The sequence below is a fragment of the Oncorhynchus mykiss genome, chromosome 10, assembly GCF_013265735.2.
Source record: "Oncorhynchus mykiss isolate Arlee chromosome 10, USDA_OmykA_1.1, whole genome shotgun sequence".
NCBI lineage: Eukaryota > Metazoa > Chordata > Actinopteri > Salmoniformes > Salmonidae > Oncorhynchus > Oncorhynchus mykiss.
The window spans coordinates 6,345,176-6,477,675 of NC_048574.1; the positions used below are offsets into that span (position 1 = coordinate 6,345,176).

The 132,500-nt window shown below is 43.2% G+C and overlaps 8 protein-coding genes and 1 long non-coding RNA gene across 13 annotated transcripts; 3 read left to right on the forward strand and 6 right to left on the reverse strand.

Annotated features, from left to right (window-relative positions):
• Window positions 1-2,069: 2,069 nt before the first annotated feature.
• Window positions 2,070-4,281, forward strand: LOC110533287 (heart- and neural crest derivatives-expressed protein 1). Its single transcript, XM_021617378.2, has 2 exons — window positions 2,070-2,931; window positions 3,485-4,281. The coding sequence occupies exons 1-2, from the start codon at window positions 2,458-2,460 to the stop codon at window positions 3,578-3,580; spliced, it is 570 nt and encodes a 189-aa protein (XP_021473053.1). The 5' UTR covers window positions 2,070-2,457; the 3' UTR covers window positions 3,581-4,281.
• A 3,340-nt stretch (window positions 4,282-7,621) lies between these two features.
• Window positions 7,622-15,876, reverse strand: sap30l (sap30-like). The gene is made up of 4 exons (XM_021617381.2): window positions 15,136-15,876; window positions 11,999-12,121; window positions 11,612-11,710; window positions 7,622-9,393 (listed from the first exon to the last, which is right to left on the reverse strand). Exons 1-4 carry the CDS (start codon window positions 15,319-15,321, stop codon window positions 9,265-9,267), a joined length of 537 nt encoding a protein of 178 aa, XP_021473056.1. The 5' UTR covers window positions 15,322-15,876; the 3' UTR covers window positions 7,622-9,264.
• Window positions 15,877-16,716: 840 nt separating this feature from the next.
• LOC110533288 (gametogenetin-binding protein 2) lies at window positions 16,717-31,337 on the reverse strand. Of its 2 annotated transcripts, none has more exons than XM_021617379.2 (14): window positions 31,131-31,337; window positions 30,309-30,433; window positions 29,559-29,639; window positions 29,127-29,380; window positions 28,639-28,737; window positions 27,826-27,939; window positions 27,494-27,703; window positions 23,435-23,609; window positions 23,007-23,189; window positions 22,346-22,571; window positions 18,939-19,064; window positions 18,137-18,288; window positions 17,690-17,902; window positions 16,717-17,512 (listed from the first exon to the last, which is right to left on the reverse strand). In XM_021617379.2, exons 2-14 carry the CDS (start codon window positions 30,399-30,401, stop codon window positions 17,324-17,326), a joined length of 2,115 nt encoding a protein of 704 aa, XP_021473054.2. In that variant the 5' UTR covers window positions 30,402-30,433; window positions 31,131-31,337; the 3' UTR covers window positions 16,717-17,323. The 2 variants fall into 2 exon arrangements, with proteins under 2 accessions (XP_021473054.2, XP_021473055.2); XM_021617380.2 differs by having other exon boundaries at window positions 22,400-22,571; window positions 31,131-31,335.
• A 3,074-nt stretch (window positions 31,338-34,411) lies between these two features.
• On the reverse strand, window positions 34,412-37,210 carry pigw (phosphatidylinositol glycan anchor biosynthesis, class W). 3 transcript variants are annotated; one of them, XM_021617385.2, is made up of 2 exons: window positions 36,973-37,210; window positions 34,412-35,926 (listed from the first exon to the last, which is right to left on the reverse strand). In XM_021617385.2, the coding sequence occupies exon 2, from the start codon at window positions 35,921-35,923 to the stop codon at window positions 34,427-34,429; it is 1,497 nt and encodes a 498-aa protein (XP_021473060.1). In that variant the 5' UTR covers window positions 35,924-35,926; window positions 36,973-37,210; the 3' UTR covers window positions 34,412-34,426. The 3 variants fall into 3 exon arrangements, with proteins under 3 accessions (XP_021473060.1, XP_036845470.1, XP_036845471.1); XM_036989575.1 differs by having other exon boundaries at window positions 37,106-37,186; XM_036989576.1 differs by having other exon boundaries at window positions 37,121-37,179.
• Window positions 37,151-54,778, forward strand: LOC110533290 (unconventional myosin-XIX). Of its 2 annotated transcripts, XM_036989574.1 has the most exons (24): window positions 37,157-37,498; window positions 38,861-39,014; window positions 39,594-39,742; window positions 40,142-40,255; window positions 40,408-40,540; window positions 40,723-40,792; window positions 41,042-41,144; window positions 42,941-43,037; window positions 43,259-43,335; window positions 43,447-43,537; window positions 43,728-43,896; window positions 44,248-44,321; window positions 44,583-44,704; window positions 45,158-45,271; window positions 45,627-45,803; window positions 46,552-46,692; window positions 46,829-46,936; window positions 47,168-47,238; window positions 47,570-47,649; window positions 49,521-49,681; window positions 50,929-51,058; window positions 52,073-52,158; window positions 53,099-53,425; window positions 53,622-54,778. In XM_036989574.1, the coding sequence occupies exons 1-24, from the start codon at window positions 37,451-37,453 to the stop codon at window positions 53,733-53,735; spliced, it is 2,910 nt and encodes a 969-aa protein (XP_036845469.1). In that variant the 5' UTR covers window positions 37,157-37,450; the 3' UTR covers window positions 53,736-54,778. The 2 variants fall into 2 exon arrangements, with proteins under 2 accessions (XP_021473058.2, XP_036845469.1); XM_021617383.2 differs by lacking the exons at window positions 49,521-49,681; window positions 50,929-51,058; window positions 52,073-52,158; window positions 53,099-53,425; window positions 53,622-54,778 and adding an exon at window positions 48,370-49,246 and having other exon boundaries at window positions 37,151-37,498.
• Window positions 54,548-56,244, reverse strand: znhit3 (zinc finger, HIT-type containing 3). Its single transcript, XM_021617387.2, has 5 exons — window positions 56,067-56,244; window positions 55,815-55,852; window positions 55,577-55,645; window positions 55,264-55,350; window positions 54,548-55,075 (listed from the first exon to the last, which is right to left on the reverse strand). The coding sequence occupies exons 1-5, from the start codon at window positions 56,132-56,134 to the stop codon at window positions 54,906-54,908; spliced, it is 432 nt and encodes a 143-aa protein (XP_021473062.2). The 5' UTR covers window positions 56,135-56,244; the 3' UTR covers window positions 54,548-54,905.
• A 1,806-nt stretch (window positions 56,245-58,050) lies between these two features.
• Window positions 58,051-59,161, reverse strand: LOC110533295. The gene is made up of 2 exons (XR_002474940.2): window positions 58,687-59,161; window positions 58,051-58,388 (listed from the first exon to the last, which is right to left on the reverse strand). It is a non-coding gene; the product is annotated as an uncharacterized LOC110533295 (long non-coding RNA).
• Window positions 59,162-61,434: 2,273 nt separating this feature from the next.
• LOC118966696 (vitamin K epoxide reductase complex subunit 1-like protein 1) lies at window positions 61,435-82,963 on the forward strand. The gene is made up of 3 exons (XM_036989577.1): window positions 61,435-62,020; window positions 67,346-67,455; window positions 78,499-82,963. The coding sequence occupies exons 1-3, from the start codon at window positions 61,830-61,832 to the stop codon at window positions 78,723-78,725; spliced, it is 528 nt and encodes a 175-aa protein (XP_036845472.1). The 5' UTR covers window positions 61,435-61,829; the 3' UTR covers window positions 78,726-82,963.
• Window positions 82,964-84,757: 1,794 nt separating this feature from the next.
• On the reverse strand, window positions 84,758-112,493 carry LOC110533291 (beta-glucuronidase). Its single transcript, XM_036989579.1, has 12 exons — window positions 112,197-112,493; window positions 111,596-111,781; window positions 109,832-110,013; window positions 109,111-109,253; window positions 108,671-108,858; window positions 107,285-107,437; window positions 106,836-107,014; window positions 102,379-102,525; window positions 94,592-94,676; window positions 93,757-93,933; window positions 93,339-93,474; window positions 84,758-85,858 (listed from the first exon to the last, which is right to left on the reverse strand). The coding sequence occupies exons 1-12, from the start codon at window positions 112,407-112,409 to the stop codon at window positions 85,695-85,697; spliced, it is 1,953 nt and encodes a 650-aa protein (XP_036845474.1). The 5' UTR covers window positions 112,410-112,493; the 3' UTR covers window positions 84,758-85,694.
• Between the last annotated feature and the right edge of the window lie 20,007 nt (window positions 112,494-132,500).

The following is a 132,500-nucleotide window of genomic DNA, read 5'->3' on the forward strand; positions in this document are numbered from 1 at the left end:
CAGCTAGCCGATCATGACTGCATGGCCATTCATAATGGCCATATTGTTGTGATTGATTATTTCTCGCGACCGTCGGCATTAACATAGGTGACGTTAAAATATGTAACCAACTGCCCTAATATAAACAGTGGCCTTCCAAGGAGTGCTTTTATGGAATATGTGTGATAAACAGGAACGTGACACCTCTGATTTATTACTATATTTAGATAAGACATTGAAGTAAATGGTTTCTAAATAGCGTCAAGGTCATACAGTGTAATGGGATAATGTTTTAGGCCGATAGAGATTAGATGGTATGTTAGTATGGGGCTGCAGGCAGCAATGCGGAATTCTACTTGACTGAGCTATGGAGAATGAATATTCCTGAGCCAGAAGAGAGATAACCAGCGCGCGTTCCTTTCAACCGCCTCCCTCTCGACTGGCTCTCATGTTATAGCATCACTAAAGCACGTGATGTTAAAGATCTGTTATTTAGGCCTGTGTATTTGTCCACACGTGTTACACAAAACATTTTAAAAATAATAATATTCACACACACACAGAACCATCATTCATTTCAACCCCAAGACCATAAACATTAATTCAAATTGTGCGTCCATTGCGTTTGAATTGTAAACATTTAGCCAATGAGAAAACGAATATTTTTATTACATTTTAAAATATATATATTAACATGAATGTTTTTGTAGCCATACCATACTTAGACTATATGACGTTACTGCATATTCTTACTTGATATACATTTAATGACATGAACAGTGAATTAAAAATCTAATATCAGAAGCCTCTACAATTAAGGCTAATAAATACTGCATATTTTCCATGTTGATCACATTAACTGTATAGACATTGTAATAATAGCCTCTAATGAATGTATGCTATTGTGTAAACAAGTAGACTTATTTGACGAAATAGGCAGCTTCGACAAGTTTATATTTTATTCCCATACAGGACACATATTCCAAATGATCCACGCTGTTGAATGTAACTTGCTAGATTTACCAAACGATGTTAACCATTTCATTATTCAGAGGACACACAAATATTAGGCCACACTTTTTGTTCTACCCCCTCTCTATTCGGGTAAGCTCATCAAGTGAGGTCGTGATTTAAATGATCTTTATAAATTCAGTTTATATGGTTTTATTTGATTAGGCATTTATAAAACTATAACAAAGGTTGATTCTACGGTTGTTGGTATGATTATTAAAAGCAACAGTTGTTAAAAGCATGGACGATTTCAATGCAAGGGGGTGAAATCAGAGAAAACAATAATTTAACCGCATTTTAAAGGTTAATTGATAAAACGTTTGTTTCCACATGTTCTTATAGGGTTGCCACTGCTCAGTCACACATCTCACAAATGAGAAAGCACAGTTTGCGCACTAACCGAGTAGACCGTATTATACATTTAGCAAAATAACAATGTTAAAATACACCTTTCAATTGTTTTTCTTCTTCTAGATGTAGGCGTATTACCTACACGTTAATTTTTCATTCCTATCTCTAGCCTACGTTATATTTAATGAACCATTTCCCTTTCTCAAAGTATTTCACATCGAATTGTATTACATGTATAGCCTATATTACATAGCCTATGTGCTCACGAAGAAATAAGCTACAACATGCATACAAGGAATTTATTTTTTTCTTCCACAAATGCATGCAATATAGTACCAATGGAATCTATGCTAAACAAAAACACAATATTTGACTAACTGAAGCAATATAGACAAATGATACATTCTGAGTATGGGGGAAAACCCGTGCGTAAAGGCTGCAGAGAGCTCAATATGGGATCCGCAGGAGCCTTTTCAACTATAACTAATCGAACTAAACATGAAAACTATACTCTTCTTCGGGTTGAAAGGGGAACAGGCCGTGCAAATTATGTATTGGTTTGCATACGTTCTCATACCGGTTTTGGTTGTGGCACCATGGCGCATGTTATTGTTAAACCTCACTGACTGCTCTGCTCTCCAACACTCTCCACCCCAACCTGTGGCCATCTCACCTCATTGGCTGACTGGTCGTTCTGTTGTTTTCGAAACCATATAAACCTGAGGCCCCCGCGCCTTCAGCAGGGTCAAATTTCTTGCGTAAATGAGAGCAATCCCACGAAAAAGGAGTGCTCTACAGATTGTCAAAACCTGCCTGGATTATACTACTTCACTTTACACGTACTTGTTCTAGCCTATCAGAATGACAACGACGGGTTTTCAACAAATTTGACACTTTTTTTTTTTTAGGAGAAACGTTTATAAACGTTTGTTGCTTGTCTTATGTGTTTGTATTTGTTATAGTGAAGGTCTTCCTATGTCGATTTGGAGCATCATTCGCTAATGTCACTTTCCCCTGATCACTAGAGCATTGGTCAGTGACGAGTGTTACCAACCTCAAGACTCCAAAAGACCTGCTGGGACCTGAGGAGATTTTGTTTTTGATCTATTTTACAAAATGAACCTTATTGGGAGCTACCAGCATCATCATCTGATGCACGAGACCTTTCCATTCGTGCAGAGGTGTCATCAAGATAACCCGTACTTCCAAAGCTGGGTGGTGAACCACGGCGAAGTCCCTCCTGATTTCCAGATCCAGTCTCCGTACTCCACGGAGTTTGGGGCTCAGGGTCCGGCTCACGACAGCCAGCTGGACGCTCCCTCAGCGCGCACTGGGAAGAGGAGAGCCTCCGGGCCGAAGAAGGAGCGGAGGAGGACGGAGAGCATCAACACTGCGTTCGCCGAACTGAGAGAATGTATACCAAACGTACCGGCAGACACGAAACTGTCCAAAATTAAAACATTACGACTAGCAACAAGTTATATTGCCTACCTAATGGACGTGCTGGCTAAAGACACTGGAGAGACCGAGGGATTCAATGCCGAAATCAAGAAATATGATAACAGAGATTTGAAACGGAAACGGGAAACGGTAGGCTATGTGTTATAAATGGTATATTATTCTAACTTTGTAGGCCTAAAAAGTATTTGTTGGAATTTACGTTCTACCATCAACCTACATTATTTTCATCGTTATTGAGTGTATTTAATGCGTAAGTAGGGAATATGCACCGTCGTGATAGTGGTTTTAACTGTTGAAACAAAGTTGAGGCCATAATATTGTAATTAATGTATAGGTCTATTCAATTAATGTTAAAATAATTTGCTTAACCACATTTGTTGACAATTTAAAGCGAAAATATTTCACAGTTTAGAACAATGAAACTTATTTTAGAATCGCACATCAGAGTTACATAATTTTTTTTGCTCAATTGAACAAGCCTGAGAAGGCCTTTAAAGATTCACAGTAGAGCATTGTGATCCTGCTAGCCTGGTTGTTACATGGTACCATGTCGGCTAATAGGTGTTTATTTCATTCAGACCATGGCCATCATATACATTTAGTTAAAAGTCAGTCAGCAATACAACTGCCTAATGCTATGCTATATCAATATTCTGATCCCCTTTTGTATTTTCTTTCACAGAACGAGGACCTGCAAGAGTCATTAGGAAACGAGAAAAAGTTCAAAGGGCGGACAGGTTGGCCTCAGCAAGTCTGGGCTTTGGAATTGAACCAGTGACTGTTCTGACGTCACTGAGCAGAGCCTAGCAGCAGAAACCCACGCAGACTCCGTATTCAAGCACTTCGCTGCCAGGAATACAACCACTTATATACACATCTATAGGCCTTCTACGTGCAATGTTCAAATTCAAACACGGTAGACTTGGTGAAATGCAATATTATGCAAATGATTCAAAAAAAAAAACTGCCTGGATACCTTTTCTTTGTCATTTGTATTCTTTGATAGAATATAAATGAAAGTTAGGCTATATAGCTTAGAATAAATATGTATGGTTGTGGATAGGCCACAATAGTGAACGGAGAGACTGACACGGTGGTATATGTGTGTGTGGTGTTTTTTTTATTCTTTAACGCGGCAATCAATGTTCAGCACTGTTTTTTTTTTTGTTATGCTATGCATTGTCTTGTTATAATAGTGTCGACTTTGTCGTGTTGTCTTGTTAATATGTTTTGGGAATCTACCTCAAATTAATGTAACTGTCCCTTTGAAATAGACACAATTACATTTAGAAGTGCAGGACAAATATCTGTTAAAAAATTTAAAAAAAAAAACGGAACGTAATTCCAAAGGACACACAGGTGGTTAATTATTAGACTGTATATTTGAATCTGACGAAATTGTTGTCTTTGTGTGAATTGGATGTAAAATTATATTAAAATAGATGACTTAATAAATGACTTACATAATTAATCACAAAATCGTTGTAAAACGGCAATGAAATCATTCAGTGCTTCAAAATAACGATTAGGTATAGATAGGTCTTGATGTGCATATCCCTAGGTTACTATTTATTACTTTCCTTTATTGGAGGATCCATTTTCTAAAGAGTACATTTTTATTATGTATTGTTACCAATCACGAGACACATCCGGGTAATGGTACAGTTTGGTAAAACATTTTAGGTTACAAATGGAACGATTTAATCATAGCATGTGTGCAAAAAAATAAACAAAATAAAAAGGTTGTGGAAGATCATAAGAAGTTCATTCCCTCTCTCCCACTATCCCAGGTCCCCATACAGCTGGGCCCTCGAGGATACATTTTCTTATTTTGTTTCTTCAATCTTTTGTTTTATGGTAATGTGCTAGATAACATGAGGGTTTGAGGTGCAGTGGTTTAACATGTGAAAACACATGCTTCAGGGTGCTTGGTCCGAAGTACAATAAATAATCAGTGGTATATATCTCTAGTCATAATTGATATAGGCGAGGGAAGTCATATGCCAGTCGTGATGGCAGTTATAAGCAATTTTCTTGGGTATGAGCTAAAACATTTGATTGGCTCTATACGATATTTACCATATTCAGAAATTCATTATAGATCAATATAGGTCTATAGTAATTCAGTTAAAAATGTAGACGAAAAACGAATATTTGGTTACGTTCAATTTACGGTGATTACGTTCCATTTTGTCATGGGACAGACGCACGCTGTTTCGCCCGGAACCAATAAAACCGTCTTTCGATTGACTTATCAGCCCACAAGATAAACTCGTCCCATCAATCAATCAATTTCAAAGCATAGCCTATACCAGGGTTTCCCTAAATTAGATCCCGGGGCCACGTTTTGGTTGTTGCCCTAGCAGCTGATTCGAAGCATGACCGAGTTTGTGAAACCCTGGCCTATTTTAGTATAGAATAATCAAATTAAGAGATAAGATTAGACTATTATTTCAATGATGCAAAAAAACATATATGCTTGAACAAAGATGTGCTTATAGATCCATCAGCAACTAGTGCTTAATATTAGGCCAGCATAATATTGGTTTGGACGTCTATATTTGCCTATGCATATACAGTGTTTTCAGAAAGTATTCATACGCCTCGACTTATTCCACATTTTGTTGTGTTACAGCCTGAATTCTAAATTTAAATAAAACATTCTCATCCATCTACACACAATATCCCATCATGGTAAAGTGAAAGTAGTAGCACCTTGGGCAGCGATTACAGCGGAGTCTTTCTGGGTAAATATCTAAGATCTTTCCACACCTGGATTGTACAACATTTGCCCATTATTCTTTCCTAAATTCTTCAAGCTCTGTCTGTCAAATTGGTTGTTGATCATTGCTAGACAACCATTTTCATGTCTTGTCATAGATTTAACTCGGCCACAATGTCTCCTTGGTAAGCAACGCCAGTGTAGATTTGGCCTTGTGTTTTAGGTTATTGTCCTGCCGAAAGGTGAATTAATCTCCCAGTGTCTGTTAGAAAGCAGACTGAACCAGGTTTCCCTTTAGAATTTTGCCTGTGCTTAGCTCCATTAGGTTAATATTTTGTATCCTGAAAAACTCCCCAGTCATTAACGATTACAAGTATACACATAACATGATGCAGCCACCACTGCTGCAGCCACCAAACTATGCTTGAAAATATGGAGAGTGGTACTCAGTAATGTGTTGTATTGGATTTGCCCCAAACATACCACTTTAACTTCAGGACAAAAACTTAATTGCTTTGCCACATTTTTTGCAGTATTACTTTAGTGCCTTGTTGCAAACAGGATGAATGTTTTGGAATATTTTTCATTCTGTACAGGATTTCTTTTCACTCTATCAATTAGGTTAATATTGTGGAGTAACTACAATGTCGTTGATCCATCCTCAGGGATATTCAGTGTCTGATTTATTTGTATTTTTACCAATCTACCAATAGGTGCCCTTCTTTGCGAGGCATTGGAAATCCATGCTGGTCTATGTGGTTGGAATTCACTGCTCGACTGAGAGGTCTTACAGAAAATGGTATGTGTGGGGTACAGAGATGAGGTAGTCATTGACAAATCATATTGAACACTGCTATTGCGCACAGAGTGAGCGCATGCAACTTATTATGTATTGTTATGCTTAAGCAAATCTTTACTCCTGGGCTTATATAGGCTTGACATAGCAAAGGGGTTGAATACTTATTGACTCAAGACAATTCAGCTTTTTATTTATGGGATATTGTGTAGGCAAGCGACAAAAAAAAACTCAATTTAGGTAGTTCGAATATGGTTCATTGCTCTCAAGTTGAGACTTTCTACATTGTGCCTGTGTTAGTACAGCAACTACGTTTACTTTTGAAATGATATATATATAGTAACAATTATGCATTTTCCACCCTAACAAACACAACTTCAATTAATTGCTTAAAATGAGCCTTAAAAGCTGAAAACATGAAAATGACCAAAAATCTAAACTGTTGAAATACTTAGTTCCCACCAGACACAACTTTACATAAAAATCTTACAATCAAGGATGAATTAAAAGCACTGTTCTTACTTTTTTTTGTGAGAAAAAAAAGACAAAATAGCTATTCGGGATCCTTGGGACGTTCCTACGGTTATAGGTTCTGGCACGTCCCTACCGTAAACCTTAAACCCAAGCCATAACCTTTTTAATGGCTAGGGGTTAAGGTTTACGGTAGGGACGTCCCAGGGAACCCCGGATAGCACTAGCCATAGGTTATACAGGCTATATATGTCCCGTCTAACCTATAGGTCTACAGGCAAGAAACTGATTCCTCCAGCAAATAATTGCATCTGTACACATGGATGGTCTCAACCGGCAAAGTTCATTGCTCATCAACGAATCATGTACAGGACATTTTTATTTGGGAGGGGGGGGGGGGGGGGGGGGGGGCACACGTGTCATTCTCTTATTGCATAGCCTACGAAATGTTGTCACATGTAGGAAACACGTCAGGTTTCAGCCCTGCTACCTTCATGTAGGAGTAGGTCTAGCGTTGTTTCTGCCGTTCAACCACCGGAGCCCAACAGAATGCTACTGACACCTACCGGTAGATCGAGTAACTACAGAGAGAAGGTGGAGGAAAATGCATGCGTTAGAGGCTAATGCATGTGATAGAGGCTAATGCATGCGGTAGAGGTGCACTGTAAATCTGCAACACTAGTGATAGGGCTGCATGACAACTCCGCTGTCTTGTGGTTGAAAAAGCATGGAAGGAGAGCAGTTTGTCCCTTACTAATTCTATCCAGCTACTAAATCACAAAAAATAGTGACTACCCCAGAGCAAAAAAAAAAAAAAAGACAAGCCATTATCTATGTACAATACGTTTATTAAAAGCAATACGCAGCCATATTTAAATACACGTATTATCTATTACAACAGTTAGGTTAGCGCAGCACAGCCATTACAGTATTAACGCAGCACAGCCAATATGTTCAAGAGGGGAAATCTATATGGTGCTAACAAGGCTACAAGCGACAAAAAAATTAAAAATAAAGAAAATAAAAAAGCCATCGATTCTTCAGCAATGACACACCGGACACGGCTAACTGATGGTGTAACATGGAACGCAGCAGACATGACTTATTTCTTGGGACTTATAAATAAGGTCAGGGAAAATTGGAAACAAATCAATACTAAAAAGACATACCATCATCTGTGGGGAGACCACTGACTCAAACAAACCAGTGAACATACAGTGGTGTTGAAGTGAAGAAACTCATTAATTAGCGACACAGAGGAATAAAAACAACTCCCATCTTCCTCTAGTGACTATAGTTGGTACTGTGGTCCACTAGACAACACATTATTTCAACACTGTGCCAGGAAAGGAAATGGACTTGACAAGTCCAGGGTGACATGATTCCTCGGAAATACATTCCAATAGAATAGAACTAAGATATTGTAAACACTAAAGCAAAAGTACAGACAGTGCTCATTGTGCACTGTGAAAGCAATTTAGGCGGTTCAAACACAGTTCACTGCTCTCCAAAGTTGAGACTTTCTATATTGTGCCGGTGTTAGTAGAGCAACAACGTTTGCTTCGGAAATAATATATTGTGGTAATAAGGCGTTTCCCACTCTAATGAACACAGCTTCAATTAATTGCTTAAAATTAGTCTCAAAATGCTGAAAGCATGATAAAATGACAAAAATCTAAAACAACTGTTGAAATAGTTACTCCTACCAGAAACACAACTTCACATAGAAATCTTACAATAAAAGGATGAACTAAAGTACTGTTCTTATATTTATCACAAAAAAAAGGTAGTGGGTAAAGAAAAAACAAACAAAAAATGTAAAAAAAATAAAAAAAATCGACACCAATATTTGAAAATAACTTGTTTTTAACTGAAACACCACTTCAGTCTGTCTGTGTGTGTTTCAGTGTAGAAGATAGACGAGAGGGAAAAGTCTGAGTGAGAGAAACAAACAAAAAAAAATTGAAAAGGGTCTGCCAAAATGCTACATCATTCAACTTCCTCAGTCTTCACATGCATGTCACACTGCCAGATAACATAATGAGTACTAGCTGGGCAACAGGAAAATGTACAATGCTTATTAACACCTTTTTAAATGATCTTTTCATTCACAAAATGCACCCTGTCCAGTTTATAAGATATCTTAAGTTTGCACACTCTGGTTTGGCACAAACCATTTCTCTACTTCAAAAGTTGTTAACAGTCAACGCAAAAACAAAACAAAAAAACCAGCCCCCAAAACAAACATCTTTAAGGCAGTTATCATACATTGCATTCTACCTTTTTGCTGATTTCTTCATAATCTGTGCATTTTGTACATATCAGCATATTCACATTACAGCATTACATTACCCTGCGGAGTCTCAACAACTGTCTTAAGATCAGTTTTGGCTGCCTGTTCGGAAAAACACCTTGTTATCAAACACACGTGTCCATGTCCAAGTCTTGGTATGGGAAGTTAAATCGGTGGCTTTCACTCCAGCTGTTTGCTACCGTCCGACTTCTGGTCCAGTCGGCTTTTGGTGCTCTTCACCATATAAATAAAATAGGTCAGAGTCTCCTTCTCGTTCACCGGGATATTACGGAAGTGACGACTGACAGTCTGAAAACAAACAACATTGGAGGACAAAATCATTTAGTTGTCACAGAGAGGAGAACAACGTTTTAGATTTAAAAATCACTCAAGTTATCATTGAGGAGAACAATGTTCTAGATTTAAAAATCACTAAAGTTATCATTGAGGAGAACAATGTTCTAGATTTAAAAATCACAAAAGTTATCATTGAGGAGAACAACGTTCTAGATTTAAAAATCACAAAGTTATTATAGAGGAGAACAACGTTCTAGATTTAAATGATTAATTTATCACAGAGGAGAAAAAGGTTCTATATTTCAGAGAGTACATCAGAGAGAAAGGTTCTATATTTCAGAGAGTACATCAGAGAGAAAGAGGAGGTCAGTGTAATCCCTCTATTGATTGAGCATCCAGTTTATTTCCGCCCACTTTAATAAAAATAAAGTTTTAAAAATCTGGCAAAGATTAGTGGTATTGAATATAGAATATGATATTTAAAAGCAGGAGGCAAGACCAACGAAGACCAAGTGAGATCACCAGTCTGGTTAACCACCCAGTGACAAAACATTGAATCCTCCCATACTGTCAAGGATTAGATCCCCATGTATAAAGAGATGTGTTTCTAGGAGACATTCAATCCCCCTTCTAAACCCAAAACACACAGAGATCATTTTGAATTTAAAATAACAAGCGCGAGGGGAAATAAACATCCTCTGTGTAGTTTCACCCAGCTCCATTCAGGCTGACAGTTCCACTCAATGTGGGCGGCACATGGAGAGCTGTAATTGGTTGGACCTGTTGGCGTGCACTTTATTAATGACGTGACAGGCTCATTAATGGAGGTCTGGGCCTCTCTACAGCCTGGGGAAACATTCAACTTACAGGGCAGTTTCATTTATTTCAACCAGCTCCCGCAACGACCCCCCCCCTCCCCTCCCCTCTCCCCCCTGCATCACCGGGTCGGGCTGGAAACATCATAGAGGAGTATTTGTAAGGACAGGAGTCGTGCCAGCTGCAAGATTACATGTCGATTTCACAAATTCTCCTAACAATCCGTCTATGTCCAATTAGTTTGTAATTGGTCTCCCACACCACATATATCATGGTAAATAATAATCATATTTATGTTATGGGCCACGGGTTCCATTGGATGGGCTGGGCACACCTACTGAGGGTGAGGGTACCCCTTTACAGGAAAATCACTAAGAATAATTATCCTAGCGAAACCCCAAGACAGAAGTTAGCTCTAACAGAGTTAAGTCCTTCTGAGACAGCTTACCGAGTTCTTTGGATGGGACACTAGCTCATATATATATATGAGGGTAAATGCGAGGGTAAAAAAAAAACACGCCCTGTTAAGAACTCTTTTTATTTTTTAAAATATGTTTTTATATATATAGACTTTCAATGTATATATATATGAGCTAGTGTCCCATCCAAAGATCCAAAGAACTATATATATATATATATATTACAGTGCTACATTGTTGTACGCAAAAAAAATGAACGCAAATGTTGAAATCTGTGACGTAATATTTTTAAAGTCCATCTACTGTCATTGTGGCAATAAACATCGCACTGTAATGTCCTATGGATATATTAACACTAAGCAGTCCAAGCCCAAATTAGGTTGGAATAAGCTTATTTGGACATGGAACGGGTAGTGACACGAGTAGTTTCAACACCCGTGGGTTTAACTGGCACTTATCCAGTTAGGTGTTCCATTCTACCAGCCAGCAACTCTTTGGCCAGCACGGAGCAGCTGTTAAACTGAACTGGTTTGGCAAGTTGCAGTTTGTTTTAGCCTGCTGGGAGACTTGCTAGGTAGTAGTCCAGTATTACAAAGGACATCTAGATTGCAAAATATCAATACACCATATAAGACAATACATGAATACATTCATTAAAGTTAAAACAAACAAAAAAATTAAGAAAAAAAAAAGTGCCTGATGCTTGTCTTTAGCTGGAAAATGTTGTTAGATACCCCACTGGTGGGTACACTGTTACCGGTCTATAACATCTTACATACACAGTACTGCTGTAGGCTTACTAGTTGACCTTGATGTAACACAGGCACTTGTATTTCTTACTAAGCACTAATTTCTCTAACGGTCGTTTATTTTGAGAAAAGTTTTATTTGCCTGCGATACGTGGTTGTCTTTAGCTACCTACCTTACTTGAATGCACTGACTAAGACTTTCTGAATCAGAGAGTGAACTTAACTCCACTTTAAATGTAGGCCTACCTCAGCCAGTTGGGCCTTGTTTAAGCCAGGTCTGGTCTGCAGCTTGTAGTGTCTCTTGTAGCGTCTCAGCGTGTTCACCTGAAGCTGGAACAGGTCCACCTAACATCACAGAAACAGACCGTGAGGAAAGACGGGTGTGTTATCCATAAAGGATTTAATATCTTTAAGCACCTTTTACTGTTCTCTATCAATTACATTTCACGCATAAAATGCTTAAAAGAGAATTCACGCAGTTAGGAATTTTCATCAATAGCCATCTTATGTCGTCTTTCATATCTATTCAACTTGCTGGTATTTTTTTCTTCAACAAGGATGTTTCCTATTGAGGAAGCGATGTTGTGTTTTTAGAGTAAGACGATGAAAGGGAAGACAATGGGGGTCTGTTACCTCTGGTACTTCCACGTCGTGGTCCGGAGACTCCCCTCCGTCGTCGCTCGTCTTCCTCTTCCTCTTGTTACGGACACTCTGGATAAAGTTTTTGTGGAAGTCGCATATGTAGAGATGTCGAACCTAAAATACAAACAGATATACAGTACCAGTCAAAAGTTTGGACACACATTCCAGGGTATTTCTTTTTATATATATATATATATATAGATATAGATATATATATATATATATATATATTTTTTTTTAAACTATTTTCCACATTGTAGAATAATAGTGAAGACATCACAACTATGAAATAACACATATGGAATCATGTAGTAACCCAAAAAATGTATTAAACAAATCAAAATATACTTTATATTTGAGATTCTTCAAAGTAGCCACCCTTTGCCTTGATGACAGCTTTGTACACTCTTGGCATTCTCTCAACCAGCTTCAATTAACAGGTGTGCCTTGTTAAAAGTTAATTTGTGGAATTTCTTTCCTTCTTAATGTGTTTGAGCCAATCAGTTGTGTTGTGACTAGGTAGGGGTGGTATACAGAAGATAGCCCTATTTGGTAAAAGACCAAGTCCATATTATGGCAAGAGCAGCTCAAATAATCAAAGAGAAACGACAGTCCACACTTAACCAGCATGGCTAACACAGCATTATGCAGCGATACGCAATCCCATCTAGTTTGCGCTTAGTGGGACTATCATTTGTTTTTCAACAGGACACTGACTCAAAACACACCTCCAGGCTGTGTAAGGGCTATTTGACCAAGAAGGAGAGAGATGGAGTGCTGCATCGGATGACCTGGCCTCCACAATCACCTGACCTCAACCCAATTGAGATGGTTTGGGATGAGTTGGACAGCAGAGTGAAGAAAAAGCAGCCAACAAGTGCTCAGCATATGTGGGAACTCCTTCAAGACTGTAGGAAAAGCATTCCAAGTGACTACCTCATGAAGCTGGTTGAGAGAATGCAAAGCTGTCATCAAGGCAAAGGGTGGCTACTTTGAAGAATCTCAAATATATATATATATATTTGTTGTTTAACACTTTTTTGGTTACTACATGATTCCATATGTGATATTTCACAGTTTTGATGTAGAAAATAGTAAAAAGAAAGAAAACCCTTTGAATGAGTACATGCATGTGTCCAAACTTTGACTGGTACTGTATAATTATGATGACGCACAAGTGGAAAAACAATCGAAATTTCACCAGATAATTCTCCTTTTGGGTGTGACAGATGTGACACTATTTCCATTTATTTATTTAATCTTTATTTAACTAGGCTGTTGTAGGCAGTTAAGAACACATTCTTATTTACAATGACGGCCTACCGGGGAACAGTGGGTTAACTGCTTTGTTCAGGGGCTGAACGACAGATACAGCTTCAGGGAGCTGTTCTAGCCCAAGGCTCTAACCACTAGGCTACCTGCCATCCCTACACTCTAACCACTAGGCTACCTGCCGCCGCTACACTCTAACCACTAGGCTACCTGCCGCCGCTACACTCTAACCACTAGGCTACCTGCCCCCCCTACACTCTAACCACTAGGCTACCTGCCGCCCCTACACTCTAACCACTAGGCTACCTACCGCCCCTACACTCTAACCACTAGGCTACCTGCCGCCCCTACACTCTAACCACTAGGCTACCTGCCGCCCCTACACTCTAACCACTAGGCTACCTGCCGCCCCTACACTCTAACCACTAGGCTACCTGCCATCCCTACACTCTAACCACTAGGCTACCTGCCATCCCTACACTCTAACCACTAGGCTACCTGCCATCCCTACACTCTAACCACTAGGCTACCTGCCATCCCTACACTCTAACCACTAGGCTACCTGCCATCCCTACACTCTAACCACTAGGCTACCTGCCATCCCTACACTCTAACCACTAGGCTACCTGCCGCCTCAATGCCAAAATTCTGGCCTTATGTAGCCTAGTGGTTAGAGTGTAGGGGCGGTAAGCCTAGTGGTTAGAGTGTAGGGGCGGTAGGTAGCCTAGTGGTTAGAGTGTAGGGGCGGTAGGTAGACTAGTGGTTAGAGTGTAGGGGCGGTAGGTAGCCTAGTGGTTAGAGTGTAGGGGCGGTAGGTAGCCTAGTGGTTAGAGTGTAGGGGCGGTAGGTAGCCTAGTGGTTAGAGTGTAGGGGCGGTAGGTAGCCTAGTGGTTAGAGTGTAGGGGCGGTAGGTAGCCTAGTGGTTAGAGTGTAGGGGCGGTAGGTAGCCTAGTGGTTAGAGTGTTAGGCCAGTAACAGAAAGGTTGCTAGATCAAATCTCCAAGCTGACAAGGTAAAAATATATTGTTCTGCCCCTGAACAAGGCCGTCATTGTAAATAACAAATTGTTCTTAACTGACTTGCCTAGTTAAATAAAAAATAAATTGGCAGGTTTTCCTATACTCAACCATTGTGCATAAAATCATCTAAGAGAAATGGCCATGGATCACCACTTGGGGATCTTTCATCTTATGTTAGTAGTTAGGGAGGGAGCAAGAATCCACACCCTGACCAGAACACAGCAAAGTGTAGTTTTCCAGATAGCAAAGCCGCAATTTTACATTTCAAGTTCAATTGGGGCGGTAGCATTGAGTGCTGAAAGACAAGAGTTCGATCTGCCTGTGGCGGATACATTGTATACATTTCACAGCTGGATTTTACAGACAACTATACACTAGGGAGTTTATTTTCTTCTCCTTCTTCATCACACTTGCTTGTAGCCAAATAGAACTGCCTCGTAACTTTTGTGTCCCCCACAGGACAACCTATAGCTTCCTTAGTAACAGCCATTTTAGGGAGTGGAGGCGTGGAAAAGACTGTCTACGCAGGGTGAAACTGCCAGCCAAGGCTCGGATTGGAGGTGGGGGAGAAACCCTTTCTTGTTTGCTGTCCCACTGGCTGCTACTCCAAATGAAACCATAAGCAGTCAGAGAGAAGTCCACCATTTTCCGTGATACATAATTATGGCGCAGAACAAACCTTAGAATAAAAGAGTGAGGTTGAATTTGACAAGCTTGCTCGATTAGCAAGTGCTTGGTTTGCTTAGCCAGTTGGTAGAAGGGGATGTCTATGGGGACGAACTACATAGTCTCAAATGGTTGAGACAACTAACGTTAGTTAGCAATAATAACACTTACGCTTTTGTCGATGTCCAGTTTCAGTTTTTTCTGCGATATGCTTTTTTGGATCCGTTTGCTGAAGGAGGCGTTTCCAGCTGATCGTCCGCAGCGCTCACCGTCCTCAATCAAACAACAAGTCTGACCGTAAAACGGCGGCGCTGGGGGGCCGTCGTGACTGTCTTCTTCAGTGCTGAACCCGTTCATGATTGTTGGGTTTGGGGATGTTTTTTTGTTGTAAAAAACCCACTGAGAACGTTATTTTCTCCTCCCAAAATCCCACCCCCCCTTTTTTTTTTTATACAGACAAGCGTGAACTAGAAAGCTGTTTTTCTCAAATTAAACAAAATGCGGAAAAACAATTAAAACGAAACTTTAAACGAGATTCCTGATCAAACTATAAACTGTATATAGATTAAAAAAATAAAAATAATCCATACCACAATTCAGGCTAGAATGCCAAGACAGGACCACAAGGTGGCTTGCTATCAAAGCTAGCTGTGCTAGCGAACAAATTCCTGAGCCGACAAAAACGGTGATGTCGATTTTGTACAACGTGCAACCTATACTTTTCGGTCATTCGTACATGCGGCTCCAATCGGTTAACACATATCAAACTAAATCGGAACACAAAAGTCGTTTTTAACTGATTAAACAACTTTGAAGTAATCACATATTTCAGACTTCACCTTAATAATAGTCGCGGTATTCTTTCAGAAGAGCCTTGTACAATGAACATGCCTTGTTCCTGCAGCGGAAGTTCTTCCTGGATCACTATTGGTTATTTTCTAATGGAGGCAGAATTAACATGTTTAGATCGCTCTTCGGTTGGTTAAAAAACAATGTCAATCATTCAGACATGTTACTTCCTGGATCAGGACGCGTATTTGTTTTAGTATGAAAAGACGAGTCTGACACCTCCACTGTGTTCATGAGTAATCTTCATATTGAAAAACAGACATATGGGATTTTAGTGTGCACCCACTGATAAATCATGTACTCTACAAGTCTGATAACATTGTTGACGCAAGCCTCCTTTCGAATATGATTTCATAACGCATTCGTTTGGACATTTCCAACGCAGAAGTAATTTAGTTACATCTGATGACTGGAAAATGTTAAAAAAATAACTTGCTCAGCCAGTCCTGGTCCCGGTTTCCCAAAATAATCTTACGGCATTAGAACCACTGGTTCCTATGATTCTAACGATGCATTTCGCTTTGGGATTCTTTTGGGAAGTGGGCCCTGGATAGTTTCTTATTTATAAATTATACTAGCTTCTAAAGATGTATAAAAATAGATTCATAAGACAAAATGGGTTAAAAATGTAAAAAAAAGTGGCGAATACTCAAATCCAATAGTGCTGAAAATAAAATGGTGGTTTGAGATCACAAATATGGCTGGAACAAGGCGAAAGATGCATTCAATGCTTAAACATTGAATCTTTAAAGGAGACAAACGTCATCCTCACCATTTAATGGTCAGCTCCCAATCTGTGAGGGTAAACTCGTCATATCACGCCATCTCCTGGTGTCTTTATGAACATAGCACAGGCTGGTTGCCATGTCAGAAAAAAAATAAAAAAGTTACCGCACAAACAACTTTCTAATGCATATTAATAAATATTCTTTATTTGTCAATTTTACACATTGCACCCCTTAACATCACATCCAACCCCTGTTATAAATGGATGTTTTACTGTAAAATCTATTCAGATTATATAATTTCTGTACACATTTATTGGTACAACTTTTCCCACTAAAATGAAGCGTCACAGAGGAAGAGACAAGAGAAAAAAAATGGAAAATGCAAAAACAAAAAAACTAAAACAAGACTACTAACATCTAAACCCTAATGTCACAGCTTGCAAGCTTAATTATCAGATCCACTGTGCTCTAAACCAACAGCCCTACAAAATGAGACCAAGAAAATAAACCGGGTTTGGTCAGGGTGGGACGGACGACAACAAGGACGGTGTGACAAGATGAACAGGTAGAGGTGACAGAAGATGAACAAAGGTAGGAAAATAGGAACCACATGTACTTCAACCAAAGAGGGGGTGGGAGCTCATTGAACAAGACACTAAAATGTACTACTGAATTCTTTCTCCTTTAAAAGGTGGTGTGAGCAGAGGGGTGGTAATCACCATGTGTGTTGTCCCAGTAACAAGATATCATGACAGTAGAGTAGTGCAACAGGAGCTAATTCATTAATTGACGCTGGTGGTGGCCGCAGCAAACCAATCTGCACCTCCGTGGCAGTACTTGGTGAATTTATCTTTCAGGCGCTGTCGGTACTGGTCACGGTTGTTGTAGAAGGACTTGTTGTTGTCCACAAACGACTGGATCTCGTCCTGCGTGAGGCAGTTCTCTTCATCGGAAGTCACTTCAGAGTCGTCCTGTTTTTAGTACAAAAAAAAAACAAAGCATTGATCAAATGGACCTTTCAAAAACACACAAACGCATTGAATAAACGCTTCACATCCTACCAACTCACACGGAACTCAAAACTAGTACAAATAATGTCAACACTGAAGTGACCATCCCGACTTCTTGAAAAAAAAAATGTCACTGACCAGCAGTTCCATGAGACTCTTGGCACTGGTATCCTCCAGATAATGGCTGATGTTCTTTCGATGTTCTGCACGTGGTAACTGCGGTGGGATACTAGAAAAGATATCGAGGCACAACTGGGCACACGTCTCTTTGGTTCTGCACACGGGTGACGTTGCAGCTGTGTTTTGCCCTTTCCTGTTCTCTTCCATAACACAAACCTCTGCATTTGGACCCTGGTTGAGAAAGACCAAGGTTTATTTTTTTAATAGTTTTACCTGAGAAGCAATGAATGACATGACCAGATCCACATCTCTGACTGGGCTAACATATCCATCAGGAAAATCTGGCTAGGGGAAAGGTCAATTTCAATTATAAGCTATTCGAATGGGAAAACACTAAAACATATATTTTGTTTTAAAAGCAGGAATTCCTGCTAAATCCCATCCCTAAGGACATTCTCATCTAACCTGATGGTAAGATAACAAGCCATTGTTCTTTCTTCTCTTGTTCTTCTTCTTGCCCTTGGTGTTCTCTTCAGAGCTGGCCCAGCACTCCACACAGCTGTCCATACAGTCCTCCTCCTTGTCTTCAGCACATTGATGACCACACAAGTAGTCTCCTTCAGATGACAAGACAAGGATATGACAAGCATTCTATGCACGTATGCCACATTCTGAGCATTCAACAAAATAAGACAGCAACACTACTAGGGATGGAACAAATAGGGATGGGGGGGGGGGGGGGGGGGGGGGGGTCATAAGGTGTACATCATTTTTTTGGGGGGGGGGGGGACTGTTAAAACCATAAGAAAAAAATCTTAAAATTCCACGTGAATAGCGAAGACAAGCGGTATCTCGCAATTTTTTTGGCATGCAATATCTGATACCTTCAGTAAATCAGAGGCTATCATCAATGAATAGGTTAGGATCATCTACAGGCAACAGACCGAAGACTGAACACACACACACGCATCATTAGCAAAGACAAAGAGCAGGTGGAGCCAGCGCATACGACTTCGTAATCCGTGTCTCGTCTTACAGGCCTCGCAAAGTCACAAAAGTAGCTTGAAGTTCACCTCTTACTCAGGTTCCCCAGGCCTTAACAGCCTATCATCTAGTTAGGCCATAACACGGAACATGTTTTGTAATAACTGCACTGTGATTAAAACTAGATTTAAAAAATATTTTTCTTAATGTTACGAATCCCCATTTTGTTCTAGCTTTGACACAACTAGCCACTATATGGACCATTAACTGAAGATGGACCAACCTGCTTCATGGTGGTTGCAGATACCCTCAGCGCAGGCGACGTCACATCCTTCCTGTGAGCCAGGCTCGCTGCCTTCCATGCTAGACGAGTAACCACAGTCACTCCCATTACTGTGAGGCGAAAGACCTAAAGAAATGACCAAACAATTAAATATATATACATACACTCAATGAGGCTGGTCTAGCAGGTAATGCCCCACTACATATATACAAAAGTATGCAGACACCCCTTCAGTGGATTCAGCCATCTCAGCCACACCCGTTGCCAACAGGTGTATAAAATCAAGCACACAGCCACGCAATCTCCATAGACAAACGTTTGTGAGAATGGCCTGTACTGAAGAGCTCAGTGACGTTCAACGTGGCACCGTCATAGGATGTCACCTTTCCAACACGTCGGTTCGTCAAATTTCTGCCCGGCTAGAGCTGCCTCAACTGTAAGTGCTGTTGTTATGAAGTGGTAACGTCTAGGAGCAACAACGGCTCAGCCGCAAAGTGGTACGCCACACAATCTCACAGAATGGGACCGCCGAGCACTGAAGCGCTTAAAATGGTCTGTCCTTGGTTGCAACACTCACTACCGAGTTCCAAACGGCCTCTGGAAGCAACAGTGATAAATCCTGCTGCACCATCTGGCAGTCCATTGGACGAATCTGGGTTTGGCGGATTCCAGTAGAACATGTCCGAATGCATTAGTGGCAACTGTAAAGTTTGGTGGACAAGGAATAATGTCTTAGGCTGTTTTGCCATGGTTCGGGCTAGGCCCCTTAGTTCCAGTGGAGGGAAATCTTAACGCTACAGCATACAATGACATTCTAGACGATTCTGTGCTTCCGACTTTGTGGCAACAGTTTGTGTTAAGGCCCTGTTTCAGCACGACAATGCACCTGTGCACAATGCGAGGTCCATACAGAAATGGTTTGTTGAGATCAGTGTTGAATAAATTGACTGGCCTTCAGAGCCCTGACCTCAAACCCATCGAACACTTTTTGGGATGAATTGGAACGCCGACTGCGAGTCAAGCCTAACCGCCCAACATCAGAGCCCGACTTCACTAATGCTCATGGCTAAATGAAAGCAGGTCCCTCCAGCAATGTTCCAACATCTAGTGGAAAGCCTTCCCAGAAGAGTGGAGGCTGTTCTAGCAGGAAAGGGGGGGGGACCAACTCCATATTAATGCCAAAGATTTTGGAATGAGATGTTCAACCAGCAGGTGTCCACATACTTTTGTTCATGGTGTGCGCACACACACACACAGGTTAGGCAATGTCTGGTATGACACATCATCCTGCCCAGATATAGTTGCACTCGTAGGTGTCAAATGGCAAGGAAAACACAATATAAAACTACACAATATAAACTACAGAATATAAACTACACAATATAAACTACACATTGGTTATAACAGAAGTGTGATTTGGTGCATAATGTCATTCTAATAAAGATGCAGGAACAGCAGCAAAGACCTGACCGAAATCCCTTGCAGAATAAGCAAAAAGATTCAGGGAAAAGGACGGACAGATTACAAACCTGTCAACATTTACAAGACCATCCATCCTGCTGAATTCACTACTCTGGGGCAGAAAAGGTCAACATTCTGGTGTTCCCTGACAGACATGGTAAATCAACTACCCCTAAAATGGTTCCTCATTGCACTTTTTAAAAATAAAAAAAAAATAAAAAAATTGTGGCCTATATTCAAATCTAGAAGCATCTTATTGGAAGACAGACAGCCCCAAGCATAGGAAAAAAAATATTCTGTCAAACCGTAGGACTTAATAGCATTTTTTGTTGTTGTTAAGGCTACTTATTTTGTTTAGGCTACTTTATTGTGTAACTTACTTGTATTCCTATCTTTATGATGTGTACAGTTCAATATGCAAAATGCACATCATAATATGCTATTTGTTTTTAGCCTAAGCCAATGTTCATACATTGTTTTTATTAAAATAGGGTCATAAAGAATGTTATAATCATTTGTTTTATCTGATTGTATGTTGTGGATTTGCGGTTCGATAGGCAAAAGGCATAGCCTGGAAAATAGACCTATTTGTCTTATGGGTGAGCGGTTCGCCGATGTCAACGTTGTGAACAGAGTGCCCTAAGGTGGTAGTGGGGTTATGGTATGGGGCAGGCATAAGCTACGGACAACGAACACAATTACATTTTATCTGTGGCAATTTGAATGCACAGCGATACCGTGACGAGATCCCCGAGGCCCATTGTCGTGTCATTCATCCGCCGCCATCACCTCAGGTTTCAGCGTGATCTTGGTTGTTTTGTTTAAGGCATCTGTGATGAACAGATGTATATCTGTATTCCCAGTCATGTGACATCCATAAAATAGGGACTGATGAATTTATTTCAATTGACTGATTTCCTTATATGAAACCAACTCAGTAAAACATGTTTTAAAATATATATATATATATATATATATATATATATATATAAATAATTTTTTAATTTTATAATTTTTATAATAATTTTATATATATATATATATCTTTGAAATAGTTTCATTTATATATTTTTGTTCAGTGTAAATGCACAATTTTTAAGCTATTTAAAATAAAGTTAGTAAGATAATTCATTTATTTTTTGTTCCCGCTTATTGAAGTGCAGCTGTAGGAGCTTGTGCCCTACTGTTCATTGTGCAATTCAAGCACATTAATTAACACTTTGTAAATAACATAAATAATTAAATTTATAAGTCGTGTTTAGCCTACTGAAACTTTTATTGACAGTAGCCTACGTGTAGGTCTATAGCCTATTATGGTCTGTTTTGGTTTGCCAGGAGTGATTTTAGTGAAACAAGGCAGTAACGTTCCAGGTTCGTTTCAACTTCCTATTCCATTAGTCGCTTGCAATTGTTTGTTCTCTCTCTCTCATTGTTACTATGTTTTTATTTAATGCTAAAAATCGCAAAACAACTTTCTAAGATTACTCCATTGAGCCTATAGTCATTCAAATGGTTGATCGTGAAAGACTAGGCTATTATTTTGAATAGTTTACAAATTGTGCATTTACACCGAAATAAAATATATAAAAAATGAAAAAAAACTCAACAATTTCAATGATTTTAGATGTTAAAACGATAAGCCAGACAACGGAGTGTTGACAATATACACCATCACAGTCAGTGTAGGTACACATCCCAAGCCCACTGCTACTCTGCCTCCTGTCTGAATAAAGGGAAAATCATGAAATATATACACTGAACTGGAACAAACAGAGTTCAGCCTGTCGATTCATCAACGGGGACTGAAGATGACAATTAGCTGTCTAGCCATGATATAAATACATCACATTTGCTCTTGAGATTCACATTTCAATTGTAAAATGGTCCCTTAACTCAAATAAATACATTTCAGAAAGGATGGCTGTCATTGGTAAGACTGATCTTACCCAGGGTCAGGTGTCTGGTCTTGAGTGATGGTTGGATGGTGGTGACAGCATTACCTTTCTTGACTTTAGGAGAGCCCAGGATGGGCACGGTGCTGTCTGGGCAGCTGCAGGAAGTAGTGCTCTCGTTGCTGGTGACGACCACCTCCACACAGCTGACATGCCCCTCCTCCTCCTCTCGGCTTCCACAGGCCTTGCAGCCACCGTTCTCCACAGACTCTAATGAACCCTGCATGGAGGGGGATAACAGAAAAACAGTACACTATTAGAGTAACATCCCTAAATGGCCAGACCATAGAAAAGGGAGGACAGTGTTATGGGCAGTGAGAGTTAAGGAATTTAAAAACACTAAAAACATTTGATAGCTATATTTGCCATTTAAACCTACTGACGGCATTTAGAAAGTCTGAAATGTGACGAAGCGCAATGTGTGAACAACAACAAGGTCACAAACAGAATGCATTATTAATCCATACAATGAATGACATGGTTAGCCTGGATTAGAGGTCGACCTCTAGCCTGGATGAGGGTAACCAGATAATGTGGAACAAGCATGCTGATGGCATGTGAGGAGAGTTTCCTATAACAGACTCACTGGTATTTCCCCTGTTGTCATGCTGCCTCAGTGCTCGTGTGTGTGTGTGTGTGGAAAACTAAGCGTTACCTCAGCCAGGTTCTTGCCCTCGGCCTCCTGCTCAGACACGTCGAAGCCACACTTGTTTTTGCGTCTGTTCTTCTTCTTCTGTCTCTTCTTCTCCTGCTTCAGCTCCTTGGCCCTCTCCTCCTCCGACAGCTCCTCACACAGCTGCTCCAGACGACTGATGCCCTGCACCTTCTCCACCGCCGTCTAGAGGGGAAAACGGGTGTTACCACGTCGTTATTATAAAGAGAGGAGTCCTGGCTAAATAAACATGATATATAATTTTTTTTTTATGTCAAATGAATCAATACATGCCACAACACTGTAAACATAGACGTGTGTCGGATGGGAAAGCACTCACCATACATCACTTCCATCAACAAAATATGTCTTTGTCACATAAGCTTGTTATTGGTAGCGTAATGCAGGCAGGCATCGTGCAAAACACAAACCTCAAAGCTTTTGCGCAAAGCGTCAATGCCGAGGCAGAAGAGCATCTGCCAGGTCTGCTCCTCTGCCCTCAGTTTCTGCCAGATTCTGTGCAGTCGCTCGTACAGGTGGATGCCCAGGCAGGTGAGCACCTCTTCTTGTGCAATGTCAATGGTCTTGGCGTGTCGTTCTCTGCGTCTATAAAACGAGAGAGAAGGGCAAGGAGTCGTGTTAGAATTTGCATGTTAATTCTAGAATGACATTCTAGAATGTCATATAATTCTAGAACATTTAACTAGCAAACAAAAAAAGGTAGTGAAGAACTACAAGTAAAGTACATCAGAAGGTCACCAGGAGAGTGAATCACACTTCACTACTATAGTGCTGGTCAAATATACTGGCACTTTCCTTATTTTACAAGAAATTGAGAAATTAACATGAAAAAAAAAAGTTTGTGCTCCACACCATGTTATTGGTGTTTCAACATTGCAGAAGCAAATGTATGTGTGTAAACTTTATTTTCTAAATACACAATCGTAAACTTTATTTTCTAAATACACAATTGGCACTCTTGAAATTATTCTAAAATTCACATAAAAACCTTGGTTTCCCACCAGAGACGAGTTTCCATAAAATTCACTTGTTGCAGAGAAAAGGCTGTGCGTCATGACATAGTGCACATAAAATTCCATCTCATCTCATTTTCTACTCTAGTTATGGTTGTCACAAAAACTGTTGAGTTATATAGCGATTGTACCCACTCTGGTCTTGGCACGTACTCTCTAGCCAACAGCTGGCAGATACATTGTGGGTATAGTCTACATGATGAGATTATCATGAACAAAAGAGTATTTGTTAAACAGCAGCCAAGCATCGATCATCATGTCATCAGAATAAGACCCTCGATAGTCCATCACCGTGCACATTCACCACCCCGGTTCATCATAACTTATTTCATCTGTAGCCTAATAAACTGCCCGTTACCATGACAGCTTTTATAATAGAACGCCTGTTACCATGACAGCCTTTACAAACACCTAAATATTGCACTTGGGATTATTATTATATATATATTTTTTTAAAGTAGAACAAGAATGAAACAGACATTCTATTTTTGCTCTATTATAGTTGCCACTATAGTTGACATCGATCAAGTGCACAAGGCTACATGTGTGCAAAAATAACGTTCACTGAGTAAAAATGTCTTAATTTAATTTTTTAAAAGTATAATACTTTCAAGTTCAACACAACAAAACAATATTTTTTGGGCTACACTGCACATTATACACTTTCTGCCTGGGGACATCTGTTCTACAATGTGCCAGCAGAGCATGATACCCTTTCTAGGCAATAATTGATCTCTTTCAGGCAGAGAGTACACCTGGCATACCCCTTTTTATCCACTGTATTGAAGTGAGAAATAGGGAAAGAGTGTTTTGTTCCATTCACCTCTATAGTGGCTTCCAGCTTAAACCAGGCCCAGCTCCAGCTACACCTGATCCCTGAATCCACCTGTTTAACAAGCAACGCCTCATTTTCACCTAATTCGGTCATTGTGAAAATTAACCACATACTGTTGAGGGAAACCACTAGTTAACAGATAGTGGTTAGTTCATTAGCTAGTCAACTAATTTCACACAGATTGCCAGGGTCCAGTAAGCAACTAACGTGTTATAAATTTGAGGAACTGCCAGAATTTTTTCATTTTGTGGCCAAAGTCAAATACTTTCGATATAACAAACTTCACGTCAGGATATGCAACCGAAATGAATCCTTAATGTATGTGTGTTATATTAAACAGAGGGACTAAAATGTTGGCAATAAACATTTCAGAACAACTATGGCTGAATTATTACACTTTCACAAATACTAGTCGCATAAGACATGGACCGTGCCCGGGGCGGGACCGTGCCCGGGGCGGGACCGTGCCCGGGGCGGGACCGTGCCCGGGGCGGGACCGTGCCCGGGGCGGGACCGTGCGCGGCGCTAAAGGGGGAGGGGGGGAAAAAGAAAAAAAAAAATCGGCAGGACGCCATAAAAGCTAGAACCGCCACATACACTTCAAACAAATAGCCAAACCGAAAACTGCAGACAAAAATGCCTTCTGCTACTAAGATCAGTGAAATGTAGACTAAACTAACAACGGAGTGAAGAGCAAAAACCTCAACTAGCGAGCAAGTCGCAGCAAAATTCTGGCAAGGGGTGATTTGGCACAACAGCGGCAAGGAGTCGTATACCAGTTAATACTAAAGCGAATTGGTTAGGTTACTAATGTTAACTCATCTGATGTTGGAACGTTAGCTAGCTAACGGCAAGATGCCTTTCCAGAGCGCTAGCTGATGTTGTAACTAGTAAATTGGTTGTCTCTTCTTTCTTCAGTCGAGGTGCTGCGCTGCATTCTGTTGTTATGTGAACGATTGGCCTTGGATACAGCAGCCAGTAGTCAGTAGTGATCCAAACACGCATCACTCATCCAGCTTACAGCCAGTAGTGATCCAAACGCGCATCACTCATCCGCTTACAACCAGTAGTGATCCAAACATGCACTCCTCATCCGCTTACAGCCAGTAGTGATCCAAACGCGCATCACTCATCCGCTTACAGCCAGTAGTGATCCAAACATGCATCACTCATCCGCTTACAGCCAGTAGTGATCCAAACGCGCATCACTCATCCGCTTACAACCAGTAGTGATCCAAACATGCATCACTCATCCGCTTACAGCCAGTAGTGATCCAAACGCGCATCACTCATCCAGCTTACAGCCAGTAGTGATCCAAACGCGCATCACTCATCCGCTTACAGCCAGTAGTGATCCAAACGCGCATCACTCATCCGCTTACAGCCAGTAGTGATCCAAATGCGCATCACTCATCCAGCTTACAGCCAGTAGTGATCCAAACATGCATCACTCATCCGCTTACAGCCAGTAGTGATCCAAACGCGCATCACTCATCCGCTTACAGCCAGTAGTGATCCAAACATGCATCACTCATCCGCTTACAGCCAGTAGTGATCCAAACATGCATCACTCATCCGCTTACAGCCAGTAGTGATCCAAACGCGCATCACTCATCCGCTTACAACCAGTAGTGATCCAAACATGCATCACTCATCCGCTTACAGCCAGTAGTGATCCAAACGCGCATCACTCATCCGCTTTCAGCCAGTAGTGAATCAAACACGCATCACTCATCCAGCTTACAGCCAGTAGTGATCCAAACGCGCATCACTCATCCAGCTTACAGCCAGTAGTGATCCAAACACGCATCACTCATCCGCTTACAACCAGTAGTGATCCAAACACGCATCACTCATCCGCTTACAGCCAGTAGTGATCCAAACACGCATCACTCATCCGCTTACAGCCAGTAGTGATCCAAACGCGCATCACTCATCCGCTTACAGCCAGTAGTGATCCAAATGCGCATCACTCATCCGCTTACAGCCAGTAGTGATCCAAACGCGCATCACTCATCCAGCTTACAGCCAGTAGTGATCCAAACGCGCATCACTCATCCAGCTTACAGCCAGTAGTGATCCAAACGCGCATCACTCATCCGCTTACAGCCAGTAGTGAATCAAACATGCATCACTCATCCGCTTACAGCCAGTAGTGATCCAAACGCGCGTCACTCATCCGCTTACAGCCAGTAGTGATCCAAACGTTTCTCATTGAATCTACACGAATCGCATAGGTCTCCTATTTTGGTTTCAAAACGGCAAATTTCGCCGAAAGGCGACTAGTTTCTCCATGCCTGTGGAGTGGCTGAATCCCATCCAAACCTACGGCAAGTGCTGACAACAGCAGTTGGTGGAGAGCACCCCTCAAACACTGAAGAAATAGAGCAGTTAAAGGCTGTGCAAATCAAGTACCAGCTGTGGGGCCAATCATTTGGTCCAGGATTTCTATTTCTATATTTTTTTTATATGTGGGAGACCAAAAGTTATTTCTTTCAATATGAACACATTTTTTTAAGAAATAAGGAATTATTTAAGTTTAAAAGATGACAATTTATTTGTCCAGTACTGAAGGTTACGACATGTGAATAGAACAAAGGAAAAAGCAGCAGTCTACATACTCGTAACCTCCGGAGAACTCCGGCTCAGCCCGGCCCAGTAGATGTGCCATGAAGTCAGTCTCACAGCAGACGTGGACGTGGTGCTCTTGGGGACAGCAGCGGAGTCCCTCGTACAAGGCAGCGCAGTAGCCCTTCTCTTTAGCGCAGTCTAGCTCCCCTATAAGGATGTTGTATGCTCTCAGTACCTTGTTCTTGCAGTCAGTACAGAACCTGAAAGGAAGAGAAGATTAAAAAAACACTAGTACAATTTCCTAAACAGTCCAATGCGAAAATAAAGCCTATTGGATGTAAACATGGCCTATATTACTTAAAAACCGATTACCGTGACTTACCGGTGCTTGCGCAAGTATGTTTCCAGGGTCTCCAGGAGGCAGGTGCTGTCGATCAGGACGACTTCGTCCCTGCACTCCTGAGACATGAGCTCCCACACATCCATCCAGCTTCCCCTGTCAGCAGCAAATCCCCCATCGTTAACATCATGCATGGCTCATCAATCAGCGTTTTATTTCAATAAATAAACCTATCAAGTCAGCTTCACAATGGAGGTGACGAAAAGGACAGGCGTGCCAACTTAGCGCCGGCGAGTATTCACTGGATAAATCCGGATTAAAATGCTCTTTAACTCAGAAGTATTTTACTGTCAAAAACATAGAGCTTCACAGATGTACATGCGCACAACATAATGCATGACACGATCCAGAAAAATGAAGTAAACTACTTCAGACTGGCGCTAACTAACTAGGGTCCAGAAATGCTCTGAATGAACGAGCTGTGTTTGCTTTGCTGCCTACCTGCTGGGGGCCTGAAGTGGTTCAGAGTGAAAAACGACGCTACATCGGCTGTCTGTCTTGGCTCCTCCATCTTTGTCTTTCTCTAAACCTAGCCTTTTGTCTACGCTCCCTTCTCCTCTAAAGATTCAGAGATTTTCTCAAAGACACTACAATATTGCACATCACAAATGACGTTTCAAAAGCCTAGTTTGGCCCTGGTATGACAAATGTGGACATTCAGGCTACAGTTAATGTACAAGGTCTGAGAGAACAGGCTTTACAACTTGTTTTTTCAAAAATGGTATCATACATGACATCAAGTTCAATTACAAGCAGTTTAATAGACGATAAAAAGCAGTGGTAAATGTGACTCACCCCAAAGGCTTTGGTTTGTGTGTTTCTAAGGAGTGCAACTGGCAGCGTTTATTCTTTTTGCTTTTTGGAATGGCATTGATCATGTCATTTAACTTTGACCTACAACAACAAAAAAAAAACATTATCCCGTTTAGCACATTACTTACACTAATAGTTGACCATAAAAACATAGTGGTCAGATTGTTTCAGTACTTACATATACTAAACAAAAAAAAACTTCCCCACACACACACACACACAAATACAGCCGATTCTCACAGGGACGCAAGAAATAGTACGTAATATTTCTGCTGTCAAATCGAGGGCACAGTTTAGAAAGATTGTTTCTTAGGTAAATTGGCCAATAAAGTACAGATAAAAGATAGGCCACAACAAGAGTTCGTTCTTGTGGTCAATAAAAAAGGTAGGCTTCAAGTGAAGCAGTCCGACAGGCCAAGTAGGTATGAAGGTTACAGAAGTATTAGTCTTGTGACACGCGTCTCACTCACCCGTGGATGTAAAAGAGGGTGTAGAGCGTCTTTGCGTCGGCCATGCAGGTCTTGGTGACAGACAGCACGCCGGTGGGCTTCACAGTGAGGGGCTCCAGTGCCGGGTTCCCGGACTCCACCAGCTGGGAAAAGAGGCGCTCCACGCTCCGCCTGCAGCCCACACACGGCACCAGCTGGGAGAGGGCGCTGAACACCTCCCTGGAAGTTACCATCATGGCAATGTTCAGGTCCTGCTGCTTCAGCATGCTGTGATGCTGGGGGGGAGAGGCAGGCACACGAGACACCACTTGACTTAGTACCATGTGTAATAGTTAAGTGTTGAAGAAATGAAAAGGCATAATCCTTGAGCAAACTATGACCAACAGTCTTATGGGTAAATATTATCCAGACATGTTTGAAAGGTACACACAAATCTTCTGTCACAGCACTCACCTCGACAAACTGCTTCATCTGAGCGCTGTTGATTTGGTGAGTGGCAAGGTTCATGACACTGTCAGTAAACTCCATCACCATCTGTAATAAAAAAAAGGGGCATATATTGATAGTGAAAGTGTCATTAGCACAAGTATCCCACAACGCGACTGGTACACGGGCTAAGTGGAGGAAGTAAAACTATCCACTAAATGAATGCTATTTCAACATTAACCTGTCCATACAGTTCCTGCATAGCCGACATATATATAATGTCCAGGCTCAGTACCCAATAATGCTCAAAGGATAACCATTTAGGTTAGCCTCCCACCCAGCTAACAAGCTACCTAGCAACCGCATACAATTAACAGTTGTACCGGTTAGCTGGTCAGTTAGGCTGGCCTAACAGCTCAGAAAACATTTTTCTAAAATACATTGCGTAAACGTAACATCAGGGAATCCTTGAAAATTCGTGACAGATCGAGATAGCTATTTTGACATAAAACGAGCTAACAAACATTGCTGACTGGAAAGCCGGTTGGAGAATCGGGCTAGCTGAGTTAGCTTGCTAACGCTAGCTTGTTGGAGAGGCCTAGTTACAGGTAGTCACATCTCGCTCAACAACTCAACGTTAATAAAGCATTTTGACCCGAGTTTCCTGGTCGACATAGCTAGCTTCTTTCAGGAGAGTATGTGATTGCAAAGCCGTACAAAGAAAAAACGAACTACAGCAACTTGTACGAGACGGTAAAAATAAATAAATTGGTTTACCGTGAGAGTGTCATCGATGTATAAGGGAATCTGTCTTGCGAGGAAAGGGAAGTCCTCTTCCCCGTCCCTGCAAACCGCAACGAGGCGCGCCATGTCTTCCAGCTCCTGTCGTGGTGGGTAGCAGCCTGTTCACAGACGGAGGAGCAAATACAACAGTCGCAGTTTCACCAATAGCTTGGGCTTAACGTTTTTACACCGCGGGTCATTTCAATTTCTATGCCGTGTCATGGCGTAAAATCCCCCCCCCCACAATAATAAAAAAAATGAATTATAAAATTGTAAGGTGACATTGCAATGTGTCTTCAACTAGTTATTAACTAACGTTAGTCAAATGTCATGACAATATGGAAACGGTAACAATTTTCCTGAGCTATTCTTCAAACGCATAACGTGGTTGACAAATTGTACCAAGTCTCTGGTATATTTATCATGGCTAACTGGCTAGTGAAGTGGATGCTAATACATGTTAACATTGGGGATTTCAGTAGTAAAATTTACTCGCTATAGTTTTAAAAGAACTTCAATTGGTTTGAAACTAAGGCGCAATATTTTAAGAAAATACAACAAACAAAAAAACTCCAGTCATCATGTGTCAGATTAGGCTTTGTGTATATTTACTAGTAACTAGTTGTGGTTAACATGATGTTAAGTTAGTTAGTTACGTTCAGGGTCTGAGGAAATTCTAATTGAATCGTCAAAACGCCAGACAGCTGGTTAACTCTCGCCTCAGACAGGGTAAATTACTTAATAACAGATCTTGTCCATGTTTCCATGTAATGACAATTTTTGTAAAACACAAGCAACACATCGTACATTACTTACCCGCTTTTAAAAGTTGCCTTTTTATACAAAAAAATAAAATAAAACAAGTGCGACAGAGGTGTATGTACCGGCTGCAGAATATTCATGTAACCTTCGCCCTCAAGACGTACGAACAAAAAATTACTTCCGGCCAGGGTCTGTGCAATCCGAGATTATTGGGACGTCCCTAACCTTTAACCTCGTGATTTTGGAGGTATGGCAACGAAAGACCAAAGATTTGTATAACTAAACCTAGATAAGACCACAGCCCGTCGTTTTAAATGAAAACAAAGAGTCATAGTGGGCAGAACAAGCAAGGAAATGGGCAAAGCCAATCACGATCTTAGCGAGATCCTATTCGTGCGTTCTATTAATAATTTGCATATTTATGTTAGGCAACGCCCACTCTGTGAAGTGCGCGTGTGCAAAAACTCAATTCGCCTTTGCACTCCTTCTAAACAATTGCATGTTTTAATACTTTGGCAAAGGGTAAAGTCTAAAAAAAAGTGTCCACTCTGTTTGTAACATATTATAGTTTTGGGAACAGAGAACTGTTTTTGAGGTCAAAGGTTTCATCGATGAGAAAATTAGCAGAATATCGGCCAAAATCCATCTCGTTCCATCTTCTCCCACTGCCGTCCACTGGGCTTCCTCTCACTACCATATTTGGTAGTGAGTGGAAATGCCAAGCGGATGCTTCATATTTATACTGGTGAAATATCTGTCTCATTGTTATATCTGTGGCAGACTTCTCTTCAAATCAAATCAAATTTTATTGGTCACATACATATGGTTAGCAGATGTTAATGCGAGTGTTGCGAAATGCTTACCACAACCCTAACCTTAACGTTTCCCAAACTCGGTGCACGTTTTGGTTTCTAGGTACACAGCGGATTCACATTATCAAAGCTTGATTATTAGTTGAGTCAGCTGTGTAGTTCTAGGGCAAAAACCAAAACTTGAACCCCATTCGAGTCCCGAGTTTGGGAAATCCTGCCGTAACCATTTGAAATGTCGACTTCAATGGGTGTTATGGCCGTCCCAAGGATTCTTAATAGCACTAACCCTGCTGGAAGTTATTTTTCAAAATCGAACGCTAGGGGTCGACAAAAGAGGGGAAATGTTATTTCCGGTGGACCTAAACAGTAAAGATGAATGTCTGTTTTTTCTCCTGGCTGGCTCTATGATAATATATTTGATCAAAGTGACATTACATGTGAATTATAAACGGAACATTTCAAAGCAGTTTATTATCAAGAGATCATATTTGTACAACATATTTGCATAATATTTACAATGGCAACTTTTGCTTTAAAGGTCATAAACAGTCAAAATAATGTTTTTCACGAAATGTGATGATATTTGGATGAAACCAGACCAAAGTATTGATGACCAAATTATGAAAAATTACTGTTGCTTCTACATGATAAAGTTGGATCATAAAGTTACTGGTCCCCTCCCCATATCAAACGCATTGGTTTCAGGAGGCGGGATTATTAAGGGGATAGGTTGACATCACCATAATTCAAATTTTAATACACCAATGGTAACATGATATTCTCTTAAATAAGGACCCGCCTTGTGACCAACATCGGAGAAGGCGTGTTTGCCGAGGGGCGTGGTTTATACTATTCGTCTATGGCGAAGATACCGGAGATACAGGGAGAAGATACAGGGAGGAAGGGAGGGAGGGAAGGAAGGAAGGAAGGAAGGGAGGGAGGGAGGGAGGGAAGGGAGGGAGGGGAGGGGGGGAGGGAGGGAAGGGAGGGAGGGAGGGAAGGGAGGGAGGGAGGAAAGGTTAGTTCAAAACTCTGACACAGTTGTCGTCAATACATCCGTCAATGCTGCTAGACATGCCAAACGGGAGAAGCATAAAACAAATTGACATCAGTAGCTAGGTTTTCATCCAAATGGCGACCGATTTTCACGCTAATATTCTAAAACCTGCATAAAAAACAATATGTGCATTTCCCCACCAGAGAGGTATTTTCCATCAAATGTACTTGGCTGTGCGTGATGACGTAGTGCACATCAAAATTACTTTTGCTGTTCAATTCCCACGTACCAAATAAAAAATACAAGCTAACTGGGTTTCCATCACATTTTCAACTCTACTGAAGGTTTTGTAGCAAAACATTTAGCGTTATATTAGGGATTGTGCCCTCTGGTCTTGGCATGTGCGCTCCAGCCAACAGCTGGCAGATACAATGTGGGTATAGTCTACATGATGGGATTAAAAAAATAGTATTTGTTAAACAGCAGCCAAGCATCGATCATCATGTCACCAGAATAAGACCCTCGATATTTATTGGAAAGGAGCATCAAGTCCATCACCGTGCACATTCACCACCCTGTGAGGTTCATCATAACTTATTTCATCTGTAGCCTAATAAACTGCATGCTTTCTGTGTTAGAAACACAAATACATTTGGTGAATCTGACACATGTATTATTTCTCAATTCAATAGTGTTTGAACAACACAAGTAAAGTAAGTATATTTGTAATAATAATTTAAAGGAAAAATCACCTGTTTCCATTAGGTGTAGCTACTGTGCAAAATTGAACGAAGTAAATCCAGATACTTACTTTGTGCATAAACTCATCACCGTGCACTTTCACCACCCTGTGAAGTTCATCATCATTTATTTAATCTGTAGCCTAATAAACTGCACGGTTCCCGGGGTCATAGTGGGCGTACCACACAACATATCATCGAGTTGACTCCAAGTTACCTTTGATATTCTTGCACATAAAGGCATTTCCAACACCATTTCTCACATAATTAATTTTACAGACACAAAAAGATCCCAGGCATGTCGGCATTTACAAAGATTGTCCTGAAACTACCAGTTTTCATCACAGCTGTCATGATTTTCTTTTAATACGGTATGACTTTACCCACATTAAAACTGGATCAAAACACGGTTAGTGATGTTTAGAGTTGTTTTGTGTTTCACCAAAATTAGCTTGAGATGATTTTACTGCAACACTGTGTCCACGTTGCTTGGCGTAGGCGTTTCAAAGACCTGTCTGTCAAGGGGAGCTCATGAATATAAGATCCCTGCCCACCCAGCCTGTATTTTCTAACTTCCTGGTAGTTAGCCATGAGAGAACATTTTTTTATTAAATTATGGGTGATATTTTAGTTACTCAAAAGGCTATTTTACATGGAAATCAGAATGACTGTTCGGGACCTTTAACACCAACTATAATATGGAAAACAATGTAACAAAACACTACAGTGTATTGGAATAAGTCTACGACTTAATTAAAATAAGAAGAACAGGCAGTCATTGTAAAGAGAATGGCACTGTGCTTACCAGAATTTTACTGTGATTTTCATGAGATGTAAAATATATATTGCAAAACTATTTATGAACATGTATGACAGCAAAACACACACAGAAATGTAATCACTACTGTTGAATGTATCTACTAGCACATTTGTGATTCCAGTCAGTAAATTGGCAAGCATGAAAAACAACAATTGATTACGGTTCACAGCTTGAATGAGACAAAGTCCCTGAACTTTTTTCTCCATTTTCTCCTCAGATACAGAGGCTTCCTTTCTACAAGGATACCAGGAAGACGACACCAGTACGCAACCTGACACCGTTTTCATAAAAAACAAAATAACATCAGCAGTTGCTAAACAGGACAAGAAAAACATCGACTGGGCAACGGTCCAGAGGCAGAACGGTAGATTGGCCATCCTGCGAGACACTGGCTCAACAGAGGCCTGACACAGGATCAAGCCAGTGTACAACACAGCACTTCCCAATAAGAGATTCCAAATCACTCTGATCCACTCTTTGACCTGTGTCCTTGGTCGCATTACATACAGTCCAATCTGGACCCCTGCCATATAGATGGCTATGTAGCCCACAACAGATGAAACCCCCTCCATGTTGGCTTGCAGAAAACCTCCCGTCCTGTCATTGTTGTGGATGATGGAATACTTCAGTCCAGACATCTCCAGGGTCACTTGGTAAAGTCCTCCAATCAGAAGGGCCAGGAGCCATGACCCGTTGACAGGGAACAGAGCCAACAGCACAGAGGCCGCCACTCGGACTATGGCTAAGGTGAAGAAGAAATTCCAGTGCACGCCGTACTCAGACACGTGCTCGTGGTAACCAGACATTTTCACACTCACCAGCCTGGCCAAGCCTAGAATGACCAGGGGCCAGACAGACACGAGCTGTTTAACCACTTGGCTTAACTTGGATCCTGAGACTTCCTTCCTCCGTGCCTCTGGGCAGACCAGGGCGTTGGCGAGGACATAGGCTCCAACACCAAAGTCCATAACCCCCGTTCCATAGGTTTCCGTTTTTGCATAGCGTCTTGGGAACACGCTGAAGTCGACAGCTAGAATGCTAATGGCCGTTTTCACATTGACCAGGACTCGAAAGATCGTCACAAAGGGCACCTGGTCGCACTGAACATGGCTCTGGAAGAAGCTCTTGGCAGCAGTGTCCTTAGAAGTTGCGCTGGGCCTGGTTGGCCTTTTGGTACGGTAGATATAGCACAGCACAGCCCCAGACACAACAGTCAGGCCCAGGATGACTAGGTGAAGGATGTCACTCAGAACGGTGCATGATAAGACCAGGGGCAGTATGATCATGGAGAAGTCCAGGACGAGGTGGGCGATCCAGGGGAGGGGGAGCGCCCCCCTACCCAGATGGTATAGAATCAGAAACAGTCCTCGGCTGATCAGGCACAGTGGGGCCAGAAAGGAGCCCAGGGCAACTTCCCCAAGGCTGGTCCCATTCAGATTGCTGACGAACGCCTCCTTCAATTCCTTCTGACTTGACATTTCCTACAAAGGAGGAAAAGAAAATCAGCATTCCAACACCTCAAAGTATTGGACAGTAGCCATCAGGATATAAGGACATTCCTACCATTACCCTAACCCCTACCATTACCCTGACCCCTACCATTACCCTAACCTCCTACCATTACCCTAACCTCCTACCATTACCCTAACCCCTGCCATTACCCTGACCCCTACCATTACCCTAACCTCCTACCATTACCCTAACCTCCTACCATTACCCTAACCTCCTACCATTACCCTAACCCCTGCCATTACCCTAACCCCTACCATAACCCCTGCCATTACCCCAAATAAAATGTGTTTATTTAATTTTCTTTAATGTCAATTATCTAGCGTGGAATCGTTGGAACGGTCATCCAACTCGGAATTCTAAGTCGGAAACTAGGGCAAAACTAGGGCAAAACTAGGGCTTTCTATAGCTCAGACTTTCCGACCTGAAGACCACTGACGTCATGATTTGACCTTGTTTTTTCTGAGTTCCCAATTGTCTTGAAAGCACCATGACTGTTTTAATTTCAACTTCAATGAGGTGAAGTCAGAGCTGAACATAGCAAAGATTTATTTTTATTTTTGAACCTTTATCTAACTAGGCAAGTCAGTTAAAAGAACGCGTTATTATTTAACAATGACGCCTACACCGGAAGACGCTGGGCTAATTGTGCGCCGCCCTGTGGGACTCCCGATCACGGCCGGTTGTGATAGCCCAGGATCGAACCAGGGTCTGTAGTGACGCCTCAAGCACTGAGTTGCAGTCCCGGGAGCCTACTCAGGATCCAGTTGAGACTGTTGCATGAGATAGCTAAGCAGTATATATATATATATATATATATATATATATATATATATAAATAAAGTACAAGCAAATATAAGTTTACTTTTATGCCAACCAACTCGTTATTTCATTACAAAATGTGATTACAAGATTGAAAATCATTTACGCCTCAATGAGACAATGAGTCTGGCTAGCCAGCATTTGGCGCTAACATCACAAACACACAGAAAATACTAGATTATTTTTTTCCACCTACCGCACTTTGCTTCGGTAGCTAGCCTGGTTCAAAACAAATCTCTGTTTATAATAGATGAATCGTCCTAGATTAATCGGATGATATAAAATGTAGCCCACATCCTCGATGAATGTATTTAAAAAGCTACCACAACCTGGTGAATTCTTACTTCCGCGTTCTGCAGCTGGGCGTTTCTGTGTTCTACGTCACGAAGAGTGTGCGTACTATGCCCATGTCTCAGCAGCCGGTGTGAGCAAAACGAGGCGGGTTAAGTGTTTTTTGTCCTTCACTGTGGAATTTTATCACAGAGGGATAGGGAAAGTTTCACATTCCATGTCAAATGGCGGCGGAATAGTCAAGACAGACTATGCACCCGACACATCTAAATTATATTAAAGTCTGATTCACTTGTGCCTGGTGTCAAGGGGGGAAAATCATTGATTAACAGCATTGCCTTTTCTACTCTTCGCAAGGGCGGCGGGGACAACTTCCAAAATCCATGAATTCTGAGAGGAGTCAGCGCATAGGAAATGGACACGGGGAAAAGGTAAGAGACAACAGGGGGCCTTTTGAAAACTTTGGTAGTTAGTTGTATTTAAAGTGTTTTTAATGAATTCCAAATTTCTCAATGAATCGACGTCTGAATATGAACTAAAGTCGGCTTTATCTTGCATTGATGCTGTTCTGCGTAGAGGGGCTTGTTCAGCAGAGTGTAGCGTTACATAAAAAAAAATGTTGTCTACACCAGGTTTCCCGAACTTGGTCCTGGGGCACGTTTTTTATTTTCTTCTCCCCAGCAGCTGATTCAAATAACCATCTCATTACCAAGCTTTGATGCTTTGAATCAGTAGTGTAGTGCTAGGGCAAACCGGGGAAACTCTGGTCTAGAACAGTGACATTTTGCCTAGCTGTTGCCACACCTGTGTAGCTCATGTATGTTGATATGCAACAGTTAATCTGTAACTGTCATGAATCTCCTCACAGTTTCATAGAATTGACAAAATTCGATAATCTAGAGTTGTCTTCATTCAGCCTTTTGAAAAATCTCCCAAGACCAGTTATTTTCAACCTTTTCCTGACAGCAATCATCACTTGTTACAATCCAATTGAATACAAATACATTTTAACATTGACAACGGAGCATAAAATGCACCCCGTTATAGACTCATACTTTTATGCTATCTAGTGCTCAACGAACATTTTCATGTGTAAACATAGCTTTAAAAAAAACACGTGATTTGAAGCTACACACAGTTTCACATGACAAATAGCGTAAATAGATCATGATTGTTTTATGATAAGGTAAAACAATTGTATCACGACAACGCTGATGGTATGTATGTACATTTAAAAAATAAAATATGCCTCTGCACACGTTGTATGCAAAATGCACATATTTCATGCATCTGTTGCCAGACTAAAGAGCTATATTTAACTGAGCACCATTTCAAGCATTTGGTAGGATTTAACCAATCCAATAAAGATGTCTAGAGAACACACTAACTAGACACTTAGGATAAGCAAGCTAGCTGGAGATTAAACGTTTATTTTGTTGAATGTAAATCGACTTAACCTACAGCTGTTTTTGTAGTTTCCTGACTGAAGCTGTGGTGCAGTTAGTCTTTGTCCCGTAGGCCAGTCTGGCTTGTCCCGTAGGCCAGTCTGGCTTGTCCCGTAGGCCAGTCTGGCTTGTCCCGTAGGCCAGTCTGGTTTGTCCCGTAGGCCAGTCTGTTCAAGTAAATGTGTTTTTGTAAAATGTTCAGCGGTAATTGTTTAAAAGTCTTTTTAGATTAATCTCAGTGCAAAGCCCTCATTTAATGCTAACGCCTGTTATGATACAGACCTGCGTTCCTGTGGAATAGTACAGGCCTCTGGTGTTTACCCTGGTCCTCTCCCTTGGTTACCACAGGTGAAAGGAGGAGTCAGGAAGAAGTCTGGACTTGCTCACAGGAAGTCTCTGAATGACTCACTGGAGGGAGAGGTCAAGGCCTTCCTCCTAGACGAGGGTCAACTGCACACTTACGACGACCTCACCAAAGTCAACCCCGTGACCCCAACAACAGGTAGGCCCAAAGCCATGGCTACCTCTGTGTTGGAGAGAGCCAGACATGACTCAACAGCAGTCAGGCTGGTTTCGCTTTGGAACTGCAACTGACATATATTTCAGAGGGACTTTAAACAATGGTTCCTCTTTTAACAAACTAGCTACTAGTTTAGACTTTCTGTTTTCTTGTTAATTCATGTGTAAATCCCTGTTTTTTTCTGCGTAAATCCCCGTGTGTTTTTCTGCGTAAATCCCTGTGTGTTCCATGTGTAAATCCCCGTGTGTTCCATGTGTAAATCCCTGTGTGTTCCATGTGTAAATCCCCGTGTGTTCCATGTGTAAATCCCCGTGTGTTCCATGTGTAAATCCCCGTGTGTTCCATGTGTAAATCCCCGTGTGTTCCATGTGTAAATCCCTGTGTGTTCCATGTGTAAATCCCTGTGTGTTCCATGTGTAAATCCCCATGTGTTCCATGTGTAAATCCCCGTGTGTTCCATGTGTAAATCCCCATGTGTTCCATGTGTAAATCCCTGTGTGTTCCATGTGTAAATCCCCATGTGTTCCATGTGTAAATCCCTGTGTGTTTTTCTGTGGTTAGTGCTGAAATGCCTACAAGCCAGGTACAGGGCGAAGGTGTTCTACACCCATGCTGGCTGTACCCTGGTGGCCCTCAACCCTTTCCAGCCAGTCCCTGACCTCTACTCCTTGGATGTGATGAAGGAATACCATTGTGCTCCACAGCCACAGGTACTGTACAACCATTCGTCTGTTTATCAATGGTATTATCATGGCCTTTTTGGTTTATAGAATGTCATATATATATATATATATAACACATGAAACAAAGTTGGGTAAATTAATGTTTTAATAGTTTAAAAATATGAGGTGGCAGGGTGGCCTAGTGGTTAGAGCGTTGGACTAGTAACCGGAACCCAAATCCCCGAGCTGACAAGGTACAAATCTGTCGTTCTGCCCCTGAGCAAGGCAGTTAACCCACTGTTCCTAGGCCGTCATTGAAAATAAGAATTAGTTCTTAACTGACTTTCCTAGTCAAATAAAAGGTTAAATTAAAAAAATGCTAACGGAAAGTCACAGTTCATGAATTCTTACGACTGTCTCTAATAAATGTTTTCTCTGTCTGTCCAGGAGTCCAAACCCCACATCTTCATAGTGGCTGAGGAGGCCTACAGAAATGTACAAGGCCAGGTGGAGCCCGTGAACCAGTCTCTGGTGGTCAGCGGAGAGAGCGGAGCAGGGAAGGTACAACGTCATCAATAATGGTGGATATAAAATGTCTACGCTCTTTTATTACACTGTTATGAAGTGTCAATAATGGAAGTGTAACATTTTTTGTTTGTTTTTAAAAGTACCCTGAATTATTTCAGATCAACTGTCTCTTTGTTCTTGACCAGACATGGACCTCTCGTTGCCTTATGAAGTATTATGCCACTGTAGCAGCGTCTTCCTCGCTGATGAAGAGTCAGGACACCGTGGAGAGGATAGAGAAGAGGGTACTGGACTCCAACCCCATCATGGAGGCTTTTGGTGAGACTGGAAAGCATTTTTAGTTTCTAATATCAACAACTTAGCCAATATTGGGATAAAGATGCCTGGATCTAGCTAATCAATGTGGTATTTATTTGATGTGTCCGATTGACATGATGATTGTTGTTGCTATATGGGCTCATTCCATGCTTTGTTTACTTACTGGGCCCCTATTTATATAGGCAACGCCTGCACCTTACGAAACAGCAACAGCAGCCGCTTTGGGAAGTACATCCAGCTCCAGCTCAACCGGTATGTCTGGTTGTCTATCTGATTCTAGATCAGTCCTGTTTAGCCAAGTGGTCATTGATGACTATGACCATAATAGTTGACAAGATGGCACCGACAGATCTGAGAGCAGAGTAGTATGCTATCACTGCAGACACCTAATAAATAAGTTGACAGAGGTATGAGAACGTCACAATAAATCTTAACTGGAAAAGGCTGTTTTGTGCTGACGACGCAACTTGCATGTCAAATGTCATTTTGTCATCTGTCCAGGTCTCAGCTGCTGGTGGGAGCGTCCGTGCAAACATACCTACTGGAGAAGACCAGGGTAGCTGGACAACCAGCTAATGAGAGAAACTTTCACATATTCTACCAGGCAAGTTAAAGACACACTCTTGACTACAAAGATGAATTGAAAGTTAATGTTAATTAACTCTGGTTAATTGTAAGTTAAGTAATATCTTATGTGTGTGTGCCTGACCTGTCAATACATTTAGTGTGTTTTATATATATATATTATATATTATATATATATTATATTTATATATATATTTATATAATATACTGCTCAAAAAAATAAAGGGAACACTAAAATAACACATCCTAGATCTGAATGAATGAAATATTCTTATTAAATACTTTTTTCTTTACATAGTTGAATGTGCTGACAACAAAATCACACACAAATTATCAATGGAAATCAAATGTATCAACCCATGGAGGTCTGGATTTGGAGTCACACTCAAAATGAAAGTGGAAAACCAAACTACAGGCTGATCCAACTTTGATGTAATGTCCTTTAAAACAAGTCAAAATGAGGCTCAGTAGTGTGTGTGGCCTCCACGTGCCTGTATGACCTCCCTACAATGCCTGGGCATGCTCCTGATGAGGTGGTGGATGGTCTCCTGAGGGATCTCCTCCCAGACCTGGACTAAAGCATCCGCCAACTCCTGGACAGTCTGTGGTGCAACGTGGCGTTGGTGGATGGAGCGAGACATGATGTCCCAGATGTGCTCAATTGGATTCAGGTCTGGGGAACGGGCGGGCCAGTTTGTAGCATCAATGCCTTCCTCTTGCAGGAACTGCTGACACACTCCAGCCACATGATGTCTAGCATTGTCTTGCATTAGGAGGAACCCAGGGCCAACCGCACCAGCATATGGTCTCACAAGGGGTCTGAGGATCTCATCTCGGTACCTAATGGCAGTCAGGCTACCTCTGGCGAGCACATGGAGGGCTGTGCGTCCCCCCCAAAGAAATGCCACCCCACACCATGACTGACCCACCGCCAAACATGCTCGGGGATGTTGCAGGCAGCAGAACGTTCTCCACGGCGTCTCCAGACTCTGTCACGTCTGTCACATGTGCTCAGTGTGAACCTGCTTTAATCTGTGAAGAGCACAGGGCGCCAGTGGCGAATTTACCAATCTTGGTGTCCTCTGGCAAATGCCAAACGTCCTGCACGGTGTTGGGCTGTAAGCACAACCCCCACCTGTGGACGTCGGGCCCTCATACCACCCTCATGGAGTCTGTTTCTGATTGTTTGAGCAGACACATGCACATGCACATTTGTGGCCTGCTGGAGGTCATTTTGCAGGGCTCTGGCAGTGCTCCTCCTGCTCCTCCTTGCACAAAGGCGGAGGTAGCAGTCCTGCTGCTGGGTTGTTGCCCTCCTACGGCCTCCTCCACGTCTCCTGATGAACTGGCCTGTCTCCTGGTAGCGCCTCCATGCTCTGGTCACTACGCTGACAGACACAGCAAACCTTCTTGCCACAGCTCGCATTGATGTGCCATCCTGGATGAGTTGCACTACCTGAGCCACTTGTGTGGGTTGTAGACTCCGTCTCATGCTACCACTAGAGTGAAAGCACCGCCAGCATTCAAAAGTGACCAAAACATCAGCCAGGAAGCTTAGGAACTGAGAAGTGGTCTGTGGTCAACACCTGTAGAACCACTCCTTTATTGGGGGTGTCTTGCTAATTGCCTAGAATTTCCACCTGATGTCTATTCCATTTGCACAACAGCATGTGAAATTTATTGTCAATCAGTGTTGCTTCCTAAGTGGACAGTTTGATTTCACAGAAGTGTGATTGACTTGTTGTTACATTGTGTTGTTTAAGTGTTCCCTTTATTTTTTTGAGCAGTGTATATATGCATTGACATTCTGTTCAGATGATGACAGGAGGCAGTGATGAGCAGAGGAGGGAGTGGAAGATGTCACATGACCAACGTTTTGCCTGGCTTCCAAATGCTGAAAAGACATTGGAAGGTACATTTGTTGTGTCCTCATCCTCCTCTAAACAAATAGCTTCTAATCGGTTGCAAGTATTGAATGTAAAGGTAGCATGTCTTTTTATTCTAATCAGGTCAGTGTTCCCAGTTTCTGATTTTATCTTCTCTTTTTCTTCTTCTTCTCTTTGTCTTCTTCTTCTCTTTGTCTTCTTCTTCTTCTCTTTGTCTTCTTCTTCTCTCTGTCTTCTTGTTTTGCAGAGGATTGTTTTGATGAGACTGTAGAGGCTATGGTACACCTGGGCATCAATGCAGAGAAGCAGGGACATATATTTAGGGTAGAAGGATATAAACTAAATCACCTAAATGATTCCAAAGAAGATCCTGTACCCTCTCCACATAATCACTCATAAATATATTTCTACCACAACTTCCTGTTGTCTTAACAGATACTAGCAGGTCTTCTTCAGTTGGGGAACGTGACTTTCTGTTCTGCCATGGATGAATCGCAACCCTGTGACCTCGAGGAGAAATCCAAAGGTATTTAATCTGATATTTCACTAGATCCCTTTCTGGCATTTTAGATTTAAATTCAGTTAAATTGAAACTGTTGTCTGACTCCGTTCTCAAACCTTTTCAGACATCAGTTCAGCTCCAACGTGGTCTCAACAATCAATGAGTCCTATTTGAAGAGCGTTTTTTTACATGATCCTCCTGTCTCATCCTGTAGACTTTATGCATCGTTGTGCATCGTTGCTGTGTGTCCCGGTGGAGGAACTGCAGACATGCCTCAGGGTACGCACCCTGAGGGCAGGGAAGCAGAGTGCTCTCTTCAAGCCCTGCTCCCTGGCAGACTGCAGTGTCAGGAGGGACTGCCTCGCAAAGGTCGTCTATGCACAGTGAGTCAGACCAACCGAGAGGACATATTTCCTTCATAACCTCGTTTATAATCACTCCTAAGTTAAAAACAAAAAAATCTGTCATAAATATTTAGAGGTTGTGATTTTGAAAACTTTACATTTTTTTTCCCCTAAAGTAGGTTCTGAGAGGTTATACTTATTAGAAACATGCGTTTGGGCTGAGGTCCAGCTCTTGTCTGTTGGGATGAAAGACATGCCTGTCCTCTCCCTCATCAACTTCATTCTGAAAATATCACACCCTTTTAATGTGTACTGTAACTACAATGGAATCAACCATTTGTGTAACGTGTACTGAATGTTATTTTTTATTTTTGTTATTTTTCCAAACAGATTATTTGAATGGTTGGTTACGTTCATCAACGACAGCATATGTGCAGACAACTCGACCTGGTGTAATTTCATAGGTAAATAGGTGTTTTTTTTAAAATGACGTAATATCTCCCATATTAATAATTAAAAAGGAATGCTTTGTTTACTTGTCAATCTGGTTAAGCTGAACCTGTCCTTTTTTTGTGGGGGGGGGTAACTTTTCCTTTGTAATTACACCGGTGTAGTGGGTTCAATTTAAAATGTCTGCTAAATATAATTTATTACATTTCGTCTGTCTCTCTCTCTCTGTGGCTGTCTCTCTCTCTCTGTGGCTCTGTCTCTCTTTCTCTCTCTAGGTCTGCTGGATGTTTATGGTTTTGAGTGCTTTCAGTTTAACAACCTAGAACAGCTATGCATCAACTACGCCAACGAGAAACTACAGCAGCACTTTGTAGCCCACTATCTCAAAGCCCAACAGGTAGCTGGTTAAGCTAAATTCAAGTTGAAATAGCGAACTGTGTTTTTCTAGTTTTACACTCTACATCAGGGGTATTAACCTCTGACCCTACGAAGTACGGCGCCGGCGGATTTTCTGTTCTACCTGATTTATTAATTGAACAATGGAAGAAGAGATAAAAAGCAGGGAGACTGGCTTCGAGGTCCAGAGTTGTTTGGGGGCTATACGGTTCTAGCCTCCGGTCTCAGGGCGCTAATCTGTGTAGAACTAGACTGGATTTTCCCATTCTGAATGAGCCAGAGGGCGTGTAACACTTTGGAGGACAAGAAAATGCTGTCTTAGTTACCTAGTGCCGTCTTGGTTACCTAGTGCCGTCTTGGTTACCTAGTGCCGTCTTGGTTACCTAGTGCCGTCTTGGTTACCTAGTGCCGTCTTGGTTATCTAGTACTCAACAGTGAAATCTCTCGCCCTTAGGAGGAGTACGTCTCAGAAGGGTTGGAGTGGTCGTTTGTGAAATACCAGGACAACCAGGGTTGTCTGGATCTGATAGAGGGCATCCCCATCGGAGTGTTTTCTCTCCTCAATGAGGTGTGTACAGTAGTGGATCCCAACTCCGGTCCTCCAGTATTCCCCCCCCCCCCCCCCCCCCCCCCCAAACAGCACACATTTCTGTTGCAGACCCGGACAGAAACACCTGATCTCAACACGGGCTCGATGATTAGTTGACAAGTAGAATCCGTTGTGTTTGTCCAGAGTCACAACACAAATATGTGCTGTTGAGGGGGGTACTGGAGGACCGGAGTTGGGATCCACCGCTCTAGAATACTGCGTTAGAGCTACCTTTTTTCTATTTCATTTTGTTGTACAGAAACAATATATCAAGCTCTTTTGGTTATTTACGTTACTCGTATGTCTCTGTCTGTTAACCCATCCATCCATTCAGGAATGCCTTCTCAACCGAGCTTCCGACGCCAAGCAGTTCAGGGTTCGTCTGGAGAAAGAGCTGTCTGACAACGGCAGTATGAGCTGGGACAAGTTCAGTAAGCAGCCCCACTTCACTGTGGCTCACTATGCTGGCAAAGTCTCCTACCAGATAGAAGGCATGATGGAGAAGAACAAGGTACGTTGGAACGATGCTGTGGAAGGTGCTGCTAATCATTTGGGGAGGCAGGGTGGCCTAGTGGTTAGAGCGTTGGACTAGTAACCGGAAGGTTGCAAGTTCAAATCCCCGAGCTGACAAGGTACAAATCTGTCGTTCTGCCCCTGAACAGGCAGTGAACAACACTGTGCCAAAGGCCGTCATTGAAAATAAGAATTTGTTCTTTAACTGACTTGCCTTGTAAAATAAAGGTAAAATAAATACATTTCATTAGTTGATCGCAAAAAACACTTTTTTAAATGTATTTACAAGACTCCCCTGTGCTGATTCTATAATGGATAACTGACACGTTTGGTCCATTCACACACTACTGTATGGAAGTCTGTGAAAGATGCTAGCCCTACATACTTCATAGCCAGAAGACATTGCAAGACTTAATTTCGTGACGAGACTTAATTAACACCAAACATACAGTGCGTTCGGAAAGTATTCAGACCCCTTGACTTTTTCCACATTTTGTTAAGTTACAGCCTTATTTTAAAATGGATTAAACATTTTTTTTTTTGACAAAGCATAAACTGTTTTCTTGATTTTTTTTTTTGTGCAAATGTATAAAAAAATAAAATAAACTGAAATCCAATTTACATGTGGAGAAAGTGAATGGGTCTGAATGCTTTCTGAATGCACTGTACTTCAGAGCCAAAGGACATTGCAAGACTTAATTTCATGAGAAGACTCACACTGAAAGCACCCTTCTCCCTTCTAATAGGACCCAGTGCCCCCAGAACTAATCCACCTGCTACAGAAGTCTGAGAACCCTCTGCTTCACCAGTTGTTTGCTGACAGAGACCCAGTGGGTCAAGGCACCAGGGGACTCAGACAAGTGGTCACTGTGGTCTCCAAGTTCAAGGTGAGGCAAACCATCCTAGATGTTAGGAATCCTTCTGTTCTAATTGTTGATCTCTATTTGTGGCGTTCACTTGTTCTAGAACTCCTCAGAGCTTCTTGTTCCATATTTTCTGGATGGTAATTGTCTCCCTTTATAGAACTCTCTGGAGAACCTAATGAAGATTCTACACAGCACCACTCCTCACTACACCCGTTGCATCAAACCCAACACAGACTGCAGGCCTCTCACCTTCAAAAAGGAGGAGGTAGGAGAAAGAGACTGCTTTGACGTGGTAACAAACCATGAAAACGCATCAATCATCATCATCGTCTTTGTTCAGTAGATGTTTTTGTCTTCTTGGAACACAATCATGACAATTTGATAACTCCGATATTGGTCACTAGGCAAATTGTATTTTTTAATTTAATATGTTCTACAACTCTCTCTTATAAAGCTATATTTTATGACTTCATTCATTTTATGATTTCATTGTTAGGTCATTATGCAACTGGAGGCCTGTGGGATTGTAGAGACCATACACATCAGTGCAGCAGGCTTTCCAATAAGGTAAGGTCAGAGGAGGATGGTGTATTGTTCAGAGTTAGGGGTGTCAAATTTCAAGTAACTTTCCCAGGTTTTCCAGAAATCCTGGTTGGAGGATTCTGGATTCCTTGCTTATTCCCTCCTAATTCCTGGGATCTCCCAGCCTGGTTTTCTGGATTTTTGCAATACTATAGAGAGCAGATCTCTTTCCTGAACTGGGCTTGAACCTCTACACAAGAGGCACTGTCATCAGTACCACTGACCCAGAAAGACGAGGGTTATACTGAACAAAATCTCCTCTTGATTTAGACTGCCGCTTTCCATCTCACTTTGTTTTTTTTGTTTGTCTGTGCAGAATTCCCTATACGAGTTTCACACGGCGTTATGGACTGATTTCCAACTTGACACTGTTTCGTCAAGGAGCTGGTGAGCAAGGTAAGTCTGACATCAGGAGACATGTACTGTAGGTAGTGTTTTTGTTGGCGTTATGCCAATGGTGACTTTAAACTTGAACTATTTAAAAAAAAAAAAGTTTTAAATCGATGTGGTAGGAGGAAACTGAGGATGGATCAACAACAATGTGGTTACTTCTCAATACTAATCTAATTGACAGAGTGAAAAGAAGGAAGCTTGTACAGATTAAAAACACATTATAAAACATGCTTCCTGTTTGCAACAAGGAACTATATAAAGTTATACTGAAAAAAAAATGTGACCAAGCAGTTCACTTTTTAATTATCCTGAATACAAAGTGTTATGTTCGTGTCAAATCCAACACAACACATTACGGAGCACCATTCTCCACATTTTGACTTGAATCGGCTTGAAAATCTATGGCAAGGCCTGAAAAATGGTTGCCTAGCAATGATCAACAACCAATTGGACAGACCCTGAAGAATTTTGAGTAGAATAATGTCCAAATGTTGCACAATCCCGGTGTGAAAAGCTCTATATACAGTATATTTAAATCAAGTTTGAATTCAGGCTATAACGCGGGGCGTGAATACTTTCCGAAGGCTTTGACTCCAAAGACAACAAACTGTTGAATAGTGAACTCTTTGGTCATATGGCAAGTTTTATCAGAATGAATACAGCAGGGGCTTCTGCTATCTTTGTTCTCTCTTGCTGATGGCTCTTTTCTCTTCTCTCTGCTAGCTCTCCTGTCCTTAGAGTTGACCGTGTACTCTCCCCTCCTACTCTGGAGCTCCTTAGAGTTGACTTTTTTCTAAAATACGTTTCCAACAATTTTATAATCTCTCAGGTAAAAAAACGCATGCTTACGCAATTTCTTCATTGCATGCTGTGCTATTTCCTTCTCTTGACGTTCCCGGCTTGCTCTGACTTGCTGTCAAAATTAATGATCTGTCCCGCGGTCAAGTTGACGCTATTTGGTTGTAATTCCAGAACGGAAATATGTTTTATGCTAATTGTCCATTGTTATGGGGTGACACTTTATAGCTCTAGAACCCGTGGTATAGCTCTAGAACCTGTGGTATAGCTCTAGAACCCGTGGTATAGCTCTCGAATCCGTGGTATAGCTCTAGAACCTAAATACCGTGGTATAGCTCTAGAACCCGTGGTATAGCTCTAGAACCCGTGGTATAGCTCTAGAACCCGTGGTATAGCTCTAGAACCTAAATACCGTGGTATAGCTCTCAACATCTACATAGTTTTGCCTCATACCATGGTTTACAGGCATGCCATCAAGTGTTCAAATACACAAATGGGTATTCATTGTGTGGTTTGGCAGTGGAAACCAAATGGGTATTCATTGTGTGTTCTGGCAGTAGAAACCAAATGGGTATTCATTGTGTGGTTTGGCAGTAGAAACCAAATGGGTATTCATTGTGTGGTTTGGCAGTAGAAACCAAATGGGTCAACAACATTCACTTTAACCTTGAAGCAACCATTTTAAGTGTTACCTTGAATCAAAATAATTATCATTTTTTTCTTCCTATTTTACCAGGTAAGAACACGTTCTCATTTGCAGCAACGACCTGGGGAATAGTTACAGGGGAGAGGAGGGGGATGAATGAGTCAATTGTAAACTGGGGATTATTAGGTGACCGTGATGGTTTGAGGGTCAGATTGGGAATTTAGCCTGGACACCGGGGTCAACACCCCTACTCTTACTGTAAGTGCCATGGGATCTTTAATGACCTCAGAGAGTCAGGACACCCGTTTAACGTCCCATCCGAAAGACGGCACCCTGCACAGGGCAATGTCCCCAATCACTGCCCTGGGGCAGTCCTTCATATAGATGTCAGTCTGTTTATGTCTCTAACCCTTCTCTCTCGCTCTGTCAGGATTGGAGGCGGACAACAAGGAAGCTCTCGGTTCGGCTGTGGCTGATATTCTCAGGGTGGTGTTAAGTCACTCTCTCGACGCCTCGCGCCATATCGACAACGAGGCCCGCAGCTCGCTGGTGCACTGCGGCAGGACCAAAGTGTTCCTGACTAATTCCATGGTCAGTGCTGTATTGGTCTTCAGCATCATAGTTGGTTGAATTTACTTCTGTGATTTTATCAAATCAATGAGATTTAATACTCTTGAGAAGTCCAGTTATGTATACTGAACAAAAATATAAAGTTAACAATTTAACTGAGTTACAGTTCATATGATTAAATTCATTAGGCTCTAATCTATGGATTTCACATGACTGGGTAGGGGTGCAGCTGTGGGTGGACCTGGGAGGGTGTAGGCCTTTCCCTTGGGAGCCAGATCCACCCACTTGGAAGCCAGGTCCAGCTAATCAGTCAACCAATGTCTGCTCTGGTGGACATTCCTGCAGTCAGTATGCCAATTACACGCTCCCTCAACTTGAGACACCTGTAGCATTGTCTTGTGTGGCAAATCTGCACATTTTAGTGGCCTTTTATTGCTCCCAGCACAAGGTGCACCCGTGTAATGATCATGCTGTTTAATCATATTGATATGCCACACTTGTCAGGTGGATGGATTATCTTGGCAAAGGAGAAATACTCACTAACAGGGATGTAAACAAAGTTGTTCACAAAAATTAGAGAAATAAGCTTTTTGTGCGTATAGAACATTTCTGGGATCTTTTATTTCAGCTCATGAAACATGGGACCAACACTTTACATGTTGCGTTTATATTTTTATTCAGTGTAGTAAGTGTGAGTCGTATGTTAAGGCCCCTAATCCATACGCTGTAACAGTGTCACACTGTTGAGTGGAACATAAACACTCAAAACATCCCACTGGGCACAAACTGGTTGAAACAACATTGTTTTCCACCTCTTTTCAACAACAACAACAAAAGCAATGTGACGACGTTGAATCAATGTGGAAAACTGATCTGGATTTGCAACCAAAAATAAAAGTTATCAACGTGAAGGAATTTCAAACACGTCTTCTTCATCTAAATCCAATGAGATGGTTAAAATGTTTTCTTGAATTAACGTTAGTTGACAACTAAAATCAATTGTAAATCAAAACTAAACGTTGAACTGACATCTGCCTAGTGGGATAGGTCAAAGCAGACCCTAGTCTGCAGACCCTTTGTCACCATGGACTGACAATAGAATTAAGAATTGAATAGGATGTTTTCTGGGAATGACAGACTGACGGCTCGGCCCCTGTAGACTATAAATCAACGTAGGTGACCTCCAGACAGTTGTCCTGTCTATAAGCAGTGTACTGTGAGCTGAGTCTGGGATAGACCCTAATCCTCAGTTCTGATCTAATCTATAGCTGGAGCTGCTGGAGGAACACAGGAGCCGGGTGTGCTCCCAGAGGGCCTTCTCTATCCAGTGCTGCTGGCACAGGCACAAACAACGCAGACGTCACGCCATGAGACGGGCCGTCACCCTGATCCAAGCAGGTAAGGTCAAAACCTAAATCCCTAGCAGTCTGTGAGAGCGGGAGAGGTCACAGTATAGCGCTCCGTAACAATGGACTCGCTCCAACTGGGTCTGCCACTTCTTCTGTTAGGCAAATGGAGATCATTGCATGGCACACAGCTCCACTGCTGTCTGTCCTGTCTGTGTCCCGTCTTGGCCTGGCTGTGTCCTGTCTTGGCCGTTCCTGTCTAGGGGGCCTGGCTGTTCCTGTCTAGGGGGCCCGTCTTAGCCTGGCTGTTCCTGTCTAGGGGGCCCGTCTTAGCCTGGCTGTTCCTGTCTAGGGGGCCCGTCTTAGCCTGGCTGTTCCTGTCTAGGGGGCCCGTCTTGGCCTGGCTGTTCCTGTCTAGGGGGCCCGTCTTGGCCTGACTGTTCCTGTCTAGGGGGCCCGTCTTGGTCTGGCTGTTCCTGTCTAAGGGGCCTGGCTGTTCTGTCTTGGCCTGGCTGTTCCTGTCTAGAGGGCCCATCTTGGCCTGACTGTTCCTGTCTAGGGGGCCCGTCTTGGCCTGACTGTTCCTGTCTAGGGGGCCCGTCTTGGTCTGGCTGTTCCTGTCTAGGGGGCCTGGCTGTTCCTGTCTAGGGGGCACGTCTTGGCCTGGCTGTTCCTGTCTGTCTGGCCAAGAGGCACCAGATGGTAGAGCCTGCAACCCTGTTCAGATGACTACGGGTTGCTGTACTTAAATCCTTATGAAGGAATATAAACAACTTAAGCTCACCTGAACAACACCTTGACCTTATGTTTCCTCTGAGTCACATTGATGTTAATATCCAGATATACCTTTTGGTGATCAGATCTCGATGATTTAATCCAGATAAAGTGTCCCTTTTTAATTCAGATGACAGCGTTTGACACAGCTGTTAAGACAACAAAAAATAGTGCATGTCTAGAATGCACGGTTGTCTGTGATGGATCTATAGAGATACGATGTAATAGTGTTCTTTTTTTTAAAATTCTGTGGCTGTATCGTTATCTGATCGCGTCTCCCTTCCTCCTGCAGCGGTACGGTCATGGCTGGTCAGGAGAGCGGTCCGGAGGTGGCACAGGGCGGCCATAGTCCTCCAGGGGTCCTGGAGGAAATGGAGGGTGAGTAGAAGTCCTGCTGGCTTCTCGCTAGTGTAACAGTATAACTTTAGACCGTCCCCCTCGTCCCTACCCGGGCGCAAACCAGGGACCCTCTGCACACATCAACAACAGTCACCCACGAAGCATCGTTACCCATCGCTCCACAAAAGCCGCGGCCCTTGCAGAGCAAAGGGGAACCACTACTTCAAGGTCTCTGAGCAAGTGACGTCACCGATTTGAAACGCTATTTAGCGCGCACCGCTAACTAAGCTAGCCGTTTCACATCCGTTACACTAGCACCACCGCTAACTAAGCTAGCCGTTTCACATCCGTTACACTAGCACCACCGCTAACTAAGCTAGCCGTTTCACATCCGTTACACTAGCGCGCACCGCTAACTAAGCTAGCCGTTTCACATCCGTTACACTAGCACCACCGCTAACTAAGCTAGCCGTTTCACATCCGTTACACTAGCGCGCACCGCTAACTAAGCTAGCCGTTTCACATCCGTTACACTAGCGCGCACCGCTAACTAAGCTAGCCGTTTCACATCCGTTACACTGGGTCACCCTCGCACAAAATGGGTTTTTAACCTCCAAGGATGGTTCCTGGTTAAACAAAAAGGGTCAATTTTAAAATGGGGGCAACACGTGATTTTCTGGAATTAATTGGCTCCCATCCTCGCCGTCTGAATTCCAGGACGGTGTTTAAACTCAAGTGGTCGGTCTCTTCTATGTAGGAATTTCTTCTTTCCTACAGGAGTGAATTCATTTGATTTTTGAAAATGTTAAATACTAACGGATGCTTCATTCAGAGAAAATACACCATACACCCTTTTAAAAACAAAGTCCAGTTTTTTTTTTTTTTTGTTCCATCGTGATGGTCCGTCCTTGTCAGACATGCAAGAAGGACAAGCTAGTACAGGAGTTGTGACTGTTCAGCCTTTGTCCTCGTGTTGCAGGCGCTGATGGACTCCCTGGCTGAGGCCGAGCTGGACGACGCAGAGGATCTTCAGGAGGCTATGCCAACAGAGTTGGACCCCATCCTCCGGGCCAGGGGCTCGGTGCAGCTCTCCAGCATCCAGGAGCCCGTCATGGTGCGAGGCTGGCCCATGGGCTTGGCTCTGGCCTCAGCCCCCACCATCACTGTGTCCATGACTGCTACTGGCTTCCAGAAGATGATGTCTGTCATGGCCTGCCTCAACGGACACTGCTTCAGGAGCGGGGACTATAAGGTGGAGACCAACCAATTCAAGCAGGGCGTTGCCTCCATCAGGGCTCAGCCCAGGGTAAGACCACCATCTCTCCCCTCCAGACAAATACTTGTAATACTTGAGGCAAGCGAAGTCGAGCACACCTCAAATATACATAAAAAAATATATATGCATTTGACCTAGGTCTACCCCCTCAACCAGACAATTCCCACACGTGTTGTTGAATTTCATTGTGAATTTGTTGTTTGTGGTCCTTTTCCCATTTCATTAGGGGTCTATTAAGCTCCACTACCAGCGATCTCCACTGCTCTACGCTGATCTGCATCCAGACCACAAGCGTGATGGAGTGACCGGCTTAAACCAGATACTGCTAGAGAGCACCTGAGTGGGATCCCATTCTATGTTCCTAATTTATATCCAGCACTTTTAAGTGAGCTGCCTCAATCATATAACTGCACCTTTTTTTTATATATAAGTATTGTAGAGATAAATGGACCAGGAGAAATTGTTTTGTAGTGCTTTAGCTGCCATATTGGAAATATTTTGACCATTGTTGAAAGTCTCAGGCTTTATGACCACTTGGGTGCCTTTTCTCAATCTGTGGCGTTCAACTCAATAATGTACTGTGGATGAACTTGGCTTTGGGAAGCAGTTCATTTGGGATATTTGTTGTACTCCTTATGTAAATGTTTAATTTTTTAGATATTGCTGCATTTTAAGTTATTGACGGGCCTGTTTTCAGAGGGAAATTGTTATTTTCATCAGGGATACATGTTGTTTAAACCAGTTTTTTTTTTTTTAAAAACCTATATTCCGTATACTTGAGCTCACAGACCAAATCTAAGTATAATTTTTAGCTAAAGTCAACTACAGATCAAGGGGAAAACGCTGGGCATTTACACCAAATCCAGTCTATTTGTATGGCACAAGCTTCATTATTAGAGGTACACTACAGTGTTTTGCATGTAAGGGAATAGTAGTATGTCTTGGAACAAGCTTTATGATCAACGCCAACCAGTTTGCTGCTGATCGCTTCAGTGTTAAACCAAACGGCACGGCAGAAACACCAACCTTTTGATGCCAAGACGTGTTTATATGCTAGATGCTCAAAGGATTGTATCGTTTGATCTGTATTTTGCCACTACAATAGTTGCCTTGTCCCAATCTGCTACTAGAGTAACCAATTTTTTTTTTTTTGTAACCCACTGCTTGTATAATCCTTCCTTGAATTGTTTGTATTTTGAACTGACTAAACAATCTTGTTTGTTTATTAAGGGTATTCAAAGCCATACCCAGATCAAATGTGTTATCAAACATAGCTAGCTAGGTGTTTCAAAGGGTTCTTGGTACAGCTATATAAAGATCTGACTGAGCTAGTTGTAACCACAGTATTGCAAAGACGAGTTAAAATAAATATTTAACAAATAAGTATACAGTTGTATATTTACACAGAAAGAAACACAGGATTTAATTGTTTTTGTCAAATTGAAAAGTGAACATGAATTATGGACTCGGTGTGTATTCGGCTCGGCTCTGTCTGCAAGTACATTTTTTTTTAATCGTTTTTCTCAACGATCTGCAAGCATTGATCGGAAAGCTCAACAAACAGAGGCTCTTGCATTGCGGTCTTAATGGCGTCTGCTTTGCTGTCGGCCGCGTCCAAAGAGCTCATCAGCTGACGGAGATGTGGGTTTCGGAGCAGCTCTCTCAGCTCCTCCGACTTGCCTGTGGAGAAGCATAAACAAATATATTACAGCAAAGATGTCAGAACAACATTTCATACAGCACAATTCATCCACTAATACATGTATTAGTGGAAACTATGGCAGCCACGTGACTGTTTATATTCCCAGTAAGTTAACGGGGTTTTAAGAGTTCCGAGTGCAAACTGAAATCTCAACGGCGTTTCGCACCTAATCGCCGTAGCCTCTGAAGTGGTACTTTATCTGTCTGGTCATCATCAAGGAGATCTTCAACGGTCCAGGGATCCTCTGCTGAAACTGACAAGCAGAGTGTATAATCAAACTGCTGTATTTTAAACAGCTCTTCAAACACACATGTGATATATAAATGTGATGCCTGAGAGAGAGATAATGAGGAAACGGGTCCCAACGAATAAAGCATATTTCTGTCTGCAATGTTCAACTTCTGAACATCTCACCAAACGCGAGTACATTCCTGGGAATTGATGAGAAGGTTCTAGGTATAACATTGATCATGTCCTACCATTGCTGTATGCTCCATTTAGGTCTTGAACGGGAGGAGGGACTGACTGTTTTAGGGGCTGGCAGGTATCTGGGGAAAAGGAACCAATGATGGTAGACTCATGTCACAAACAAGTGTGATAACGTATGTTATCAGTTATTGCTATATACTGTATAGGCATGTGTAAAGTTATTTATGAATGATAGCCACTTCCAAGACTTTAGATACTACTATAATGGGAAAAAACCAACGTTCTTACCATTGGCCTTGTGGGTCTTGTAACAACTGAGAGAGCAGCTGAAAAACAAAGGACGAAAGAAAAAAAATATATGGAACAGAACATGTCAAATCATAATGCATGTTTTGTAGCTAGCGAGATAATGTAGCTTTAATAACGGTAGCTAACTAGATTGTGTAGCTTTAGTAGCGATAGCTAACGTTAGCTGTTAAAATGTTGTTGTTTTTTCAAAAATCTGCAGCAGAAGTACAAACAAGAAGAAATTATACTCACTATCTGATTCTACAGGCCGGACATCGGTATTTGGGTGTCTCTCCACTGCACACATTGCAGATCTGCATTTTGATTGTAATATTTTAAACAAAATAAACGTGGAACAAAATTGTCATGCGTCGACTGCTAACTAGCTAGCAGAACAGACACGTGTTGGGGGGGGGGGGGAAAGAAAAGAAGCGTGACGTAATCAGCGGTGAAAGTACCGCCCAGTCGCGCTGGTAACAATAAGTAAAAGGTAGAGGGGATACCTACTGTTGTCTGTGGCACAGGTGAATGCTTTCAATTGAATCAAATCACATTTTATTTTATTTGTCACACAAGCGCCGAATACTTACAAGCCCTTAACCAACAATGCCGTTTTAAGAAAAATAAGTGTTAAGTAAAAATAATTGAACAAATAAAAAATAATTAAAGAGCAGCAGTAAAACAACAGTATTGAGGCTATATACAAGGAGGGTACCCGTACAGAGTCAATGTGCGGGGGCACCGCTTGGACGAGTAATTGAGGTAGTATGTACATGTAGATAGAGTTAAAGTGAATATGCATAGATAATAAACAGAGAGTAGCAGCAGTGTAAAAGAGAGAGGGGGGAAGGGGACAATGCAAATAGTCTGGGTAGCCATTTGATTAGCTGTTTAGGAGTATTATGGCTAGAAGCTGTTGAGAAGTCTTTTGGACCTAGACTTGGCATATGTCTTCCACATTTAACGGCCTTGTGGAGCGATGGGTAACGATGCTTCAAGGGTGGTTGTTGTCGATGTGTGCAGAGGGTCCCTGGTTTGAGCCCAGGTTAGGGGCGAGGAGAGGGACGGAAGCTATACTGTTGCACTAGGCCAACTGCCACAAGGACAGTTGCACTGGCAAGAAGTGAGCACGACTTAAGAGAGGAAAAAAAAGTCTTACTGATGAAGAAGATAAATGAATGAGAAAGAAGTGGAAAGACGGATAGAGAAAGTGAAGAGGTTGAGAGAGGAGATGGAGAGTGAGGTGACTGGAGGTGACATTTGGGATTCATACCAAATTTGTCATTGATGGGGAGTAGTGAACTACAGTACATGTACACTGAACAACAATATAAAACGCACCATGTAAAGTGTTGGTCCCATGTTTCATGAGCTGAAATAAAAGATCCCAGAAATGTTCCATATGCACAAAAAGCTTATTTTTCTAAAAATGTTGTGCACAAATTTATTTACATCCCTGTTAGTGAGCATTTCTCCTTTGCCAAGATAATCCATCCACCTGACAGGTGTGGCATATATTGAGACCTTGTGCTGGGGACAATAAAGGCCACTCTAACATGTGCAGTTTTGTGACACAACACAATGCCACAGATGTCTCAAGTTTTGAGGGAGCGTGGAATTGGCATGCTGACTACAGGAATGTCCACCAGAGCTGTTGCCAGATAATTTAATGTTCATTTCTCTACCGTAAGCCACCTCCAACATCGTTTTAGAGAATTTGGCAGTACGTCCAACCTGCCTCACAAACGCAGACCACGTGTATCAACACCAGCCCAGGACCTCCACATCCGGCTTCTTCACCCTGCGAAATCGTCTGATACCAGCCACCTAGAAAGCTCAGGAGTATTTCTGTCTGTTGTAAAGCCCTCCCAGGCCCACCCAAGGCAGTGCCCCTGCCCAGTAGTGAAATCCATAGATTAGGGCCTAATTTATTTATTTCAATTGACTGATTTCCTAATATGAACTGTAACTCAGTAAAATTGTTGATATTGTTTCCTTTATATTTCTTATTCAGTATAGTTCAACTAGTCATTTAATTACATTTTGCAGTAGCTTTGTGGTATGCCTAGTTGAACTAAATTAAAATTGTGGTAGTATTTTCAGTAGTTAATTACTACTACTGGAACTACACACTACTTTTTTTTTGCTAAAATAACAGGAAATATGGGTAAAAAAAATAGGCAAGATGTATTTCATAGAGGTATTTAGATCAGATAAATGAGGGTCAACTTCAAACCTCTTTTAAATCGTCATCTCTTTATTCTGCTTTTTATTCACAACACAGTAATTTTTACACTTTAAACCAAACAGTATCATAACAGCATAATAGTGCTAGAGATGTCTTCAACTATTTAAAACCGTTTATTCTTGCACACTGCTGTAACTGAAGACCAGTTATGTCCAGTAACAGGGGTGCAACATGTGGAAATGGAGTGCACTCTAAACTAACTGCCAAGGTGTGTTTCCTGGCAGGCCAGTCCCAGTCAACTCCTTTCATTGGGTCATAAGGGTCAGGAAAGGCAAAAATACACATTTGGATCATGTTCCAGTTCAATCTTCAACTAGGTTTGAGATCTGTATAGAAGGGAGATAAAATACATAAAATCAACTATAATGTACATTTTTCAAGGTCAACATGAACAACAGTTAGATTTGCAATTGTGTATAAATGCTGTTGATCCAGAATGTCAAAAACTCCACCCGATGCAATGCACAGGGTTCTTTGTTCCGTCTTAAAATGGCAGTTGGACAAGAACAACAGCGCAGAGGCAAAAAGACACTGAACAGACATGTTTATGCGCAACATTGTTCGCACTAAAATAGCTTAATTTTCATCACATTTTCTATATCTTTCATAGTTCTACAACATTACCTGACACAGAGTCCATCAAGATATTAAACTTTTGGTTCTCCTGCGTTTAAGTTCACTGTTTTGATATTTTTCAGCAATTTTTCTCTCGTGTCCAGCAGGGATATGGCGATTGGTGTTCAGTCCGATTTCTCTCTTGGTTCTACCTTTTCCACCAGCGTGACATGAATATTCGGCTAAATTGTAGTAATCGTATTGGTCGTAGTGTGCTTCTTCGAAAAAAGCAAATCTTTCGATGTCTGTTGCCATAATTTTAGGAGAGGCAAATATTACTAGTGCAGTACTCTAATGAAGTCTATCAGCCGTGCAAAAGCTTGAAGTAAACAGATGATGTCACTCACTGTTTATATTCCTAACGTCACATGATCAAGAGACGACTCTGATTGGCCCGTGTCAAGATCCCTTCGTTTTACAAGGCGGTGTTCTCCTTGTTTTCTTCTTCTTCGCAGGGCAGCAAAGCCACTACACACAATCAGGGTTGGGGAGGTTACTTTCTAAATGTAATCCGTTACAGTTACGAGTTACTTGTCCACATTGTAATCAGTAATGCAACTTTTGGATTACCCATACTCAGTAATGCAAACTGTTTACATTCATTTACTTTTACATTACTTTCCCCTTAAGAGGCATTATAAGAAGACACAAATGTATGTTTCCAATTGAACGACAACTATTGCAGGATAAAACAATGTTAAAGTTTACATAGCTGGCCATTATATGGATGTTACATTTTACTTTATGGGTTGGTTATGTATAGGCTTCTTCTAACCCATCGCTTTCTACTACATATAATAACACGATTAAATTATATCTTTACGTTAAAAACCAAAGTCTTTCAGAATTCCAGTCATTCCAATCTTCAAGAATATTGTTTTACCTGAGCAAAACCCTAAAACTAAGGACTCATTAGTCAGCCCTACTCTGTTGTTTATGATTTTGTTGTCATGGACGACTGATTAGGCTTATTGATTCGAGTTAAAAAAAATAAATGCTGCGCTCATGGAACGGCATGCTGTGAGCACCACGGAAAAGTGTTATTTACATGTGAAAAATGAATGCCATATGCTGCATTTGCTATAGGCCCATTGCTTACCTTTTAGTTGGAGACACTTTGATATCTTGATAATATGCAGCTGTTTAAAGGACAAATCTAGGCATTAAACAAAAACAAAAACGCGGATGCCCCGCCTCTGTTTTGGTAAAAAGATGAGGGATGGGCCTGGAGAATTGTAACCACTCTCAGATTATGAGACAGAGCAACTGGACTGACCATCCATGATATCAAAATGATTGTTTTAACCATGTTATGAGGCTATACAGTGTTTGTTTACATTTACAATGTTTACAAAAATTGGAGGAAAACAAGCTTATATTTTGGGTTCTCATGGAGTGTGACAGTTGAACTAAGCTCATGAGGCATTTAAAAGTTATATTCTTCAAGAATGCTGATAATATACAAGTACCAGTCAAAAGTTTGGACACACCTACTCATTCCAGGGGTTTTCTTTATTTTTACTATTTTATTTAATCTTTATTTAACTAGAATAATAGTGAAGACATAAAAGCTATGAAATCATGTAGTAACCAAAAAAGTGTTAAACAAATCAAAATATATTTTATATTTGAGATTCTTCAAAGTAGCCACCCTTTTCCTTGATCACAGCTTTGTACAGTCTTGGCATTCTCTCAACCAGCTTCATGAGGTAGTCACCTGGAATGCATTTCAATTAACAGGTGTGCCTTGTTAAAAGTTAATTTGTGGAATTTATTTCCTTCTTAATAATTTTGAGCCAATCAATTGTGTTGTGACAAGGTAGGGGTGGTATACAGAAGATAGCCCTATTTGGTAAAAGACCAAGTCCATATTATGGCAAGAACAGCTCAAATAAGCAAAGAGAAATGACAGACCATCACTACTTTAAGACTTGAAGGTCAGTCAATGTGGAAAATGTCAAGAACTTTTAAAGTTTCTTCAAGTGCAGTCGCAAAAACCATCAAGCTCTATGATGAAACTGGCTCTCATGTGGACAGCCACAGGAAAGGAAGACCCAGAGTTACCTCTGCTACCCTGAATGCCGGGTCGCCACTGCAACTCCCTATACCCAGATACATGCAGTTGACTTGTAAATCTATCATGACGACACAGTATTACATATGTCTGTTGGCTGTAGACTGCAAACTGGGCAGTGCGAGTACAATCTAGACATGTCCGGTAAACATATGATACTGTCCACTTTCACATTCCATGTGTATTGTATTTGCAAGACATTTTGGGATGGCAGGTAGCCTAGTGGTAAGAGTGTTGGGTCAGTTGATCAAAATGTTTCTAAATCAAATTACTGAGCTGACAAAGTTTTTTAAAAAAAGGAAAAAAAAGAGTAATTCTGCCCCTGAACAAGGCAGTTAATCCACTGATCCTGGGCCGTCATTGTAAATAAGAATTTGTTCTTAACTGACTTGCCTAGTTAAATAAAATTCTACTTCACTGTTGGAGCTAATAACAAGCTTTTCGCTGCACCTGCAAATCTGTGGACGTGAGCAATACACTTTGATTTGATTTGTAGAGAGACAAACTCCTATGTTTAACTCAGTACATGTTTCATTAGAAATGATCTCAAACTCTTAATATCTAACAGTACACGATTGAGACACTAAGAGGCAGTATGACCCCACTGGCAAAAAAACAAACATTTTAAAGCTGCCACTCTTGCTCAGGGGCATGAGGGGATTGCCATACATGTTCCTTGAATTTATTTATTTATTTTTGTAATATATTAGATTGGTCTCAGAGTGCAAGGACATAGGGAGCTTCAACTCTTAGATAGAGGTATAGTTGTAATTTTTTTAAAATCATAGTCCAGAACTAAGTCTAGCTGACCAGCAATGTGATAAATACAAGTCAGACTGTTACAGGTAGGGTATGGAAACATTTTTGATGCAAACGTTTATATCTACACAAACATATTTTCTGTATTGGCATTTGGCAGGCCATTGTAATGTAGACGAGGGGTGGCGAGACGGTGACACTTTGGTGACACGCCCCTGCCCTGGTGGTGTGGCACGTTCTGACGCTTTTCCACGTCGCAGTTCTCGTTGTCGCCAATGGTAAGCGGTTGCGTGTACGACTCGAGCAAGGCCGGAGAAAGATGGCGGCGCCCGTCCTGAGAGTGTCCACCCCTCGATGGGAAAGAATAGCCAGGCTCCTTGTTTGCGTCTTGGGTATATTGTTGTCCTTATACGCCTTTCACGTGGAAACGGAAAAGTCTAGAGACACGAATTATCGGGCCATGTGCGACGTGAGCAATTCTATCAGCTGTTCAAAAGTCTTCACCTCCAGGTAATTTGAATTCACCAGCGGTGCTCTGAATGAGACCGGGTGGTTTTGTGGCATTGTGGGAACGGCTGAGCGAGCTGAACTGTCAAATATATATATTAATATATATATGTTTTCTTCCGCATACTCTTCTTTAGTACACTTTACAATTTATGTAAAACAAAAAATGCAATGGTTTTCACCCCCCCCCCAAAAAAACGTACAAAAGTTACAATCTGATGCTTGCTTACTGTTGATAAGAAACTTAGGCTGGTATGTTTGACTGTTAGAGGCTGGTGTAACGTTAGTTGTTTAGCCAAATTGCTAAAGCTACGCTACTTATCCACCAGCCAGCAACTAACGCTAGCTAGCTACTAACTGCCTGTTTGTTTGCTAAGATGCCAGGAGGTGGTGTTTTCTTTAATTTGCATGGATGCACATGTTACACATTTTTGTTCTTTTAAACTTCTTAACACGTATTGCTTTCATTAGATTGATACATTAGCCAACTAGCTAGCGAATTACGGCGCCACCGCCGGCAGCAAACTAACATTGGCTAAGGTTAGTCACTAAGCTAGTCCAGCTAACTGGACGAGATCGGCGTAACCATCCAGCCAGTTTTATGTAGCTTGTATAAACGTGTGAATCAGCTGTCTAATCTAACGTGTAACCTATGAACTAAATTGGTTGAGAACCTCAAGCACCTTTTTTCCAATATCTAAAACTGATTTAACTAGAAATTGTAGGCTACATTTGTATAGGACCATTAACTATATATCAAATATTATTTTTTCCCCCTCCGATTTCTGTCCTCGTTGAGAAGAGTTGAATTGTCAGCTGTAATATGTCAATGACAATATGAACAACCTGTTCCTCAGATTAGGAAATGCAAATGTTTATATTGACAAAGCTGAAGTCACATGACCTGTTGGATTTCATCCGCTAGTTCACTTGCCATGTGATCTTGGGGTAGCCACCATGATTATATGACATGCATGCTCCTGTTTTGGTGTTTAATGTGGACAGGCAATGTCAGGTCCCTGTGTGGGTTGGGTTGGGGGGGGGGGGGGGGTACAGTGAAGAGATTTTTCAGATATAATGCTGGAGTCAATGAGAACAACATGTTCTCATGAACAACATGAGAAGACCTTCAGTTTCTCAACCACACTCTGCCTGCCAAAGGCCATCATGATGATGCATTGAATAACACCCAACCTAAACCTGTTAATTTATAGTGGCAAAATATACAGTATTTTTGTCTCGAGGGAGAGCTTTTTTTTTTTTTTTATATATATAGCAGAAAGAGAAAAGAGACTGGATGCTTTTGGTCTGTGTGGCACGTCTGTGAACTAAATAGATGAACCCTATAGGAAAGGAGGCCTATATCATTTTCCATGTAGCATAAAACTGTTAGTCCAGAACTGTTATAAATACTAAAATATATTCGCCCCAATAACCTTGGTTAGCATTCTTGGAAAAAATCATTATAATGACTTCTTTAGAAGTCAGTGGCTTGGTCATAGAGGTCTTTTTACGAGTCAGTGTAACTGTCATGACATTTTCCCATGGGATTTGAAAGGCATGGTATCCATATTCCAAGTGGTTCACACCAGACCAGGCAGCTGGACTTTTCCATGATTTGTATAGGCCTTTTCAACTGTCCTTCTCCATGGTTGTATACAGTGCATTTGAAAAGTATTCAGACCCCTGGACTTTTTTTCCCCCACATTTTGTTATGTTACAGCCTTATTCTAAAAAATGGATTCAATTCATATTTTCCCTCATCAATCTACACACACTACCCCGTAATGACATCACACTACCCCGTAATGACATCACACTACCCCGTAATGACATCGCACTACCCCGTAATGACAAAGAGAAAACAGATTTCTAGACAATTTTGGATGTATAAACATTTATAAAAAAAGAGATACCTTATTTACTTAAGTATTCAGACCCTTTGCTATGAGACTCAAAATGTAGCTCAGGTGCATCCTGTTTCCATTGATCATCCTTGAAATGTTTCTACAACTTGATTGGAGTCCACCTGTGGTAAATTCAATTGTCGGTAAAAGGCACATGACAGTTCGCTTGGAGTTTGCCAAAATGCACCTAAAGGACTCTCAGACCATGAGAAACAAGATTCTCTGGTCTGATTAACTCTTTGCCCTGAATGTCACGCGTCACGTCTGAAGGACACCTGGCACCGTCCCTACGGTGAAGCATGGTGGTGGCAGCATCATGCTGTGGGTATGTTTTTCAGCAGCAGGGACTGAGAGACTAGTCTGGAGGGAAAGATGAATGGAGCAAAGTACAGAGATCATTGATGAAAACCTGCTCCGGGGTGCTCAGGACAACAGACTGGGGTGAAGGTTCACCTTCCAACAGGACAACGATCCTAAGCACACAGCCAAGACAATGCACAAGTGGCTTCGGGACAAGTTTCTGAATGTCCTTGAGTGGCCTAGCCAGACTCCGGACTTGAACCCAATCAAACATCTCTGGAGGAACCTGAAAATAGTTGTACAGCGACGCTCCCCATCCAACTTGACAGAGCTTGAGAGGATCTGCAGAAAATAATGGAAGAAACTCCCCAAATACTGCTTTGCCAAGCTTGTAGCGTCATAGCCAAGAAGACTCTGTAATCGCTACCACGTGTGCTTCAACAAAGTACTTAGTAAAGGGTCTGAATACTAATCTAAATGTGATATTTAAGTTGTATTTTTAATAAATGTGCACAAAAAAAAAATCCTGTTTTTGCTTTGTCATTATGGGGTGTAGGTTGTTTTTTCCCCATCATCAATGTAATCCATTTTTAGAATAAGGCTGTAACGTAACAAAATGTGGAAAAAGTCAAGGGGTCTGAATGGTGTCCGAATGCACTGTATAGACATGTTCAACCTAACCACACTGCCTGACAGTCAGTTCTAGCCTTGTCAGCTGGCCTTCTCCATGGCTGTGCAGGCCTTGTCAGCTGGCCTTCTCCATGGCTGTGCAGGCATTGTCAGCTGGCCTTCTCCATGGCTGTGCAGGCCTTGTCAGCTGGCCTTCTCCATGGCTGTGCAGGCCTTGTCAGCTGGCCCTCTCCATGGCTGTGCAGGCCTTGTCAGCTGGCCTTCTCCATGGCTGTGCAGGCCTTGTCAGCTGGCCCTCTCCATGGCTGTGCAGGCCTTGTCAGCTGGCCCTCTCCATGGCTGTGCAGGCCTTGTCAGCTGGCCCTCTCCATGGCTGTGCAGGCCTTGTCAGCTGGCCCTCTCCATGGCTGTGCAGGCCTTGTCAGCTGGCCCTCTCCATGGCTGAGCAGGCCTTGTCAGCTGGCCTTCTCCATGGCTGTGCAGGCCTTGTCAGCTGGCCCTCTCCATGGCTGTGTAGGTCTACCTACGGAGGCAACCCCAATAAAGCATGATGACAAACTGAAAAACAAAACGTAAGTGCTGTGAGCTGGTGACGCTCTGGCCATAGGTTGTCCAAATAAACATACATTAATATATCTGTATTATTCTTTGCTGTTGACATTCAGAAACACTGGTTGAATTGGAGCTGGTAGGACAGACACGGTTATAAAAAACCTTATATTTAACTAGGTAAGACAGTTAAGAACATTCTTATTTACAATAACCCGGCCAAACCCTGACGACTCTGGGCCAATTGTGCTCCGCCCTATGGGATTCCCAATCACGGCCGGTTGTGATACAGCCTGGAATCGAACCAGGATCTGTAGTGACGCCGCTAGCACTGAGATGCAGTGCCTTGGACTGCTGCGCCACTCGGGAGACCCTGGAGCTGGTAGGAAAGACATGGGTCACATCTCTCTTGTTTTACTGTTACAGGGATGTTGACATTGGCTGTTACAGACCTCTTGATGAGCTATTGGGTAAAAGTGCAGTTTATGCTGTAGTGATTGCTGTTTTATCTTGTAAAATTTGTGTGCATTTCGGTCTCCCGAGTAGTGCAGTAGTGTAAGGCACTGAATCGCAGTGCTAGATGCGTTGCTACAGACCTGGGTTTATTCCCTGGCTGTGCCGCAACCGGCCATGGCCGAGAGTCCCATAGGACGGCTCACAATTGGTCCAGCATCGCCCGGTTTAGGGGAGGGTTTGGCCTGCGGGTCTTTAGCAACTCCTTGTGGTGGGTCGGGTGCCTGCAGGCTGACACATGTTGCCAGTTAAATTATGTTTCCTCTGACACGTTGGTGCGTCTGGCTTCCTGGTTAAGCTGGCAGTTGTTAAGGAGCGATGTTAGGCGGGTCATGCTTTGGCCCACGCATGACTCCACCTTCGCCTCTCCTGAACCCTTTGGGGGAGTTGCAGCGATGAGACGATCGAAAATTGGGGAGGCGGTGAGGGGAGGCGGTGCAGGGAGGGGAGGGGAGGGGAGGAGGTGTGGGGGGGGCGGGGAGGGGAGGCGGGAGGGGAGGGGAGGGGAGATGTGTAATCAGGACCGGTGGTTGTTGCGTCGCTCAGGACTTCCAAAGTACTTGGTTGTCTTGCTTCTGAGGCCTCTGGAGGTTCCACTAACTAAGGAAACAGTGGTTCCACTAACTAAGGAAACAGTGGTTCCACTAACTAAGGAAACAGTGGTTCCACTAACTAAGGAAACAGTGGTTCCACTAACTAAGGAAACAGTGGTTCCACTAACTAAGGAAACAGTGGTTCCACTAACTAAGGAAACAGTGGTTCCACTAACTAAGGAAACAGTGGTTCCACTAACTAAGGAAACAGTGGTTCAGTGAAAGCCTGCTTTTACTTTTATGGTTGTAACTTGTAAATGACACTGTTTTGGCTACCTCATTTACAAGTTACAACCATAAAGAGTATAACTTAGTATTGTAGAGCCGTTAACTTTATGGCTGTAACTTATAAATGACACCATTTAGGCTACCTAGTTATCTATCACCTTATCAGAATCGAGCCCGATAATAGCTTGATCTTCTCGGACATTGCCATTGGTGGACATTGCCATTGGTGGACATTGCCATTGGTGGACATTGCCATTGGTGGACATTGCCATTGGTGGACATTGCCATTGGTGGACATTGCCATTGGTGGACATTGCCATTAGTGTACATTGCCATTGGTGGACATTGCCATTGGTGGACATTGCCATTAGTGTACATTGCCATTGGTGGACATTGCCATTGGTGGACATTGCCATTGGTGGACATTGCCATTGGTGGACATTGCCATTGGTGGACATTGCCATTGGTGGACATTGCCATTAGTGTACATTGCCATTTGTATTTCAGGTTAATTAAATGTATTTGTCAATTTATCCTTGCAAATCATCAACATCACGATTACCAACAAATGTCCATTTCTTTCTTCCAATTCCTCTCAATGTGTGTAGGTGGGGTCGAGGATTTGGACTGTTGGGCTCGATCTTCGGAAACGACAGTGCAATGAACCAGCCAAACAGTGTCTACGGAATTGTATTTTATGTCTTTCAACTGTTACTAGGTAAGACTTTGGTTTTTCCACTGCCACAGGCACATGCTATTCAACGTATGGGTAGATGTTAGGTGGCAACCCAGTTTTTTTCTGGATCAAAAGAGGGCTTAGGTGGTGGGTGTGTCTGGGGGGGGCGCGGTCATCAGTGAGGCTTAATTTCAGAACATTTTAGAGGCCCCCACTTGACGGTGTAGAGACATTTTAGCATTTTTTAAGACAATTTCCGGCTATTCTACAAAGCAGAGAACATTTTTTGCAGTTTTAAAGCAAATATCATATGACTATGCATTTTGCCATGGCTAATACTGTGTTCTTTTGCTCAAACATAACAATTTATATACTGCTAAATTCATTATTTTTGGAATTTTCAATTCTCCTAATTTTTATTTAGGTGACTGTTAGTTCTCAAAGATTATATATAAAAAAAAATATAAAAAAAAAAAAAAAAAAAAAAATATATATATATATATATATATATATATATATATATATATATATATATATATATATATATATATATATATATATATATATATATATATATATATATATATATATATATATATATATAAAAAATCTATTCTACATACTGTTTTTAGTTGTGTGATGTTTACACTGAAAACAGTTTTATCCAGAAAATTAATTAGTTTGGATTTAGGCGAACCGAGAGAAAAAAACAGCATAGGCGGCCCGCCAAAGTATAACAATGGCAGAAAACACCCTGCAAGCCTCCTTGATAGTCACTTGGTGCTATTTGTGCTGACACACATCTGTCAGGCACCCTCTCAGTCTTTACCATATCTGACTGCCCCCTGGCTCAGATGAGGCCTGACTGCCCCCTGGCTCAGATGATGATGCCTGAGGCCTGACTAGCCCCTGGTTCAGATGGTGATGCCTGAGGCCTGACTAGCTCCTGGTTCAGATGGTGATGCCTGAGGACTGACTAGCCCCTGGTTCAGATGGTGATCCCTGGTTCATATGGTGATGCCTGAGGACTGACTGGCCCCTGGTTCAGATGGTGATGCCTGCGGACTGACTAGCCCCTGGTTCAGATGGTGATGCCTGAGGACTGACTAGCCCCTGGCTCAGATGGTGATGCCTGAGGACTGACTAGCCCCTGGCTCAGATGGTGATGCCTGAGGACTGACTAGCCCCTGGTTCAGATGGTGATCCCTGGCTCAGATGGTGATGCCTGAGGACTGACTAGCCCCTGGTTCAGATGAGGCTAAAGTATACTAGAGGAGTGAAACTTAATGCGTCCCGTCATTGTGTCCTCTCTATTGTGTGTTCACTGTGTATATCATTTTAATTAGAAGTCAAAGGCATTTGGATGCATGCACAATACACTGCTCAAAAAAATAAAGGGAACACTTAAACAACACAATGTAACTCCAAGTCAATCACACTTCTGTGAAATCAAACTGTCCACTTAGGAAGCAACACTGATTGACAATAAATGTCACATGCTGTTGTGCAAATGGAATAGACAACAGGTGGAAATTATAGGCAATTAGCAAGACACCCCCAATAAAGGAGTGGTTCTGCAGGTGGTGACCAGACCACTTCTCAGTTCCTATGCTTCCTGGCTGATGTTTTGGTCACTTTTGAATGCTGGCAGTGCTTTCACTCTAGTGGTAGCATGAGACGGAGTCTACAACCCACACAAGTGGCTCAGGTAGTGCAGCTCATCCAGCTGCTAAGGTGACCAGTGAGCTGAGATAAGGCGGGGCTTTACCTAGCAAATACTTTTATAGATGACCTGGAGCCAGTGGGTTTGGAGACGAATATGAAGCGAGGACCAGCCAACGAGAGCATACAGGTCGCAGTGGTGGATAGTACAGTTGAAGTCATTAAAACTAGTTTTTCAACCACTCCACTAATTTCTTGTTAACAAACTATAGTTCCAACAATTTTTTACAGACAGATAATTTCACTTATAATTCATTGTATCACAATTCCAGTGGGTCAAAAGTTTACATACACTAGGTTGACTGTGCCTTTAAACAGCTTGGAAAATTCCAGAAAATGATGTCATGGCTTTAGAAGCTTCTGATAGGCTAATTTACATAATTTCAGTCAATTGGAGGTGTACCTGTGGATGTATTTCAAGGCATAACTTCAAACTCAGTGCCTCTGCTTGACATCATGGGAAAATCAAAAGAAATCAGCCAAGACCTCAGAAAAAAATTGTAGACCTCCACAAGTCTGGTTCATTCTTGGGAGCAATTTCCAAATGCCTGAAGGTACCATGTTCATCTGTACAAACAATAGTGCGCAAGTGTAAACACCATGGGACCACGCAGCTGTCATACTGCTCAGGAAGGAGACGCGTTCTGTCTCCTAGAGATGAACGTAGTTTGGTGTGAAAAGTGCAAATCAATCCCAGAATAACAGCAAAGGACATTGTGAAGATGCTGGAGGAAACAGGTACAAAAGTATCTATATCCACAGTAAAACGAGTCCTAACCTCGTTTTAAGCATAACCTGAAAGGCCGCCCATCAAGGAAGAAGCCACTGCTCCAAAACCGCCATAAAAAAAGCCAGACTACGGTTTGCAACTGCACATGTGGACAAGGATGGTACTTTTTGGAGAAATCTCCTCTGGTCTGATGAAACAAAAATATAACAGTTTGGCCATAATGACCATCATTATGTTTGGAGGAAAAAGGGGGGGGGGGCTTGCAAGCCAAAGAACACCATCCCAACCGTGAAGCACGGGGGTGGCAGCATCATGTTGTAGGGGTGCTTTGCTGCAGGAGGGACTGGTGCACTTCACAAAATAGATGGCATCGTGAAGCAGGAAAATTATGTGGATATATTGAAGCAACATGTCAAGACATCGGTCAGGAAGTTAAGGCTTTGTTGCAAAGGGGTCTTCCAAATAGACAATGACCCCAAGCATACTTCCAAAGTTGTGGCAAAATGGCTTAAGGACAACAAAGTCAAGGTATTGGAGTGGCCATCACAAAGCCCTGACCTCAATCCTATAGAAAATGTCTGGGCAGAACTGAAAAAAACATGTGCGAGCAAGGATTTCTACGAACCTGACTCAGTTAAGCCAGCTTTGTCAGGAGGAATGGGCCAAAATTCACCCAACTTGTTGTGGGAAGCTTGTGGAAACTACCCAAAACATTTGACCCAAGTTAAACAATGTAAAGGCAATGCTACCAAATACTAATTGACTGTTTGTAAACTTCTGACCCACTGGGAATGTGAAACCAATAAAAGCTGAAATCATTCTCTCTACTATTATTCTGACATTTCACATTCTTAAAATAAAGTGTGGATCCCAACTGACCTAAGACAGGGAGTTTTTACTAGGATTAAATGTCAGTGATTGAGAAACTGAGTTTAAATGTATTTGGCTACGGTGCATGTAAACTTCCGACTTGAACTGTAAATGGGGCTTTGGTGACAAAATGGATGGCACTGTGATAGACTACAGCCAATTTGCCGAGTAGAGTGTTGGAGGCTTTTTTGTAAATGACATCGCCGAAGTCAAGGATCGGTAGGATATTCAGTTTTACGAGGGTATGTTTGGCAGCATGAGTGAAGGATGCTTTGTTGCGAAATAGTAAGCCGATTCTAGTTTTAATTTTGGATTGGAAATGCTTCATGTGAGTCTGGAAGGAGAGTTTACAGTCTAACCAGACACCTTGGTATTTGTAGTTGTTCACATATTCTAAGTCAGAACCGGGCGGGCAGGTGTGGGCAGTGATCGGTCGAAGAACATGCATTTAGTTTTACCTGCATTTAAGAGCAGTTGGAGGCCACGGAAGGAGTGTTGTATGGCATTGAAGCTTGTCTGGAGGGTTGTTAACACAGTGTCCAAAGAAGGGCCAGAAGTATACAGAATGGTGTCGTCTGCGTAGAGGTGGATCAGAGAATCACCAGCAGCAAGAGCGACATCACTGATGTATACAGAGAAAAGAGTCGGCCCGAGAATTGAACCCTGTGGCACCCCCATAGAGACTGCCAGAGGTCCGGACAACAAGCCCTCCGATTTGACACACTGAACTCTGTCTGAGAAGTAGTTGGTGAACCTCGCGAGGCAGTCATTTGAGAAACCAAGGCTCTTGAGTCTGCCAATAAGATTGCGGTAATTAAGAATAAAGTGATTGACAGAGTCGAAGTCTTGGCCAGGTCGATTTAAGACGGCTGCACAGTATTGTCTTTTGTCGATGGCGGTTATGATATCGTTTAGGACCTTGAGGTGCACCCATGACCAGCTCGGAAACCAGATTGCATAGTGGAGAAGGTACGGTGGGATTCGAAATGGTCGGTGATCTGTTTTGTTAACTTGGCTTTCGAATAGTTTCGAAAGGCAGGGTAGGCTAGATATAGGTCTGTAACAGTTTGGGTCGAGAGTGTCTTCCCCCTTTGAAGAGGGGGATGACCGCGTCAGCTTTCCAATCTTTAGGGATCTCAGACGATACGAGAGGTTGAACAGGCTAGTAATAGGGGTTGCAACAATTGCGGCGGATAATTTTAGAAAGCGAGGGTCCAGATTGTCTAGCCCAGCTGATTTGTAGGGGTTCAGATTTTGCAGCTCTTTCAGAACATCAGCTATCTGGATTTGGGTGAAGGAGAAATGGGGGAGGCTTGGGCAAGTTGCTGTGGGGGGTGCAGAGCTGTTGACCGGGGTAGCCAGGTGGAAAGCATGGCCAGCCGTAGAAAAATGCTTATTGAAATTCTCAATTGTCCTAGATTTATCGGTGGTGACAGTGTTTCCTAGCCTCAGTGCAGTGGGCAGCTGGGAGGAAGTGCTCTTATTCCCCATGGACTTTACAGTGTCCCAGAACCTTTTGAGGTTTGTGCTACAGGATGCAAATTTCTGTTAGGTAAGCAAAAGCTAGCTTTTTCAAACTGCCTGTGTATATTAGTTCCTAACTTCCCTTTAAAGTTGCATATCGCTGGGGCTATTAGATGCTAATGTAGTACACCACAGGATGTTTTTGTGCTGGTCGAGGGCAGTCAGGTCTGGAGTGAACCACGGGCTATATCTGTTCCTGGTTCTACATTTTTTTGAATGGGGCATGCTTATTTAAGAAGGGGAGGAAAGCACTTTTAACCCCTCTGGGATATGTGGGGCGGTAGCGTCCCACCTGGCCAACATCCAGTGAAAATGTAGAGCGCCAAATTCAAATAAATTACTATAAAAATTCAACTTTGATGAAATCACACATTCAATATACCAAATGAAAGCTACACTTGTTGTGAATCCAGCCAACATGTCAGATTTCAAAAATGCTTTACGGCGAAAGCAAACGATGCCATTATCTGAGGAAAGCACCCCAGTAAACAAAAAGAGAAAAAAGCCTATTTCAACCCTGCAGGCGTGTCACAAAATGCAGAAATAAAAATATAATTCATGCCTTACCTTTGATAAGCTTCTTCTGTTGGCACTCCAATATGTCCCATAAACATCACAAATGTTGCTTTTGTTCGATTAATTCCGTTGATATACATGTCCATTTATTTGGCGCGTTTGATCCAGAAAAACACTGGTTCCAACTTGCGCAACGTGACCACAAAATATCTCAAAAGTTACCTGTAAGCATTGTCCAAACATTTCAAACTACTTTTGTAATCCAACTTTAGGTATTTTTTAACGTAAATAATTGATCAAATTGAAGATGGGATATACTGTGTTCAATACCGGAGGAAAACAAAGTGGAGTGTGCTGTCAGGTCACACGCCTCTAACAAAGAGTACACTAGACTCGAGCCTCATTCTGAACAGTGTTATTTATTCATTTTTCAAAGGAAAAACCTCAACCAATTCCTAAAGACTGTTGACATCCAGTGGAATTGATAGGAACTGCAGGAAAGTCGATTAGAAATCTGGATTCCCAATGAAAGCCACCCCCCCAAAAAATAATAATAATTTCTGAACGGTTTGTCCTCGGTTTCGCCTGCCAAATAAGTTCTGTTATACTCACAGACATGATTCAAACAGTTGTACAAACTTCAGTGTTTTCTATCCAAATCTACTAATAATATGCATATCTTAGCTTCTGGGTCTGAGTAACAGGCCGTTTACTTTGGACACGCTTTTCATCCGGACGTGAAAATACTGCCCCCAGGCCCAAAGAAGTTAAAGAATAACCAGGCATCCTCTACTGACGGAATGAGGTCAATATCCTTCCAGGGTACCCGGGCCAGGTCGAGTAGAAAGGCCTGCTCGCTGAATTGTTTTCGGGAGCGTTTGACAGTGATGAGGGGTGGTCGTTTGACCGCAGACCCATTACGGACGCAGGCAATGAGGCAGTGATCGCTGAGATCCTGGTTGAAGACAGCAGAGGTGTATTTAGAGGGCTGGTTGGTCAGGATGATATCTATGAGGGTGCCCGTGTTTACGGATTTGGGGTTGTACCTGGTGGGTTCCTTGATAATTTGTGTGAGATTGAGGGATCTAGCTTAGATTGTAGAATGGCCGGGGTGTTAAGCATGTCCCAGTTTCGGTCACCTAATAGTACAAACTCTGAAGATAAATGGGGGGCAATTAATTCACATATGGTGTCCAGGGCACAGCTGAGGGCTGAGGGGGGTCTATAACAAGCGGCAACAGTGAGAGACTTATTTCTGTAGAACTCAAACTGTTGGGGCACAGACCTGGATAGCAGGACAGAACTCTGCAGGCTATCTCTGCAGTAGATTGCAACTCCACCCCCTTTGGCAGTGTTATCTTGGCGGAAAATGTTGTAGTTGGGGATGGAAATTTTCTAAGACAAATACACACGTCCTACTGCTAGGCTATCTTGGATAGACAAGGTTAGAGCGTTGGACTAGTAACTGGAAGGTTGCAAGATCGAATCCCAGAGGTGACAAGGTAAAAATCTGTTGTTCTGCCCCTGAACAAGGCAGTTAACCCGCTGTTCTTAGGCCGTCATTGAAAATAAGAACTTGTTCTTAACTGACTTGCCTAGTTAAAGAAAGGTAAAAATAAATACATTTAAATGTTGGTGTCATTCAAGTAGTAGATAGTCCAGCATGGGTTAATGTTGTTTAGGAAAAGCTTTCCCCAGAGTCCCTCTAAGGGCCCTGTGTTAAATCATACCGTTCACTCCTCTGACTGGCTGATGTCCTTGTGGCAGGTTGGAGGTTTTGCTGACTGCAATCTAGAGCCACAATCATTAAAACATTTATTTTTTCTGCATATCTAAGCATACTTCTTTAACTGTCTGTATCCTCCAGGCGGATGTTTTTAAAAAAAAAATAAACTATGCTTCTCTGCTAAAATATTAAAAGGAATGCGAGTCTTATTCAGTACATTTAATAATTTGTTTATTTAAAAAAAAAAGTATATTAACCTTGCCAGCACGCATTCCAGCAAATCAAGTTAGATAAGCAAGCTACTCTAACACGATTGATAGCTTGAAATGGATTCTTGGTAGGTAGGTTCCAAACCTCATAACTAATTGGGCCAGCTAAACCCAACTTCATAAAATTGCTAGGTGGCTACCAGTGTTACAGAGAAACAACAACAAAACAAATCAAATCAAACCAATCACATCTGAGCACGTGCCCCCTGTTGGCATGACGCTCTGCGGACTGACCTATGGGCCCTGGGGCCTGCTGACTGACCATTTTCCCCCCTATATTAATTTAGCAGTGGAGGGCAGCCACTCCAAAAAAATATTTAAAAAATTGCATTTTTGGGGTGGTAAAATGTTTTCAGAGTAAAGTTAAGTGACCAAAACCAGATATAAAGTATGTAGAAAATATACTGAACTCATATATTTAATATTAGATAATCTTTTTAAGAACGTATAATCACCTAAATGAAAACAACTAGACAGTCGGGGAGAATCAAAAATGTAAAAAATGTCAACATGGGGGGGCCCCCCCTTATTTTTAAGTCACTCAGATAGCATAAGAACGTGACGTAAGCCATGGTGAAATGTGTACAATTGCAGGAAATCAGAATTACATTTTGTTCCTGTGTCCAGGAGGAGGTCCTTTAAAAACATTGGTCGTAGACCGCGCCATTGGCTACGCCCACTACCACGCTAACTTTGCCACCACTGCTGAAATAAATCATAGGACAAGCATTGACTGTACCTACGGGGCCTGGGGCCTACTGACTGTCTGGGCTACGTGGCCTACTGACTGTCTGGGCTACGTGGCCTACTGACTGTCTGGGCTACGGGGCCTACTGACTGACTGGGATACGGGGCCTACTGACTGACTGGGCTACGGGGCCTACTGACTGACTGGGCTACGGGGCCTACTGAGTGACTGGGCTACGGGGCCTACTGACTGACTGGGCTACGGGGCCTACTGACTGACTGGGCTACGGGGCCTACTGACTGACTGGGCTACGGGGCCTACTGACTGACTGGGCTACGGGGCTGACTGACTGACTGGGCTACGGGGCCTACTGACTGACTGGGCTACGGGGCCTACTGACTGACTGGGCTACGGGGCCTACTGACTGACTGGGCTACGGGGCCTACTGACTGACTGGGCTACGGGGCCTACTGACTGACTGGGCTACGGGGCCTACTGACTGTCTGGGCTATGGGGCCTGGGGCCTACTGACTGTCTGGGCTATGGGGCCTGGGGCCTACTGACTGTCTGGGCTACGGGGTCTACTGACTGACTGGGCTGCGGGGCCGACTGACTGACTGGGCTGCGGGGCCGACTGACTGACTGGGCTACGGGGCCGACTGACTGACTGGGCAACGGGACTGACTGACTGGGCAACGGGGCCGACTGACTGACTGGGCTACGGGGCCGACTGACTGACTGGGCTACGGGGCCGACTGACTGACTGGGCTACGGGGCCGACTGACTGACTGGGCTACGGGGCCGACTGACTGACTGGGCTACGGGGCCGACTGACTGACTGGGCTACGGGGCCGACTGACTGACTGGGCTACGGGGCCGACTGACTGACTGGGCTACGGGGCCGACTGACTGACTGGGCTACGGGGCCGACTGACTGACTGGGCTACGGGGCCGACTGACTGACTGGGCTACGGGGCCGACTGACTGACTGGGCTACGGGGCCGACTGACTGACTGGGCTACGGGGCCGACTGACTGACTGGGCTACGGGGCCGACTGACTGACTGGGCTACGGGGCCGACTGACTGACTGGGCTACGGGGCCGACTGACTGACTGTGCTGCGGGGCCGACTGACTGACTGGGCTACGGGGCCGACTGACTGACTGGGCTACGGGGCCGACTGACTGACTGTGCTGCGGGGCCGACTGACTGACTGGGCTACGGGGCCGACTGACTGACTGGGCTACAGGCCCTGCTTAGCCACCTGGTGCTGCCTCAGAACTAGAGGCCCTTTAACCCAGGTTACTACACAGGCTTATTTTGACTAACACAGCAGTGGTGAGTGGAACTGACGGTCAGTGTGGTTAGGTTGAACATGTCTATATAAACAACATGGTATGTGGACACCCCTTCAAGTTAGTGGGTTCGGCTATTTCAGCAACACCTGTTACTGACATGTGTATAACATCAAGCATACAAGCATGCAATCTCCATAGACAAACATTGGCAGTAGAATGGCCCGCACCGAAGAGCTCAGTGACTTTCAACGTGGCACTGTCATAGTCAGTTCGTCAAATTTCTGCCCAGCTAGAGCTGACCCGGTCGACTGTAAGTTGAGTCCGGAATGCTGATTGGTTTAAACCCCATTCCGGTGTCTATACCACAAATTGCTACAGGCTAAATCTGACGTTAAAATGCCTATTTACTCTGTTCCAGCTGACTGCACAATCCACTGTCTCATCAGCCCAGCCGGGCAATTTATACACTTGAGCTCCACTATAAAAAATAATCTAGACATGATCTAACATTTCATTTTCAACTGCAGATTTGTATAAACCTTCCTGTCTGTCTCTCTGATATTTGCAACATTGTTTCAATATTATAATTCAATCGCCTGCTGTCACATAGTAATGAACATGTCGGGAAGAGACAGGCTGTGTTTCTCAGCCAGTCGAAATCATGAATCGGCTGTCATTATTTTTATGGATATATACAAAAAAAATTAACTTGAAAAAAAAAAGTAAAACGAAATGCAGCCTTTTCAGCTTCAGTTTGAAGTTAGCTGTGTTAGCTGTGTTGTTGGCTAGCTCCTCTGAACAATGGTGTCCTGATGAGAGAGAGCACATGTTCTATGCCAGGTGAAATTGCGCCTCATTAGCTCATTGTTATGGATGTATCCAAATAAATGTCACTAGAAAACCGCTTTACGTAAATGCAGCTAGTTTGCTGTTATTCTGGCTGCCCTTTATGACGTCACTGTAAGTTAGCCATAGTGGATGTGTCGCTGAGTTCCAAACGGCACCATGTTCCCTATATAGTTCCCTATATACTGCCCTTTATGACGTCACTGTAAGTTAGCCATAGTGGATGTGTCGCTGAGTTCCAAACGGCACCATGTTCCCTATATAGTTCCCTATATACTGCCCTTTATGACATCACTGTAAGTTAGCCATAGTGGATGTGTCGCTGAGTTCCAAACGGCACCATGTTCCCTATATAGTTCCCTATATAGTGCCCTTTATGACATCACTGTAAGTTAGCCATAGTGGATGTGTCGCTGAGTTCCAAACGGCACCATGTTCCCTATATAGTGTATTACTTTTGACCAGATACCCAAGACATGCACTACATCGGGAATAGGACCCCCCCCGTTACGTTCAACAGCTGGGTAGTCAGATTTCAAGGTCAGAAAGACGGCCAGGTGTCCAATCTCTTTCTTTTTATATTTATAATCGTCAAGCATGAGTAAGCAAATGGATAAATATGTCAGTTAAGTGCTAAGTCTTAACGCTGACTGGTTATCATACAAGGTCACCAGAAGAAGGCACGGACTTATTCCTCCCTGATTCAAGTGCAAGGTCCAGGCGTTTTGTGAACAATTTATCCAATATGTCTTTTCCACATAGTAGTGTTTGTCATAGTGATTTATGTTTCTTCACTGCTAGCCTCGCACAGCACATCTTACTTGTACACCTTAGTAGCCTAAACACTGTTCTCTCTGTGTGTGTGTCTCGCTCTCGCTCTCTCTCTCGGGTTACAGGAATCACCGTGAGTGCGATGGCTGCCCTGATCCTCATGGCGACGTCCATCCTGTCGGTGATGGGCTCTCTCTACCTCGGCTACATCCTCTACTTTGTCCTCGAGGACTTCTGCATTATCTGCGTCACCACATATGCACTTAGCTTCATTCTCTTTATGCTCAACTACAAGCGCCTGGTTTACTTGAACGAGGCCTGGAAGCAGCAGCTGCCGGTCAAACAGGACTAAGATGAGGGGGGTGGGGTGGGGGGGGGGGGGGGGAGTTAAACAAATTCCGTGAACTCTTGAACAGAACATTTTGACTTGCCACCAGGAGACCTTGCTTCCAAAACATTGTTTATTATGCTGTGTGTTTTATATATATATAAAGAAACAGGATGACTAGTCTGGGCCAGACATCTCTCAAGTTCATTGTTGCATAAATGGAAGGATTTTCAAACGGGGTTGGGCGGGGGATTCTCTTCGTTTCTCATTTTCGTTTTTATTTTTTTATTTATACCCTCACACATAATAAACAAGCAGGAAAGCAAAGGTAGAATCCCAGTTCACTTCACTGTGAAAGATGAGAGGACAGGACATCCTTCTTGAACAAAAAAGGACCAGAACATAGAAGGAAAATTGGGACTTCTAAAAGGTGTATACTTGAAAATCGATAAGAAGGTCCTGTTCCTGACCGGCTCCGGAGCCTAGCTGCAACGTCACTACAACCTCAGCGGAACTGAATAATGGGTCAGAATACCAAATGCATGATCGTGGAGATTTATAATCGTACAGTTGGCAGCATAGCTAGGATAACATGAGAGCCAAACCGGTTAGCATCCTACAGCATACAGAATAGTTTGTTTTGTTTTTTTTTCTCTCAATGTTTACACTTTACAGCAGGTTTTTGTTTGTGTCTTTGATAGTACCACTAATATTAAACATGGGAGACTGTGAGCAACTGTGTGGAAATCAGTCAGAATTGTATTTTTTTTAATAATTTTTTTTTGATTCTGTAAATAGCTGCTGAGAAATTTTCCAGGTTAGATTGTGATTTAGTGTTGACATAGACTAAGTTAAAAAATAATAATAAAAAACATGTTTCGAAAGAAATCACAAAATAAGAAAAAGAAAAAATAAGAAAAAAAAAAGTCAAGTTGTCATCTGGGTGAATTAACTCCGTCTGAAGACGTTTTTGCAGTCGGTGTGCCACGTCTTAACTTCCTGTAACCCCAAGCCAGGCATGCTGCATAGACTTGCGTGGATTCATGTGTTCACTAATCAGTTTCTTTCTCAGAAGTCTTTCATTAACTCACCGAGGTCACAAAGCAGATATGATATGTGCACTCTCAAGAGTCTTCAGAGCAGGGTTGTGTTCATTAGGCAACGCAACGTTTTCATAACGTTTTGCACTGGAAAATGAAAATGTGCGTTTCTTATAGACTGGTTAGCTGACGTCACGAAAACAATGCACTTGCTTCAATGGGGCAGAAGGCAGCGTGGTGGTGTGATTCTGGATGGCCAGATACAATGACATGAAGCTACCATGAGGGGAATCGTAGGTGGCTTGTTTCAGTTGGTTTAACCAACGACTGTAACAATGTACTTATGTTTTCAATAAACAATGACGACAATATAGTTTGTGTTAACAAACAACCCCGTCAGTTTTGTTGCTAAACAACCAACCCGTCTATTGTCCAGGTAGTACCCCGTTTCAGTTTATTATTTTCTTTCTTATCTGGTGCCTAATGTACATGACCCTAGTTAATTTATTCTCTGCCAAGATGAAGTCTTTGCTCTCCGTGAACTTCCCTGTCTTGTCGTTATGTGTAAAAAGCATTCCTGGACACACACTACTGTACCACTGGGGGGTCCATGTAGACTTATGTGCCTGAAAGAGAAGTGAATTCCCTTTATTTGGTTGGGTGGAGGGGTATATGTAAATGAGACGTGAATTCCCTTTATTGGTTGGGTGGAGGGGTATATGTAAATGAGACGTGAATTCCCTTTATTGGTTGGAGGGGTATATGTAAATGAGACGTGCATTCCCTTTATTGGTTGGAGGGGTATATGTAAATGAGACGTGAATTTCCTTTATTGGTTGGAGGGGTATATGTAAATGAGACGTGAATTCCCTTTATTGGTTGGAGGGGTATATGTAAATGAGACGTGCATTCCCTTTATTGGTTGGAGGGGTATATGTAAATGAGACGTGCATTCCCTTTATTGGGTGGAGGGGTATATGTAAATGAGACGTGAATTTCCTTTATTGGGTGGAGGGGTATGTGTAAATGTTTCACTTATTTTTTTCCTCATTGTCTCACCATTGTTACAAACCCATTGCTTTTTTTGTTTTGTATTTACTAAATTGTATACTTAAGGCCATTGGTGTCTCCCTCACCCCTTGTGTATAGCGCAATGATACGGTAGCACAGGCTGCCAAACAGTGATCGTCTGTCAGCTCAAGGGTGGCAGTAGTAGGCCAGCCATTCAGTTAGGCATGTTTGTAGGTTAAGGTTGTCGATTATTTTTTTTTTAAGTAGTAAGGTTCAGTCTCTCTCTGTGGAACAACAGCACTGTAGCTACAGTTTTTTGGGGAAGGAAACCTCTCAGTATTGGCCAAAGTGTGTGATACAACCCAAGGCAGTTGGATCATCGCGAAGCAGAATAGCCGACAGATCATGTTGAAGCCCTTCAAACCTGATGTGTAAGTTACTATTCACATTCATGGACAGTGGAACATCCCTTGGCTCACGTTGAACAATCTCGTTGATACTGTTTTAGATGGGCACTCAACATTGTCACATTTCTTTTTTTACACCAGTTGGCAATTTCCTAATAAAGGAGCCATTGTTTCCGTATGGCCGAGGTCTAAACAAAGATGGCTGATGACGCAAATGACTGCTTCCTGTTAAACCATGCTAGGTCATCAGTTGTACACGCATGATGGAATATGAGGTACTTATGGGTTACACATGGTTTGCATTGTAACTCACTCACTAGCGCTGCACAAGGTATTTGACACAAGAATATTGGTATTGCCTGTTGCATCCGAATTTTAGCAGTGGAACACCTGAGGTCTTTGGGACGAGATGCCATTTTGTGCATGATGACAAGGTCTAAACCTCCAACTCCCAGAGTTTGACTTACAGTCTGGTTGTACACTATAGACTTTGCTAAGGGGTTACTCACAGAGCCCATGTTGGCAGCATTCATATAGGTCCTAATGTTGGAGCAACAAACTTAAACAGGTGTAATAATAGTTCCAGAGATGTATGGGTGGAGTGTTTGGCTTTAAGTCACACACGTCAAAAGTCCTTAAAAGAAGCTTGCTGAATGTGTTCCTATCGCTAACCTGCTGGATAAGGAGTCAACACATTTTAAAAATGTTTTGATTTTATTCAAGTCAAATTAGAAGATAAAACACGTATTAATCAACAGAAATACAGATAAATGTATAATGCAGCCCTCGACTCATTTTAATCCGCGTGTCCTGTTCAGAAAGTGATTCTAAAAATGTCCCTAGATTTAGAACCATGAGTCATGTTCACCTGCATTAACAAATGCCTTCTGTTGGATCACTGGGCCTTTTCACAGTTAAAAGAGACACAGTAAAATAAAGTCTGGTGACTGTGATTGGCTCTCTTGCTTGCCTTTCTAAACATGTATTTCTGATCATTGGACCCTCCCCCCACAGCACTCTGTAGATCGCCTGGGTGCCAGTCTGTTTCTGCCGTCTTGCCAACTTTGAAAGGAAATGTCATGGCTCGGCAAGAGCACTAACTGATCAGAGACCAGGGGTGTAAACATGCAGATTCTTTTGCTAAGTACTTTTTTTCAAAAAAACGTAAAGCGCAAACAAGTTTCTATTGGACAAATTCAGATAGATCCCTCCCCGTGTCGGTTACCATTTGGTTTCTGTAATGAATAAACCACGTGAGAGGTAAAAAAAAAAAATGACTCACCGAAAAGCCCTGTCTTGTATTTAAAACGGACAGTGTCTACTTTATTTTCAATAAATGTTCATCTTTAATTTCTGTCGTTAGAGGTCACTTGTTTCTGCTATAATTATTATTTTTTTTGTCTGAATTACAAGGGAAATCATTTGTATTTCTCCTTATTTTGTATGAATGGGCTCTCCATTGGTCACTACATCTTAGCTGTATAGACTTAACATTTCTGGGTTATTTCAGAACGAGGGATGTCCACGTGTCAGCATCAGTTTGTTTGTGGGAGGGAATACTGTAGGTTTGCTTCTGCATTTGACAAATACGTTGACAAATGCTGTATTTTCATACACGGGAAAAAAAAGTATTATGTGAATGGTAGGTTGAATGGGTACAGAGAAACGAATCGAATGAAATCCACTATTTGCTTTACCTTGTGAGAAAACTGTTCCGAAAGTTGACATTAACAGTGAACATTTTAAAATGGGGCTCATTGTCATGTGGAAATGGTCTACCATTAAAAAACATTCCATCTGAAGTGACCTTTGTGCCTCTTCTTGTAGCATCTCACTCTTTATTATTACACAAAATATGTAACTGAGAAACTCATTTCTCTTGCCTTCATTGCACGCAGTGTCAATGCAACAGTTTGGGCTGCCTAATTTGCCAGAATTGTACGTAATTATGACATGACATTGAAGGTTGTGCAATGTAACAGGAGTATTTAGACTTGTGGATGCCACCCGTTAGTGAAATACGGAACGGTTCCATATTTCACTGAAAGAATAAACGTTTTGTTTTCGAGATGATAGTTTCCGGATTTGACCATATTAATGACCAAAGGCTTGTATTTCTGTGTTTATTATAATTAAGATTTGATAGAGCAGTCTGACTGAACGATGGTAGGCACCAGCAGGCTCGTCACTCGCTCAAATGTCCCTCGCTCTGAGACTAGGAGTAGTTGTTCCCCTTGCCCTGCATGGGTAACGCTGCTTCGAGGGTGGCTGTTGTCGTTGTGTTCCTGGTTCGAGCCCAGGGAGGAGCGAGGAGAGGGACGGAAGCTATACTGTTACACTGGCAATAAAGTGCCTATAAGAACATCCAACAGTCAAAGGTTAATGAAATACAAATGCTATAGAGAGAAATAGTCCTATAATAACTACAAACTAAAACTTCTCACCTGGGAATATTGAAGACTCATGTTAAAAGGAACCACCAGCTTTCATATGTTCTCATGTTCTGAGCAAGGAACTGAAATGTTAGCTTTTTTACATGGCACATATTGCACTTTTACTTTCTTCTCCAACGCTTTGTTTTTGCATTATTTATGAGGCTAAATTGATTTTTATTGATGTATTCATTTAGTATTGTTGTAATTGTCATTATTACAAAAAAAATAGGCTGATTCAATCGGTATAAATCAGTCGACCTCTAGTTAGCACGGTATAATGCTTTATTCTTTAAAAATGTGTAATACCAAAGGGCTATATTGAAGAATCTCCACAGTTCATTATCTAGGACGTTAGGAACTAAATTACACCAGAGGGGGGTATACTATGAAGCTAAATCTACTCAGGGTTTTCTAAAGCTAGCCAGCTATCTTCACATTCCAGCTCAGGCTTCATCCGTACTACAACAGTGGATATTGCTCGTCCGCCTAAACTTTAAACAGTCGTTATCTTGCTCAAAAGAAGGGGATGACCTAATCTTTGTGAGATGGAGGGTATCGGATTTCATTGGTCCTCAACTAAACGGAGTTAACCCCGAGCTAGCTTGCCGAAACTCCCCAAATACGTCTGCCAAAGCTTGTGGGCGAGCGGATTACAGCCTCGAGTCATTCCAAAGACGACTCGAGGCTGTAATCGCTGCCAAAGGTGCTTCAACAAAACGTTTCTAAAAACCTGGTTTTGCTTTGTCATTACGGGATAGAGTAGAGGGGGGATCAGGCTGTAACATAATGTGGAAAAAGTCACGGGGGGCTGAATAGTTTCTGCATGTCTACGGTAAACGCTGCATATGTCCTTGACATTTCTACCACACAATCTGATTCAGCGATTCAGACTGAATAAAGTCCTAAAATGAATACAAATAAAACGACAAGAGTTTTATTTTTTATTTTACCTTTATTTAACTAGGCAAGTCAGTTAAGAACAAATTCTTATTTTCAATGACAGCCTAGGAACAGTGGGTTCACTGCCTGTTCAGGGGCAGAACGACAGATTTGTACCTTGTCAGCTCGGGGGTTTGAACTTGCAACCGTCCGGTTACTAGTCCAACGCTCTAACCACTAGGCTACCCTGCCGTCACAAGAGTAAAAAATAAAAATGCATATTCTTTCTTTCATACATCACATTTATTTACACTGAACAGCATCATGATTCACATTCATGTATATAACTGGTTGATCCCCTGAATTACAAAAAAAAAGGCAAGACAGAAGTGATAACCAATGGTTGTGTACCAAGTCATCGACTGTCTCAAATGAGGGCATTTGATTAATCTGGCCCGGGTAGGCGTGTTTTGCACCGGGTGATAGTTGATGGCATTTGTTTTGGAACCCTGTTAAAGACATGGGAGTAATGAGTAGGAATTATGTGTTTTCACATGCAAAAGTGAGTTTTTTTTTAATCAAAAGCAATCTGCCTTCGGAATGAAAACTTAACATGACCGAACAGCGCAGATGACTGTTGGATTTGAGAAGGACACTCCTTCTTACTGCTTTTGATCATTCACGTCACGCGCCATAGACCGTTGTCCTGCAGCTCAGCATAATCAAATCCACCCATTGACTGACATTGCTATAACATACGCGGATAGGTAAAATACCTACCCAAGGGGTTGTAAGATCTGCCAGGCGTCAGCAACGTCTGAGCAGAGGGTCGCACAGGAATAGGTGCGGTTTACACAGGCACACCAATTCTGATCATTATTCCACTGAATCAGATCTGGTCATTTGACCAATTAGTGCAACAAATATCAGAATTGAGCTGCTTGTGTAAACGCAGCCATTGATCCCGTTGTTTCTGGTAATTGTGTGTCTTCATAGCGTTCTAGTCGTCACGCAGTCTGCGCCATACAGGTTGGTGTTAAAAACGGAACAAAACATAATTCCTACTCATTACTCCCATGTCTTTAACCTGTTCCAAAACGGAACAAAACAGAGGACTCATCAAATAAGAAATGATTGTTTTTGTTTTCGGGTTGCAAAGCGTTTAGAAATGTTTTGTTATAATGTGCAGGGTTCTGCGCTGATGAATACCACCCAGGTGTGTCAGGGATATGTAGCCAGGTAGCAGGGGTACCTGGACCAGGTGGGCAGCAGGCCCGTCTCATTGGCCAGCCTCCAGTACCTCTCCCTCAGGAGGAAGGCCCCAGCTTTGGGCTGCCTCTGCCGGCTGAAGATCCCCTTCTTGTTGCCCACCACACGGGCCACCGCTGCAGAGAGAGTGAGAGAGACATATGTTCATTTCCCAGAGTGCTTTGTTTCAGCCGTCAAAGTATAGATAAAACTATAGATCTGTACAGAATACAAGCTATTTTTTTTATTTAACAAGACAAGTCAGTTATGAACAAATTCTTATTTATAATGACGGCCTAGGAACAGTGGGTTAACTGCTTGTTCAGGGGCAGAATGACAGATCTTTTTACCTTGTCAGCTCTGGGATTCGATCTAGCAACCTTTTGGTTAATGGTCCAACACTCTAACCACTAGGCCTGTCGCCCCGGGAAGCAAACAAGGGAACCATCGTCTAATTCGTCACCACCAAATTCCAGAGGTGTAGACTCACTCGGGTCACATGACAGGAGCACACAGTGCCTCCAGGAAGTATTCACACCCCTTTGTCCACACTGTTGTGTTACAACCTTGCACTTCAAATGGATTACATTGAGATTTGACGTCATTGGCCCACACATAATACCCCATAATGTCAAAGCGGAATATTCTCTCTCTCTCTCTCTCTACTAATGAAAAGCTGACATTGACTCGAGTCAATAAAGTATTTAACCCCTTTGTTATCGCAAGCTGGAATATGTTCAGGGGTAAAACTGTGCTTAATAAGTTGCATTGACTCATCTCTGTACCCCACAGATACAATTATCTGTAATGTCACTCAGTCGAGCAGTGAATTTCAAAAAACAGATGCAACCACAGAGACTGGGAAGGTTTTCCAATGCCTCGCAAAGGGGGGCACCTATTGGTAGATAAAAAAATGTAACATTGAATTTCCCTTTGCGCATGGTGAAGTTATTAATTGCACTTTGGATGGTGCATCAATACACCCAGTCACTACAAAAGATACAGACGTCCTTCCTAACTCAGTTGCCGGAGAGGAAGGAAACCGCTCAGGAATGTCACCATGAGGCCCGATGGTGACTTTAAAATAGAGTTGAATGGCTGTGATAGGAGGAAACTGCGGATGGATCAACCACATTGTAGTTACTCCACAATACTAACCTAAATGACAGAGTGAAAAGAAGGAAGCCTGTACAGAATAAAACATATCCAGAACATGCACTCTGTTTGCAACAAGGCACTAAAGTAAAACTGCAAAAAAACGTGACAAAGCAATTCACTTGTTGTCCTGAATACAGTGTTATGGTTAAGGGCTTGTAAGTAAGCATTTCCCTGTAAGGTCTACCTGTTGTATTCAGCATTTCCCTGTAAGGTCTACTACACCTGTTGTATTCAGCATCTTACTGTAAGGTCTACTACACCTGTTGTATTCAGCATCTTACTGTAAGGTCTACTACACCTGTTGTATTCAGCATTTCACTGTAAGGTCTACTACACCTGTTGTATTCAGCATCTTACTGTAAGGTCTACTACACCTGTTGTATTCAGCATCTTACTGTAAGGTCTACTACACCTGTTGTATTCAGCATTTCCCTGTAAGGTCTACTACACCTGTTGTATTCAGCATTTCCCTGTAAGGTCTACTACACCTGTTGTATTCAGCATTTCACTGTGAGGTCTACTACACCTGTTGTATTCAGTATTTCACTGTGAGGTCTACTACACCTGTTGTATTCAGCATTTCACTGTAAGGTCTACTACACCTGTTGTATTCAGCATTTCCCTGTAAGGTCTACTACACCTGTTGTATTCAGCATTTCCCTGTAAGGTCTACAACTGTTGTATTTGGCGCATGTGACAAATCCAGTTTGACGTGACGCATTGTCAGGATGCGAAAATAGAATGTTTATAATAGTACTCAACATTTAAAAAAAAAAAAAATCCAGTATGGTTTAATAAAATGTCAGGATGTTCCTCATTTCAGCTCTTCATCTAGTAGAATTCAATGCACACTTTGCCCACAATGCATTGGAAGAGGTAGCCAAACAACAAAACTTAGGCTACTTAATTGGGAAGATGTCTTGAAGCTTCTGCGGTGACATTCAAAATGTAGGCTAAGTAGTTCCATGAAGGTGGAAAAAGTACCCCACTGTCATACTGTAGTAAAAGTAAAGATACCTTAATAGAATATGACTCAAGTAAAAGTGAAAGTCACCCAGTAAAATACTACTTGAGTAAAAGTCAAAATATATTGTTCTAAAAAAATATACTTATGTCTCAAAAGTACAGATAATTTAAAAATGCCAAACCAGATGGCAGTTTGTTTTTCTTAAATTTATGGATAGCCAGGGGCACAACACACAGACATAATCTACAAACAAAATGTGTGTTTAGTGAGTCTGCCAGATCAGAGGCAGTAGAGCAGGGATGTTCTGTTGATAAGTGTGTAAATGGGACCATTATCCCGTCCTGCTAAGCAGTTAAAATGTAACGAGTACTTTTGGGTGTCAGGGGGAAATATGTATGGAGTAAGAAGTAGTAAAACAAAAGTAATCAAAAATATTAATAGTAAAGTACAGATACCACCAAAACAACTACTTAAGTAGTACTTTAAAGTACTATTACTTAAGTACTTTACACCACTGACCATACTAAACATATCATACTAATTTGAGTGTCCCGTACTGTTACATCTAGTCTACAAGACCAGGCTGTCCAAAGTGATAATGTGCAGACAGACCATGCTGTCCATCTAATCCTGCAACCTCCACTGCATAAATGCAGGCCGTGCGATTCTGCAGGCCGTGCCATTCTGCAGGCCGTGCCATTCTGCAGGCCGTGCCATTCTGCAGGCCGTGCCATTCTGCAGGCCGTGCCATTCTGCAGGCCGTGCCATTCTGCTTGCTCTGGACTCCAGAACAAGCCTCCAACAACAACAAAAAATACAGAAATAAATTGTTTTACACCTGCATCTTAAGTTTTGAAAATGCTTTGCCGTTTATGGCTGTAATGACAGGTCCCATTCGGGCAGCTTTGTGTTGCTTTTGACCCACAGTTTCTTCTTCTTCTTCTCTTTTTCCCGCAGGTCAAACAGTTTGAAAACCACGGAGCTAGCTTACAGATTGTTGATTTGCTGTACAGCTATTGGCTCGGGTCCTTGAACAAACATCACGTTGTAAGGAGAGAGGATTTCCATAAATAAATAGGCAGCTCCAAAAGAGTTTGGGTTTATCAAGAAGATCAAACTGCAAGCTCATAAAGCAAATGGGACATCAATCAACAATTACTAGCATAGGCCTACAGGTCTTTTAGTACGTCGAAATGGCTTGGTATTGATCACTTACTTATGAAGCTATTGGAATTTCTTAAAATTCATTATTACATTTTTTTTGGGGGGGGGGACATAAAATACTAAAAACTAGGGCCAGGATGATACCAGTATTGCAATGTTTTTTTTCTTCTCCCCCGTGGCAAATATTAAAAACATGAAGCAAACCAAAGGATGACCTTTAAAAAAAAAACTGCTGTGTATAAAATGTGGTGTGCTATAGCTTGGAAAAGAATTAAAATGTGGTGTGCTATAGCTTGGAAAAGAATTCAAATGTGGTGTGCTATAGCTTGGAAAATAATTAAAATGTGGTGTGCTATAGCTTGGAAAATAATTAAAATGTGGTGTGCTATAGCTTGGAAAATAATTAAAATGTGGTGTGCTATAGCTTGGAAAAGAATTAAAATGTGGTGTGCTATAGCTTGGAAAAGAATTCAAATGTGGTGTGCTATAGCTTGGAAAAGAATTAAAATGTGGTGTGCTATAGCTTGGAAAAGAATTAAAATGTGGTGTGCTATAGCTTGGAAAAGAATTAAAATGTGGTGTGCTATAGCTTGGAAAATAATTAAAATGTGGTGTGCTATAGCTTGGAAAATAATTTAAAATGTGGTGTGCTATAGCTTGGAAAATAATTAAAATGTGGTGTGCTATAGCTTGGAAAAGAATTAAAAATGTGGTGTGCTATAGCTTGGAAAAGAATTAAAATGTGGTGTGCTATAGCTTGGAAAAGAATTAAAATGTGGTGTGCTATAGCTTGGGAAATAATTTAAGTGTGGTGTGCTATAGCTTGGAAAATAATTAAAATGTGGTGTGCTATAGCTTGGAAAATAATTAAAATGTGGTGTGCTATAGCTTGGAAAAGAATTAAAATGTGACTCTGGATGACATCATAATGATGGTCTGTTTTCCTTAAAGAAGAAGTGAAAAAAAAAAAACGGCTTCGTGTTTCGCTTCATTATTTTTATTTTGTGTTTGGTTTCCTTGCCACGATACTGGTATCATCCCGGCCCTAGTCAAAACGTCAGCAAATCAGCTCCAAGTGATTATCATTTTAGAAATTTGTTCTGATGTATTCCCACCCCACGCATGGTAGAGAGATGTAATCATACACAAAATGTAAGCAAGGTATTAGATTTTAGTCAAAATATTTGGGCTTCTTGTGGTCATTTTAAAGTGTACAAATGATTTTGTAATTTTGTTCCGGTCCCCTGACCATCCGCTCAAGAAAGAAAGAAATCGTCCCGCGGCTGAATCTAGTTGATGATTCCTGGTGTAAACCCTCCTTGTGTGCCACACCCATTCCTGCTGACTCCGAGCTTACCAACCACTGGGAGCTTTAAATATCATTCACATCAATATCAGCACCTTTTCAAGAACTGGCCTAGTTTCAACTCCTACCACTACCCCACCGCCACACTACTAACTCCTACACTACTAACTCCTACATTACTAACTCCCACCCCTACACCACTAACTCCTACCACTACCCCACCGCCACACTACTAACTCCTACCCCTACACTACTAACTCCTACATTACTAACCCCTACACTACTAACTCCTACCCCTACACTACTAACTCCTACATTACTAACTCCCACCCCTACACCACTAACTCCTACCACTACCCCACCGCCACACTACTAACTCCTACCCCTACACTACTAACTCCTACATTACTAACCCCTACACTACTAACTCCCACCCCTACACTACTAACTCCCACCCCTACACTAACTCCTACACTACTAACCCCTACCCCACCCCTACACTACTAACTCCCACCCCTACATTACTAACTCCTACACTACTAACTTCCACTCCTACACTACTGACCCCATACACTACTAACTCCTACATTACTAACTCCCACCCCTACACTACTAACTCCTAAACCACCCCTACACTACTAACTCCCACTCCTACACTACTAACTCCCACACTACTAACTCCCACTCCTACACAACTAAATCCTACACTACTAACTACCACCCCTACACTACTAACTCCTACCCCACCCCTACACTACTAACTCCCACCCCTACATTACTAACTCCTACCCTTACACCTTACTAACTCCAACCCCTAACTCCTACCCCACTACTGAACTACTAACTCCTACCCCTACACTACTAACCCCTACCCCACCCCTACATTACTAACTTCCACTCCTACACTACTAACTTCCAACCCTACACTACTGACCCCTACACTACTAACTCCTACACTACTAACTACCACCCCTACACTACTAACCCCTACCCCACCCCTACACTACTAACTCCTACACTACTAACTCCCACCCCTACATTACTAACTCCTACACTACTAACTCCCACCCCACCCCTACACTACTAACTCCCACCCCTACATTACTAACTCCTACACTACTAACTTCCACTCCTACACTACTAACTTCCACCCCTACACTACTGACCCATACACTACTAACTCCTACACTACTAACTCCCATCCCTACACTACTAACTCCTACACTACTAACTCCTACCCCAACTCCTACACTACTAACCCCTACCCCACCCCACCCCTACACTACTAACTCCTACACTACTAACTCCTACACTACTAACTCCCACCCCTACATTACTAACTCCTACACTACTAACTCCCACCCCTACACTACTAACTCCCACCCCTAACTCCTACCCCACTACTGAACTACTAACTCCTACCCCTACACTACTAACTCCCACCCTACACTACTAACTCCTAAACCACCCCTACACTACTAACTCCCACCCTACACTACTAACTCCTACACTACTAACTCCTACACCACCCCTACACTACTAACTCCTACCCTACTAACTCCTAAACCACCCCTACACTACTAACTCCCACCCTACTAACTCCTACACTACTAACTCCTACACCACCCCTACACTACTAACTCCCACTCCTACACTACTAACTCCTACACTACTAACTCCTACACCACCCATACACTACTAACTCCTACCCTACTATCTCCTACCCCACCCCATACTACTAACTCCTACACTACTAACTCCTACCCTACTATCTCCCACCCCACTCCTACACTACTAACTCCTACCCCCACACTACTAATTCCTACCCCACACTACTAATTCCTACCCTACACCACTAACCCCTACACTACTAACTCCCACCCCTACACTACTAACTCCTACACTTACACTACTAACTCCTACACTTACACTACTAACTCCTACACTTACACTACTAACTCCTACACTTACACTACTAACTCCTACCCCACTACTAACTCCTACCCCTACACTGCTAACTCCCACCCTACACTACTAACTCCCACCCTTACACTACTAACTCCTACCCCTACACTGCTAACTCCCACCCTACACTGCTAACTCCCACCCTACACTACTAACTCCTACCCCACTACTAACTCCTACCCTTACACTACTAACTCCTACCCCACTACTACACTACTAACTCCTACTCCACTACTACACTACTAACTCCTACTCCACCCCCACACTACTAACTCCTACTCCACCCCCACACCACTAACTCCTACCCCACACCACTAACTCCTACCCCTACACCACTAACTCCTACCCCTACACCACTAACTCCTACCCCACCGACACACAACTAACTCCTACCCCACCCCCACACCACTAACTCCTACCCCACCCCCACACCACTAACTCCTACCGCTACACCACACCACTAACTCCTACCGCTACACCACTAACTCCTACCCCACCCCCACACCACTAACTCCTACCCCACCCCCACACCACTAACTCCTACCCCACCCCCACACCACTAACTCCTACCGCTACACCACTAACTCCTACCGCTACACCACTAACTCCTACCGCTACACCACTAACTCCTACCGCTACACCACTAACTCCTACCGCTACACCACTAACTCCTACCGCTACACCACTAACTCCTCGTACTACTGCCGTCTTTCCCCTCACTCTAGGCTCCATTCAATCCGTAAGGCGGAAGTTCATCGCAATAATACGGTTGAGCCGACATACTGTATGCAGTTCACCATGAACTCAGTCTCTGCCAACGCTGGAACATTGCCTATCAATTTAAAAATCGCGCTATAGCGCTGAACTTCTGCAATACGGATTGAATCGAGCCCCTTGAGTAAAGAAGAAGAAAAAAAAAAAATCCAAGTCAATAATATTAGCTAAACAAGCAAAGGCATGACAACCAGCTTCAATGGTAGGTTTTTACAAGAACGGTTGTCATAACGACACTTTCAATCTATTCCAGTCCTTCAGGTTTTCAGGAATTCCTCCTTACTTTGTGCCGTCATGAAGTCAGCAAAGTTCCAGATGAGCTCTCCAATGACATACTCCTTCCTCTTCTGGTCGAACACATCATGGTAGTTTTTTAACACTATTTTCTGGTATTCCTCAGTGAACATCATGGGAGGATCCTGTAAAAAAACAAACATTTTATTTCCATTGATCATTCAAGCTCAACCACTTAACCGGTGTTCAGGCCTAGGTAGGTGCTTGACAGAGGTCTTTGTTCAAGCACATTTTGACAAAATGGTATCCAGACTATTGTTCGCCTCAAAGAGAGACCTTGAAATCTTAACAAGCACAGGTCTGTTTACTTTTGACAACACCTTATGTTATTTTAAACATGTCTGTTTCTGACCTGTGGAGAACATGACACGGAACATAGAACAACAAAGTAGTTCTGGAACACTCACCATGTGCATTCCCGGAACCACGTCAGCTCCGTATTCACTCTGGATTATGGGTTTCTGGTACTTCCTGTACCAGTTCTCAAACTGGGTGTTGAGCTGGAAGGGGATGACCTCCGGGTGACCCGGGTCATGGTACCAGGAGAAGTAACTGTTCACACATATCACATCCACATAGGGAGCCTTGTGGGGGGGAGGGGGGGGGGGGGGGGGGGGGGGGGGGGGGGGGAGCAGTGTTACGGTGTTCAACTACAATTTCATTGGTATTGAATTGCCATTGTAAATGTATGGAACGTTACGTTCATAATTGAAATGGATGGAGCCTATGTATAGCCGTTTTTCAATGTGAGAAGAAATAGTGTTGCAGTCCTTGTTATGATATATATATATATATATATATTCATTGGCATTGAATTGCCATAGTAATGTATGGAATGTTACAGTCATAACTGTGCTTAGTTTAGTCACTGAAACTATGCCTGGTAAGTCTGAGTGGAACAGACACTCAGTAAAACCATTCCTCTTATAGAGTTATCTGCAGAAGGGAGTCACACCTCAGCGAGCCAGGATGATTGAATCAGGGCATAGGTATGCCTTCAAAAAGAAATGGCTATTTATTTATATATATATATTTTGGCATCAAGCACAGTCAAAGGCTCTTTTTCAGTTAGTCTTTCCTCGATTCCTCATATTCTCTACCCTGAAAACGTCTTGGAAGAGGTCCACAATTCCCCCTCTGACCTTTTTCAAAAAGTTTTGAGAAGGAGAGGAATCGAGGACAAGCAAATTGAGAAAGCCAATCCTTCATAAACATAACAAGAGAAACACAGTGAAGTCTCACCCCCTTGTCTCTGGCAAAGTTACTGGCGGTGATAAACGTGACCGGTCGCGTGACATCCAGAGATTTGGTATGAGCTATCAGTGTCCTGAAAAAGACAAAACACATTTAGAGAGCAATGGTTTCCTTGTTCCAAGATGGGGTAAGGGGTCAGAGGGTCAGGGGGTCAGGGTACAGAGACTTAGTGAGGAAGAAAGGACCGGGAAGAAAAAAATGACTGATAGCGTGAGGCCGTCTTTGTTGACTACGATACACTCAGTATCACAGTTCGAGGTCGACCGATTAATCGGAATGGCCGATTTTCATAATCGGTAATCTGCATTTTTTTGGGACACCGATTATGGCCGATTACATTGCACTCCACGAGGAGACTGCGTGGCAGGCTGACTACCTGTTATGCGAGTGCAGCAAGGAGCCAAGGTAAGGTGCTAGCTAGCATTAAACTTATCTTAACATAATCACTAGTTACCTAGACATGGTTGATGATATTACTAGTTTATCTAGCGTGTCCTGCGTTGCATATAATCGATGCGGTGCCTGTTAATTTATCATTGAATCACAGGCTACTTCGCCAAACGGGTGATGATTTAACAAGCCTTTCGCATTCGCGAAAAAAAGCACTGTCGTTGCCCCAATGTGTACCTACACAAAAACATCAGCGCCTTTCTTAAAATCAATACACAAGTATATATTTTTAAACCTGCATATTTAGTTAATATTGCCTGCTAACATGAATGTCTTTTAACTAGGGAAATTGTGTCATTTCTCTTGCGTTCTGTACAACAGAGTCAGGGTATAGGCAGCAGTTTGGGCCGCCTGGCTCGTTGCGAACTGTGTGAAGACTATTTCTTCCTAACAAAGACCGCAAACTTCGCCAAACGGGGGATGAAGTTTATTTTTAAAACCTGCATATTTAGTTAAGAAATTCAAGTTAGCAGGCAATATTAAACTAAGGAAATTGTGTCACTTCTCTTGCGTTCATTGCACGCAGAGTCACGGTATATGCAACAGTCTGGGCCACCTGGCTCGTTGCAAACTAATTTGCCAGAATTTTACGTAATTATGACATAACATTGAAGGTTCTACAATGTAACAGCAATATTTAGACTTAGGGATGCCACCCGTTAGATAAAATACGGAACGGTTCCGTATTTCACTGAAAGAATAAAAGTTTTTGAAATTATAGTTTCCAGATTTGACCATATTAATGACCTAAGGCTTGTATTTCTGTGTTAATTATAATATAATTAAGTCTATGATTTGATAGAGCAGTCTGACTGAACGATGGTAGGCAGCAACAGGCTCGTAAGCATTCATTCAAACAGCACTTTACTGCGTTTGCCAGCAGCTCTTCGCAATGCTTCAAGCATTGCGATGTTTATGACTTCAAGCCTATCAACTCCCGAGATTAGGCTGGCTATACTAAAGTACCTATTAGAATATCCAATAGTCAAAGGTTAATGAAATACAAATGGTATAGAGAGAAATAGTCCTATAATAACTGCAACCTAAAACTTCTTACCTGGGAATATTGAAGACTCATGTTAAAAGGAACCACCAACTTTCATATGTTGAGCAAGAAACAAACTTTAGCTTTTTTTTTTTACATGGCACATATTGCACTTTTACTTTCTTCTCAAACCCTTTGTTTTTGCATTATTTAAACCAAATTGAAAATGTTTCATTATTTATTTGAGACTAAATACATTTTATTGATGTATTATATTAAGTTAAAATTAAAATTAAAGTGTTCATTGTTCATTCAGTATTGTTGTAATTGTCATTGCAAATAAATATATATATATAAATAAAAATTGTCCGATTAATCGGTATCGGCCTTTTTTTGGGTCCTCCAATAATCGGTATCGGCGTTGAAAAATCATAATCGGTCGACCTCTAGTCGGGGTATCAGACTGTCTTTGTTGACTACGATACAAACTCAGCCTCACAGTATCAGACTGTCTTTGTTGACTACGATACAAACTCAGCCTCACAGTATCAGACTGTCTTTGTTGACTACGATACAAACTCAGCCTCACAGTATCAGACTGTCTTTGTTGACTACGATACAAACTCAGCCTCACAGTATCAGACTGTCTTTGTTGACTACGATACAAACTCAGCCTCACAGTATCAGACTGTCTTTGTTGACTACGATACAAACTCAGCCTCACAGTATCAGACTGTCTTTGTTGACTACGATACAAACTCAGCCTCACAGTATCAGACTGTCTTTGTTGACTACGATACAAACTCAGCCTCACAGTATCAGACTGTCTTTGTTGACTACGATACAAACTCAGCCTCACAGTATCAGACTGTCTTTGTTGACTACGATACAAACTCAGCCTCACAGTATCAGACTGTCTTTGTTGACTACGATACAAACTCAGCCTCACAGTATCAGACTGTCTTTGTTGACTACGATACAAACTCAGCCTCACAGTATCAGACTGTCTTTGTTGACTACGATACAAACTCAGCCTCACAGTATCAGACTGTCTTTGTTGACTACGATACAAACTCAGCCTCACAGTATCAGACTGTCTTTGTTGACTACGATACAAACTCAGCCTCACAGTATCAGACTGTCTTTGTTGACTACGATACAAACTCAGCCTCACAGTATCAGACTGTCTTTGTTGACTACGATACAAACTCAGCCTCACAGTATCAGACTGTCTTTGTTGACTACGATACAAACTCAGCCTCACAGTATCAGACTGTCTTTGTTGACTACGATACAAACTCAGCCTCACAGTATCAGACTGTCTTTGTTGACTACGATACAAACTCAGCCTCACAGTATCAGACTGTCTTTGTTGACTACGATACAAACTCAGCCTCACAGTATCAGACTGTCTTTGTTGACTACGATACAAACTCAGCCTCACAGTATCAGACTGTCTTTGTTGACTACGATACAAACTCAGCCTCACAGTATCAGACTGTCTTTGTTGACTACGATACAAACTCAGCCTCACAGTATCAGACTGTCTTTGTTGACTACGATACAAACTCAGCCTCACAGTATCAGACTGTCTTTGTTGACTACGATACAAACTCAGCCTCACAGTATCAGACTGTCTTTGTTGACTACGATACAAACTCAGCCTCACAGTATCAGACTGTCTTTGTTGACTACGATACAAACTCAGCCTCACAGTATCAGACTGTCTTTGTTGACTACGATACAAACTCAGCCTCACAGTATCAGACTGTCTTTGTTGACTACACCACATAGTGAAGTACTGTAACATCAAGAAACTTTATGGAGGAAATTCCTGCTGTTTGCCTGTCGGTCTGTCCCTCCCTGCCCTGAGTGGATGTAAGGACACCTGTAGCTGCTCTGTGAACGGCAGGGTTCAGTAGTACTCGGACTGCATTCCACATGCCAGTAATCCATTCTACCAGGACATGCTCAGACTCACCCATACACTGCGCTCCCATCTGATGAATAAGCAAAGTACACACCCACTCACATGCGTGGGTTTTACAGACGTAAAGCGAATACCAAGGCTGCTTGAAATACCTTGGAAATTGTAGCCTTCAAGGCCTTGCCCGCCCGCCCTCAAGCAGCACTGAGGTAGGTAGTCCTCCCAAAAAGAACGCAGCCTAAAATCTTTGTGGCGGCAGGTAGCCTAGTGGTTAGAGCGTTGGACTAGTAACCGAAAGGTTGCAAGATCGAATCCCCGAGCTGACAATCTGTCGTTCAGTTAACCCACTGTTCCTAGGCCGTCATCAAAAATAAGAATTTGTTCTTAAATGGACTTGCCTAGTTAAATAAAGGTCAAATAAAAATAATTAAAATCTGTTATGCTAGGTAGTCCGCCAATAATAACACAGCCTCTGTTATGCTGTTTCCCTTCCTCTATGACGTCAGTAATGCTAGGTAGTCCGCCAATAATAACACAGCCTCTGTTATGCTGTTTCCTTTCCTCTATGACGTCAGTAATGCTAGGTAGTCCGCCAATAATAACACAGCCTCTGTTATGCTGTTTCCCTTCCTCTATGACGTCAGTAATGCTAGGTAGTCCGCCAATAATAACACAGCCTCTGTTATGCTGTTTCCCTTCCTCTATGACGTCAGTAATGCTAGGTAGTCCGCCAATAATAACACAGCCTCTGTTATGCTGTTTCCCTTCCTCTATGACGTCAGTAATGCTAGGTAGTCCGCCAATAATAACACAGCCTCTGTTATGCTGTTTCCCTTCCTCTATGACGTCAGTAATGCTAGGTAGTCCGCTAATAAGAACACAGCCTCTGTTATGCTGTTTCCCTTCCTCTATGACGTCAGTAATGCTAGGTAGTCCGCCAATAATAACACAGCCTCTGTTATGCTGTTTCCCTTCCTCTATGACGTCAGTAATGCTAGGTAGTCCGCCAATCTCTGTTATGCTGTTTCCCTTCCTCTATGACGTCAGTAATGCTAGGTAGTGCGCCAAACTCTGTTATGCTGTTTCACTTCCTCTATGCCGATTGTTTACACACTGAAAGTGAATGCTTAGATAAAAGCATGAAAACCTTTTGCCTTAAAACAAAAAAGGCACCAAAAGTACAAACATTTTCTGCTTTGCACTTTGCTTTGCAATTCTGCAACACACTGCACATCGTTTCTTACATTAGACACTTCGTTCAAGAATGAAATCTCTTGCAATCATTGGGAAAACGCTTCAATTCAAAATGCAAAACATAGCTGAAATTGGCAACACCCACACACGAAAACACTTCTACAGTAACTGTAGGTAAGCTCACCTCTTTTGAGAGAACTCTCCAAGCAGTGAGAGAGAGAGAGAGAGAGAGAGAGAGGAAGAGAGGAGTAGAAGGAGGACGAAGACAAGAACAAAGGGGACCGGGCAATAGACGGAGACATATTTCTGACAACATTAAGGGCCACTTTGGTGGACCGTGTCATAAATCACGGCCTGACGATGAGGGAGGCGGAGAGTCCATCCCAACCTGAGTCGCTACACGGTAGCCTCCATAATACGAACATTTTAGACTGGAGAACTTCAACGTTCTACACTAGACTGTACCTACGTAATTGTTGCAAGACAATGGCATCATATTCTTGCATTTTCTACAGAACTGCCAGACGACTTCCTGTGGGTGGAAGGCAACGTCTGTTCAACATGAACAGGAACTGGAATCTAGTGTTGGCAAACACTAGATCCGCCTACATCAACTACGAGAGAGCAAATCATCGCAGATCACACAACGTTCCATAATAAATCAACCCGTGTCAGTATGGTCGACACTCTGCCGCCATCTTGCGTCAACACCAACTTACGATGAAGCGGCTGTTCAACAGGGTTCCATTTGAGATGAACAGCGTTAGAGTCAAAGGTCCTTCGCTATGACGACGTGCAAGTAAGTGTCACTGTACGATACTGTAATGGCAGTAGATTGTGTCCTACTGGCATTGCATAGATACATTCAGACAAAGCAGTATGTGACCTAGGCAGGGGGGAGCGGTTTATTTATTTTTGCTGTTGCAAAATTGTTCCAATGTAACAGTATAACTTTAGTCCGTCTCCTCGCCCATACCCGGGCTCGAACCAGGGACCCTCTGCACACATCAACAACAGTCACCCACGAAGCATCGTTACCCATCGCTCCACAAAAGCCACGGCCCTTGCAGAGCAAGGGGAACCACTACTTCAAGGTCTCAAAGCGAGTGACGTCACCGATTGAAATGCTATTAGCGCGCACCACCGCTAACTAAGCTAGCCGTTTCACATCCGTTACACCCCCCCCCTCCCCTCCCTTTGACCTCCTCCTTTTCCGCAGCAACCAGTGATCCGGGTCAACAGCAAAAACCCACCCCCCACCCTTATGTGAAAATGTAGACATCTTCTGTTAAAAAGAGTCGTGGACTTTGATACAGCTGCACAGCCTTACGAGTTCATTTTCATTGATGAAGCTGGACTCAATCTAGCTAAAACCAGGCGTCGGGGCCCGACATGTTACAGGACAAAGAGCCGTTGTGAATGTCCCTGGGTAGCGCAGGGGGAATGTTATAGGACAAAGAGCCATTGTGAATGTCCCTGGGCAGCGAGGGGGAACGTTATAGGACAAAGAGCAATTGTGAATGTCCCTGGGCAGCGCAGGGGGAATGTTATAGGATAAAGAGCCATTGTGAATGTCCCTGGGCAGCGCAGGGGGAATGTTATAGGACAAAGAGCCATTGTGAATGTCCCTGGGCAGCGCAGGGGGAATGTTATAGGACAAAGAGCAATTGTGAATGTCCCTGGGCAGCGCAGGGGGAACGTTATAGGATAAAGAGCCATTGTGAATGTCCCTGGGCAGCGCAGGGGGAATGTTATAGGATAAAGAGCCATTGTGAATGTCCCTGGGCAGCGCAGGGGGAATGTTATAGGACAAAGAGCAATTGTGAATGTCCCTGGGTAGCGAGGGGGAACATTATAGGACAAAGAGCCATTGTGAATGTCCCTGGGTAGCGAGGGGGAACATTATAGGACAAAGAGCCATTGTGAATGTCCCTGGGTAGCGAGGGGGAACATTATAGGACAAAGAGCCATTGTGAATGTTCCTGGGTAGCGAGGAGGAAATAGCACCTTGTGTGACACCATTAGTCTGCAAGGAGTTCTCCATTACCATGCCACCCTCGGTCCCTACAATACTGCACACATAATCATATTTCTGGATGCACTACATAATGCAGTTGTACAGGACGGACCAGAGCAGCCCAGGTCTGTTGTCATCTGGGATAACGTTAGTTTCCTCCGGGCTGCTCTGGTCAGGGACTGGTTCACCAACCACATTAACTTCTCAGTTGAATACTTGCCCCCTTTACTCCCCATTTATCAATCCAATTGAGGAATTATTTTCGTGTTGGAAAGTGTATGGACCGCCAACCACATGCCAGCCTGCCTCTTCTGCAAGTCATGGAAAAGGCATCCGGAGACACTGAGCTGGGGTCAGTCCAGGGTTGGACACAAGGCCATTATTTTCCCCGTTGCCTAGCCAGGGATGACATGAGGTGTTGTTGCCAGACCCTAACAGAAGACGGGATCCATAAACCGTCCATCCCATGCAATACTTTATAAAAAATAAAAAAAATCATTGCACTGTAATTCTTTTTTGTTTCCATGAGTTTACAGTAACATATTAATTACTGTAATTCTACGTGTGTTTTGTTGTTGTAAAAACCTGCAATGGCAAAAAAAAAAATAAGTTGTATATATTTGTTTTCTGAAGCCATTCTATTTTTGTGTTCATTGAAAATGTACTGTAACGGGAACAATCTTTAATAGAATCTTTAATAAGGTATATAAAGTACTAAAGACAGTGTTTTGTATAAAGTACATCAATCAGTGTGTTGTTGCTGCTATGAAAGAGTCATTCAAAACAGTGCATGACAGTGCAAAAAAATTACATTTTGAAAAAGGATTGTTAGGTTTTAATTGCAGAGTTTCATGTTGACATAGAAGTGTTGTCATATTTGGCGTGTGTGTGTGTGTGTGTGTGTATATATAGAGTTGACACAATGAGCCAAATTCTGCAACAAGTGTGTCAGCAACTGCAAAACGCTGTAATGCTCCGTTTCCTTTCCTCTATGAGGTCACCATTACCACACCATGTCCCTTCCTTTATGACATCACCAGTAACGTGTTCATGTGAGAAGCGAAAAGAGGAAGTTAAAAACTAACTGACAATCTGTTCACTACAACATCACTCCATCATAATGTGAATGTGCATTTTTTTTTTAACTTTAAAAAAACAACAAGGACCCACATTCACGGAATGAATACTAAACGTTCTCTTACTTGAAATAGAATCCAGCAGGGGGCATCTCAGCGGCCGGCTCATTGGCTACAGACCACATGACCACGGAGGCGTGATTCTTGTCCCTTCTCACCAGTTCGTCCATGACCACCAGGTGATGAGACAGGGAGGCGTTCCCAAAACTACGGCTGAGGGACAAGCGAGAGAGGACAGGGTTAATGGCTATCACAGAGACACAGAAGACATGACGCTGGATTCTATCCACGATGTAATGGCAGAGCATTGATAATATCGCTCTGTTTTATGTGATATATAAATGTAACTGTCCATTAACAACTGAGAAGGTAATGGTAAAGACATGCAAGCAGGCGTGAAAAAAAAAAACACACTGTTTCCGTGTGAAAAACACCTGACGTTCTCGTCAAAAAATGTTGCACCAGGGGTGTATTCATTACAGAAAACGTTTACGAACCAAATGCAAGCACACGGAGGCAAAACAAGCGTTTTTTAAAAATTTGACAAATACAGGCATGCCTCTCCCCTGTTTCGTTCCATTTGCTTCCGGTTAAGAAATTTTTTTCTAAAATAAAATCAGCTGAATGAATATACCCTTGTGGAATGTGTAACTTTTAACTGAGGTCACAGAAACTGCCAACATGGCAATGCACAAAAAAACAAAAAACAAAGGTAACCTGCCTAAAAGATTACCGCCCCGTAGCATTCACGTCGGTAGCCATGAAGTGCTTTGAAAAGGCTGGTCATGGCTCACATCAACACATAATTCCATCATGCCAGAAACCCGAGACCCACTTCCAATTCGCATTCCGCCCCAACAGATCCACAGATATATCTATTACACTCCACACTGCCCTTTCACACCTGGACAAAAGGAACACCTATGTGATTAATGCTGTTCATTGACTACAGCTCAGCGTTCAACACCGTAGTGCCCACAAAGCTCATCACTAAGCTAAGGACCCTGGGACTCACTCTGCAACTGGATCCTGGACTTCACCCACAACTGCGTGGCCAAGCACTACACCAACACCATCATTAAGTTTGCTGACAACAAGTGGTCGGCCTGATCACAGACAATGAGACCTGGTCGCGTGGTGCCAGGACAACAATCGCTCCCTCAATGTGAGTGAGACAAAGGAGCTGATCGTGGACTACAGGAAAACATTAACATCGATGGGGCTGAAGTGGAGCGGGTCGAGAGTTTCAAGTTCCTTGGTGTCCACATCACCAACAAACTATCATGATCCAAACACACCAAGACAGTTGTGAAGAGGCCACGACAACACCTTTTCCCCCTCAGGAGACTGAAAAGATTTGGCATGGGTCATAAGACCCTCAAATTTCTACAGCTGCACCATCGAGAGCATCCTGACTGGTTGCATCACCGCCTGGTATGGCAACTGCTCGGCATCTGACCGCAAGGCACTACAGAGGGTAGTGGTATAACATATAACTTAACGGCCTAGTACATCACTGGTGCCAAGCTTCCTGCCATCCAGGACCTCTATTCCAGGCGGTGTCAGAGGAAAGCCCTAAAAATTGTCAAAGACTCCAGTTACCCAAGTCATACACTGTTCTCTCTGCTACCGCACGGCAAGCGGTACCGGAGCGCCAAGTCTAGTCATAGACTGTTCTCTCTGCTACCGCACGGCAAGCGGTACCGGAGCGCCAAGTCTAGTCATAGACTGTTCTCTCTGCTACCGCACGGCAAGCGGTACCGGAGCGCCAAGTCTAGTCATAGACTGTTCTCTCTGCTACCGCACGGCAAGCGGTACCGGAGCGCCAAGTCTAGTCATAGACTGTTCTCTCTGCTACCGCACGGCAAGCGGTACCGGAGCGCCAAGTCTAGGACCAAAAAGCTCCTGAACAACCAAGCCATAAGACCGCTGAACAATTAATCAAATGGCCACCCGGACTATTTTGAAATTGCTGCTACTCGCTGTTTGTTATCGTCACTTTACAAATGAGTGATGAGCTTTGTGGGCACTACGGTGTTGAACACTGAGCTGTAGTCAATGAACAGCATTAATCACATAGGTGTTCCTTTTGTTATTGTTATGTCATTTTATTGATACTTCGATTTTATTTTTTACTTTAGTTTATTTACTCAATATTTTCTTAACTCTATTTCTTGAACTGCATTTTTGGTTAAGGGCTTGTAAGTCAGCATTTCACAGTAAGGTCTACTACACCTGTTGGTTAAGGGCTTGTAAGTCAGCATTTCACAGGAAGGTCTACCTACACCTGTTGGTTAAGGGCTTGTAAGTCAGCATTTCACAGTAAGGTCTACTACACCTGTTGGTTAAGGGCTTGTAAGTCAGCATTTCACAGGAAGGTCTACACCTGTTGGTTAAGGGCTTGTAAGTCAGCATTTCACGGTAAGGTCTACTACACCTGTTGGTTAAGGGCTTGTAAGTCAGCATTTCACGGTAAGGTCTACTACACCTGTTGGTTAAGGGCTTGTAAGTCAGCATTTCACAGTAAGGTCTACTACACCTGTTGGTTAAGGGCTTGTAAGTCAGCATTTCACAGTAAGGTCTACCTACACCTGTTGGTTAAGGGCTTGTAAGTCAGCATTTCACGGTAAGGTCTACCTACACCTGTTGGTTAAGGGCTTGTTAAGGGCACAGTGTCTCCTGACCCCTCCTGTCTCAGCCTCCAGTATTTATGCTGCAGTAGTTTATGTGTCGGGGGGCTAGGGTCAGTTTGTTATATCTGGAGTACTTCTCCTGTCCTATTCGGTGTCCTGTGTGAATCTAAGTGTGCGTTCTCTAATTCTCTCCTTCTCTCTTTCTCTCTCTCGGAGGACCTGAGCCCTAGGACCATGCCCCAGGACTACCTGACATGATGACTCCTTGCTGTCCCCAGTCCACCTGGCTGTGCTGCTGCTCCAGTTTCAACTGTTCTGCCTTATTATTATTCGACCATGCTGATCATTTATGAACATTTGAACATCTTGGCCATGTTCTGTTATAATCTCCACCCGGCACAGCCAGAAGAGGACTGGCCATCCCACATATGCTCTCTCTAATTCTCTCTTTCTTTCTCTCTCTCGGAGGACCTGAGCCCTAGGACCATGCCCCAGGAATACCTGACATGATGACTCCTTGCTGTCCCCAGTCCACCTGACTGTGCTGCTGCTCCAGTTTCAACTATTCTGCCTTATTATTATTCGACCATGCTGGTCATTTATGAACATTTGAACATCTTGACCATGTTTTGTTATAATCGCCACCCGGCACAGCCAGAAGAGGACTGGCCATCCCACATATGCTCTCTCTAATTCTCTCTTTCTTTCTCTCTCTCGGAGGACCTGAGCCCTAGGACCATGCCCCAGGAATACCTGACATGATGACTCCTTGCTGTCCCCAGTCCACCTGACTGTGCTGCTGCTCCAGTTTCAACTATTCTGCCTTATTATTATTATTATTCGACCATGCTGGTCATTTATGAACATTTGAACATCTTGACCATGTTTTGTTATAATCTCCACCCGGCACAGCCAGAAGAGGACTGGCCACCCCACATAGCCTGGTTCCTCTCTAGGTTTCTTCCTAGGTTTTGGCCTTTCTAGGGAGTTTTTCCTAGCCACCGTGCTTCTTCACCTGCATTGCTTGCTGTTTGGGGTTTTAGGCTGGGTTTCTGTACAGCACTTTGAGATATCAGCTGATGTACGAAGGGCTATATAAAATACATTTTGATTTGATTTGATTTTGATTTGTAAGTCAGCATTTCACGGTAAGGTCTACCTACACCTGTTGGTTAAGGGCTTGTAAGTATGCCTTTCACAGTAAGGTCTACTACACCTGTTGGTTAAGGGCTTGTAAGTAAGCCTTTCACAGTAAGGTCTACTACACCTGTTGGTTAAGGGCTTGTAAGTAAGCCTTTCACAGTAAGGTCTACTACACCTGTTGGTTAAGGGCTTGTCAGCATTTCATTGTAAGGTCTACTACACCTGTTGGTTAAGGGCTTGTCAGCATTTCATTGTAAGGTCTACTACACCTGTTGGTTAAGGGCTTGTCAGCATTTCATTGTAAGGTCTACTACACCTGTTGGTTAAGGGCTTGTCAGCATTTCATTGTAAGGTCTACTACACCTGTTGGTTAAGGGCTTGTCAGCATTTCATTGTAAGGTCTACTACACCTGTTGGTTAAGGGCTTGTCAGCATTTAATTGTAAGGTCTACTACACCTGTTGGTTAAGGGCTTGTCAGCATTTCACAGTAAGGTCTACTACACCTGTTGGTTAAGGGCTTGTCAGCATTTCACAGTAAGGTCTACTACACCTGTTGGTTAAGGGCTTGTCAGCATTTCACAGTAAGGTCTACTACACCTGTTGGTTAAGGGCTTGTAAGTCAGCATTTCACAGTAAGGTCTACTACACCTGTTGGTTAAGGGCTTGTAAGTCAGCATTTCATTGTAAGGTTGTTGTTGTTTGTATTTATTTGGCGCATGTGACAAATACAATTTGATTTGACTTACATGTCTGCGATGCCCACCCCGGGACACTCGTCAATGACCACAATGCCATGGCGGTCTGCCATCTGCAGGATCTCCTCAGCGTACGGGTAGTGACTGGTCCTGAACGAGTTGGCCCCGAGCCACTTCAACAGGTTAAAATCCTTCACAATCAGGGGCCAGTCCAGGCCCTTCCCTCTGATCTGACACAGAAAGCAGGGGGCAACAGTTAAGTGACCTATTTAATAGACTTAAGAGAGACCTATTTCCATTGACCTTTAAATCATTCCAAAATGCATGACAGAACTACTGAAATGAGTTTGTTAAAAACCAGAGAAACCGATAACTTCAAAATCAGCGTCAACATTCATATATGGAATAAAACTGAACAACACCTGTAGGACACCAGTTGTAAACGCAAGAGGAAACTGCCAGTGTTTTGCTGTCCTCTAGAGGTACGACTCAGTACTCACATCAGCATCCTCATGTTTGTTGACTCCGTGGAAATAGAAGGGTTTGCTGTTGATGAGAAACTGTGTGTTGGTGACCTGGACAGTGCGGATTCCCACAGGCAGAGCATAAACATCCTCACAGACAGAACCCTCGCTAGCTGTCGTCATGTGAACCTGGAAACAATTGAGATGAGGTGGAATGTTCAGAATGTAGCAGATAGAAATGGAAAGAGTAGAGTTGACAAAAACAAATCTGCACTACAGATAATCATATATCTATATATCTCTATCTGAACATTCTATAATGTTGCATTACATTCTGTAATGAACAGGCCCTAGCCAGGAGGATTGTTCCAGTCAGAGCCCCTTCCATTAACACAGGAAGTAGGGACGGTGTGATGCCGAGTGGTCAAACCAAGGCGATGTTCATGGTAGCGTTGACTCATCACAAGGAAAAGGTTAATACATGAAAACAAACCAGTAAATATTAAGCAAGTGCTTTTAATTTCTCTAAAACATACACTAAAACAAAAATATAAAAATGCAACAATTTCAATGACTTCATAAGGAAATCTCAATTTAAATAAATTCATTAGGCCCTAATCTATGGATTTCACATGGGCAGGAGGGGGCAGCCATGTGTGGGCCTGAGAGGGCATAGGCCCACCTACTGGGGAGCCGGGCCCAGCCAATCAGAATAAGTTCTCCCAACAAAAGGGATTTATTACAGACTGAAATACTCAGTTTCATCAGCTGTCCAGGTGGCTGGTCTCAGACGTTCTCGCTGGTGAAGAAGCCTGATGTGGAGGTCCTGGGCTGGCGTTGTTACACGTGGTCTGCGGTTGTGAGGCCGTTTGGACGTACTGCCAAAATTTCTAAAACAACGATGGTGGCGGCTTATGGTAGAGAAATGAACATTCTCTGGCAACAGCTCAGGTGGACATTCCTGTAGTCAGCATGCCAATTGCACGCTTTCTCAAGACATCTGTGGCATTGTGGTGTTACAAAACTGCACATTTTAGAGTGACCTTTTATTGTCCCCAGCTCAAGGTGCACCTGTGTAATGATAATGCTGTTTAATCAGCTTCTTGATATGCCACACCTGTCAGGTGGATGGATTATCTTAGCGAATGAGAAATGCTCACTAACAGGGATGTAAACACATTTGTGCACAACATTTGAGAGAGATATTTTTTGGAGGTATGGAACATTTCTGGGATCTTTTATTTCAGCTCATGAAACATGGGACCAACATTTCACATGTTGCGTTTATATTTTTGTTCAGTATAATTAAATGTCATGGTCGTTCATATACATTTGATAAAAAATTACATTAAAAACAAACACTAAAAAGGAACAGACAGTGGATCACCTAAGCCTTGCAACTAGGAACATAGCCCAACTTACCTCCATAGAATACAGATAACCTGGGCTCTCATGCATTAGATACGGCCACCACAGGCTGACGTCCATCACTTTGAGGACCCCAGACGGTCCAGTGGAGGAGGCCACAGAGTGCCCATCTTTGTCCGACAGGGTCACCTTCAGCGTGGAGTTGAGACTGCCCAGCACTGACACCTGGTAACTGATGAGCCCTACACCAAAGGGCAGAACAGGAGAGACCAACACCTTAGTACACTAGTGCCATTTTTCACACTATTCCATAGTTCCTGGAATCATGCAGAAAAGGACAATGTGAAAAGGAAACAGCCAAGACAGCACGATAAAGGTTTTGTTCAGCACGATAGTGTAAACAGGGTATGGATAAACTTGGGAATGGAAAGACCTAACCAGTCACTCGAGCAAGTGGATGAGAAAATATGTTTTGTTGTTGTTGTTGCACTCACCAATGTTGTCAGCAAAGGATGTCAGCACTGTGATGTCATCAACATGCGCCGTAGGAGTGGTATACAGCAGAACAGGACGATGCAAACCAGCATAGTTGAAGAAGTCAAAGTTTGTGTTTTGTATAACATAGTTAGCAGGATACCTGTAGATAAAATACAGACACCATAGTCAGCAGGATACCTGTAGACAAAATATATATAGACACCATAGTCAGCAGGATACCCGTAGACAATACATAGATACCATAGTCAGCAGGATACCTGTAGATAAAATACATAGACACCATAGTCAGCAGGATACCTGTAGACAAAATATATAGACACCATAGTCAGCAGGATACCTGTAGACAAAATATATAGACACCATAGTCAGCAGGATACCTGTAGACAAAATATATAGACACCATAGTCAGCAGGATACCCGTAGACAATATATATAGACACCATAGTCAGCAGGATACCTGTAGACAATACATAGACACAATATAGATTTCCGAAACAAGATATTTTTTTTAACCACCCTCAAAACATCAGAAAATGCATTGTTGCTTACTTAGCCTCAACCTCAGACGTTCTAGGTTTGGTCTCCAGAACATCTAAAATTAGTGTCTGACAATGTGAGATTACTCCCAACTTAAAAATTATACAACCCCCCACCCCCAAAAAAAAACCCCACCCACATTTGAATATATTTTACATTGAAATGAAGTCATCACTTTACCTGGTGGGGTCGTCAATATGTTGAATGGTCCCCGGGGGCAGAGTATGGAGAGTCAGGGTGTTGTTGACAGCTATGGTGATCCTGCAGGCCACACCCGGGTCCTTGCGGAGGACATCGCTGATCTCAGCCTCGAAGGGAAGATGGCCACCCTCGTGCTCTGTCATTTTGATTCCATTCACCCACTGGGCAGGGAATGGAAAAAGAGTGTGAGAAATATAGGACTGTTATTCCCATGTGGCACACACACACACACACACACCACACACACACACACACAGTTGAAGTCGGAAGTTTACATACACCTTAGCCAAATACATTTGAACTGAATTTGAGTTTTTCACAATTCCTGACATTTAATCCTAGTAAAAAAGTCCCTGTCTTAGGTCAGTTAGGATCACCACTTTATTTTAATGCGAAATGTCATAATAATAGCGGAGAAAATTATTTCAGCTTTTATTTCTTTCATCACATTCCCTGTGGGTCAGAAGTTTACATACACTCAATTAGTATTTTGTAGAATTGACATTAAATGATTTAACTTGGGTCAAACGTTTCAGGTAGCCTTCCACAAGCAAACCATAATAAGTTGGGTGAATTTTGGCCCATTCTTCCTGACAGAGCTGGTGTAACTGAGTCAGGTTTGTAGGCCTCCTTGCTTGCACACGCTTTGACAGTTCGGCCCAGACATTTTCTATAGGATTGACGTCAGGGCTTTGTGATGGCCACACCAATACCTTGACTTTGTTGTCCTTAAGCCATTTTGCCACAACTTTGGAAGTATGCTTGGGGTCATTTTCCATTTGGAAGACCCCTTTGCAACCAAGCTTTGACTTCCTGACTAATGTCTTGAGAAGTTGCTTCAAAATATCCACATCATTTTCCTCCCTCATGTGCCATCTATTTATGTACCTCCTGCAGCAAAGCACCCCCACAACATGCTTCCACCCCTGTGCTTCACAGTTGGGATGGTGTTCTTTGACTTGCAAGCCTCCCCTTTTTCCTCCAAACATAACGTTGGTCATTATGGTCAAACAGTTCTATTTTTGTTTCATCAGACCAAAGGACATTTCTCCAAAAAGTACGATATTTGTACCCATGTGCAGTTACAAACCCCAAGTCTGGCTTTTGTTATGGTGGTTTTGGAGCAGTGGCTCCTTCCTTGGTGAGCGGCCTTTCAGGTTATGTCGATATAGGACTGGTTTTACTGTGGATACAGATACTTTTGTACCTGTTTCCTCCAGCATCTTCACAAGGCCCTTTGCTGTTGTTCTGGGATTGATTTGCACTTTTCACACAAATGTTCATCTCTAGGAGACAGAACACTTCTCCTTCCTTCCCTCCAATTGACTCAAATTATGTAAATTAGCCTTTCAGAAGCTGCTAAAGCCATGACATAATTTTCAGGAATTTTCCAAGCTGTTTAAAGGCAGTCAACTTAGTGTATTTGACCCACTGGAATTGTGATACAGTGAATTATAAGGGAAATAATCTGTCTGTAAACAATTGTTGGAGAAATTACATGTGTCATGCACAAAGTAGATGTCCTAACCGACTTGCCAAAACTATAGTTTGAGTGGTTGAAAAACGGGTTTTAATGACTCCAACCTAAGTGTATGTAAACTTCCGACTTTTATCGATCCACACACACTGAGGAATGTACATTGCAGATTAACTCACGTAAGAGTAGGTTGTGGAGTTAAAGCTATCACGCAGAATGTCAACTGGAGCTGAAAACAAGTGGTAGAAGATTTATGAAATACTCACGACCACTGAGTAGTAGTGTGCACTCCCAACCCTCAGCACGACTCTGGTTCCCTCATCAGACACCCATCGTGAGGGTACCAACACCTCTCTCTCATACCACACCCAGCCAATGAAATCCCTCAGCTGTGGATCCTGGGTGATGTCGTTGTAGCTGGCAGGCACTGGCATGTCAATCACTGGACCGGTCTAGACAAACGGATAGAAATAGAGAGAGAGAAAAAGAGAAGAGGTGAAAAATGAACACGAACAAATGTTTACACTCGTTTTGACTTGAATCATCATCAAGACAGTTTACACAAAGTATTAGCTCAAATACATGCAAAGACTTGGCGAAACAAACTAGTTTTAGTTGGTTTGAAGTTTCAACATTGCCTACAGATGTTCTGCAGACTAGAGATTGGATAATCGTTTTGTTTACAGACTAGCCTATCAATGTTCCCCAAACAGACCACGCATTAAACAGGTAAGTTATAAAGTGGCAGATAACTATTCTGAACAAACAGGAACTCGTAGTCCACATGCTTCTGGCGACGCTTTTATGACACCATATCCACGTTACATAGTTAATGTGATTTATTAAACACTGGATTTTCGTGTTTACCTCTGCAAGGCGACTTTTATACCATGCCTGTTGAAAGCCCAAGTTCCTGTCGTGGGAGACGTCGGCTCTGAAGTCCCACAGCCCATTCAGCTCTTTGATCTCCCGCGACGACGACTCTCGGGGGAAGAGCATTCCACCGTCCAGCAAATGAGCGACATCCCATGCTGCAGATAGAAACACAAAACACTTCACTAGCCTTCTAAACGGCTCCATTTTCACAGTTCACACATTGGCTAACAACAAACGTCTTTCGCTTACAGAAGTTAGTCTTTAAAGTAAATCTTCTTCTTCTTCTGTGGGTTTTATGGCGGACTACAACCCCATTAAAGGTGTATTGCCGCCACCAACTGGATGGTTTAAAAAATAAAAATAAATCCATATGTTATAGTGAAACCAATAAAAGTAGTACATTGCCAAAACTAACAAAACTCCCACTTCCTTCCTTCTTTTAATTCTCCATATCTCCCTTCTCAGGCTTGAGGACCTGAGAGGGTGGTACGGCTCTATAACCTGAGAAGGTGGTAAAGCTCTAGGACCTGAGAGGGTGGTACGGATCTATGACCTGAGAGGGTGGTACGGCTCTAGGACCTGAGAGGGTGGTACGGTTCTAGGACCTGAGAGGGTGGTACGGTTCTAGGACCTGAGAGGGTGGTACGGCTCTAGGACCTGAGAGGGTGGTACGGCTCTTGTACCTGAGAGGGTGGTACGGCTCTAGGACCTGAGAGGGTGGTACGGCTCTAGGACCTGAGAGGGTGGTACGGCTCTAGGACCTGAGAGGGGTGGTACGGCTCTATGACCTGAGAGGGTGATACGGCTCTAGGACCTGAGAGGGGTGGTACGGCTCTAGGACCTGAGAGGGTGGTACGGCTCTAGGACCTGAGAGGGTGGTACGGCTCTAGGACCTGAGAGGGTGATACGGCTCTAGGACCTGAGAGGGTGATACGGCTCTAGGACCTGAGAGGGTGGTACGGCTCTAGGACCTGATAGGGTGGTACGGCTCTAGGACCTGAGAGGGTGGTACGGCTCTAGGACCTGAGAGGGTGGTACGGCTCTAGGACCTGAGAGGGTGGTACGGCTCTAGGACCTGAGAGGGTGGTACGGCTCTAGGACCTGAGAGGGTGGTACGGCTCTAGGACCTGAGAGGGTGATACGGCTCTAGGACCTGAGAGGGTGGTACAGCTCTAGGACCTGAGAGGGTGGTACGGCTCTAGGACCTGAGAGGGTGATACGGCTCTAGGACCTGATAGGGTGGTACGGCTCTAGGACCTGAGAGGGTGGTACGGCTCTAGGACCTGAGAGGGTGGTACGGCTCTAGGACCTGAGAGGGTGGTACGGCTCTAGGACCTGAGAGGGTGGTACGGCTCTTGTACCTGAGTGGGGTGGTACGGCTCTAGGACCTGAGAGGGTGGTACGGCTCTAGGACCTGAGAGGGTGGTACGGCTCTAGGACCTGAGAGGGTGGTACGGCTCTAGGACCTGAGAGGGTGGTACGGCTCTAGGACCTGAGAGGGGTGGTACGGATCTAGGACCTGAGAGGGTGGTACGGCTCTTGTACCTGAGAGGGGTGGTACGGCTCTAGGACCTGAGAGGGTGGTACGGCTCTAGGACCTGAGAGGGTGGTACGGCTCTAGGACCTGAGAGGGTGGTACGGCTCTAGGACCTGAGAGGGTGGTACGGCTCTTGTACCTGAGAGGGGTGGTACGGCTCTAGGACCTGAGAGGGTGGTACGGCTCTAGGACCTGAGAGGGTGGTTCGGCTCTAGGACCTGAGAGGGGTGATACGGCTCTAGGACCTGAGAGGGTGGTACGGCTCTAGGACCTGAGAGGGTGGTACGGCTCTAGGACCTGAGAGGGGTGATACGGCTCTAGGACCTGAGAGGGTGGTTCGGCTCTAGGACCTGAGAGGGGTGATACGGCTCTAGGACCTGAGAGGGTGGTACGGCTCTAGGACCTGAGAGGGTGGTACGGCTCTAGGACCTGAGAGGGGTGGTTCGGCTCTAGGACCTGAGAGGGTGGTACGGCTCTAGGACCTGAGAGGGTGGTACGGCTCTAGGACCTGAGAGGGGTGGTTCGGCTCTAGGACCTGAGAGGGTGGTACGGCTCTAGGACCTGAGAGGGGTGATACGGCTCTAGGACCTGAGAGGGTGGTACGGCTCTAGGACCTGAGAGGGTGGTACGGCTCTAGGACCTGAGAGGGTGGTACGGCTCTAGGACCTGAGAGGGGTGATACGGATCTAGGACCTGAGAGGGTGGTACGGATCTAGGACCTGAGAGGGGTGGTTCGGCTCTAGGACCTTAGAGGGTGGTACGGCTTGTGACAATATTCCATGTAACTCCTGAAATCTTTCAGCCCTGGGAACCGCTCCACCGCATCCGCTATGTTTTATACACAGCTATAAAGGCCACAAAGTCCACCTTCTCTCCACCTTGGCAGTGCCGTTAATTACCACAGCTATAAAGGCCACAAAGTCCACCTTCTTTCCACCTTGGCAGTGCCGTTAATTACCACAGCTATAAAGGCCACAAAGTCCACCTTCTCTCCACCTTGGCAGTGCCGTTAATTACCACAGCTATAAAGGCCACAAGGTCCACCTTCTCTCCACCTTGGCAGTGCCGTTAATTACCACAGCTATAAAGGCCACAAAGTCCACCTTCTCTCCACCTTGGCAGTGCCGTTAATTACCACAGCTATAAAGGCCACAAAGTCCACCTTCTCTCCACCTTGGCAGTGCCGTTAATTACCACAGCTATAAAGGCCACAAAGTCCACCTTCTCTCCACCTTGGCAGTGCCGTTAATTACCACAGCTATAAAGGCCACAAAGTCCACCTTCTCTCCACCTTGGCAGTGCCGTTAATTACCACAGCTATAAAGGCCACAAAGTCCACCTTCTCTCCACCTTGGCAGTGCCGTTAATTACCACAGCTATAAAGGCCACAAAGTCCACCTTCTCTCCACCTTGGCAGTGCCGTTAATTACCACAGCTATAAAGGCCACAAAGTCCACCTTCTCTCCACCTTGGCAGTGCCGTTAATTACCACAGCTATAAAGGCCACAAAGTCCACCTTCTCTCCACCTTGGCAGTGCCGTTAATTACCACAGCTATAAAGGCCACAAAGTCCACCTTCTCCCCACCTTGGCAGTGCCGTTAATTACCACAGCTATAAAGGCCACAAAGTCCACCTTCTCTCCACCCTTAACAGTGCCGTTAATTACCACAGCTATAAAGGCCACAAAGTCCACCTTCTCTCCACCCTTAACAGTGCCGTTAATTACCACAGCTATAAAGGCCACAAAGTCCACCTTCTCTCCACCTTTGGCAGTGCCGTTAATTACCACAGCTATAAAGGCCACAAAGTCCACCTTCTCTCCACCTTGGCAGTGCCGTTAATTACCACAGCTATAAAGGCCACAAAGTCCACCTTCTCTCCACCCTTGGCAGTGCCGTTAATTACCACAGCTATAAAGGCCACAAAGTCCACCTTCTCTCCACCTTGGCAGTGCCGTTAATTACCACAGCTATAAAGGCCACAAAGTCCACCTTCTCTCCACCTTGGCAGTGCCGTTAATTACCACAGCTATAAAGGCCACAAAGTCCACCTTCTCTCCACCTTGGCAGTGCCGTTAATTACCACAGATATAAAGGCCACAAAGTCCACCTTCTCTCCACCTTGGCAGTGCCGTTAATTACCACAGCTATAAAGGCCACAAAGTCCACCTTCTCTCCACCTTGGCAGTGCCGTTAATTACCACAGCTATAAAGGCCACAAAGTCCACCTTCTCTCCACCTTGGCAGTGCCGTTAATTACCACAGCTATAAAGGCCACAAAGTCCACCTTCTCTCCACCTTGGCACTGCCGTTAATTACCACAGCTATAAAGGCCACAAAGTCCACCTTCTCTCCACCTTGGCAGTGCCGTTAATTACCACAGCTATAAAGGCCACAAAGTCCACCTTCTCTCCACCTTGGCAGTGCCGTTAATTACCACAGCTATAAAGGCCACAAAGTCCACCTTCTCTCCACTCTTGGCAGTGCCGTTAATTACCACAGCTATAAAGGCCACAAAGTCCACCTTCTCTCCACCTTGGCAGTGCCGTTAAATACCACAGCTATAAGAGCCACAAAGTCCACCTTCTCTCCACCTTGGCAGTGCCGTTAATTACCACAGCTATAAGAGCCACAAAGTCCACCTTCTCTCCACCTTGGCACTGCCGTTAATTACCACAGCTATAAAGGCCACAAAGTCCACCTTCTCTCAACCTTGGCAGTGCCGTTAATTACCACAGCTATAAGAGCCACAAAGTCCACCTTCTCTCCACCTTGGCAGTGCCGTTAATTACCACAGCTATAAAGGCCACAAAGTCCACCTTCTCTCCACCCTTGGCAGTGCCGTTAATTACCACAGCTATAAAGGCCACAAAGTCCACCTTCTCTCCACCTTGGCAGTGCCGTTAATTACCACAGCTATAAAGGCCACAAAGTCCACCTTCTCTCCACCTTGGCAGTGCCGTTAATTACCACAGCTATAAAGGCCACAAAGTCCACCTTCTCTCCACCTTGGCAGTGCCGTTAATTACCACAGCTATAAAGGCCACAAAGTCCACCTTCTCTCCACCTTGGCACTGTCGTTAATTACCACAGCTATAAAGGCCACAAAGTCCACCTTCTCTCCACCTTGGCAGTGCCGTTAATTACCACAGCTATAAAGGCCACAAAGTCCACCTTCTCTCCACCTTGGCAGTGCCGTTAATTACCACAGCTATAAAGGCCACAAAGTCCACCTTCTCTCCACCTTGGCAGTGCCGTTAATTACCACAGCTATAAAGGCCACAAAGTCCACCTTCTCTCCACCTTGGCAGTGCCGTTAATTACCACAGCTATAAGAGCCACAAAGTCCACCTTCTCTCCACCTTGGCAGTGCCGTTAATTACCACAGCTATAAGAGCCACAAAGTCCACCTTCTCTCCACCTTGGCACTGCCGTTAATTACCACAGCTATAAAGGCCACAAAGTCCACCTTCTCTCAACCTTGGCAGTGCCGTTAATTACCACAGCTATAAGAGCCACAAAGTCCACCTTCTCTCCACCTTGGCAGTGCCGTTAATTACCACAGCTATAAAGGCCACAAAGTCCACCTTCTCTCCACCCTTGGCAGTGCCGTTAATTACCACAGCTATAAAGGCCACAAAGTCCACCTTCTCTCCACCTTGGCAGTGCCGTTAATTACCACAGCTATAAAGGCCACAAAGTCCACCTTCTCTCCACCTTGGCAGTGCCGTTAATTACCACAGCTATAAAGGCCACAAAGTCCACCTTCTCTCCACCTTGGCAGTGCCGTTAATTACCACAGCTATAAAGGCCACAAAGTCCACCTTCTCTCCACCTTGGCACTGTCGTTAATTACCACAGCTATAAAGGCCACAAAGTCCACCTTCTCTCCACCTTGGCAGTGCCGTTAATTACCACAGCTATAAAGGCCACAAAGTCCACCTTCTCTCCACCTTGGCAGTGCCGTTAATTACCACAGCTATAAAGGCCACAAAGTCCACCTTCTCTCCACCTTGGCAGTGCCGTTAATTACCACAGCTATAAAGGCCACAAAGTCCACCTTCTCTCCACCTTGGCAGTGCCGTTAATTACCACAGCTATAAGAGCCACAAAGTCCACCTTCTCTCCACCTTGGCAGTGCCGTTAATTACCACAGCTATAAAGGCCACAAAGTCCACCTTCTCTCCACTCTTGGCACTGCCGTTAATTACCACAGCTATAAAGGCCACAAAGTCCACCTTCTCTCCACTCTTGGCAGTGCCGTTAATTACCACAGCTATAAAGGCCACAAAGTCCACCTTCTCTCCACCTTGGCAGTGCCGTTAATTACCACAGCTATAAGAGCCACAAAGTCCACCTTCTCTCCACCTTGGCAGTGCCGTTAATTACCACAGCTATAAGAGCCACAAAGTCCACCTTCTCTCCACCTTGGCACTGCCGTTAATTACCACAGCTATAAAGGCCACAAAGTCCACCTTCTCTCCACCTTGGCACTGCCGTTAATTACCACAGCTATAAAGGCCACAAAGTCCACCTTCTCTCCACCTTGGCAGTGCCGTTAATTACCACAGCTATAAGAGCCACAAAGTCCACCTTCTCTCCACCTTGGCACTGCCGTTAATTACCACAGCTATAAAGGCAACAAAGTCCACCTTCTCTCAACCTTGGCAGTGCCGTTAATTACCACAGCTATAAGAGCCACAAAGTCCACCTTCTCTCCACCTTGGCAGTGCCGTTAATTACCACAGCTATAAAGGCCACAAAGTCCACCTTCTCTCCACCTTGGCAGTGCCGTTAATTACCACAGCTATAAAGGCCACAAAGTCAACCTTCTCTCCACCTTGGCACTGCCGTTAATTACCACAGCTATAAAGGCCACAAAGTCCACCTTCTCTCCACCTTGGCAGTGCCGTTAATTACCACAGCTATAAAGGCCACAAAGTCCACCTTCTCTCCACCTTGGCACTGCCGTTAATTACCACAGCTATAAAAGCCACAAAGTCCACCTTCTCTCCACCCTTAACAGTGCCGTTAATTACCACAGCTATAAAAGCCACAAAGTCCACCTTCTCTCCACCTTGGCAGTGCCGTTAATTACCACAGCTATAAAAGCCACAAAGTCCACCTTCTCTCCACCTTGGCAGTGCCGTTAATTACCACAGCTATAAAGGCCACAAAGTCCACCTCCTCTCCACCTTGGCAGTGCCGTTAATTACCACAGCTATAAAGGCCACAAAGTCCACCTCCTCTCCACCTTTGGCAGTGCCGTTAATTACCACAGCTATAAAAGCCACAAAGTCCACCTTCTCTCCACCTTGGCAGTGCCGTTAATTACCACAGCTATAAAGGCCACAAAGTCCACCTTCTCTCCACCTTGGCAGTGCCGTTAATTACCACAGCTATAAAGGCCACAAAGTCCACCTTCTCTCAACCTTGGCAGTGCCGTTAATTACCACAGCTATAAAGGCCACAAAGTCCACCTTCTCTCCACCTTGGCAGTGCCGTTAATTACCACAGCTATAAAGGCCACAAAGTCCACCTTCTCTCCACCTTGGCACTGCCGTTAATTACCACAGCTATAAAGGCCACAAAGTCCACCTTCTCTCCACTCTTGGCAGTGCCGTTAATTACCACAGCTATAAAGGCCACAAAGTCCACCTTCTCTCCACCTTGGCAGTGCCGTTAATTACCACAGCTATAAGAGCCACAAAGTCCACCTTCTCTCCACCTTGGCAGTGCCGTTAATTACCACAGCTATAAGAGCCACAAAGTCCACCTTCTCTCCACCTTGGCACTGCCGTTAATTACCACAGCTATAAAGGCCACAAAGTCCACCTTCTCTCAACCTTGGCAGTGCCGTTAATTACCACAGCTATAAAGGCCACAAAGTCCACCTTCTCTCCACCTTGGCAGTGCCGTTAATTACCACAGCTATAAAGGCCACAAAGTCCACCTTCTCTCCACCTTGGCACTGCCGTTAATTACCACAGCTATAAAGGCCACAAAGTCCACCTTCTCTCCACCTTGGCAGTGCTGTTAATTACCACAGCTATAAAGGCCACAAAGTCCACCTTCTCTCCACTCTTGGCACTGCCGTTAATTACCACAGCTATAAAGGCCACAAAGTCCACCTTCTCTCCACTCTTGGCAGTGCCGTTAATTACCACAGCTATAAAGGCCACAAAGTCCACCTTCTCTCCACCTTGGCAGTGCCGTTAATTACCACAGCTATAAGAGCCACAAAGTCCACCTTCTCTCAACCTTGGCAGTGCCGTTAATTACCACAGCTATAAGAGCCACAAAGTCCACCTTCTCTCCACCTTGGCACTGCCGTTAATTACCACAGCTATAAAGGCCACAAAGTCCACCTTCTCTCCACCTTGGCACTGCCGTTAATTACCACAGCTATAAAGGCCACAAAGTCCACCTTCTCTCCACCTTGGCACTGCCGTTAATTACCACAGCTATAAAGGCCACAAAGTCCACCTTCTCTCCACCTTGGCACTGCCGTTAATTACCACAGCTATAAAGGCCACAAAGTCCACCTTCTCTCCACCTTGGCACTGCCGTTAATTACCACAGCTATAAGAGCCACAAAGTCCACCTTCTCTCCACCTTGGCACTGCCGTTAATTACCACAGCTATAAAGGCCACAAAGTCCACCTTCTCTCAACCTTGGCAGTGCCGTTAATTACCACAGCTATAAGAGCCACAAAGTCCACCTTCTCTCCACCTTGGCAGTGCCGTTAATTACCACAGCTATAAAGGCCACAAAGTCCACCTTCTCTCCACCTTGGCAGTGCCGTTAATTACCACAGCTATAAAGGCCACAAAGTCCACCTTCTCTCCACCTTGGCACTGCCGTTAATTACCACAGCTATAAAGGCCACAAAGTCCACCTTCTCTCCACCTTGGCAGTGCCGTTAATTACCACAGCTATAAAGGCCACAAAGTCCACCTTCTCTCCACCTTGGCACTGCCGTTAATTACCACAGCTATAAAGGCCACAAAGTCCACCTTCTCTCCACCTTGGCAGTGCCGTTAATTACCACAGCTATAAAGGCCACAAAGTCCACCTTCTCTCCACCTTGGCACTGCCGTTAATTACCACAGCTATAAAAGCCACAAAGTCCACCTTCTCTCCACCCTTAACAGTGCCGTTAATTACCACAGCTATAAAAGCCACAAAGTCCACCTTCTCTCCACCTTGGCAGTGCCGTTAATTACCACAGCTATAAAAGCCACAAAGTCCACCTTCTCTCCACCTTGGCAGTGCCGTTAATTACCACAGCTATAAAGGCCACAAAGTCCACCTCCTCTCCACCTTGGCAGTGCCGTTAATTACCACAGCTATAAAGGCCACAAAGTCCACCTCCTCTCCACCTTTGGCAGTGCCGTTAATTACCACAGCTATAAAAGCCACAAAGTCCACCTTCTCTCCACCTTGGCAGTGCCGTTAATTACCACAGCTATAAAGGCCACAAAGTCCACCTTCTCTCCACCTTGGCAGTGCCGTTAATTACCACAGCTATAAAGGCCACAAAGTCCACCTTCTCTCCACCTTGGCAGTGCCGTTAATTACCACAGCTATAAAGGCCACAAAGTCCACCTTCTCTCCACCCTTAACAGTGCCGTTAATTACCACAGCTATAAAGGCCACAAAGTCCACCTTCTCTCCACCCTTAACAGTGCTGTTAATTACCACAGCTATAAAGGCCACAAAGTCCACCTTCTCTCCACCCTTAACAGTGCTGTTAATTACCACAGCTATAAAGGCCACAAAGTCCACCTTCTCTCCACCTTGGCAGTGCCGTTAATTACCACAGCTATAAAGGCCACAAAGTCCACCTTCTCTCCACCTTGGCAGTGCCGTTAATTACCACAGCTATAAAGGCCACAAAGTCCACCTTCTCTCCACCTTGGCAGTGCCGTTAATTACCACAGCTATAAAGGCCACAAAGTCCACCTTCTCTCCACCTTGGCAGTGCCGTTAATTACCACAGCTATAAAGGCCACAAAGTCCACCTTCTCTCCACCTTGGCAGTGCCGTTAATTACCACAGCTATAAAGGCCACAAAGTCCACCTTCTCTCCACCTTGGCAGTGCCGTTAATTACCACAGCTATGAAGGCCACAAAGTCCACCTTCTCTCCACCTTGGCAGTGCCGTTAATTACCACAGCTATAAAAGCCACAAAGTCCACCTTCTCTCCACCCTTAACAGTGCCGTTAATTACCACAGCTATAAAAGCCACAAAGTCCACCTTCTCTCCACCTTGGCAGTGCCGTTAATTACCACAGCTATAAAAGCCACAAAGTCCACCTTCTCACCACCTTGGCAGTGCCGTTAATTACCACAGCTATAAAGGCCACAAAGTCCACCTCCTCTCCACCTTGGCAGTGCCGTTAATTACCACAGCTATAAAGGCCACAAAGTCCACCTCCTCTCCACCTTTGGCAGTGCCGTTAATTACCACAGCTATAAAAGCCACAAAGTCCACCTTCTCTCCACCTTGGCAGTGCCGTTAATTACCACAGCTATAAAGGCCACAAAGTCCACCTTCTCTCTACCTTGGCAGTGCCGTTAATTACCACAGCTATAAAGGCCACAAAGTCCACCTTCTCTCCACCTTGGCAGTGCCGTTAATTACCACAGCTATAAAGGCCACAAAGTCCACCTTCTCTCCACCCTTAACAGTGGTTAAAGTGGTTTATAGCTGTGGTAATTAACGGCACTGCCAAGGTGGAGAGAAGGTGGACTTTGTGGCCTTTATAGCTGTGGTAATTAACGGCACTGTTAAGGGTGGAGAGAAGGTGGACTTTGTGGCCTTTATACCCACAAAGTCCACCTCCTCTCCACCTTGGCAGTGCCGTTAATTACCACAGCTATAAAGGCCACAAAGTCCACCTTCTCTCCACCCTTAACAGTGCCGTTAATTACCACAGCTATAAAGGCCACAAAGTCCACCTTCTCTCCACCTTGGCACTGCCGTTAATTACCACAGCTATAAAGGCCACAAAGTCCACCTTCTCTCCACTCTTGGCAGTGCCGTTAATTACCACAGCTATAAAGGCCACAAAGTCCACCTTCTCTCCACCTTGGCAGTGCCGTTAATTACCACAGCTATAAGAGCCACAAAGTCCACCTTCTCTCCACCTTGGCAGTGCCGTTAATTACCACAGCTATAAGAGCCACAAAGTCCACCTTCTCTCCACCTTGGCACTGCCGTTAATTTATCACAGCTATAAAGGCCACAAAGTCCACCTTCTCTCAACCTTGGCAGTGCCGTTAATTACCACAGCTATAAGAGCCACAAAGTCCACCTTCTCTCCACCTTGGCACTGCCGTTAATTACCACAGCTATAAAGGCCACAAAGTCCACCTTCTCTCCACCTTGGCACTGCCGTTAATTACCACAGCTATAAAGGCCACAAAGTCCACCTTCTCTCCACCTTGGCAGTGCCGTTAATTACCACAGCTATAAAGGCCACAAAGTCCACCTTCTCTCCACCTTGGCAGTGCCGTTAATTACCACAGCTATAAAGGCCACAAAGTCCACCTTCTCTCCACCTTGGCAGTGCCGTTAATTACCACAGCTATAAAAGCCACAAAGTCCACCTTCTCTCCACCCTTAACAGTGCCGTTAATTACCACAGCTATAAAAGCCACAAAGTCCACCTTCTCTCCACCTTGGCAGTGCCGTTAATTACCACAGCTATAAAGGCCACAAAGTCCACCTTCTCTCCACCTTGGCAGTGCCGTTAATTACCACAGCTATAAGAGCCACAAAGTCCACCTTCTCTCCACCTTGGCAGTGCCGTTAATTACCACAGCTATAAAGGCCACAAAGTCCACCTTCTCTCCACCTTGGCAGTGCCGTTAATTACCACAGCTATAAAAGCCACAAAGTCCACCTTCTCTCCACCCTTAACAGTGCCGTTAATTACCACAGCTATAAAAGCCACAAAGTCCACCTCCTCTCCACCTTGGCAGTGCCGTTAATTACCACAGCTATAAAGGCCACAAAGTCCACCTTCTCTCCACCTTGGCAGTGCCGTTAATTACCACAGCTATAAAGGCCACAAAGTCCACCTTCTCTCCACCTTGGCAGTGCCGTTAATTACCACAGCTATAAAGGCCACAAAGTCCACCTTCTCTCCACCTTGGCAGTGCCGTTAATTACCACAGCTATAAAGGCCACAAAGTCCACCTTCTCTCCACCTTGGCAGTGCCGTTAATTACCACAGCTATAAAGGCCACAAAGTCCACCTTCTCTCCACCTTGGCAGTGCCGTTAATTACCACAGCTATAAAGGCCACAAAGTCCACCTTCTCTCCACCTTGGCAGTGCCGTTAATTACCACAGCTATAAAGGCCACAAAGTCCACCTTCTCTCCACCTTGGCAGTGCCGTTAATTACCACAGCTATAAGAGCCACAAAGTCCACCTTCTCTCCACCTTGGCACTGCCGTTAATTACCACAGCTATAAAGGCCACAAAGTCCACCCTCTCTCCACCTTGGCAGTGCCGTTAATTACCACAGCTTTAAAGGCCACAAAGTCCACCTTCTCTCCACTCTTGGCACTGCCGTTAATTACCACAGCTATAAAGGCCACAAAGTCCACCTTCTCTCCACTCTTGGCAGTGCCGTTAATTACCACAGCTATAAAGGCCACAAAGTCCACCTTCTCTCCACCTTGGCAGTGCCGTTAATTACCACAGCTATAAGAGCCACAAAGTCCACCTTCTCTCCACCTTGGCAGTGCCGTTAATTACCACAGCTATAAGAGCCACAAAGTCCACCTTCTCTCCACCTTGGCACTGCCGTTAATTACCACAGCTATAAAGGCCACAAAGTCCACCTTCTCTCAACCTTGGCAGTGCCGTTAATTACCACAGCTATAAGAGCCACAAAGTCCACCTTCTCTCCACCTTGGCACTGCCGTTAATTACCACAGCTATAAAGGCCACAAAGTCCACCTTCTCTCCACCTTGGCACTGCCGTTAATTACCACAGCTATAAAGGCCACAAAGTCCACCTTCTCTCCACCTTGGCACTGCCGTTAATTACCACAGCTATAAAGGCCACAAAGTCCACCTTCTCTCCACCTTGGCAGTGCCGTTAATTACCACAGCTATAAAGGCCACAAAGTCCACCTTCTCTCCACCTTGGCAGTGCCGTTAATTACCACAGCTATAAAGGCCACAAAGTCCACCTTCTCTCCACCTTGGCAGTGCCGTTAATTACCACAGCTATAAAAGCCACAAAGTCCACCTTCTCTCCACCCTTAACAGTGCCGTTAATTACCACAGCTATAAAAGCCACAAAGTCCACCTTCTCTCCACCTTGGCAGTGCCGTTAATTACCACAGCTATAAAGGCCACAAAGTCCACCTCCTCTCCACCTTGGCAGTGCCGTTAATTACCACAGCTATAAAGGCCACAAAGTCCACCTCCTCTCCACCTTTGGCAGTGCCGTTAATTACCACAGCTATAAAAGCCACAAAGTCCACCTTCTCTCCACCTTGGCAGTGCCGTTAATTACCACAGCTATAAAGGCCACAAAGTCCACCTTCTCTCCACCTTGGCAGTGCCGTTAATTACCACAGCTATAAAGGCCACAAAGTCCACCTTCTCTCCACCTTGGCAGTGCCGTTAATTACCACAGCTATAAGAGCCACAAAATCCACCTCCTTAACCTTTTAAAATGTCAGGATCCTGCTGGTGAAAGGCAACCCTTGCATCCTAGAACTATCCACTACCATGGCCTCTTCTGGTGCTCTATTCAAACCCTCAACCCTTTTCACAGCTGCTGTTGTTATAAAATGTTCCGTACAGCTCTGACTTTGGACAAATTATCTTTCATCGTTTTGTCGGGCATTCGAAAGACTTCGTGGTTCCCCACCGCAATTGCAACGTGTCACATGTTCATCACTTGTACAACACATAATATGAAATTTTCTCCACTACCATGGACTCTTCTGCAAACACTTGCCACATGACCAAAAGCTTTGCAATGATCCCACTGCATTGGGATAAAAGCTCTGACTCTGTAGTTAATATACCCTAACTGCACTTATTTTAATTTTGCCTTAATTTAACTAGGCAAGTCGGTTAAGAACTAATTCTTATTTTCAATGACAGTCTAGGAACAGTGGGTTAACTGCCTTGTTCAGGGGCAGAACGACAGATTTTTTACCTTGTCAGCTCAGGGATTCAAGCTTGCAACCTTTCGGTTACTAGTCCAACACTCTAACCACTAGGCTACTTGCCGCCTACGTGAGTAGGGAGAGACTACATTTAAAAAAACTAAAGAACAGAAACTATTTTTCTTCATTCACCACTGCTCTTAGGAGACACACGACACTTCAAACTTATCCAATCGGGTGAGACACAACACGCTTCTTGGGGCGGCAGGGTAGCCTAGTGGTTAGATCGTTGGACTAGTAACCGGAATAGTTGCAAATTCAAACCCCCGAGCTGACAAGGTACAGATCTGTCGTTCTGCCCCTGAACAAGGCAGTTAACACACTGTTCCTAGGCCGTCATTGAAAATAAGAATCTGTTCTTCACTGACTTGCCTAGTTAAATAAAGGTAAAAAAATATTCCTCCGAAGCACAAAAAAATCTAAACAAGCCCGCCTCCACTCTTCCCAGCACTCTCTCCACCAGTTTGGATGTCTCAAATGGATTGGTAATTTATTTCCCGTTGTATTTTTCTATGCATTAATGCACAAATATTTGTCAGGAAGAAGAATGTTTTTGTAAAATTCCTATGCCCCCAACAAAAAATGCAATGCTTGGCTCTGGCCACTAGGCGGAGCCTAACACAGGAGATGTCATGCTTTTTTCATAAAGATCAAGAAACACATGTGTGCAAAAACCATGCAAATCTCTCCAAGCAGAAAGGTGTATATTAATCAATTCATTTCACTAAACTTGATGAGTGTAGGCTACTTTAACATAACAAACTGAACCATGGCCCAACGACTTAATTTGGATGAACCCCAGCTAATTCAGGTAACTATCGAGACCAGGGTTAATCAAGTACTATTTGACAAGGTCCAGACACACATCTCCTAATCAAATCAAATCAAATTTTATTTGTCACATACACATGGTTAGCAGATGTTAATGCGAGTGTAGCGAAATGCTTGTCCTAGGTGGCAAAGGTCCGGATGGATGATTCTCATTTATCGGCGTAGTCGCGACTCATGCGACCCCTAAACTGTTCACACCAATCTTGTTGATGTAGAGAACATTTAGCAATTTGAAATCAAATTTTCTTCAATTCTACACATTTTGCATGGGACAGAGATATTGTCTGCTGTTTTAAAGCAAATTGTCCATGTCTTGTGTGATACCAGGGGCGAATGTGATACCAGGGGTGAAGCCCAACCGAATTTAAAAAAACAATATATTTTGTAGTCTCGAAATTTGTTTGTAGTATTGACCCCGTTCTGGTTGAGTATGAGGGATCCAGACCATGTCCTGCAGTATTCAGGTTGCAATCGTTTATTCTCTGCTTGCCTAGGGGCCTGACGGTGTGGTACAAAACGAGGGCTCAGACTGGGCACAGATGTCAGTTCAATGTCTAGTTTTGGATGAGATGTCAACTAACGTGAAATCAGATGATGAAATCAACAAAAACATGTCGACATGCCACTGGATTTAGGTTCAAAGTTGGGTGAAAAAAACAAAATTCCCTGACATTGATGACTTATTATTGTTGATTCAACATCATCACATGCTTTTTTTTGTTTGTTTGTTGAAATGACGTGGAAACAAACATTGATTCAACCTGTTTTTTTTTTGCCCAGTTGGCTGAGGTTTTGGCCCTTGCTAAGTAAATACTCTGCAGCAATAAGCTACATCAACTGTCTTTTAATTGAAAGCTCCTTGACGACACTAATCAAAAAGTCCATCAATGGTTATCATCCTGAACTTCTCATCGGATTGACACGTTTAATCAATAGTCAATCACCCAGATGGCGCTATTGATCAATAATAAGTGGTGTACATTCCAGCCCTTCAGAGCATATAATGAGAGCCAAGCATAGCATGTGTAGTATAGTGAAGGACAGAAGGCAGCATTCTCCTTGTTGTACCATGTTGTCAGATCTCATGTCTCGTATCCAATGAGAGAGAGGATCCGTCTGTCTCGTATCCAATGAGAGAGAGGATCCTCGGGCTATGAGGTCACAGCCTATGGAGTGAGATTCTCTGTGAGGTCATAGAGGTATAGATATACCATAGCCTTGTCTCTGAGACATGGTGTAAATAAAGAATCCCAACTTAAATGAGTTTTTATGTTATTGCTGGGTTTAAAGTTAATTTCCTGTCTGAGTCTAGTTCCTCACTCATTGTTTTTTTCTTTCTGAATTAAATGGGTTTATTAGAAGAATGCGTAAGTGAAGGTCACTGGGCCTGTGTCATTTGGGACGTCATTCAATGCTGAGCCAGTATCCATCCATGTTTAATTTATATACCCATCCGTGGTCCATGCCATACAGTGTAAACATAGTATAGAAGGTTTTAGTCCTTTATATAATCCACGCGCGTCATTCACATCTTTACTCCACTTTAAACAATGCGAATCACTAAGTTTAGGCTATATATTAATTATGCTATGCATGGGTTCCAGTGAGTGTGTTAGTGTGCGTGTGCACGTTCAGCGGTTTGATGACTCAAGGGATTGTTCTAAGGTTCAGCTGGGGTGTATTCATTAGTCGGATTCTGTTGAAAAAACATTTAATCTGTTGCAAAAAAAAAAAGAAGAGTTTCTATTGGACAAATTCGGGTAGGTCCCTCCCGTTTCGTTCCGTTTGCTCTGTTTGCTTCCGTTTGGTTGCTCAAGTGAAAGATAAACGGTTTCAGTTGCAAACCGTTTTGCAATAGACCAAACGTTTTGCAATAGACCAAACGTTTTGCAACAGAATTCGACTAATACATACACACCTGGTCTCATTAAGATGAAAGAGAAACTGAATTGACTCTCTGATCTCTGTTCTCGGTAAGATGAAAGATAATCTAAATTGACCCTCTGACCTCTGAACTGTTGCAATTAACAGAAACCTCAGCTGGAGCTCTTACCTATAGAGCTACAGGCTCTCGAGTGGTACAGCTGTCCAAGGCACTACAGACACCCTGGTTCGATTCCAGGCTGTATCACAGCTGTCCAAGGCACTACAGACACCCTGGTTCGATTCCAGGCTGTATCACAGCTGTCCAAGGCACTGCAGACACCCTGGTTCGATTCCAGGCTGTATCACAGCGGTCCAAGGCACTGCACTACAGACACCCTGGTTCAAATCCAGGCTGTATCACAGCGGTCCAAGGCACTGCACTACAGACACCCTGGTTCAAATCCAGGCTGTATCACAGCGGTCTAAGGCACTGCATCTCAGTGCTAGAGGCGTCACTACAGACACCCTGGTTCGATTCCAGGTTGTATCACAACCGGCCGCGATTGGAAGTGCACAATTGGCCCAGTGTTGTCCGGGTTTGGCTGGTGTAGGCCGTCATTGTAAATAAGAATATTTGTTCTTAACTGACCGGCCCAGTTAAAAAAATAAAATAAAAAAAAACAGACTGAGCATATACAGATCTTTATTGCATGTTAATATATGCTATGCAGGGCATCTTTCCACTGTGCTGGGATGAATTGGAGTGAAGACAGGGGTCAGGACAGAAGTAAAATAGTTGAATTCCCAATTTACTGTTATTTATACATAAAGTCCATACGGCACAACGGCCCTGAGCATAACGATCACGTCGTTTCTTTTTTTTAGAAGAACGACAGTCAGTAACCCATTTCTGCTGCATCGGGTTTTTACTTTGGATAAAAACGTTTTTTTTTTAAGGGAATCCTCAAATTGTGCTCAAAATGAAGCTTTTAATGTGAACCATTTTCCGACCATCATCTTAGCCATACGGGAACCCTGAACGTTATCAAATTCCACCCCAACAGAAAAGGTCTGTCTAAAGAGCGGGAAAAGAGAGAGAGAGAGAGACATTCTAAAATCATTTTTATAAAGTTTATTGCTGTTGATCCTTGTAATAAGAGAATCACCTTAGCCTGGTCCCAGATCTGTGTTTGCTACCATGGTCATTGTCACACAAAACAACTATAGGAGTTGGCAAGACAACACAAATAGATCTGGGACCAGGCTACATTAGATGCCATGGGTTAGGACAGGGGAACGTCGTGAAAAGACGAGGCGCTTTAGCTCATCATGCTATTTGGGAATAGATACTGTAATTGCATGCAGGTCATCGGCGACTGACATCATACGGTTTTCTATTCGTCTTTGTTCAGCATTTAATAGTACATGAGGTGATGCTACATGAAGGAGAACGTAGTGTTTGGGGAGTGTGTTTGAAAGGGTGCTATCCATGCATAACTGATTAGTAAACAAGTGATAAGAAAGCAAAATGAAAGAAGGAAAAAGAGAAAGAAAGGGAAAGAAGGAGAGATAAGAGGACAGCCCTGTGTGTGAATTCTCTGCTTTTCACAGTCATACTGTTTTGAAACGAACACCCTATCTCAGGGATCATCAACTAGATTCAGCCGTGGGCCCATTTTTTTTTTCTTGAGCAGATTGTCGGGGGACCGGACCATAATTGCTAATCATTTGTAGAAATGCAAATTAACCGCAAGATGCCCGAATAGATATAACGTTTGACTAAAATATAATAATTTCAAACCTTGCTTTATTATGCGTGAGGATAGCGGGGTACACATTTCTTAGATTTAAAAACACTTGGAGCTCATTTCCTGGTGTTTTTACAGTCTTTTATGTCCAACAATAAAAAAAAAAGTTTTTTTTAAACGAAAAAAAGATTTGCTAAATAAAACCACCCGCGGGCCAAATTCGGCCGCCAGTTCCCTGCCTTATCTGGTGCATTTAAAGTATGTGTTTCGCTTTCAAACCATAACATAAACAACCGCAAATCTTCAGTTCCGCTCATACCTTATCACCATAGATACGAAAATTGACCTTTGATGTACAGTGCATTCAGAAAGTATTCAGACCCTTTCCCCTTTTCCACATATTGTTACGTTACAGCCTTATCCTAAAATGGATTAAAAAATAAATAATCCTCATCAATCTACACACAATACCCCATAATGACATCACAATACCCCATAATGACATCACAATACCCCATAATGACATCACAATACCCCATAATATTTTTACAAATGTATTAAAAATGAAAAAACAGAAATACCTTATTTCCATAACTATTCAGACCCTTTTCTATGGGACTTGAAACTGAGCTCAGGTGCATCCTGTTTCCATTGTTCATCCTTGAGATATTTCTACAACTTGATTAGAGTCCACCTGTGGTAAATTCAATTTATTGGACATGATTTGGAAAGGCACACAACACTCTATATAAGGTCCCACAGATTAATTACCGCGGACTGGAATAAACTTTTTCCTTTAACGAGTCCGACGAGAAGGATATCCTGTTTTCACTGGAACAGGCCCAAATCCACACCATTTGCGTGAAGAAAAGACGCAGGGAAAGTAGCCGCAGATCAGGCTGCCTTCTGAGAATTTGTAGGCGAGCGAGTAAACTCCCACTGCCATCCGTTCTTCTTGCTAACGTGCAATCATTGGAAAATAAAATGGATGACGTGCGATTAAGATTATCCTACCAACGGGACATTAAAAACGGTAACATCTTATGTTTCACCGAGACGTGGCTGAACGACGATACGGACAATATAGAGCTAGCATGATTTTCCATGCACTGGAAGAACAGAGACGCTACCTCTGGTAAGACGAGGGGTGGGGGTGAGTGTCTATTTGTCAATAACAGCTGGTGTGTGATGTCTAATATTAAAGAAGTCTTGAGGTATTGCTCGCCTGAGGTAGAGTACCTTATGATAAGCTGTAGACCACACTATCTACCAAGAGAGTTCTCATCTGTATTATTCGTAGCCGTCTATTTACCACCACAAAGCGAAGCTGGCACTAAGACCGCACTCAACCAACTCTATAAGGCCATAAACAAAGAAGAAAATGCTCACCCAGAAGCGGCGCTCCTAGTGGCCGGGGACTTTAATGCAGGCAAACCTAAATCAGTTTGACCAAATTTTTACCAGCATGTCACATGTGCAACCAGAGGGAAAAAAATCCTAGACCACCTTTACTCCAGACACAGAGATGCATATAAAGCTCTCCCCTGCCCTCCATTTGGAAAATCTGACCATAATATTATCCTCCTGATTCCTGCTTACAAGCAAAAACCTAAGCAGGAAGTACCAGTGACTCGCTCAATACGGAAGTGGTTAAATGACGTGGATGCTACACTACAGGACTGTTTTGCTACCACAGACTGGAATATGTTCCTGGATTCATCCAATGGCATTGAGAAATACACCACCTCAGTCATCGGCTTCATCAATAAGTGCATTGACGATGTCGTCCCCACAATGACTGTACATTCATATCCCAACCAGAAGCCATGGATTACAGACAACATCCGCATCGAGCTAAAGGCTAGAGCTGCCGCTTTCATGGAGCGGGAGACTAATCCGGACTCTTACAAGAAATCCCGCCATGCCCTCAGATGAACCATCAAACAAGCAAAGCGTCAATACATGATTAAGATTGAATCCTACTACACCGGCTCTGACGCTCGTCAGATGTGGCAGGGCTTGAAAACTATTACGGACTGCAAAGGGAAACCCAGACGCGAGCTGCCCAGTGACAGGAGCCTACTAGATGAGCCTTTTATGCTCGCT

Excerpts from the sequence above, each read along its gene's own strand:
- LOC110533288 (XM_021617379.2), bottom strand. The coding sequence starts at position 30,401 with ATGGCGCGCCTCGTTGCGGTTTGCAGGGACGGGGAAGAGGACTTCCCT. Across the intron at positions 27,940-28,638 it reads CACAAACCAAAGCCTTTGGG|GGGAAGCTGGATGGATGTGT; the intron begins GTGAGTCACATT and ends TGCTGCTGACAG. Across the intron at positions 17,903-18,136 it reads GCTTGTTATCTTACCATCAG|GGTCCAAATGCAGAGGTTTG; the intron begins GTTAGATGAGAA and ends TTTCTCAACCAG.
- LOC110533291 (XM_036989579.1), bottom strand. The coding sequence starts at position 112,409 with ATGGAGCCGTTTAGAAGGCTAGTGAAGTGTTTTGTGTTTCTATCTGCA. Across the intron at positions 108,859-109,110 it reads ATCCTTTGCTGACAACATTG|GGCTCATCAGTTACCAGGTG; the intron begins GTGAGTGCAACA and ends CCTTTGGTGTAG. Across the intron at positions 93,934-94,591 it reads ACTTTGCCAGAGACAAGGGG|GCTCCCTATGTGGATGTGAT; the intron begins GTGAGACTTCAC and ends CCCCCCCACAAG.
- znhit3 (XM_021617387.2), bottom strand. The coding sequence starts at position 56,134 with ATGCAGATCTGCAATGTGTGCAGTGGAGAGACACCCAAATACCGATGT. Across the intron at positions 55,853-56,066 it reads CCGGCCTGTAGAATCAGATA|CTGCTCTCTCAGTTGTTACA; the intron begins GTGAGTATAATT and ends TTTGTTTTTCAG. Across the intron at positions 55,076-55,263 it reads TCAGAGGCTACGGCGATTAG|GCAAGTCGGAGGAGCTGAGA; the intron begins GTGCGAAACGCC and ends GCTTCTCCACAG.
- LOC118966696 (XM_036989577.1), top strand. The coding sequence starts at position 61,830 with ATGGCGGCGCCCGTCCTGAGAGTGTCCACCCCTCGATGGGAAAGAATA. Across the intron at positions 62,021-67,345 it reads TCAAAAGTCTTCACCTCCAG|GTGGGGTCGAGGATTTGGAC; the intron begins GTAATTTGAATT and ends CAATGTGTGTAG. Across the intron at positions 67,456-78,498 it reads TGTCTTTCAACTGTTACTAG|GAATCACCGTGAGTGCGATG; the intron begins GTAAGACTTTGG and ends CTCGGGTTACAG.
- LOC110533287 (XM_021617378.2), top strand. The coding sequence starts at position 2,458 with ATGAACCTTATTGGGAGCTACCAGCATCATCATCTGATGCACGAGACC. Across the intron at positions 2,932-3,484 it reads TGAAACGGAAACGGGAAACG|AACGAGGACCTGCAAGAGTC; the intron begins GTAGGCTATGTG and ends TTTCTTTCACAG.
- sap30l (XM_021617381.2), bottom strand. The coding sequence starts at position 15,321 with ATGAACGGGTTCAGCACTGAAGAAGACAGTCACGACGGCCCCCCAGCG. Across the intron at positions 12,122-15,135 it reads AACTGGACATCGACAAAAGC|GTTCGACATCTCTACATATG; the intron begins GTAAGTGTTATT and ends TTTGTATTTTAG. Across the intron at positions 9,394-11,611 it reads ACAAGGCCCAACTGGCTGAG|ACTGTCAGTCGTCACTTCCG; the intron begins GTAGGCCTACAT and ends GTTTGTTTTCAG.
- pigw (XM_021617385.2), bottom strand. The coding sequence starts at position 35,923 with ATGTCAAGTCAGAAGGAATTGAAGGAGGCGTTCGTCAGCAATCTGAAT.
- LOC110533290 (XM_036989574.1), top strand. The coding sequence starts at position 37,451 with ATGAATTCTGAGAGGAGTCAGCGCATAGGAAATGGACACGGGGAAAAG. Across the intron at positions 44,705-45,157 it reads ACTATCTCAAAGCCCAACAG|GAGGAGTACGTCTCAGAAGG; the intron begins GTAGCTGGTTAA and ends TCTCGCCCTTAG. Across the intron at positions 47,650-49,520 it reads TCAAGGAGCTGGTGAGCAAG|GATTGGAGGCGGACAACAAG; the intron begins GTAAGTCTGACA and ends TCGCTCTGTCAG.